The 125920-nt window shown below is 38.6% G+C and overlaps 4 protein-coding genes and 1 long non-coding RNA gene across 15 annotated transcripts in view; all 5 read left to right on the forward strand.

The window, feature by feature from the left end:
* LOC136178901 (uncharacterized) overlaps positions 1-641 on the forward strand; it is a 2549-nt gene extending 1908 nt beyond the window's left edge. The window contains exons 4-5 of the long non-coding RNA XR_010666203.1: positions 467-498; positions 624-641. This is a non-coding gene — a long non-coding RNA (uncharacterized lncRNA). The remainder of the gene's footprint in view (positions 1-466; positions 499-623) is intronic.
* Positions 642-5696: 5055 nt separating this feature from the next.
* Positions 5697-19124, forward strand: LOC110005131 (uncharacterized). 5 transcript variants are annotated; one of them, XM_065954348.1, is made up of 11 exons: positions 5697-5774; positions 6072-6098; positions 6227-6517; positions 7187-7264; positions 7850-7909; positions 7980-8039; positions 8124-8198; positions 14909-15040; positions 15407-15466; positions 18498-18544; positions 18623-19124. In XM_065954348.1, the coding sequence occupies exons 1-11, from the start codon at positions 5741-5743 to the stop codon at positions 18713-18715; spliced, it is 957 nt and encodes a 318-aa protein (XP_065810420.1). In that variant the 5' UTR covers positions 5697-5740; the 3' UTR covers positions 18716-19124. The 5 variants fall into 5 exon arrangements, with proteins under 5 accessions (XP_065810420.1, XP_065810419.1, XP_065810423.1 ...); XM_065954347.1 differs by lacking the exons at positions 5697-5774; positions 6072-6098 and having other exon boundaries at positions 6105-6517; positions 18504-18544; XM_065954346.1 differs by lacking the exons at positions 5697-5774; positions 6072-6098 and having other exon boundaries at positions 6107-6517.
* An 8468-nt stretch (positions 19125-27592) lies between these two features.
* On the forward strand, positions 27593-107717 carry LOC110003326 (uncharacterized). Of its 5 annotated transcripts, none has more exons than XM_065954341.1 (15): positions 27593-27670; positions 27970-27996; positions 28125-28415; positions 29074-29151; positions 29737-29796; positions 29867-29926; positions 30010-30084; positions 37070-37201; positions 99656-99715; positions 99786-99845; positions 99928-100002; positions 103524-103655; positions 104021-104080; positions 107089-107135; positions 107214-107717. In XM_065954341.1, exons 1-15 carry the CDS (start codon positions 27637-27639, stop codon positions 107304-107306), a joined length of 1284 nt encoding a protein of 427 aa, XP_065810413.1. In that variant the 5' UTR covers positions 27593-27636; the 3' UTR covers positions 107307-107717. The 5 variants fall into 5 exon arrangements, with proteins under 5 accessions (XP_065810413.1, XP_065810414.1, XP_065810416.1 ...); XM_065954342.1 differs by having other exon boundaries at positions 107095-107135; XM_065954344.1 differs by lacking the exon at positions 107089-107135.
* On the forward strand, positions 70930-81058 carry LOC109975264 (uncharacterized). 2 transcript variants are annotated; one of them, XM_065954339.1, is made up of 10 exons: positions 70930-71212; positions 72859-73149; positions 73538-73828; positions 73917-77009; positions 77965-78051; positions 78259-78277; positions 79329-79360; positions 79486-79502; positions 80607-80655; positions 80763-81058. In XM_065954339.1, exons 4-10 carry the CDS (start codon positions 76916-76918, stop codon positions 80765-80767), a joined length of 303 nt encoding a protein of 100 aa, XP_065810411.1. In that variant the 5' UTR covers positions 70930-71212; positions 72859-73149; positions 73538-73828; positions 73917-76915; the 3' UTR covers positions 80768-81058. The 2 variants fall into 2 exon arrangements, 1 of the variants encoding a protein (XP_065810411.1); XR_010666375.1 differs by having other exon boundaries at positions 79329-80655.
* On the forward strand, positions 85282-93634 carry LOC109976241 (uncharacterized). Of its 2 annotated transcripts, XM_065954340.1 has the most exons (11): positions 85282-85322; positions 85450-85740; positions 86118-86408; positions 86497-86574; positions 89504-89575; positions 90531-90617; positions 90825-90843; positions 91903-91934; positions 92060-92076; positions 93182-93230; positions 93338-93634. In XM_065954340.1, exons 2-11 carry the CDS (start codon positions 85626-85628, stop codon positions 93340-93342), a joined length of 765 nt encoding a protein of 254 aa, XP_065810412.1. In that variant the 5' UTR covers positions 85282-85322; positions 85450-85625; the 3' UTR covers positions 93343-93634. The 2 variants fall into 2 exon arrangements, 1 of the variants encoding a protein (XP_065810412.1); XR_010666376.1 differs by having other exon boundaries at positions 92060-93230.
* Positions 107718-125920: the final 18203 nt, after the last annotated feature.

The raw sequence follows: 125920 nt of genomic DNA on the forward strand, positions 1-125920 counted from the left end.
CTTATTGATGATGATGCGTATCACAACAATCATCATAAACTATGAGTGCAGGACAGCAGCTGCAGTAAAATATTAAAAGAAGGAATCGGTGCATTTACAGCGGGGATGTACCGGCTGATTTCTCTCTCACTCTCTAGAGTTTCCTCTCTGTGTGAAACACTGTGATGATGAGACTTAATCATTTTAAATGTTTCTCTTTGTAAATCATTTTTGGGGATTTTTGCCGCAGGTTGAGAGCGTCACAGTGTTAGTGTATAGGTCATATCGTTGCTCTGCACACTATAGGATCAAAACTGTTCATTATGTGATTGTTGTTGTCTCAAATATCTGTTATGATGTTGAAAACCTAAGTGTGGATCAGACTTAACACAATACATTGAGAAATGTGTTCTGTGCTGTTGCTTCCTCTTCAGTAAGGATGTTTTTTAACCAAACCCAATCTATTATGTCTTTTTTTTTCATTCAGAACAAAAGCAAACATCGCAGGTAAATCCAAAGGTATGTTGCTCACTCCTGTATTGAAGAGACCAAGCCAAATACAATAGAATATGTTGGTTTAACATTTAATTACATGTCTGTGTATACACTTCTCTGTATTAAAATGCTAATTGTCTTTGTTTTAGATGATCAGAAATATATGGTAAGTCTCACCAATGATTGTAAATGTCAAACCTGCTTCAACTGTAACATTTTCCAGCACACAGTAATTCCCACAACAACAAAAACATCATCAAGGTTCAGTCCCTGTACCCGTTTAATTAACAATTATATTACAGGTCACATATTATACTCCTTTTCAAAAAGTTAAAATAAATCTCAGAGCTCCCCAAACATATCTGTGAAGTTTCTTTGTGATGTCATGAAGAGAAAATCTCCAAACAGCCTGTTTGAGCACACATTGTCTGAAAGGTGGAGCAGGCTAAAGACAGAGAGGATGGACTTTTCTCATTATTTGTTGTCTTGTTTTGAGCTTCTGATACCCTTTCATTCAAACTATTGATCTGTTGTAAACATCATGAATCAATATAAAAACATTTTTTTAACCCCAGAGACATGCTGTTATGAAATCTGAGATAACTTTCATTTGAAGAAAAAGAGACTATTTTCCTTTATTCATAACACAATAGATTTTGAAGCAGTTTATCCCTGTGTGACAGATTATTGGGATGAAATCTATGAAAGTTTAGTCGACTCACCTCTAAATCTTCCAGATGCAGTTTATTGTAAATCGAAAAATAGACTTGAGCTTGTATAGCATCCTTCTCGTCTTCTAACTTCTCAAAGCACTTTTACACCTACACATTCACACACTGATAACAGAGGCAGTAACTTATCCCATTCATACACCGCTGGTGAAGCAGTGGGAGCAATTTGGGCTTAAGTGTCTTGCCAAGGACCCATCGAACATGTAGATGCAGGGGCTGGGGATTGAACCCCCAACCTTCTGGTTGAGAGATGACCAACTCTTGCACTGAGCCACTTCACAATAAGATTTATTGACAGAGATAGTGATGGGACAGTAATTGTTTTCTGATCATAATCTGGCCTGCTTCCTACGTCAAGGTGGGGAGGCTGCTGGTCCCCCTTCATTAATAGGACAGCTAAAGGCAGACTGTGATTGTTGGTAGGAGAGGGTGGGTGATACTGAGAGTCTGAATAAATGATGGTGATTTTGAAACTATGATGATGATCATTAAGATGATTTGGACATATTGTATGTTTATACTTTCTTTTTTATTTTTAGGGTGGTTATGATGAAACGTACAGTATCGTCTTCTATGAATGCAACATTGGTGAGTTGAGAAACATCATAACTTGATAAGAAAAAACACAAAATGCTGGCAGGTATTCAGACCTCAATGAGGGCGACTAAGCAGTGTGTGCTTCTTATTTCTCTCAGAGTGAAAACTGCAGCACCTCAGAGATGAAGGCTACATCAGCTCAGAGAGATACAGAGTGTTCAAAGCTCTCTGACATTAGCTCAGAGGAAAATGTTGTTTCCTGTATCATTATCACATTTACTTCTCATGTACAGCTTCATTACTTAAATGAATAACATCTTTATCAAAGTAGACATTAGCACGGTGAACTGGTCTACTGCATTGATAGAAACAAAGAAATCAGAAACTGAATAAAGTTAGAAGATAACATCTCCTGTATCACAATGTTTGAAATAATAAATATATCCTACATAACAACAAACTATGTTTCTGCTCTTCATGTTAACTTCAGCTTGATATTTGTTTTTAAAGTGTTAAAGACTGGGAAAGGGATGGGAAAAAATACAAACGCACTACAATACAATACAAAGAGGAGAACGAGGAAACCACCATAGAGACAGAAATCTATCACAACTATATGTTCAAAGACCAAGCCAAGAAAAATCTGAATTTAGAATGAGTATTGTAATGAGCATGGCAGAGATAAAAGTAATGAGTGAAGTTGGATTAAGGAATGATTATGAGGGTTGATAGATGAGGGGATGAATGTAAGGGTTGTTTTCAAAGCACTTATGATCCACCAATGTAGCATACTACTAAATAAAAAACTTTAGACATTTTTTATTATTATTTATACATTTGAAGAAGTCACAGAAGTGTCCACTAGAGTGGACATCATGCTAAAATTACTATTATTTATTTTTTTATGAATGGAAAAAACAAATAGTTTTTGTTTCTTTATAAAACACATTTTCTGTTTGTCACATGCAAATGGTAAATGGACTTGGGCTTGTATAGTGCTTTATTAGTCTTCTAACTACTCAAAGAGCTTTTACACTGCAGGTCACACCTACACATCCAAACACTGATGGAAGAGGCTGCTATGTTACGTGTCTATCAGAAGTAATCCCATTCATACACATTCATGTGCCAACAAATGAAGCAGTTGGGAGCAATTTGGGGTTAAGTGTCTTGCCCAGAGACACATCGGGCATGTGACTGCAGGAGCTGGGGATAGAAGCCCCGACCTTCCTGTTGAGAAACAACCAACTCTATTTCTGAGCCATAGCCATCCACTGTGTCCATATGTCCAATGGGCTGGATTTAGTCCTTTTGAGTTTCTTGAATTTGAATTTTGAAGGTTTTCTGTCTTTCATTTTTGAAGTTGTTTCTCCTAAAAAATGGGAGAGCAAACATTGTGGGAGAGCTGGGGTTTGAATTCAGACTTAAGCTCTTGCTGAATTAACACCTTCAATGAAACCTACAGTATGTAATAATTCACAGAAAAAATAATGGATGTAAAAAACATCTCTCAAAAGTCATAGTTTAAAAATATAAATCTATTAATTTCAAAAAAAGTTTGAATCCCCATCAAATATTGTTAAGATCAGCAAAGTCTCTCCAAACCTAAAATCAATATCTAGAATTTCAACAATAATATCGTTCCTTAGTTTTTACTTGATGTTGAAATGACTTGTTGATGCTACATTATGCCTCTGATTGATTGATGATTTGATTGTACTGTATGATCAAGCGGCTGGCCTGCATTGTCCATGAGTAGACAAACTCATTGGCATGTCCTTATTTATGAGGCTATACTTAAAGGGACACTTCACCTGTTGAAACATGAATCTGTATTGACATTGGGTCATATATGTAGAAATGTGAAATACATTTTGAAGTTGGTGCCTTCTTGGCCGTGAAAAGGCAGAAAGTGTCGTTTTGGCTCATGTTGATGAAAGACACCAAATCCCAGAATGCACCGCAGGCCACTCCCACTAAGGTCCTCTAATTCAGAATCAGAAATACTTTATTAATCCCAAAGGGAAATTCGATCGTTACAGTTTCTCCAAAATATACAGTATAGCAGTAAAAATATAGTAATAAAAACATTTACAGACATATTTACTTCAACACATAAGACCATTTCCTTAACTGATTCAGAGATTTCTTCCAGAACTGATCTTTGTAATTAATGGCAGAAAACAGACTCTATGTCTGTGTCCATAGTCAAACAATGAGAGCATCGACACTACCAGTTCACCCCAACTCCTCACCGCCGCCGACAGGCAGGCATCATGTCTCTGCTGCTGAGCTGGCGGTGGCCGGCGGCGGCAATATAACAATATAAAGACGGTTGCTGCCGACAGGCCGGTCTTATGTCGCAGCTGGGCTCCCGGGGGCTCGCGGGGGCAGAGCTCGCAGCGGCCGGGCTCATGGCAGCCAAAACACAAAACCGGCCTGTCGGCAGCAACCGTCTCGCCGCTATATTTATGTTTTTTCGCCATTATCAGCTTTCTCCATAGAGCCTGTTAGCACAGCTTCCAAGCAATATGGCGGACGTTAAGTTTAGATTCTTGGAGCGAGTTCCCACCCACTGATCTGTGATTGGTCTGTAGCTTCAGTGGTCGAAAATATGAGGAACTAGCATTGTAGTTTCACCCCGCTAACCACAACAGCTTCCAGTGACGCAAAAATCGTCATTTTGCGTCACTGGAAGCTCCTTTTCAGACTTAGAAATACAAAGATTTCCCATCTCAGGGGAAAATGAGGGCGGGATGCACGACCATTCAAAAATACTACCAGGTTTCTAATGATACAAAGCTTAATGCAAATGGTGAAGTATCCCTTTAACCTGCTTCCCTCACACTTGTGTAATTGTATTCATGCGAAAAGGACTGGAAGCTAGATCTTTGCTCTACGAGCCAGTCACAAAACGTATTGTTATCTGTTCCCAAACTGTGTCTTGAAACGGGGAAAAGGAGTCTCAGGTACGCTGCTCCTGCTGGCTGGAATCTCCTTCAGGATGATCTTTGTCTTGGGGAGCTGGTCTCTCTTTTTATCATTTTTAAAGTATATTGAAGGTGTTGGAGGAAAATGCGAGATGCTTTAAATAATGACTTTTCTTCTCTGTGACTCAGGACATGTTGATCTGTGTTTGTAATTACTCTGTGTTTTATGTCTGTAACATGCTTGTTGTGCTGCTGCCCCTCTTGGTCAGGACACTCTTGTAAATTAGATTCTTAATATCAATGATGTTTCTCCTGGTTAAAAACATTTTCATAAAAAAAGGGTTGTCTGGAATAACAGGATTGGAAAGACATTCCTGAGCCTCGTGGGAATGACTTTGTGAAGGCAATCTTGATTTTGAAGACACGTTTGTTATATTTACTACATCTGACCAGTGGGTGGCAGTGTATGGCTTGATAATTTCCACTACAGAGTCTGTTGTGAAACCACCATGCATTTAGCAGGAAACAGCTTTTTGAACAGCTGTTCACTGCAACCTCCAGAATTAAATAAATGAAAACAAACTACAATATTAAACACATTATAATACAAGAGACACAAATCTATCACAACTGTATATAAAATATTGTTCATACAATGACTAAAAACTTGAGATCACTCACTTTGAACAACCAGAAGAAACATAAAGCTCGAGGAGGCAAATGTGTGAATAAACTGTTTTAATGATGAAGAAAAAATGAAACAAACTTTGTCTTTAGTGAGAGCAGACTATGAACAAGCTCAGTGTGTTAGTGAAGTGTACTGTAGGCATATGTTTCACCTACATACACTATGTCATCTTTCTACAGATGTTAGTTTCCAATGTGGGATATTCAATTTTTAAAAATGGTTCTTTAAATATTAAGCTGTGGTTTGTCTGTCAGTGGGTTTCATTTCTGATAGCTGTCGTTCTCATGTATCTAATTTAAGAACCTGGTCTCATTAACCACAAAGTCCACACAGTGAGACACACACGTATCCTCTGTACAGTCTCAGTGTTCAGCTTCATCATGGCCGGACGTCTGCTGTTTGTCTTCTTCATGTGTAAGTAAAACCTTTATTGATTTATTCAGTATTATTGTGGACTATTATAAAGCTCTGCAGATTGAAACATGACGTTAATGTGTCATGTCAGATATCATCATATCAGTGATTAAGCTTTGAGTCTGTGATATTGTGTTTTGTGTTCTGCCAGTTGTGACAAATAAAATCTATTTTTGTCTCACTTAATAATTCTACTTTTGATGAAAATAAATGAATAGTTGGAGGAGTTGAAATGTGTGAACTCTTGGAGTTATTATTATGTGTAGTCACCTTACTTTCACTGTGTTTTTTAAACAGATGTCTTTAATGGGATTCAAACAGAAGGTCAGTCTGTGATCTCTCATGGTTCATGTCTAACTGTGCTGTGATCGCTGCACTACTGAAGAATTTAAACATTTATATACAGCTTATGTTTGAGTTTGATAAAACATATTCATGGTTTATATTTTCAGCTCGTCTTCCACCTAAACTTACAGTGAATTCAGCGGTGATCAAAGAGACAGACTCAGTCACACTGAACTGTCAGACTCCATCATATGTGTCTCAGTGTTATTACCAAACTTTAAGTGGAGAAACTGTGAGGACATTTTCCTGTCTGCAGACACTGACAGGAAGTGAACTGCTGAAGATGGATCATCAGAGTTCATCTGCTGAGGTCAAAGTGGAATGTTTTTACACTGTTCAGATTGGAGACAAACATTTTCCATCTCCACACAGTGACACAGTCTCCATCAGCATACAAAGTGAGTAATACAAGTGTTGTCAATATTCATATATTTTGTTACATAATCAGAAAGAAACAAACTGGTTCAAGCAGTCTGATTTAAAGAGTTGGAATATTGTCAAAAGGCATCCTCTACCAGTATACATTTGTCAAGTGATTTATTTGAATGAAAATGCTTTTGCAGATTTGAGATGTATTTGAGCTACATTTGCTTTGTGTGTTTTAATAATTATTTTGAAAGTGATTATATAAGATAATCTGTTGTTGTTTATAGTCCTAAAAACACTCAAACAAACATACTAATGGGAGCACTGGTGGAACATGTATTATACTGTGATCCAGCGGTGATCACAGAGACAGACTCAGTCACACTGAACTGTCAGACTCCATCGTCAGTGTCTCAGTGTCAGTACTTCACTTTAAGTGGAGGAACTGTGAGGACATTTTCCTGTCTGCAGACACTGACAGGAAGTGAGCTGCTGAGGATGGATCATAAGAGTTCACCTGCTGAGGTCAAAGTGAAATGTTTTTACACTGTTCAGAGTGGAGACAGAAATGCTCGATCTCCAGAAAGTGAATATTCCTCCATCTCTGTTCAAAGTAAGTAAATCTGTCTTCAAGCTGGATCAGCAGAAGAAAAACCCTGTGGTGTAAATGTCATGAACAAAACATTTGATTTTATTTTTAGATGAGACAAACCCGAACAAGGAGAGTCTCAGCACTTTGAAAACCTCAGTTTCTATTGTAACTTCACCTGCTGATCAAGGTGAGTATAGCCTACTGCATATTTCAGTGTTGCTTTCACTTTTACCGTCATTTACTAACTAGCACTGTCACATAAAACTAGAGTGCCACATTTTCCTTAAACATCAGACTCCTGTTAAAACATAATTTTTTCAGACATTCAAGTCCAACAGACTCCTGATTTATCCTTTAAACAAGTCCCACACAGCGGGAGTTTGCCTGGACAAACTTAGTGGTATGATGGTCAAAGTCATACGTTGGTCAAAGACGATACCAAGATTTGATGTTTGGTTGAAACGAGCCAATTAACTGATCAACTACAGTGGTGATGGTATCTGTTACAATAAAATTATATTTCAGTTTTGTCAGGATTAGGATTAAGTAAATTAATATAAATCCACTTTTGGATCGCGACAAAGCAGTTATTAACAGTTATGAGAGGACAGTTGATTCCACATTATTGGGTTTTATCATCAAAGTTTTATAGTCCCCTCCATCAGCAAAAACAGAAGAGGTTTTTCCGTGCTGGAAATCAAAAGAAAGCCTGATATGTCTCATGTTGTCAAGTACATTGACGTTGATATCACTCTAACCTCTTCTGCTGCAGGTATTGTAGAGAAAGAGTCCAGATGGACCCAGAGGACACCATCACTCATCACAACCACAGGTAGGACATTGTATGATTCTAGATCACTTTTAAAGTATTGTTAACTCTATTTTTTTACTTTATTCACCAGGTCTGCCTACAAGTAGCTCTAGTGCCTCCACTATTGTGAGACCTTTAAAAAAAACTTCAGGTAATTCAATCATTTACGTAATACATTTATTTTTATTTTTTTTCATTATGTTTAGTTTGAAATTATATTTTTTTAATTAACAAGGTTGGACTGTTGGCACAGCAAGTAACAATGATGGTCCCAACTTTGCCCACTCAACATCAGTGAAACCAGAATCAGGTGACGCGTTTAATTTTGTTTTAACCTCAATGCCAGTTTCAGCACAAGACAACATGGATGGTTGATGGTTATTGATTGCTCAACCTGATATCTGTGATGGATATACAGGTTCATAACTTTTTGTGAAGAAAGCTTTCCTGCTGTGTGGGATTATTTGACTGTTTCATGCAGTGTGTTTACGCTCTATGTTGAATAATTCAGATAACCTTAAAGCCAGAAGTCAACGGACTGACTTAGATCAATTGTGTTACAATCCGGGGAGAGCAGGGGCAGTTGTATCCTGAAACTGTGCAAAAGCTCCATTAGATTAAAAAGCAGATGCATGGAGTGCTGCATGGAAGTTGAAAAAAGTTTTGATAATTAATCCTTCTGGTGCTCTTCAGTGCGTGTATCCAACTTAGAGGCTTTTGAAGAAGTCTTGAGTGCCTCAGATTTCTTCAAAAGCTCCCTTAGATTGTCTTATCTGAACAAAAAAGGAACCACTTTTGAAAGCTACCAACTTCATCGCCTTTGGTTTCTTTTTAGGTAAAAGGTTTGTGTAATTTGCGTGACTTGAATGTAAATGTTTGATAATCAGTTGATTGCACTGTAAACCCGAACAAGTTGAAAGTACTCAAAATGTTTGTCGTAACTGATTACCTCAAAGTTTTTGAGTAGTAGAAATAAATTTTTTTAGTAGAACTGAAATTAATAAATATAATTTCAGTTCACTCAATTGTTTTCTTATTTTCTTTTTTAATTTTTAAGTTTTCCCAACTCAAATGTATTACTTATAAAAAAATATATATTTTTAAGTTATGCATGCTCGCTTTAATTGATTTGATGATACTCATTCAAATTAAATCCAACCAACTCTTCTACTCAATAAATTTGTTTGTGCTCAACCCAAAGCCTGGGGGAAATCTAATCGAAAAAATTAAATTGTGCTAAACTTATACACCGAAGGAAAAAGATAAACAAAATAACTTCTCATCAGCTCAAAATGTACAAGAAAACCCTCATTTACTGAAATGAGGGTTTTCTTGTACATTTGTTAAAAAAATACTAATACAACTCACTTTGTTCAGTTCACCTTTTTTATTCAAGTTTAAAACAGTCTATACAACTTGAAACAACTGGAATGGTTTTGTAGATCCAGTCATGTGTCTGTATTTTAATGGAAACATTGACAGTGTTTATTTTACACAGGATTCAAAGAACCTTAAACTGTGCTACAAGGTGCAAATTAAGGACATTATTAGAAATAATCAATAAATTTAAACAAAATATGAGAAAATAACTTTTGTGGAATCAAAAGCAAATAAAGATCCAATGATTTAACATAATGAATCACACGTATCATGTGCTGAGGTAGATAAGGAACCTTCTAAAATGATCACCTTCAGATAAAAACCAACATTATGAAAATGTACATCATCCAACCTGGGGAGACCCGTCACATCAAGGTCTGTTTCAATCACATCAGAAATGCTGTCAGGGTTGAACTGGATGGTACCAGTGGAGCTCTCAGTGACCACATAGAGGAGAGCTACAGGGGTGTTCAAAGTTTGGCTCATCATCCCACTGCAAAAATAAAAGGAAAAAAAGATGGAGATAATCCCAGTAACAAGATTACAAGTCCTGCACAGTAGGCTCTTGCTCCTCACACAATTAAAAGCATCAGTAAATATGTTTCTGTCTTGACACAACACTCGCATGTAAATATGCATGTTGGCAGTTACTGGCGGTCACACTTTTTTTTCTGTCTATACTGTCTCTATAATACCTGCTGAATGTGAGCCACTGTAAGGGTGAAAGGACAAAATTGAAAGTCCTAATTCTGTTTTAAAATGCGACCTAAAGTTCATTGTTATTATGAGGCCTCTAGAACTCAGACTTAGCCAAATCACATCAAAGATAATCATGCTTCCTCTTCCTGCCACAAAAAAAGAAAATCAACTAATTCTTGTTTTTTTACCTCTGACTGCTGAAGCACCATTTTAGCTTCAGCCTAACTACGGGAAGATTTTCTTATGTTCAACAAGGATTGAAAATGTCTTACAGTTGGACCTGGCCTAATACAGTATGCCTCATGGAGTGGAAGAATAATAACAGTCCTTATACTCTTTCACTGTAATTAACACATGCAAGCCTTATATTTGGATAGAATATAGAAAAATCTAAACCCATCTCTTCTATTAAAGTCTGTAAAATGCAGGAAGTCACATTTTACTTTACAAAAACAGTTTACACTAGTCATTGATATTGACATTTTCATAATTGCACAATTGCACTGAGTACATACCTTGCAGGTCTTGAAGATCCCCTTGCCCGTACAATGGGAGGGTATGAGGAGCCAGAGTGCTTCTTGTGTACATCATGCTGTTCCTAGGCCAAAAAAGAAATTCCTTTTTAAATTCTCATTATGACTATAAGAATAAATGATCATTATTAACCTTAGCTGCAGGTTAAAATGATTATTCTTCTGTATGTAATTTACCTACAGCTTATATATCCTCCTGCAGCGCCTGTCTCTCATGTCTCTGAGGCCTTCTGCCTGTATGCTGTTGCAGTGTGTGTCGGTCCAGCTGGCTGTAGAATGTGTTGTGAAGGTTCATATTTGTGATGCAATGGAACTCAGCAAACACCTGCAGACCTACAGAAACATAAAAGTATATTGATGAACACTTTTTAACTGTAACACTGAAAATAGATTATTTGTAGTTTTACTTAATATTCAGTTTGATCCAAGGGAAATAGATTCAATTAGCAATATGACATAATTTAGATTATTCCAGTTCATCATAATCTAATGCTTATATTTATTTTAATTTAACAACAAATCATTTTATAATGCAGTAGACCATTAAAGATTATCACTGTACTGCTGGGGCAGACAGAAGGCTGTGGGTTCACAGGTAACAATATAAAAAGTTTAGAAATGGCTTACTTCTTACCTGATGTCTTTAAAGCTTGAAGTTCAGTGCTCTTCAACCTGATGGGAAAGATCAGTCACATACGATATAAAAACAAACCAGGATCACTCATTAAACAAACATATTTTAGTGAGTCACACAACTCTCTATTTAATGGTTAATTAAATATTTAAAAATCATTTATGTTGCGTTCCGTTCTTCTTTGTCCTGCAGTCTGACAAATAAATACGACGAAGAACATTATATTTGATCTCAAACACGTCAGCGCAGCAGCTTACCTGCCTCCACAGTAGGGTCAAAGTTCATCTAAATAACGTTGCTGCAGTTTCAACAACAGTTAGCTCAAGGTATTAGCATGCTAACGTTATAGCTTCTGTTAACGTTATACACCAGTAAACAGACACGAGAAGTTTGAGAAACTTTTTTACTCACCACAGCAGATGACTTAGAACAAGGAACAGCCCGAGACTTGAAATAATGCCAGTCAGTTGAATGGTAGTGGCTTCAGTCACTGGCACACCGTCATGTTGACATTACCCTAACTTTCAAACTTGTGGCGCTTCTAGTATGGCCGTTGTGAGTTTTTCAATAGCGTGAGTGAACGTAGCGACGTCGATGACGTCAAACGCTGCGTCCCTCTGTTAACTCAAATGATATGATTTAGACATGGATATTAACTCAAACACATTGATCCATATTAAATTAAAACACATCATTCGTTCAGAGAACTCAATAGTTTATTGTTTTGTTAACTAATTAGCTGCTTTTAAGTTCTGTACCCTTAATGGCTTTGAGTTAGTAATACTGTTCTGGTTTACATTGTGGTTATGGTTGAACCCAGGTGAAGACACAGAACAGGTAAGGCTTGCAGGTAGTGAAGGGGAAGCTGGTGGTGTTAATCTAGAGCTTGACTTGTGACACAGACAACATATGAATGGTGTATTGTTCTTGCACAGACTGACAGAGCAGGGTTCTTTTAAGGCCCTGACACACCAAGCAGATGGCCAAGAACTGGTGGCGACGAAGACCGCCTGTGGTGTCGGCGGGCGACGCCTTTTGTCTTGGCCAAAAAGTTGCACTATAACACACAGCAAAGACTATAGACGATGGCCAACAACCACGTACGTTCTGCGCATGCATGAGAGGCAATAACTCTCCATGTCAGCAGGTTGCGGTAGTCTGTAATCGTCATTCCAAAAAGGGAAAACTGGAAAAGGACAAGGAAGAACACAGATAAATAAAATGTTGTTGTGTTACGAGAAGGCAATTTTCTCAGAAGTAAGTTACTTCTTATCGAGAATGTCTGATGAAAAGTTGAAAATAGCGCTGGCGTTGTCAGCAGTGCAAGCCCCACCACTTTCGGATGCAGTTGTTAGCTTGGCTGTCCATCCTGCTGACCTCTGATGATGGAATCTCGCTGACCTTTAGTGGCCACAACACTTGATGGTACAGTGATGGTAGCTTCCCCATGTGTCTGTCAGAAAAGTCTGCCGAGCTGTGGGATCGGCTAACCACCAGCAACAAAGATGGTCTTGTTCTGTGGCACCCCTTTCCTCAATGAGAGACTTCTTGATAATTCCGCCTTTATCTTCATTCTTGCCCTTGTGATGAGCTCATCAAGGTGATACAGGAGCCTCGCCGTGCATGGAGCCGTCTGAAGGATGCTTGTGACAACGTCAATTTAACTCCTAAGCGGGAGAAGCCTGGTAACTTGATACCTCCCATCACCTGCCTTGCCCCTATGAGGATTATCTCAAAGGCTATCACAAACAAGATTGGGGAGATTGCGCATCCCATGGCAATGCCGCATTCCAGCTGTTGCCATTCTGATGTGTAGCCTTCCAGGGTGAAGCCCATGTGCAGATTGCTTAAGTATTTGGCTATGATGTTCACACAATCTGGGATATGGAAGAATTCCAAAGCAAAGTCTATCAGCTTGTGCGTCACTGAGCTGTACGCGTTGGCAAGGTCTAACTACATCACATGCAGGTCGCTCTTCTCTCTCTTCGCACGCTGGATTTGGTCCCAAATCATAACAGAGTCCTCGATGGATCCAGGGAAGCCTGGGATTCCAGCCTTCTGACAGCTTGTGTCGATGTATTCATTTGCCAAGAGAAAGTTGGCCACTCTCCTTGCCAAAACAGCAAAGACAATCTTCCCCTCCACATTCAACAAGGCAATGCTTCTGATCTGGTTGATGATATGGGAGTTCTGATCTTTGGGGATGAAGACACTGATTGCTTTCTGCCACTATAATGGAATACAAGCTGTTGTCATAAGCTTCCACAGCACTTTCACTACCTGGGGACAGTTCTTATACAGCTTGTAGCGAATCCCGTTCTGTCCAGGGGCTGATGCTGACCTTGCCTTTTTGATAACCTCTTCCACCTCATGCAGTTTAGGTGGGGGGTATCAAATGGCAAGGTTGGTGGAACTGGGCATGGCCATGTCCTGGGGAGCCGAGGTGTAGCTTGTCTGCTATCACTGTACTGGCTCTTCATGTACTGTTCCACCTCCTCCTTGGTGGCGTCTAGCTTACCACTCTCTTCTTCTCTCTCTTCTTCCTCCTCCTTCTGATCCTCTCGGTCCTGTGCAGCTGGGCAAGCTTCTGTTTGACCTCGTCCCACAGCTCCTTTAGGCCGACTTTTTCATCGGGTGCAGCTTTCCTCCAGTTCTGGCTGAGTTGGTTCTGACAAGTTGTTCGATGTCCCTCTCTATCCCTCCTATTCTCGAGGCTGTGGGCTGCTTCCTCCTGACTTCCACAAACTTCTCTCTGCATTCCTCATGGATGATCTTGCTGAAGATGTTAAGCTTGCTTTTGACTTCTCCTCTCAAGTACAGCTCCGGCAGGTGGCTCAAGTCTGCATCGAGTTTCTGCAACTCTGCACAATTATTCGCTTTTGGCCACTTGATCTTGATGTGTCTCCCTGGTTGCTTTGCTATCAGACTAGTGGGCCGTGCCACTGGTAGGCCTGTGTCCTCATCTATGCTGTGTACCTTCTCCATCACAGGACCTCTTTCTGCTACTTCCAACATGATTGCACTGTGATTGCAATCCCGGCTTTGGGTCCCTATTGTCTGAACTGCTTGCACAATGCAAGGTCGTTGGTCTGTCTGCCTTTCATCTACCCCTGATGGATATGTAATCCCCTACATGATGCCACCTTCTCCCAACCGCAAATACACTTCCGGAGGATTTTCTCATTGTTGTTTTCCATTCCTGTCGTTACCTCTTGTTCCGTCCTGGTATGCCCATCTTCTCTTGGAGGGCCTACGGGTTGTTTCATTTTGTTCTGCTTGGTGTATCCTGGGGCTTCCAGGTTGCAAGTGGGTAGGGTGACTAGCCGCCCACTCCTGCGGCAGTCTGTCCTGCTGTCAAGTTGTCCACCAGTCTTTCCTAGCTGTCACCCGACAACATCATGTACAATAGTGATGTTTCAACAGCAGAGTGACTGTAAATCTGGGCATTTATGACTGAGCTTGTACACAGAAGGACATTAACCATCTGGGATTTTTGTCTTTTCCACTTTTTGCCCAAAACACTCTGGGTTAATAAAAAACATTCCTTGTTGAAAGTCAGACACTTACAGAGTCAATGCTTCTTCACTTATGTTCAAAGATAATGGTACATTTTAATGTTTTTGTGTTTGTGTGCATTTAAGATACAGGTATTACTACGGCCTCAAATAAGACAGCACCTGGGAATTAAATGAAAGCTAGACCAATATTAATATCAATGCATGATATACTCAAATTGTTCTCTTTTCTTGTTGTAAAACTGTTTTGGCTGTGCAGGTCCGACTGTAAGTTCTCCGGATACTAAAGAATTGTGGAATTGGACGTTTGTCTGGGTTTTTGCTGGTTGTGGATCTACTGTGGTCATCACAGTGATTGTTATTGTTATTCTTTGGAAGAAAAGAAGAGCTGGTGAGTCAAATGAAGTCAGAATCTTTTGTTATGTAGAAGACTGAAATATCAAACTTTTAAACTTTACTCTTTCAGTTTTTCTTTTGTAGGGAAATATTTGTAAGCTCTAAAAGTTGTGATTGTAAAATGGTAAATATACTTGAGCTTGTAAAGCACTTTCCTCATCTTCTGACTACTCAAAGCACTTTTACACTGCAGGTCATACTTACACATTCACACACTGATGGTAGAGGTTGCAATGTCAAGTGTCCATCAGTGTTAATTAATCCATTCACACAAATTCATATGCCGCTGACGAAGCAGCTGGAGCAATGCTTGTTGTCATGTAGATTGACATTAACATCACTCTAACCTCTTCTGCTGCAGGTATTGTAGAGAAAGAGTCCAGAAGGACCCAGAGAATGCCATCACTCATCAAAACCACAGGTATGACATTGTATTTATTCAAGATCCCTTTTACAAACAAGTATTAACAGCAGGAGCAACTTGGGGTTAAGTGTCTTGCCCAAGGACAGATTGGACGTGTGGCTGCAGGAGCTGGGGATCAAACCCTTGACCTCTTGGTTGAGAGACCGACTCTACCACTGAGACACAGCTGTCCCTTTAATCCCTATTGAAGGGTTAAAAATCTACTTTGAATATGTACTTGTAAGAGCTACTACTTCAGACAGACACATTTAAAACTAAATTGTAATGCATTTCGAGTATAATGAATTAAAAAGTGTTTAATTTACTGAAGGTGCATTTGGAGAAGACATCAGAAAACATTGATGTCAGGAAAAGGGGTCAGGTTTGAATGGCTGCTCTAACACGCACCCAGCTTTAAAGGTTTTGGTGAAGCATGATTGAAGACTCCGCTGAGGAGACCTCGAAAAAAATGGCAACTGTTGAGTTCACATGGTTCACAGCTAGCCTATTAAAATAACTTCTGTGGTAAATGTCAGCTTGCGCATAAATAACCAGAAAGAGTTGCAGCTCAAACTGAGTAAAAGACAAGCCTGGTAGAACACAGCGCTGAGACATGGAGACAGCGTCGTTGAGAACCCTCTCATATCTCATATCTCATAGCACTTCTGAACGTGAGCTGGAGGTGAGGTGAGGTGTATTTCTTAATAACATAGTGTGAAAGTTGTCTTGGTGGTTTCACAACCTTCAATTCTTAGCTGTGGTTGTCAGTGGCAGTTATAGACCACTTTTACTGAGGGGGCCAAACTGGGGCCAGTTGTTTTGTTAGACGGGGGCATTAAACCAAGGTGAAAAATGGACAAAGATAATCGCTTTTATATATATATATATATATATATATTATGCTAAATAATAGTGCACATCATTAAATACCATGATTTACATTTGTTTCCGTTAATATCACAGTAGATTGTGAGTACGGTTGTTGAGTACTGTGTATTTGTTATTAGGGGGGCTCTTCCTTTTGGAGGGGTGGCCACATGGGGGACCAAGCTCAGTGTTACAGGGGCACTGGCCCCTGTTGGCCCCTGCCTAGATCCGCCCATGGTGGTTTTCCAAGCTGTAGTTCCCATAATGTTTCTCGCCGTGTATCACCCTCCTAAACTAAGAACATATTTTATTGATGCATTCAAAAGTTTCCATTACCTATGACCGTGTTGTAATTTCTGGAGACTTTTTATTCACATCAACAATCTGAACACAAAACTGTTATTAAATGTGCTAGAAGCATTTGAGTTCTCACAGCGGTTTAAGGGGCCCACACGTAAATAAGGTCACACCATCGCCCTGATTCTATTTAAAGGACACAGTAAAGTAATAACGGTTACTGCTTTTCTCGATGTTGCAATTTCAGATCACTGCAAACCAAGACATGACAATGTGGTTATCATTTCAAATACGCGTTCTATTAATGACAATACCACTGATATGTATATTAATACATGAACCATAATCATGTCATCATGTGATGAGATGAGGGCCAATTTAACTCTGTTGTTAGTCAAATCATTGGCAGCACTGCTCCCGTCAAAAGCCAATAAAACGACACGGCTGTGGATCAGTGATCGAGTCGTCTCTCAACCGGACAGTCGGGGGTTTGAACCCCAGCTCCTGCAGCCACATGTGGGCAAGGGCAAGACACTTAACCCAAGTTTCTCCCACTGCTTTGTTGCTGCCGTATGCATGTGTATGAATGGGATTAGTTACTTCTGATGATCACTTCACATAACGACCTCTGTCATCAGTGTGTGAATGAATAGATGTGACCTGAGGTGCAAAAAGCACTTTGAGTAGTCAGAAGACTAGAAAAGTCTACTACTAAACAAAAAAACAAAGACTCCTGGGAGGAATGGAGAACAAGTGAGTATGCTCAAAATCTCGCCGAAAGGCTGAACAAAAATGGTGAGATTAAAAGCTTCAGATATATTTTTAAATCTAGAAAAAGTATACTGACCTGTCAGAAAAAATAACTGAAAATGTCAAAACAGCAACACATCTCAAAAATGATAAATTACTATACAAATAATACTCACTATCTCTTCTTCACAGTAAACTATTAAATCCTTATAGGTCAAATTCTGTGGAATTACTCTCTTTGAATAAATGTAATAAGGTCGCCAGTTGCAAACTAAATAAAAAAATAAAATAAAATCTTGAGAATAAGAACTTACACTTTGAAATCATGTAAAAGCAATTCCCCGCTATCAGGCTCCTCTCATCAGCTCACATGTGTCCAAGTTAGTACTGTACAGTACCTACCTCTACCTCTCCTCTTGACCCTATTCCCACAAAACTGTGTAAATGTGTCCCTCACAGCCTGTTACATGACTTACATCATGTTGTAAATGATTCTCTTCGGACTGGTTTTCCCCACTTCTCTAAAACATGCTACAGTTACTCCTTTACTAATAAAAACAACAAACCTGACCTATCAATCATTACCAACTACAGACCAATCTCCAACCTTCAGTCAAATTCTACAAACAATTACGGTTACCATCCATTCACAGTCTGTGTGATCTGTACCAATCAGGTTACAGAGCAAACCGCAGCACTGAAACTGCCACTATGTGATCAATGACCAGGAAATCAACCGTATTGTATTGTGTTTGTTTTTGTTTCTCTTCTGTCAAGCATATTGAGTTTAATTTTGTATGAAATGTGCTACACAAATAACATTTTATTGAGTTAATGCATCTAAAAAACTGCATCTTTCCCAATCCTGTTTCTAAGTTTACTTTATTATATCATCCACCATCTCTGGTAGTTGACTCGTCTCCCCTTAAATCAGTACACCCCTTAAAAAAGGAAAAATAAATACAATTTAAATAATAAATGTCAGTCAAGCTCTCCAGCAATATGAAGTGCATCATTATTCATTTCTGGACGAAAACATCGAGCCATCGGACTGAAAGGTTCTAATTAATGGACAGAGTGTGCTGTAAAATGTAAAGCTATAGGGAACATTTTCTCATCTGTGTGTCTTCCTCAGTCACAGGTTCTGAGGGAATGGAAAGGAGTGAGTCTCGGAAAAGCAACGTAAGTCTGACAGGAAGAACAATAATCACATTTTTCCAGATATACCAGATGCTCAAGTTGGTTTCTGTCTTTTCCCAGCGGTCTTTGTACCATATTTACTCTACCATCTATGAGGGTCAGACTGCAGCAGCCAGCAAAGACATGATCTACAGCAAGCTGCAGGCACACTGACATGCTAACAGTTTAAAAGTGTTTTCAAGAAGAGAAGAAGTTGACTGATGTGCTGTAGAACCAGAGGTACCCATCACGAACCAGACAGCAGCTGTCATATTTCTAAGGTAACGGTAACGGCCCGAGGCCCGATGGTTGGGGACCCCTGATGTAGAGTAATCCTGAGCTTCTGTCATGTCTTCTTCTCAAATCAACCAATATGTAAAATGAAACCAAAGTTTTCCAATGTCTTACAGTCAGAATATCAAGTTCAATCCAAAAGTGTTTGATTGAAGGTGAAGACAATATTTTTGGATATACTTCGTCTCAGTCTTGTTGTTTGCTTACTTCTGCACAAACACTGTATGCTACAGACCCAATGCAAAATATTTGAATCTTTGTATATTTTAAATAAAACTGAATTAATGTGTTGAGGTTTCTTTTCTTTGTTTGCCTTTTTAATTTCATTACTTGGTTCATATCAGACCTTACACAACCTGCAGTTATAGCCCCATAACAGCACACACACACACACGCACGCACGCACGCACGCACGCACGCACGCACGCACGCACGCACGCTCGCACGCACGCACACACACACACACACACACCTGATACAACAACATGATCTCTTAATACAGCTCATAAATACAGATATCATTTTTTTTCTGTTTTTATTCTTGAAATTTAACAGGATGTATATAAACCAATCATCTAAGAGTAAAACAGCGCTGTCCCCCTCACAAATCTCCACAGTGTTTGTTGTTTAAGCAGGAAGAAGGACCAAGATGCACTTGACGTGCCGACATTTATACCTTTTTAATTGCTTCCACCTTGTGACCAAAATCAGCATTACAAGTGTGAACCTGACAGCCCATTTCCACTGGACCTCAGAGGCCTGTACGATGAAGGTTTGTCTAACTGTCTTTGTAGTACAGTGATGTCCTAAACAGAATCATGTCTGTTTTTAACACAGCTCCGTCTGAGGACCTAAAGATCACGGCAACCAGACATTGGATTTTGGCCTCTTTAAGATGCACAGAGCTTTTTAAAAGGCCCAATACTTACATCGTATACATTTTCTCCCTGTCACAGATTTCTCTTTAAATAAGAGATGTTTTTAGGTGGCTGTTAAAAGAAGTTTATTTTGTGTCACTGTGCAGCAGCACGTGTAAAGGTCATGGGTCCAACAGCCAGACAGAAGAAGTATTCAAACAATTACAACTTAACAAAAATAAAATGTGTCTATCCTTTCTAAATCTTTGAAGATTGCACAGTGATGAACACCAGATGGTTGTTTTCTTTCAGGCTTTATGTTTCTTGAAGTCTCTTTTTATCCACAAGGGGGCAGCAGATGCTTGTTATCCAGTGCCATCGTTTGTAGAGAATTTGATCTAATCAGACTATTATCACTAAAGCAGCAGTGTTATCTTGCATTTAGGTAACAATACTTTATTTATATAACACTTTGAAGACGAGAGCATTAAAGGGCTTGCCAGAGATAAGTGAAGAAAAACATCACAATTAGAAAATAAAATCACAAAACATCAAAATGTAAATATACAGTTAAAATATTAGTTTAGTTCAGTTAAGAAATGTACGTCAGGGCTCATATAAAATAAGCTGTTGGCTAAAAAGGTGAGTCTATAAAACTGCTCCCTGAGTGGGAGTCTGTTTCAGAGCTGAGGAGCCATCACAGCAAAAGCTTGATTAACCTTTGACCTCGACCTTGACTTTGTTATGATGAGCAGGTCTCATGTGACCGATCTAAGAGGACTTTTTGGGGCAGCAAGGCGTTAAAAAAGCCTGCTGGTGTATTCTAGTGCCAGGCCATGTAAAGCCTTTTAGGGAATGAGTCAAATTTAAAAATGAATAAAGAAACAGGTAATCAGTGAAGTGAAGCTTAAACAGAGGTGATGTGTCAGGAAGTTTGTCTGTGGCTCATGTACTGAAGCAGATAAAAAGTGCATTACAATAATCTAGATATAATGAAATAAAAGCAAAATGACAGATATGACATGATATGATTTCTGTATTGTTAATAAATTGCGTTGCTCTGGCCTTTGAGATGTTCCTTAATTGATAAAAACAAGACTGAATCATTTTCTTGGTGTGTTTCATTGAAAGTATCATCACTGTCAAATCAGGCCAATCAGAAGCACTTCTGTTTTGTCAGAATTGAAAGCTTTGTAGCTTTGTTTATAACATTTGGATGATTTTATAATTGGATATACATAATTTGATGTCATCAGAATCATTATGAAATTAAATGTTGTGATGCCAGGTGATATGGCATAATGGAAGCATGTATGTGCACATGGTAGTTAGTAGTAATGAAAAACTTGACTGGTGACTTTGTGCAGCGTAGATTCATCTTCATTTAGTGATTCTGTTAAAAAAAAAGAAAAACAGAGGAATGACGTTGATGATTTTATTCTTTTTCTGTTCCATCACCTGCAGCGGATCCCTCTGTCCCGTCTCCATACAAGGTGAAGCTGCTCTTGCTGCTCTACACAGTGCTGACAGTGAAGAGTCTGGTGTACTGCTGTGGACTCTTCCTGCTGACCGTCCTCAGGAACAAGAGTCTGTCCACAAACTGCACACATGCTGGATGACTATGTTTAACTCTATTTTCTATCCCACCATCATCTCATAAATATATCTCCTATATCGCTTAGATGAATTTAAAAATGTCAATCATGACTATATATATGCAATTATGATCAAGCAACATTTTGCAGCAGTGTAAAACAAATCCTATATTATATACAGTAAATGTTATTGTTTTGTATAATGCTTTCGCAAATGATGTGCAATGTTTAGAGCTATTAGCGGCTAAGATGCTTTCTTAATTAATCAGGCCCTCAGTCTCTCGTAACAAGCTCTCTTTATAATTTCACACACCGCTGAGAATAAAATGTACAAGAAGATATGAATACAAGCACACACATTGACCAGGAACAAAAAGCTCACAAAGAAAAGTAAACTTGTAAAAATTCAGTGTGTTGATTTGTCTGCAGGTTCACTGTTGACCCTTTTAAACAGTGGTGTCAGTGTTTTATGTAGAGCTCTACGCTGATGATACTCTTGTTTACATGTAGAAACAAAACATGACATAGCAGCTTCATCGGTGGAGAGCTGAAGCTGAATGATACACAAAACATGCTGTGTGCTTTTCTTATTTTATTTTCTAGTTTATGGAGGATTTAAAATATTTTTGTTTTGGTAGGGACTTTACATCGACTGCTTTTTTCTGCTAAATTACAATAAAATGTTTTAACAAATCAATACAGAATCACAAATTTAGGCAGAAGTTACTAAAGATCTCATGTATTTAAAATATAGTGATTTTACATTTTAGCTAGTTCACAGTGCGCCTGTAAAAACATTTTTTTTAAAGTAAATGCAATAAGAAATAGAAATGTATGTTGAACTGACGAGCTGAAAGAATAAAGTAGTCTGTATATAATAAACATTGTTGTGTCGTTTCTATAATTAACAACAGAATGTTTTGATTTAAAATGAATCCTGAACAAAGACTTCTCTTTACCTTCTGAGCCTGACTTTATACTTTATTAGTTTTCAGTGCATGCTGCTGCGTAGACCAGTGGTTATGAACCATGTAAAGGGCTATTTCCCTCGAGGCCGGCGGCCTGGGTTTCACTCCAACCTTCTTCATTTCATCGCATTTCAATCCGTTTTATTGGTTGTCAAATTGTGACAGCAATAGCTTCCTTGTTTGCCAAATGCAAAAATATAATTATGACTCTATTTGTGTAGCTTGTTTCAAACAAGGAGAACAAAGAGCTTCACACATGACAGAAGAAAAGTACTACGGCGTATCAGAGCCATTCTAAAACAAACAAAAAACAGAAAAGGGAACATTTCCAAAGACAAACTCAGAGTTCTTGAGATTATAAAGTAAATTCACTATAAAACTCAGAATATGTCTTTAGATTTTAAATGTGAATATACAGGTCAGTGACTGCAGGCATGATCCAAACAGCAGCATCGTTTGCTTTTCTTATGTATGACATTAGTGCCTTTATAATCTCACACAATATACCAGTTGTGTTTCTAGTTAATGTACTTTTTAAACATAAAACATTTTGAGTTTTTTCTTTTAAATTAACGGCTCATTTTACTTTTTAATTTTTTTTTTTAAAGAAGGCCCTCACACACAGTCGTAGAAGAAAAATTCAAATTCAGATAATCCCAAAATGTTCACACTTTTTTTTATACTCTAGTATTTCACTACCTGTTTGGTGTAATCTTACAGTCATTTAAGTTTAAGTTTTAAAATATGCAAATTATGACTTTCAATTGTGGGATATTTTTATTATTAAATATTATTAGGAAAACTACAACATTTTGATCTGCTGCCGAGGTTCACTGTGAGCTTCAGTTCAGTTGAAAAAACTTCATGAATTAAAATGTTTAACTAAGCGTAATCTCATTCAGTCGTTGTTTGTATTTGTGGTCTCTCTTCTGGAAACATACATTTATACCATTTTGAATTGTATGGCTTATTTAAAGATTATATCAAATTCAGCTCATTTGGAAATTAGATAAAACGTTTTAAAGTTTCTACTTATGTTGAAACAACATCAAAAAAGTCTGTTTTTATAGCAGAGATTAACATGTTTACAGTTTGGTACAAAACAAACAAATAGGTCTGATTAGCTCATGTCTCAATGGACACACACTGTACGGGGGGGGTGAATGTTTCGATGACTCATCAGTTTTAATTTGATTTATTAAGAGTTATTCACGATAAGGCGTGTAGCTGATCAGCTTGACAGGCGGGCGCGGTTTAATGGTTTTACAAGAGGCTTAAAACACGCCTCAGCCTCAGCTCTCAGCCTGTGGGTGACATCACTCAGGCCATCCGGGGGAGACCTCCCTCACAGCGAGCTGTTGAAGAGAAGCAACCGAAGTCCACCCCAGAAGAACCAACAAATGCAGATGTTGTTGAGGCTCAGGTTTCTTCCTCTGTCTCTGCAGCTCTCTGGGCACCTCGACGGACCAGTCGCCAATAATCCACACTGTGTCTATAGGAGAAATACAAAGGTGTTCAATTAATGCCTCAGACAAGACAAAATGTACAGTTAACTACATGTGACAGCTCAGGGTGTTTTTTTGTTATTAGCCACATCTGCAGGAATAATATTGAACAAGGTAGCTGCAATACCTAATAATAGATGCCAGTCTTAAACACTATTTTTTCTAATTTCTAATACTAAAGTTCTTGGTGTGAAGCTGACACTGTCCACAGACTCCATGACTTCTATAGAAAACAAATGTCTTATAATAAATACTAAATATTTATTTTTCAATTGTCATGTTCACCCACCTCGCTGTTGACATCAGTAAATATAAGACACAGACATTCCTCTTTTTGTCAGAACAGTAACATGAACTGTATGCTTTGTAATATTGATTTCTTCTGGATGTCTCATATTTATTTACAGATTATGAATAAAGCTTTGTTAATGTATTGCTCTGCTAACACTGACAAAGTGTAGTTAAAAAAGTGTAGTTTTAATTAAATGTTTGGGTTGAATATAATTTGTTTTAACTGTGTTGTAGAAAAGTTAAATGTTAACTTACTTTTTTATAGAGTTTTCTCAGGATGAGCAGCAGTAGGGGATGCTAGCAGCCTAGCTGTTAGCTATGCTGTGAAGTGGACTGCTAACGTCGAGCTGAATGGGCGGAGTTAAGTCCCGCCGGTCCCGCCTTACTGCTGTAGCTAGGTTGATCCGAAGTTAGGTTGAGACTGCAAATCCAATATGGATGCGGCCGTCGATTGGACTCATTTTCTGCCTATGTAACAGATGGGTCAGGGTTCGTCCAGTAATATTTACAGTCTATGATCCTGACTGACAAATCAGCCATGCTAAATTGTTTTAATGAACATTTTATTTCAGCTGGCTTTTATTTGACTCATTGCACCCTGATTTGGTAAAATCCGACAAAAATCAGGATAATGCGTCACTGGCACCTGAGGTTGATAGTCAACTTACTGTTCATCCTTTTCAATTTATGCCAGTGTCTGCCACTGAGGTGCAGAGAGCATTACAGAAACTGGACTACAGGAAATCAGCAGGTCCTGATAAACTTGAGCCGTTCTTCCTTAAGTTGGCTGCTGATTTTATTGCTGAGCCTCTTTCATATATTTCTCAGTCTGATCAGCAATGAAATCCCAAAGGTCTGGAAATCAGCATTTGTTCTTCCCCTGTTAAAAGGGGGTGAACCCTCACAAGTAAACAATTACAGACCAATTTCTAAACTTTGCATTTTGACTAAAGTATTTGAAAAAATCATTAGTGAACAACTGAAGGATTTTTTGGATGCCAATAATGTGTTATCTAAGTATCAGTCAGACTGACATTATTGAAAAAATTGATTGTAAGCAATTTTGTGTAGCTCTCTTTATTGATTTATCAAAGGCCTTTGATACAGTTGATCATGGATTATTGATCAAAATCCTCCATCAAGTTGGTTTATCAAAGCAAGCAGCCTCTTGGTTTGGCAACTATCTGTCAAACAGAACGCAATGCGTGCAAATGGCAGGATCCACCTCTTCCTTTTTAGAAATCTCAAAAGGGGTGCCCCAAGGTTCGATAATAGGACCTATTTTATTTTCCATTTATATCAATAACGTGTGAAAATTTGTCAAATGCCATGTATCACTTTTATGCTGATGACACTATCATCTATTGTTGCTCAGCATCTGTTGTACAAGCTTTTGAATTTCTTTTTTGAAAAGCTTTTCAATGTTGTCAAGTCTCGTTTGAGGGAACTAAGGTTGGTCATAAACACTGATAAAACAAAGCTCATATTTGAGTGGAGAAACAACAAATGTCCCACTGATTTTAACTTCTCAAGGAAATGTAATCGAGCTTGTCAAAAGCTACAAGTACTTGGGATTTATTCTTGAGTGTGATCTGTCTTTTAAATCACATATTGCCAATTTGGTCTCTAAACTTAAAGTGAAGTTGGGATTTTATTACAAAAATAAATCTTGCTTTTCCCTCAGAGCAAGGAAACTTCTTGTTTCATCAACCTTTCTTCTTTTGTTGGATTATGGAAATGTACTGTATATGGGCGCCTCGACCAAATGTTGACAGTCATTGGACACTGTGTATCACTGTGCGCTGAGATTTGTTACTGGTTGTAAACTCAACACACTCATAACTGTGACCTGTACACTAACTCAGATTGGCCATCTTTGAAGGTGCGCAGCAATATACACTGGCTGAAGCTTATTTATAAAGCTCTTCTTGGTTTGGTGCCTTCATACTTATGTTCTATTACCTTCAAAGAACCAGAATCCACTATGACTTGCGTTCCTGTGATGTCTTTAAACTGTCTGTGCCTCGTGTCCGCACTGAGCTCGGGAAAAGAGCGTTTCGTTTTGCTGCTCCCACCGCATGGAACTTTCTCCAAAATTATCTCGCTTGAAGCCTTTGGCTCAATCTTAAAAGATAAAATACGCGAGTCAATTGGAGAGTGCCTGTGTTTCTGAATTGTAATCCGCGATCAAGATTCTGCACTTTATTTGTAAATCAATTTGCACATTGTAAATCGTTGTTCTCTCTTAACTTGTTGTTTGTAAACTGTCTCTTTATCATGTAATGCTTTTTATGACGTGTGCTGCTGCCTTATTGGCCAAGTCACCCTTGTGAAAGAGATCCTGATCTCAATGGGTTATTCATCTAGTTAAATAAAGGTTAAATAAAATAAAATAAAAATTTACCATTTACCATTTACCATTCTAAAGGTCAATAGATGAAGGGGATGTAGAGATGAGCATGAAGGATGAGGTATAGGTCGAGGGATGAGGGTAAGGGTCGAGGGATGAGGGTTGAGGTATGAATGGATGGGGGTAAGGGTCGAGGGATGAGGGTTGAGGTATGAATGGATGAGTGTAAGGGTCGAGGGATGAGGGTTGAGGTATGAATGGATGGGGGTAAGTGTTGGAAGATGTGGGTTGAGAGTAAGGGTCAAGGGATGTGGGATGAAGGGAGGGGGGTGAAGGTTGAGAGTTTGCAGGATGCTGACATGTGATGAAAACGTTGTGCTGATGTTGTAGTCAGAGACCAAGACATTCCCCAGAACAGAATGCTCAGAGACCGAATCAAGACCGAGGCAGAGCGAGGCCGAGATAAGAACAAGACCATAAATATCTCTGAAAAATCATCATCTTGTGTTCAGCAGGCGTGTCACTCACTTAGACCATTTGCGGACATAACCTAGGGATTAAAATCAAGTTATGAATCAATTGAAGTTATTTATTATTTCTTCTAATTACAGTAATGACAGAGAAAAATAGCTTTACAGTGGTGTTCGTGACTGATCTTGATTTGTAATCCGGAGTCCGCCTGGTCTGAGACTGAGACAAAACCAAGCAAAAATGCTTTCGATTCCAAGCAAGACTGAGACCTCCAAAAACTGGTCTTAAGGCCGGTCTTGAGACAAAGACCAATTTCGAGTACTAGAACACTTTGTTGTGCAGTCCTGCACAAAGAGGGACACCTGGTCACCCAAAGAAAACTAGTATCCATTATTACAAAGACCAAATACTTTTTGATATAAGACACTTTGAAATGTATCAACCAGATGGAACAAACTTTGTCTTTAGTGACAGCAGAACACAAACAAGCTCAGCGTGTTAGTGAAGTGTCAGTTTTACACCTGCAGATACACCATGTCATCTTTCTACAGAAGCTAGTTTCCATTGTGCGGGATTTGACACTAACACATATGCATACAAGTTACTTTAAAAATAACAATAGGCTTGGGCGGTTGGCCTGGGTCTCATTTCTGATAGCTGTCGTTCTCATGTATCTAATTTAAGAACTTGGTCTCATTAACCACAAAGTCCATACAGTGAGACACACACGTATCCTCTGTACAGTCTCAGTGTTCAGCTTCATCATGGCCGGACGTCTGCTGTTTGTCTTCTTCATGTGTAAGTAAAACCTTTATTGATTTATTCAGTATTATTGTGGACTATTATAAAGCTCTGCAGATTGAAACATGACGTTAATGTGTCATGTCAGATATCATCATATCAGTGATTAAGCTTTGAGTCTGTGATATTGTGTTTTGTGTGTTCTGCCAGTTGTGACAAATAAAATCTATTTTTGTCTCAGTTAATAATTCTCCATTTGATTAAAATAAATGAATAGTTGGAGGAGTTTAAATGTGTGAACTCTTGGAGTTATTATTATGTGTAGTCACCTTACTTTCACTGTGTTTTTTAAACAGATGTCTTTAATGGGATTCAAACAGAAGGTCAGTCTGTGATCTCTCATGGTTCATGTCTAACTGTGCTGTGATCGCTGCACTACTGAAGAATTTAAACATTTATATGCATCTTATGTTTGAGTTTGATAAAACATTTTCATGGTTTATATTTTCAGCTGGTCTTCCACCTAAACTTACAGTGAATTCAGCGGTGATCAAAGAGACAGACTCAGTCACACTGAACTGTCAGACTCCATCATCTGTGTCTCAGTGTTATTACCAAACTTTAAGTGGAGAAACTGTGAAGATATTATCCTGTCTGCAGACACTGACAGGAAGTGAACTGCTGAGGATGGATCATCAGAGTTCATCTGCTGAGGTCAAAGTGAAATGTTTTTACACTGTTCAGAGTGGAGGCAGAAATGTTCCATCTCCACACAGTGACACAGTCTCCATCAGCATACAAAGTGAGTAATACAAGTGTTGTCAATACTCATATATTTTGTTACATAATCATCTGGTTCAAGCAGTCTGATTTAAAGAGTTGGAATATTGTCAAAAGGCATCCTCTATCAGTATACATTTGTCAAGTTTTTTATTTGAATGAAAATGCTTTTGCAGATTTGAGATGTATTTGAGCTACATTTGCTTTGTGTGTTTTAATAATTATTTTGAAAGTGATTATATAAGATAATCTGTTGTTGTTTATAGTCCTAAAAACACCAAAACAAACATACTAATGGGAGCACTGGTGGAACATGTATTATACTGTGATCCAGCGGTGATCACAGAGACAGACTCAGTCACACTGAAGTGTCAGACTCCATCATCTGTGTCTCAGTGTCAGTACTTCACTTTAAGTGGAGGAACTGTGAGGACATTTTCCTGTCTGCAGACACTAACAGGAAGTGAGCTGCTGAAGATGGATCATCAGAGTTCACCTGCTGAGGTCAAAGTGAAATGTTTTTACACTGTTCAGAGTGGAGACAGAAATGTTCGATCTCCAGAAAGTGAATATTCCTCCATCTCTGTTCAAAGTAAGTAAATCTGTCTTCAAGCTGGATCAGCAGAATAAAAACCCTGTGGTGTAAATGTCATGAACAAAACATTTTATTTTATTTTTAGGTGAGACAAACCCGAACAAGGAGAGTCTCAGCACTTTGAAAACCTCAGTTTCTATTGTAACTTCACCTGCTGATCAAGGTGAGTATAGCCTACTGCATATTTCAGTGTTGCTTTCACTTTTACCATCATTTACTAACTAGCACTGTCACATAAAACTACAGTCCCACATTTTCCTTAAACATCAGACTGCTGTTAAAACATATTTTTTTCAGACATTCAAGTCCAACAGACTCCCGATTTATCCTTTAAACAAGTCCCACACAGCAGGAATTTGCCTGGACAAACTTAGTGGTATGATGGTCAAAGTCATACGTTGGTCAAAGACGATACCAAGATTTGATATTTGGTTGAAACGAGCCAATTAACTGATCAACTACAGTGGTGATGGTATCTGTTACAATAAAATTATATTTCAGTTTTGTCAGGATTAGGATTAAGAAAATTAAGATAAATCCACTTTTGGATAGCGACAAAGCAGTTATTAACAGTTATGAGAGGACAGTTGATTCCTCATTATTGGGTTTTATCATCAAAGTCTTATAGTCCCCTCCATCAGCAAAAACAGAGGAGGTTTTTCCGTGCTGGAAATCAAAAGAAAGCCTGATATGTCCCATGTTGTCAAGCACATTGACGTTGATATCACTCTAACCTCTTCTGCTGCAGGTATTGTAGAGAAAGAGTCCAGACGGACCCAGAGGACGCCATCACTCATCACAACCACAGGTAGGACATTGTATGATTCTAGATCACTTTTAAAGTATTGTTAACTCTATTTTTTTACTTTATTCACCAGGTCTGCCTACAAGTAGCTCGAGTGCCTCCACTATTGTGAGACCTTTAAAAAAAACTTCAGGTAATTCAATCATTTACGTAATACATTTAATATTTTTTTTTTCATTATGTTTAGTTTGAAATTATATTTTTTTAATTAACAAGGTTGGACTGTTGGCACAGCAAGTAACAATGATGGTCCCAACTTTGCCCACTCAACATCAGTGAAACCAGAATCAGGTGACATGTTTAATTTTGCTTTAACCTCAATGCCAGTTTCAGCACAAGACAACATGGATGGTTGATGGTTATTGATTGCTCAACCTGATATCTGTGATGGATATACAGGTTCATAACTTTTTGTGAAGAAAGCTTTCCTGCTGTGTGGGATTATTTGACTGTTTCATGCAGTGTGTTTACACTCTATGTTGAATAATTCAGATAACCTTAAAGCCAGAAGTCAACGGACTGACTTAGATCAATTGTGTTACAATCCGGGGGAGAGCAGGGGCAGTTGTATCCTGAAACTGTGCAAAAGCTCCATTAGATTAAAAAGCAGATGCATGGAGTGCTGCATGGAAGTTGAAAAAAGTTTTGATAATTAATCCTTCTGGTGCTCTTCAGTGCGTGTATCCAACTTAAAGGCTTTTGAAGAAGTCTGAGTGCCTCAGATTTCTTCAAAAGCTCCCTTAGATTGTCTTATCTGAACAAAAAAGGAACCACTTTTGAAAGCTACCAACTTCATCGCCTTTGGTTTCTTTTTAGGTAAAAGGTTTGTGTAATTTGCGTGACTTGAATGTAAATGTTTGATAATCAGTTGATTGCACTGTAAACCCAAACAAGTTGAAAGTACTCAAAATGTTTGTCGTAACTGATTACCTCAAAGTTTTTGAGTAGTAGAAATAAAAAATTTTAGTAGAACTGAAATTAATAAATATAATTTCAGTTCAATCAATTGTTTTCTTATTTTCTTTTTTCTTTTTTAAGTTTTCCCAACTCAAATGTATTACTTATAAAAAAATATATATTTTTAAGTTATGCATGCTCGCTTTAATTGATTTGATGATACTCATTCAAATTAAATCCAACCAACTCTTCTACTCAATAAATGTATTTGTGCTCAACCCAAAGCCTGGGGGAAATCTAATCGAAAAAATCAAATTGTGCTAAACTTATACACCGAAGGAAAAAGATAAACAAAACAACTTCTCATCAGCTCAAAATGTACAAGAAAACCCTCATTTCAGTGACAATTGTTAAAAAATACTAATACAACTCACTTTGTTCAGTTCACCTTTTTTATTCAAGTTTAAAACAGTCTATACAACCTGAAACAACTGGAATGGTTTTGTAGATCCAGTCATGTGTCTGTATTTTAATGGAAACATTGACAGTGTTTATTTTACACAGGATTCAAAGAACCTTAAACTGTGCTACAAGGTGCAAATTAAGGACATTATTAGAAATAATCAATAAATTTAAACAAAATATGAGAAAATAACTTTTGTGGAATCAAAAGCAAATAAAGATCCAATGATTTAACATAATGAATCACACGTATCATGTGCTGAGGTAGATAAGGAACCTTCTAAAATGATCACCTTCAGATAAAAACCAACATTATGAAAATGTACATCATCCAACCTGGGGAGACCCGTCACATCAAGGTCTGTTTCAATCACATCAGAAATACTGTCAGGGTTGAACTGGATGGTACCAGTGGAGCTCTCAGTGACCACATAGAGGAGAGCTACAGGGGTGTCTTCAAAGTTTGGCTCATCGTCCCATTGCAAAAATAAAAGGAAAAAAAGATGGAGATAATCCCAGTAACAAGATTACAAGTCCTGCACAGTAGGCTGTTGTTCCTCACACAGTTAAAAGCATCAGTAAATATGTTTCTGTCTTGACACAACACTCGCATGTAAATATGCATGTTGGCAGTTACTGGCGGTCACACTTTTTTTTCTGTCTATACTGTCTCTATAATATCTGCTGAATGTGAGCCACTGTAAGGGTGAAAGGACAAAATTGAAAGTCCTAATTCTGTTTTAAAATGCGACCTAAAGTTCATTGTTATTATGAGGCCTCTAGAACTCAGATATAGCCAAATCACATCAAAGATAATCATGCTTCCTCTTCCTGCCACAAAAAAAGAAAATCAACTAATTCTTGTTTTTTTACCTCTGACTGCTGAAGCACCATTTTAGCTTCAGCCTAACTACGGGAAGATTTTCTTATGTTCAACAAGGATTGAAAATGTCTTACAGTTGGACCTGGCCTAATACAGTATGCCTCATGGAGTGGAAGAATAATAACAGTCCTTATACTCTTTCACTGTAATTAACACATGCAAGCCTTATATTTAGATAGAATATAGAAAAATCTAAACCCATCTCTTCTATTAAAGTCTGTAAAATGCAGGAAGTCACATTTTACTTTACAAAAACAGTTTACACTAGTCATTGATATTGACATTTTCATAATTGCACAATTGCACTGAGTACATACCTTGCAGGTCTTGAAGATCCCCTTGCCCGTACAATGGGAGGGTATGAGGAGCCAGAGTGCTTCTTGTGTACATCATGCTGTTCCTAGGCCAAAAAAGAAATTCCTTTTTAAATTCTCATTATGACTATAAGAATAAATGATCATTATTAACCTTAGCTGCAGGTTAAAATGATTATTCTTCTGTATGTAATTTACCTACAGCTTATATATCCTCCTGCAGCGCCTGTCTCTCATGTCGCTGAGGCCTTCTGCCTGTATGCTGTTGCAGTGTGTGTCGGTCCAGCTGGCTGTAGAATGTGTTGTGAAGGTTCATATTTGTGATGCAATGGAACTCAGCAAACACCTGCAGACCTACAGAAACATAAAAGTATATTGATGAACACTTTTTAACTGTAACACTGAAAATAGATTATTTGTAGTTTTACTTAATATTCAGTTTGATCCAAGGGAAATAGATTCAATTAGCAATATGACATCATTTAGATTATTCCAGTTCATCATAATCAAATGCTTATGTTTAGTTTAATTTAACAACAAATCATACCCACCAATACAAAGGTTGATATCTGGTAAGTCAGGTGACTGGGGGGATGATGAAATGCCTTCAGCAGCTCTCCCTTAATGGGCACAAATGATATGAAAACAAGCTAAGATTAGTTAAAATAATGGCCCTGTGAAAAACTGCTTGCACTATATCCTTGAAACTATTTTCTAATGTTCTGTTGAACAAAGACATGTATGTTTGTAAGGCAGTACAGTTCATCACACCACGAACTACAGTTTCAACAAACAGCCCTCACCAATATGAAACTTTTTGTCACCACAGTGGAAAATGTCCCTCATGTTATAATGCAGTAGACCATTAAAGATTATCACTGTACTGCTGGGGCAGACAGAAGGCTGTGGGTTCACAGGTAACAATATAAAAAGTTTAGAAATGGCTTACTTCTTACCTGATGTCTTTAAAGCTTGAAGTTCAGTGCTCTTCCTCCACTTCAACCTGATGGGAAAGATCAGTCACATACGATATAAATACAAACCAGGATCACTCATTAAACAAACATATTTTAGTGAGTCACACAAATCTCTATTTAACGGTTAATTCAATATTTAAAAATCATTTATGTTGCGTTCCGTTCTTCTTTGTCCTGCAGTCTGACAAATGATTACGACGAAGAACATTATATTTGATCTCAAACACGTCAGCGCAGCAGCTTACCTGCCTCCACAGTAGGGTCAAAGTTCATCTAAATAACGTTGCTGCAGTTTTCAGCAACAGTTAGCTCAAGGTATTAGCATACGTTATAGCTTCTGTTAACGTTATACAACAGTAAACAGACACGAGAAGTTTGAGAAACTTTTTTACTCACCACAGCAGATGACTTAGAACAAGGAACAGCCCGAGACTTGAAATAATGCCAGTCAGTTGAATGGTAGTGGCTTCAGTCACTGGCACACCGTCATGTTGACGTTACCCTAACTTTCAAACTTGTGCCGCTTCTAGTATGGCGGTTGTGAGTTTTTCAATAGCGTGAGTAAACGTAGCGACGTCGATGACGTCAAACGCTGCGTCCCTCTGTTAACTCAAATGATATGATTTAGACATGGATATTAACTCAAACACATTGATCCATATTAAATTAAAACACATCACTCGTTCAGAGAACTCAATAGTTTATTGTTTTGTTAACTAATTAGCTGCTTTTAAGTTCTGTACCCTTAATGGCTTTGAGTTAGTAATACTGTTCTGGTTTACATTGTGGTTATGGTTGAACCCAGGTGAAGACACAGAACAGGTAAGGCTTGCAGGTAGTGAAGGGGAAGCTGGTGGTGTTAATCTAGAGCTTGACTTGTGACACAGACAACGTATGAATGGTGTATTGTTCTTGCACAGACTGACAGAGCAGGGTTCTTTTAAGGCCTTGACACACCAAGCAGATGGCCCAGAACTGGTGGCGACGAAGACCGCCTGTGGTGTCGGGGGGCAACGCCTTTTGTCTTGGCCAAAAAGTTGCACTATAACACATAGCAAAGACTATAGACGACGGCCAACAACCACGTACGTTCTGCGCATGCATAAGAGGCAATAACTCTCCATGTCAGCAGGTTGCGGTAGTCTGTAATCGTCATTCCAAAAAGCGAAAACTGGAAAAGGACGAGGAAGAACACGGATAAATAAAATGTTGTTGTGTTACGAGAAGGCAATTTTCTCAGAAGTAAGTTACTTCTTATCGAGAATGTCTGATGAAAAGTTGAAAATAGCGCTGGCGTTGTCAGCGGTGCAAGCCCAACCACTTTCGGATGTAGTTGTTAGCTTGGCTGTCCATCCTGCTGACCTCTGATGATGGAATCTCGCTGACCTTTAGTGGCCACAACACTTGATGGTACAGTGATGGTAGCTTCCCCATGTGTCTGTCAGAAAAGTCTGCCCAGCCGTGGGATCGGCTATCCACCAGCAACAAAGATGGTCTTGTTCTGTGGCACCCCTTTCCTCTATGAGAGACTTCTTGATAATTCCGCCTTTATCTTCATACTTGCCCTTGTGATGAGCTCATCAAGGCGATAGAGGAGCCTCGCCGTGCATGGAGCCGTCTGAAGGATGCTTGTGACAACGTCAATTTAACTCATCACCTGCCTTGCCCCTATGAGGATTATCTCAAAGGCTATCACAAACAAGATTGGGGAGATTGCGCATCCCATGGCAATGCCGCATTCCAGCTGTTGCCATCCTGATGTGTAGCCTTCCAGGGTGAAGCCCATGTGCAGGTTGCTTAAGTATTTGGCTATGATGTTCACACAATCTGAGATATGGAAGAATTCCAAAGCAAAGTCTATCAGCTTGTGCGTCACTGAGCTGTACGCGTTGGCAAGGTCTAACTACATCACATGCAGGTCGCTCTTCTCTCTCTTCGCACGCTGGATTTGGTCCCAAATCATAACAGAGTCCTCGATGAATCCAGGGAAGCCTGGGATTCCAGCCTTCTGACAGCTTGTGTCAATGTATTCATTTGCCAAGAGAAAGTTGGCCACTCTCCCTGCCAAAACAGCAAAGACAATCTTCCCCTCCACATTCAACAAGGCAATGCTTCTGAACTGGTTGATGATATGGGAGTTCTGATCTTTGGGGATGAAGACACTGATTGCTTTCTGCCACTATAATGGAATACAAGCTGTTGTCATATGCTTCCACAGCACTTTCACTACCTGGGGACAGTTCTTATACAGCTTGTAGCGAATCCCGTTCTGTCCAGGGGCTGATGCTGACCTTGCCTTTTTGATAACCTCTTCCACCTCATGCAGTTTAGCTGGGGGGGTATCAAATGGCAAGGTTGGTGGAACTGGGCATGGCCATGTCCTGGGGAGCCGAGGTGTAGCTTGTCTGCTATCACTGTACTGGCTCTTCATGTACTGCTCCACCTCCTCCTTGGTGGCGTCTAGCTTACCACTCTCTTCTTCTCTCTCTTCTTCCTCCTCCTTCTGATCCTCTCGGTCCTGTGCAGCTGGGCAAGCTTCTGTTTGACCTCGTCCCACAGCTCCTTTAGGCCGACTTTTTCATCGGGTGCAGCTTTCCTCCAGTTCTGGCTGAGTTGGTTCTGACAAGTTGTTCGATGTCCCTCTCTATCCTTCCCATTCTCGAGGCTGTGGACTGCTTCCTCCTGACTTCCACAAACTTCTCTCTGCATTACTCATGGATGATCTTGCTGAAGATGTTAAGCTTGCTTTTGACTTCTCCTCTCAAGTACAGCTCCGGCAGGTGGCTCAAGTCTGCATCGAGTTTCTGCAACTCTGCACAATTGTTCGCTTTTGGCCACTTGATCTTGATGTGTCTCCCTGGTTGCTTTGCTATCAGACTAGTGGGGCGTGCCACTGGTAGGCCTGTGTCCTCATCTATGCTGTGTACCTTCTCCATCACAGGACCTCTTTCTGCTACTTCCAACATTCCAGCTCCATTGGGTCCTGTTGCACTGTGATTGCAATCCCGGCTTTGGGTCCCTATCGTCTGAACTGCTTGCACAATGCGAGGTCGTTGGTCTGTCTGCCTTTCATCTACCCCTGATGGATGTGTAATCCCCTACATGATGCCACCTTCTCCCATCCGCAAATACACTTCCGGAGGATTTTCTCATTGTGGTTTTCCATTCCTGTCGTTACCTCTTGTTCCGTCCTGGTAGGCCAATCTTCTCTCGGAGGGCCTTCGGGTTGTTTCATTTTGTTCTGCTTGGTGTATCCTGGGGCTTCCAGGTTGCAAGTGGGTAGGGTGACTAGCCGCCCACTCCTGCGGCAGTCTGTCCTGCTGTCAAGTTGTCCACCAGTCTTTCCTAGCTGTCACCCGACAACATCATGTACAATAGTGATGTTTCAACAGCAGAGTGACTGTAAATCTGGGCATTTATGACTGAGCTTGTACACAGAAGGACATTAACCATCTGGGATTTTTGTCTTTTCCACTTTTTGCCCAAAACACTCTGGGTTAATAAAAAACATTCCTTGTTAAAAGTCAGACACTTACAGAGTCAATGCTTCTTCACTTATGTTCAAAGATAATGGTACATTTTAATGTTTTTGTGTTTGTGTGCTTTTAAGATACAGGTATTACTGCGGCCTCAAATAAGACAGCACCTGGGAATTAAATGAAAGTTAAACCAATATTGATATCAATGCATGATATACTCAAATTGTTCTCTTTTCTTGTTGTAAAACTGTTTTGGCTGTGCAGGTCCGACTGTAAGTCCTCCGGATACTAAAGAATTGTGGAATTGGACGTTTGTCTGGGTTTTCGCTGGTTGTGGATCTACTGTGGTCATCACAGTGATTGTTAATGTTATTCTTTGGAAGAAAAGAAGAGCTGGTGAGTCAAATGAAGTCAGAATCTTTTGTTATGTAGAAGACTGAAATATCAAACTTTTAAACTTTACTCTTTCAGTTTTTCTTTTGTAGGGAAATATTTGTTGCTCTAAAAGTTGTGATTGTAAAATGGTAAACGGACTTGAGCTTGTATAGCACTTTCCTCGTCTTCTGACTACTCAAAGCACTTTTACACTGCAGGTCACACTTACACATTCACACACTGATGGTAGAGGTTGCAATGTCAAGTGTCCATCAGTGTGAATTAATCCATTCATACAAATTCATATGCCGCTGACGAAGCAGCTGGAGCAATGCTTGTTGTCATGTAGATTGACATTAACATCACTCTAACCTCTTCTGCTGCAGGTATTGTAGAGAGAGTCCAGAAGGACCCAGAGAATGCCATCACTCATCACAACCCCAGGTATGACATTGTATTTATTCAAGATCCCTTTTACAAACAAGTATTAACAGCAGGAGCAACTTGGGGTTAAGTGTCTTGCCCAAGGACAGATTGGACGTGTGGCTGCAGGAGCTGGGTATCAAACCCTTGACCTCCTGGTTGAGAGACCGACTCTACCACTGAGACACAGCTGTCCCTTTAATCCCTATTGAAGGGTTAAAAATCTACTTTGAATATGTACTTGTAAGAGTTACTACTTCAGACAGACACATTTAAAACTAAATTGTTATTCATTTCGAGTATAATGAATTAAATAGTGTTTAATTTACTGAAGGTGCATTTGGAGAAGACATCAGAAAACATTGATGTCAGTAAAAGGGGTCAGGTTTGAATGGCTGCTCTAACATGCACCCAGCTGTAAAGGTTTTGGTGAAGCATGATTGAAGACTCCGCTGAGGAGACCTCGGAAAAATGGCAACTGTTGAGTTCACATGGTTCACAGCTAGCCTATTAAAATAACTTCTGTGGTAAATGTCAGCTTGCGCATAAATAACCACAAAGAGCTGCAGCTCAAACTGAGTAAAAGACAAGCGTGGTAGACCACAGCGCTGAGACATGGAGACAGCGTCGTTGAGAACACTCTCATATCTCATATCTCATATCTCATAGCACTTCTGAACATGAGCTGGAGGTGAGGTGAGGTGCATTTCTTAATAACATAAAGTGTTTCACAACCTTCAATTCTTAGCTGTGGTTGTCAGTGACAGTTATAGACCACTTTTACTGAGGGGGCCAAACTGGGGCCAGTTGTTTTGTTAGAGGGGAACATTAAACCAAGGTGAAAAATGGACAAAGATAATCGCTTTTTTATATGTATGTATATATATATATATGTATTATGCTAAATAATAGTGCACATCATTAAATACCATGATTTACATTTGTTTCCGTTAATATCACAGTAGATTGTGAGTACGGTTGTTGAGTCAAATACTGTGTATGTGTTATTAGGGGGGCTCTTCCTTTTGGAGGGGTGGCCACATGGGGGACCAAGCTCAGTGTTACAGGGGCACTGCCCCCTGTTGGCCCCTGCCCAGAACCGCCCATGGTGGTTGTCTAAGCTGTAGTTCCCATAATGTTTCTCGCCGTGTATCACCCTCCTAAACTAAGAACATATTTTATTGATGCATTCAAAAGTTTCCATTAACTATGACTGTGTTGTAATTTCTGGTGACTTTTTATTCACATCAACAATCTGAACACAAAACTGTTATTAAATGTGCTAGAAGCATTTCAGTTCTCACAGCGGTTTAAGGGGCCCACATGTAAATAAGGTCACAGCATCGTCCTGATTCTATTTAAAGGCCACAGTAAAGTAATAACGGTTACTGCTTTTCTCGATGTTGCAATTCAGATCACTTCTGCATCTTTTTTAATATGACCTGCAAACCAAGACATGACAATGTGGTTATCATTTCAAATACGCGTTCTATTAATGACAATACCACTGATATGTATATTAATACATGAACCATAATCATGTCATCATGTGATGAGATGAGGGCCAATTTAACTCTGTTGTTAGTCAAATCATTGGCAACACTGCTCCCATCAAAAGCCAATAAAACAACACGGCTGTGGATCAGTGATCGAGTCGTCTCTCAACCGGACAGTCGGGGGTTTGATCCCCAGCTCCTGCAGCCACATGTGGGCAAGGGCAAGACACTTAACCCAAGTTTCTCCCACTGCTTCGTTGCTGCCGTATGCATGTGTATGAATGGGATTAGTTACTTCTGATGATCACTTCACATAACGACCTCTGTCATCAGTGTGTGAATGAATAGATGTGACATGAGGTGTAAAAAGCACTTTGAGTAGTCAGAAGACTAGAAAAGTCTACTATTAAAGAAAAAAAACAAAGACTCCTTGGAGGAATGGGGAACAAGTGAGTATGCTCAAAATCTCACCAAAAAGGCTGAACAAAAATGGTGAGATTAAAAGCTTTAGATATATTTTTAAATCTTGAAAAAGTATACTGACCTGTCAGAAAAAAATAACTGAAAATGTCAAAACAGCAACACATCTCAAAAATGATAAATTACAATACAAATAATACTCACTATCTCTTCTCCACAGTTAGTAAACTATTAAATCCTTATAGGTCAAATTCTGAGGAATTACTCTCTAAGAATAAATGTAATGAGGTCGCTAGTTGCAAAATAAAGAAAAATTAAAAAAAAAAAAAAAATCTTGAGCATAAGAACTTACACTTTGAAATCATGTAACAGCAATTCCACCCTATCAGGCTCCTCTCATCAGCCCACATGTGTCCAAGTTAGTACTGTACAGTACCTACCTCTACCTCTCCTCTTGACCCTATTCCCACAAAACTGTGTAAATGTGTCCCTCACAGCCTGTTACATGACTTACATCATGTTGTAAATGATTCTCTTCGGACTGGTTTTCCCCACTTCTCTAAAACCTGCTACAGTTACTCCTTTACTAATAAAAACAACAAACCTGACCCATCAATCATTACCAACTACAGACCAATCTCCAACCTTCAGTCAAATTCTACAAACAATTACGGTTACCATCCATTCACAGTCTGTGTGATCTGTACCAATCAGGTTACAGAGCAAACCGCAGCACTGAAACTGCCACTATGTGATCAATGACCTGGAAATCAACCGTATTGTATTGTGTTTGTTTTTGTTTCTCTTCTGTCAAGCATATTGAGTTTAATTTTGTATGAAATGTGCTACACAAATAACATTTTATTGAGTTAATGCATCTAAAAAACTGCATCTTTCCCAATCCTGTTTCTAAGTTTACTTTATTACATCATCCTCCATCTCTGGTAGTTGACTCGTCTCCCCTTAAATCAGTACACCCCTTAAAAAAGGAAAAGTAAAGACAATTTAAATAATAAATGTCAGTCAAGCTCTCCAGCAATATGAAGGGCATCATTATTAATTTCTCTTTTCTGGACGTAAACATCGAGCCATCGGACTGAAAGGTTCTAATTAATGGACAGAGTGTGCTGTAAAATGTAAAGCTATAGGGAACATTTTCTCATCTGTGTGTCTTCCTCAGTCACAGGTTCTGAGGGAATGGAAAGGAGTGAGTCTCGGAAAAGCAACGTAAGTCTGACAGGAAGAACAATAATCACATTTTTCCAGATATACCAGATGCTCAAGTTGGTTTCTGTCTTTTCCCAGCGGTCTTTGTACCATATTTATTCTACCATCTATGAGGGTCAGACTGCAGCAGCCAGCAAAGACATGATCTACAGCAAGCTGCAGGCACACTGACATGCTAACAGTTTAAAAGTGTGTTCAAGAAGAGAAGAAGTTGACTGATGTGATGTAGAACCAGAGGTACCCATCACGGACCAGACAGCAGCTGTCATATTTCTGAGGTAACGGCCCAAGGCCCGATGGTTGGGGACCCCTGATGTAGAGTAATCCTGAGCTTCTGTCATGTCTTCTTCTCAAATCAACCAAGATGTAAAACGAACCCAAAGTTTTCCAATGTCTTTCAGTCAGAATATCAAGTTCAATCCAAAAGTGTTTGATTGAAGGTGAAGACAATATTTTTGGATTAACTGCGTCTCAGTCTTGTTGTTTGCTTACTTCTGTACAAACACTGTATGCTACAGACCCAATGCAAAATATTTGAATCTTTGTATATTTCAAATAAAACTGAATTAATGTGTTGAGGTTTCTTTTCTTTGTTTGCCTTTTTAATTTCATTACTTGGTTCATATCAGACCTTACACAACCTGCAGTTATAGCCCCATAACAGCACACACACACACACACACACATGCAGACACACAAAACACACACACACACACACACACACACACACACACACACACACACACACACACACACCTGATACAACAACATGATCTCTTAATACAGCTCATAAATACAGATATCATTTTTTTTCTGTTTTTATTCTTGAAATTTAACAGGATGTATATAAACCAATCATCTAAGAGTAAAACAGCGCTGTCCCCCTCACAAATCTCCACAGTGTTTGTTGTTTAAGCAGGAAGAAGGACCAAGATGCACTTGACGCGCCAACATTTATAAATATTTAATTGCTTCCACCTTGTGACCAAAATCAGCATTACAAGTGTGAACCTGACAGCCCATTTCCACTGGACCTCAGAGGCCTGTACGATGAAGGTTTGTCTAACTGTCTTTGTAGTACAGTGATGTCCTAAACAGAATCATGTCTGTTTTTAACACAGCTCCGTCTGAGGACCTAAAGATCACGGCAACCAGACATTGGATTTTGGCCTCTTTAAGATGCACAGAGCTTTTTAAAAGGCCCAATACTTACATCGTATACATTTTCTCCCTGTCACAGATTTCTCTTTAAATAAGAGATGTTTTTAGGTGGCTGTTAAAAGAAGTTTATTTTGTGTCACTGTGCAGCAGCACGTGTAAAGGTCATGGGTCCAACAGCCAGACAGAAGAAGTATTCAAACAATTACAACTTAACAAAAATAAAATGTGTCTATCCTTTCTAAATCTTTGAAGATTGCACAGTGATGAACACCAGATGGTTGTTTTCTTTCAGGCTTTAAGTTTCTTGAAGTCTCTTTTTATCCACAAGGGGGCAGCAGATGCTTGTTATAGAGATCCAGTGCCATCGTTTGTAAAGAATTTGATCTAATCAGACTATTATCACTAAAGCAGCAGTGTTATCTTGCATTTAGGTAACAATACTTTATTTATATAACACTTTGAAGACGAGAGCATTAAAGGGCTTTCCAGAGATAAGTGAAGAAAAACATCACAATTAGAAAATAAAATCACAAAACATCAAAATGTAAATATACAGTTAAAAGATTATTTTAGTTCAGTTAAAAAATGTACTCCAGGGCTCTTATAAAATAAGCTGTTGGCTAAAAAGGTGAGTCTATAAAACTGTGTCTTAAAACAGGATTTAAAAGCAGAAACAGAGTCTGCTCCCTGAGTCTGTTTCAGAGCTGAGGAGCCATCACAGCAAAAGCTTGATTAACCTTTGACCTCGACCTTGACTTTGATATGATGAGCAGGTCTCATGTGGCCGATCTAAGAGGACTTTTTGGGGCAGCAAGGCGTTAAAAAGCCTGCTGGTGTATTCTGGTGCCAGGCCATGTAAAGCCTTTTGGGGAATGAGTCAAATTTAAAAATGAATAAAGAAACAGGTAATCAGTGAAGTGAAGCTCAAACAGGGGTGATGTGTCAGGTTTGCTTTGTCTTTATGAGAAGTCTGGTTGCAGAGATCTGAAGTTTGTTTGTGGCTCGTGTACTGAAGCAGGTAAACAAGTGCATTACAATAATCTAGACATAACGTAATAAAAGCAAAACGACAGATATCACTTTTGTCAGAATTGAATTGGTGGAAGTTTTGTGACATACAGCGTCTCACATTGATTCATCAGCTTTGTAGCTTTGTTTATAACATTTGGATGGTTTTATAATTGGATATACATAATTTGATGTCATCAGAATCTTTATGAAATGAAATGTTGTGATGTCATGTGATATGACATAATGGAAGCATGTATGTGCACACATACATGCGAAGAACTTGTCAGATATCAAATTTTAGGGATAGCCCATACAGCACACAGCTGTGAGACGGCTAACACATTAGCATCGATTCAGAGGAAAATGGCTGCCATGTGAATATAGTGGCTGACTATGTCTTGTTAAAATCAACACTTTTTATAAATATAATTGTTTCCAGCCAACGTAACACTTATTATTAATTATAATAAAAAAAACTGTGTCTAACTGGAATAACTTTCTGCAGATAAGGCTGTTCTGAAAATGTATCACTAAAGAACTCATTACTAATACCAAATCAACAAATGAAAAACATAGTATATCAAATATGATCAAGATTGAAACTTTAAAACAGTCTGTGGGCCGAACCAGTGAGGCTTTTATACCCAGAATATTAATCTTTAATAAAATGTTTTAGAAACATTTATTTTTTTGTATTTTTGTGTAAAACAACTGGAACAAAAATAAGAATTTGCAGACCTGAAGGTGGCGACCCCCCTAATGTCTATACGGCCTGAACCTCCCCTTTAAAACAGAAAAAGTTTCTACAAAGGTAGAAGTTGAGGATCCTCTGAGCAGGAACCCATTTCACCTCTACTGCACGTTGAGCCTGATTAGGGATAGCAGCTTCCCCAATCACCTGATCCAACTTACCATAGGTGGTCATCAGTTGACAGCTCTGCATTTCTCTTTACTCAAGTGTCCAAGACAGACTTCAGATCTGGAGTTATGACTGCAGAGTTCATCATCCATCTTTGGCCTGCCACTTTTCTGCCACGTACACTTGCGAAGTATCCCATGGTTAATACTTGTGTTGTCAATTTAATAACGGAAAAAATTCCTGTCATTCCATGACTCAGCATTTTTGCCAACATTAGCAGTGATGTCTCCCCATGAAGTCTTAGGTTGGAGCCATCCAGGTATCTCATCTAAGGCATGCAGGGAGGCTGCTTTATTGTAAGTTCTGTCCACTATATGAAGAGATAGGAGTCGGAGCTTATCTCTTGTTAACAGGCAACACTGGAGATGATCCTCACATATGCAAGGGAAAAAATGAGTACACCATGAAGTTAATCTTCATTTGATCTCCGTCAATGGGAAGCTCCCATTTTGTAAAAGTATAAAGACTTGTAGAAAGTATGTCGGATAAAAATGTAAAAATGAGTGTGTTGGTTGAAACATGTTCAATTATTCCTTTCATGTCATTTTTCCAGCGTGAATGGAAAATGTTTTATGTTATGTTGTTATTTCTTTGGCTTTTTGAGGTCATCACCGAAGCCTCCAAAAATATATATCCTGCATGAAACATTTCATCTCTGTATTAACCTTTACATCACTATGATTCCAGCCTCTGTGTCATGTATCTTATTCTCATCAGGATGTCTTATCTTAAAACAGCCTGTGCAGACTGTTTGCAGGGATTTTATCTGCTTTGTTTGATATATGTCCTCCTAGTTTGACCTTGAGTTTGTACCTCAATGACTTATTTCAAGAAACAGACTTCTATGTGCTGAAGAGCAGTCTGAACATGCTGTTAGAGCGAGCACACAGGCCACAAAGTTTCACAAATATTCTAGTGTATGTAAAGGCAGATGAATCGGTGCTTTGTGGTCGAGTCACAGGGGAATAGTGCCCACTCTGCTGGCTCCTCGCACCGCTTGCTGCTATGTTCTCACACATGGTAAGTGAGCCAGATGTGATACAAGTAGAGTTCATGCCACAAGAAGAGTCATATGCCAGTGACAGATACTGATGAACTGGGATGTTTGATGCATTTGTGTAAAGAAGAGACAAAGGAGCTGCAAAATCACAACTGAGGCTTCAAAATTCATTTTCTCATTAGTCAGCCTTATATGGCCTCACAGTACCCTAGAAATAAAAACGGAAGCCTATTTTCTGCTGTGTCTTCCTGTTAAACAGCAAACCTGCAAAAATTAAGCAAAATGTGTCATATTTGAGTGGGCTGCTCTCATAACATCCACAAGTTTACCCTCACGTCACTTCTAGTGCTCCCTGCTGTGTGTGGCCTCAGCCATGTTTCCTCCTGTGGTCAGAATCTCCTGGAGACGACAGAGTGCGGATGTTTAGAGGAGCTGCCCTCTGCTGACGGACAGCAGCTGGAGCTCAGAGAGTCTGGATGTACTGCCTCTGTCTTACAGATCTATCAGACAAAGTTCAACAGAGGACTGACACTGTTGATGATTTTATTCTTTTTCTGTTCCATCACCTGCAGCGGATCCCTCTGTCCCGTCTCCATACAAGGTGAAGCTGCTCTTGCTGCTCTCCACAGTGCTGACAGTGAAGAGTCTGGTGTACTGCTGTGGACTCTTCCTGTTGACCGTCCTCAGGAACAAGAGTCCGTCCACAAACTGCACACATGCTGGATGACTATGTTTTACTCTATTTTCTATCCCACCATCATCTCATAAATGTATCTCCTATATCGCTTAGATGAATTTAAAAATGTCAATCACGACTAAATATATGCAATTATGATCAAACAACATTTTGCATCAGTGTAAAACAAATCCTATATTATATACAGTAAATGTTATTGTTTTGTATAATACTTTAGCAAATGATGCGCAATGTTTAGAGCTATTAGCGGCTAAGATGCTTTCTTAATTAATCAGGCCCTCAGTCTCTCGTAACAAGCTCTCTTTATAATTTCACACACCACAGAGAATAAAATGTACAGGAAGATATGAATACAAGCACACACATTGACCAGGAACAAAAAGCTCACAAAGAAAAGTAAACTTGTAAAAATTCAGTGTGTTGTTTTGTCTGCAGGTTCACTGTTGACCCTTTTAAACAGTGGTGTCAGTGTTTTATGTAGAGCTCTATGCTGATGATACTCTTGTTTACATGTAGAAACAAAACATGACATAGCAGCTTCATCGGTGGAGAGCTGAAGCTGAATGATACACAAAACATGCTGTGTGCTTTTCTTATTTTATTTTCTCGTTTATGGAGGATTTAAAATGTTTTTGTTTTGGTAGTGACTTTACATAGATTGCTTTTTTTCTGCTAAATTACAATAAAATGTTTTTAACAACTCAATACAGAATCACAAATTTAGGCAGAAGTTACTAAAGATCTCATGTATTTAAAATATAGTGATTTTATATTTCAGCTAGTTCACAGTCCGCCTGTACATTTTTTTGTTTTTTAAAGTAAATGCAATAAAAAAAAATAGAAATGTATGTTGAACTGACGAGCTGAAAGAATAAAGTCGCATATAATAAACATTGTTGTGTCGTTTCTATAATTAACAACACAATGTTTTGATTTAAAATGAATCCTGAACAAAGACTTCTCTTTACATTCTGAGCCCGACTTTATACTTTATTAGTTTTCAGTACATGCTGCTGCGTAGACCAGTGGTTAAGAACCATGTAAAGGGCTATTTCCCTCGAGACCGGCGGCCTGGGTTTGACTCCGACCTTCTTCATTTCATCGCATTTCAATCCGTTTTATTGGTTGTCAAAAAGTGACAGCAATAGCTTCCTTATATGCCAAATGCAAAAATATGATTATGACTCTATTCGTGTAGCTCTTTTCTAAACAAGGAGAACAAAGAGCTTCACACATGACAGCAGAAAAGTACGACGGCGTATCAGAGCCATTCTAAAACAAACAAAAAACAGAAAAGGGAACATTTCCAAAGACAAACTCAGAGTTCTTGAGATTATAAAGTAAATTCACTATAAAACTCAGAATATGTCTTTAGATTTTAAATGTGATTATAGAGGTCAGTGACTGCAGGCCTGATCCAAACAGCAGCATCGTTTGCTTTTCTTATGGATGACATTAGTGCCTTCATAATCTCACACAATATACCAGTTGTGTTTCTAGTTAATGTACTTTTTAAACATAAACATTTTGAGTTTTTTCTTTGAAATTAACGGCTCATTTTACTTTTTTTTTTTTCTTTTTTTTTTTAAAGAAGGCCCTCACACACAGTCGTAAAAGAAAAATTCAAATTCAGATAATCCCAAAATGTTCACACTTTTTTTATACTCTTAGTATTTCACTACCTGTTTGGTGTAATCTTACAGTCATTTAAGTTTAAGTTTTAAAATATGCAAATTATGACTTTCAATTGTGGGATATTTGTATTATTAAATGTTATTAGGAAAACTACAACATTTGATCTGCTGCTGAGGTTCACTGTGAGCTTCAGTTCAGTTGAAAATACTTCATGAATTAAAATGTTTAACTAAGAGTAATCTCATTCAGTCGTTATTTGTATTTGTGGTCTCTCTTCTAGAAATATACATTTATACCATTTTGAATTGTATGGCTTATTTAAAGATTATATCAAATTCAACTCATTTGGAAATGAGATAAAACGTTTTAAAGTTTCTACTTAAGATGTTGAAACAAACTTATAAACATGAGTCATCAGTTTGACTTTTTTTTCATATTTAATGTATTAATTTTTCCTTTAAAAAGGTTGATATAAAATACAAAATATTTTTAGACACAATCACATGACCCTAATGTGCAAAGACAAAATGTACTTGTGTGTATTTTCTTATACATGACAATATCTCAGAACACTTCTCTGATATCACCTCTCTCTTTTAAATTACCTCTACCCCTCCCCCCCCCCGCAGTTATCACCTTATATGAGAGCGTTTATTACAGTCCTATATTCTGTTCAGTAATAGTCATAAAAATTTACTGACTCCCCCTAGTGTCTGCTAAACACACTGCTCCATAAATGCCAGTATTATGTGTTTTGATATTCTGCCTTTTCATTAATACATTTTTTTATTTTTTTATTTAACTTTTACTAAACCATGAAAACCTTGTTAAGATCAAACATGACTTTTTCAAGGCAGGAAGCAACACCACGTTTCTAACAAACTATGAGCAGCCAAGCATATAAACATTGTATGAGATACATAATTTCATTATTATATAATACATAATAAACCACATTACATTAATACATTTATCTCAGCAACCTGGAACGACCACAGCTTTCCGTATCTCTTGTATCTCTTAAAAGCTTCTTGGGTGAGGTTGTCAGATTTTTCAGTTTGGGCCTTCAATTCTTTGTCAGCTGTCTCCAGATCACAGTTGAGATTAAAGATGAAAACAGTTGGTTGTTTTTCATTAGGCCTGACCAACTCATCAACAGTGCCATTTTTTAGACGGATGAAGTGAATGTTCAAATTGCTTTCAAACCATTTTTCCCAAAACCGAGATTATTAATCTGATGTCTTCGTTTATCAGTAACGTAAATTTTCCGATGATTTGTCATCATCTCTTAACCGCTTGATGTACCTTGGTGAGAAATCAGACAATGCAATCAGAAAAGCTGACACAGAAAAGACATACTTTGCAAAGAAAACTGATTCTAAAAGGGCATGGCTACAGAAATATACAAAATATTATGTTCCTACCTCTCAGTCTCCTCTCTCATCTCATGTGTTGAACTAGCCTCAGGTACTCGCTGACCGTGTAGACATGTGGTGGGTTAAACCCTCTCAGGTCTTAGTAGAATAACCCTGGTACAGGCCCTGAGTCTGACACCCACCATCCTCTCGCCTGTTTAGCAAGTGTGTCAAACAGCACAGCCAGGGACAGGGCCACCACCCCTACCCCGCCAAGAGTGACCCTGCCCTCCCTGCCAAAAGTGCTCCTCAGGCTCTGAGTGAAGTCCCCAGCTGTTTGGTATTCAGGGAGGACTGCACTGCCGTGTAGTGGTTCCTCAGGTGTAGTGAAGAGTTGATGGACATCATGTTGGTAAAAAGAGGACTGGGGGTGTAGTTTGGGAAAGGGCAGACATTTCGAGCGACAGACGCAAGTGGGTATATGTCGTTAACAGGGCAAAGTAAGTTTCCCATCTTTGCACTAATTTGCTGGTTAAAGATTTTCTCTTTCAGAGTTGTTCTGAAAAAGTTGTAACCACACACAACACTGCTTGCTCTTCGTGTGTTTTTGAAAGTCTGCTCATGGACACCACTATTAAAGTACTGTAAAATTGTAATGTAAAAAACTGTTAGCATTATGCTAACAAATAACATGGGAAATCCCATAGAGAAACTTCTTAAGAAAATAAGTACAAAATATGAAAACAAACAGTCTTCATGAACTCACAGTTACTTTACGAGATATGCAGGAGCTTTACAAAACTAACAAAACAACATGGGAGCTAGGGGCAAGCCATGACCGGCATACAGTGGCGCCCATTTATGAACGTGGCAACGAGCTAAGCTAGCGCTCATTAGCATCATAGCTAAAGAACCTTAAAACCTTCAAAACACACTTAAAAAAAATCCTGACACACACTTAAGGATGGCGTTAGCTTCTACATGCTATAGAAGAATATATAGACCACATGTATGTGATTTATGACATTTACTCACCTGTTAATAACAGGGAAATAATGGGAAATAATGAGACAAAGCCATTAATCCTAAAAACACACTTATTTACTTATTTTGTAGCATTACTTATTTATAGCATTTATTTATATTTATTGCATCCCATTAATCCAGCCATCCAGATACACCTAATAATTCACTTTTTTTGTCTACATCTGTAAATTTTGCAATTACTGTACATAGCACAGAATTACTGTACATAGCACAGACTCTTGCACTCAATTACTGTACATAGCACAGACTCTTGCACTTTCTGCTTATTTGCACTTCTGGTGAGATGCCAAACCTCATTTCGTTACTCTATACTTGTATATGTGTAATGACAATAAAGTTGAATCTCATCTCATCTCATCTCATTATTTGTTTCCTTTCCTCGCTTCTTCTAGTCTGAAGACAAGGGCTGCCGAGCACAAGGTTACGCCTCCTTGTGGCACAAATTGGAACCACACTCTAAATTACATTTTACACAAAATAACAGAACTAATGCTCCCAATTAGACATTTACATATTGAAATATACACAAAAATAAATCACATAATGTGAACACACATTTCTGTGTGTCACATATGCATAACCTTGTTGTCAGTAATACTTACACAACAGTGATAGAGGCTTTTGATCCAGTACATTTCAGTGAGATTAACAAGAAATTACTAAAAGGTACATTAAAAATTCCCATCAGACTGATAAGACATGGCTGGTTATAAACTCTATGGAAGCCCTAAGCAGACATGCATCTCCACATGTTATTACTGTTACTTCTCCTCCGTGATAACGAGAACATTTTGGTTGTTTATTCAAGATCTCAATGTTTCTTGTTATCTCAGGACAACAACCTTGTTTTTTTTCTTTCTCCTTCTCTGGCGATCTCTGGGTGACAAATACTGTTCAGGAAGTAACTGCCATAAGTAAAGAAATAAAATTATGTTTCTGTTTCTAAAACCACTTGTCATTCAGTGGACTGACCGACAGAATTTTATTTTTTATTATTCATCGCAAACTTGGAAATTGTGGTTGTTACAGCAGGTTTCCGTAGCAAATAAAGCTCAGCAGAAAGAAATACACGGCCAACAAAAAGGAAAATATATATCCAGAAATGTGAATCAACTGTAGTAATATGTAAACTTTAAAACGTTTACGTGAAATATGAACATAAAATGCTTGTTCTTTGTCCATGTTTTTATGAACACCACAGTAAAGAACTGTAAGATCATGACGTAAAATCTTTCATTAATTAACGGTCTCTCCCACCATTTGTGACTATGTGTGATTGGTTTCACAGATGTTTTATAAGGAAGTGATTGTTAGGCCCTCTGTCCACATAGCATTTTTTCTGGGTTGAAAAGCGCTGGCTGTGCGCTCAGGAGAAATTGAATGAGCGTTTTCGGCACTGAGAGTTAAAGAGCTGCACGTCCGTCTTGTCTCTATGACAACAGTCTGTTGAAAATGGCCGCTGTTTGACCGACACTGCCTCGTTGCTTATTGCTGAATGTTACATATTTGAGATTGTTTTTTTCTCAATCAGACACAGAGCAAAGAGGATGTGGGTACAAGATATGATCCATAGGAGGGGAATATCTTACATTTTGATAGAAAGAGAGCCGGTGACATCACCAGCCCCTATCTGAAAAAGTTGAAAGATATTCATCTCGAAGTGCTCAGAGCGGTATAGTCAGTTCAGGATGAATACAGGTAATAACATGATTTGGCCAGGTTCTAGGCATCATGCCATGTCCAGACTGTGATGGATTCTGAGTTACTTGTACCTGCCTTTGTTTGATTCTTACTCATCATCTGCTGAAACAAGTAATACAAATACATAAAAACACAGTTAGCTCCCTAGATACAATCAGACTGCCATTGCCTAATCTCTTCCTTCACTTTGCCAGCTCAGTAAGGTCCTGAATGGACAAGAAGGTGTTCTTTAATTTGAGGAGGCCAAACTATGCGTGGTTGTTGCCAGACAACAAAATGTTCTTGGACAAGACAAAATCTCCACCTTGTATCCAAAAATTCATTATAGGCTGGGAATTCCACTTCCACACCCTGTGTGTATCGACATATTGAGATAAGTTGGATGATGGGAATATTATCAGCTGTGGCTCAGTTGGTAGAGTCATCGTCTCTCAACCGGAAGGTCAAGGGTTCGATCGCTGAGCAACATGTCCGATGTGTTCTTGGGCAAGATGCTTAACCCCGAATTCCTCCTGCTGCTAAGGCAGCAGTGTATGAATGGGTTTAGTTACTTCTGATGGATGACACTACATAGCAACGACTACCATCAGTGTGTGAATGTGTAGGTGTGACATACAGTGTATAAGTGCTTTGAGTAGTCGGAAGACTAGAAAAGCGCTATAAGTTCAAGTCCATTGACTGGATGCAAACTACCTTTGTTTTATGTGCATCTCTGTCTTGAAAAAATATTTCACATTGTCAGAGATCTCACTTATTGATCTTGTCAAGCATCATAATGATGGTCCTGTACCAACACTAAATGCAAAAAAAAAAAGGTTTTATTCTACTTCTACTTTTACTCTCAGGCAATGTTAAACCAAATCCAGGCCCTGCACTGAATAATATTGCTACACCTGATGAATTCAGAGCCAGAACTGGCCTTGGTATCATTCATATCAATGTTCGGAGCCTTGTCCCAAAATTGGACGTAATTAAAATTTGGACACAGTCAACTGATACTGATATTCTTGTATTGTCTGAAACATGGCTTGGTAAGTCAGTCTCAGACAAAGATATTTTTATTAAAGGTTACAATGTCTTTCGTAGTGATCGGCCCAGAAAAGGTGGTGGCGTTGCTATTTATGTCAAAAAATAAGTTCCATGCTACCATCCTAACATCTGTGACCATCAGCAAGCAATTTGAACTTTTTGCCCTGAAACTTGAATTCTCTCAGGGCCAGTCTATCTCAGTTTTGGGTTGTTATAGACCTCCTTCAGCCTGTTTGGAAGCCTTGTCATCCTTATCCAGCTATGTTGCTGGACTAAATTCCAGTGAGCTACTTTTGGTTGGGGATCTAAATTGTGATTGGCTGTCCACAGCCACGGACAGCCTCATATCTGTTTGTGCCTCTCTAAACTTGTCTCAACTGATTGATAGTCCAACTTGTCCTAATATTAAACAACCCACAAGATCAACCCTACTGGACTTAATTTTGACAAATTCCCCTCATAAGTATACAGATATAGGGGTTTTTGCAAATGATCATTATGCCTTTGCAACAGTTCGAAATGCCAAACTTCCCAAAACCAAGCCTCGGCTTCTTCTTAAAAGAGATTTTAAACACTTTTACAAACAAGCTTTTATACATGATCTGGCTTGTTTTGATTGGACCACAGTTTTTCTCTTTGATAATGTAGAGCTAGCCTGGAAGTATTTTTATGACGGATTTCTGTTTTTAATAGACAAACATGCCCTGTATCGCATATTCAGGGTTAAAGGGTGAAACAATCCCTGGTTTTCAACAGAGATTGGAAATCTACTTAAAGATAGGGATGTTGCCTGGGCCAGGGCAAGGAAATCCAAAACCCCAGTGGATTGGCTCCTCTTTCGCCAGCTTCGTAATAAATGTACAACCCTAATTAAGAGGGAGAAATCAGAGTATTTAATCTCTGAAACCACAAAAAACCTTAATGACCCAAAGAAACTTTGGAAAGTCATAAAATTTTCTTCTGGCCATGTGTCACCCAGTGATGTGCCAGCCCACTTAGTCAAAGAGTCTTGCATCCTGACTGACAAATCAGCCATGCTAAATTGTTTTAATGAACATTTTATTTCAGCTGGCTTTTATTTGACTCATTGCACCCTGATTTGGTAAAATCCAACAAAAATCAGGATAATGCATCACTGGCATCTGAGGTATATAATGTGTTATCTAAGTATCAGTCACTGACATTATTGAAAAAATTGATTGTAAGAAATTTTGTGAAGCTCTCTTTATTGATTTATCAAAGGCCTTTGATACAGTTGATCATGGATTATTGATCAAAATCCTCCATCAAGTTGGTTTATCAAAGCAAGCAGCCTCTTGGTTTGGCAACTATCTGTCAAACAGAACGCAATGCGTGCCAATGGCAGGATCCACCTCTTCCTTTTTAGAAATCTCCAAAGGGGTGCCCCAAGGTTCGATGCTAGGACCTATTTTATTTTCAATTTATATCAATAACGTGTGAAAATTTGTCAAATGTCATGTATCACTTTTATGCTGATGACACTATCATCTATTGTTGCTCAGCATCTGTTACACAAGCTTTTGAGTTTCTGCAGTCAGCTTTCAATGTTGTCCAGTCTCGTTTGAGGGAACTAAGGTTGGTCATAAACACTGATAAAACAAAGCTCATGTTGTTTTCTCATTTAAGTGGAGAAACAACAAGTGTCCCACTGATTTTAACTTTTCAAGGAAATGTAATCGAGCTTGTCAAAAGCTACAAGTACTTGGGATTTGTTCTTGAGTGTGATCTGTCTTTTCAATTCAATTCAATTCAATTTATTTTGTATAGCGTCAACTGATAACAAGTGTTGTCTCAGGACACTTTACAGAAAGCAGGTAAAATACCTTACTCTTTGTTAACATTACAAAAGAGCAGGTAAAAAGACCTTACTCATTTTTATGTTACAAAAAGCAGGTAAAAGCTTTTAAATCACATATTGCCAATTTGGCCTCTAAACTTGAAGTGAAGTTGGGATTTTATTACAGAAATAAATCCTGCTTTTCCCTCAGAGCAAGGAAACTTCTTGTTTCATCAACCTTTGTTCCTTTGTTGGATTATGGAGATGTACTGTATATGGGCGCCTCGGCCAAATGTTTACAGTCATTGGACACTGTGTATCACTGTGCGTTAAAGCTCTTCTTGGTTTGGTGCCTTCTTATTTATGTTCTATTACCTTCAAAGAACCAGAAGCCACTATGCCTTGCGTTCCTGTGATGTCTTTAAACTGTGCCTCGTGTCCGCACTGAGCTCGGGAAAAGAGCGTTTCGTTTTGCTGCTCCCACCGCATGGAACTTTCTCCAAAATGAATTGAAAATGGCGGATCTTATTTCGCTTGAAGCCTTTGGCTCAATCTTAAAAGATAAAATACGCGAGTCAATTGGAGAGTGCCTGTGTTTCTGAATTGTAATCCGTGATCAAGATTCTGCACTTTATTTGTAAATCAATTTGCACATTGTAAATCGTTGTTCTCTCTTAACTTGTTGTTTGTAAACTGTCTCTTTGTCATGTAATGCTTTTTATGACGTGTGCTGCTGCCTTATTGGCCAAGTCACCCTTGTGAAAGAGATCCTGATCTCAATGGGTTATTTATCTGGTTAAATAAAGGTTAAATAAAATAAAATAAAAATGTACCATTTACCATTATAAAGGTCAATAGATGAAGGGGATGTAGAGATGAGCATGAGGATGAGGTATGAATGGATGAGGGTAAGGGTCGAGGAATGAAGGTTGAGGTATGAATGGATAGGGGTAAGTGTTGGAAGATGTGGGTTGAGAGTAAGGGTCGAGGGATGTGGGATGAAGGGAGGGGGGTAAAGGTTGAGAGTTTGCAGGATGCTGACATGTGATGAAAACATTGTGCTGATGTTGTAGTCAGAGACCAAGATGTTCTCCAGAAAGGAATGCTCAGAGACCGAATCAAGACCGAGGCAGAGCGAGGCCGAGATAAGAACAAGACCATAAATATCTCTGAAAAATCATCATCTTGTGTGCAGCAGGCGTGTCACTCACTTAGACCATTTGCGGACATAACCTAGGGATTAAAATCAAGTTATGAATCAATTGAAGTTATTTATTATTTCTTCTAATTACAGTAATGACAGAGAAAAATAGCTTTACAGTGGTGTTCGTGACTGATCTTGATTTGTAATCCGGAGTCCTCCTGGTCTGAGACTGAGACAAAACCAAGCAAAAATGCTTTCGATTCCGAGCAAGACTGAGACCTCCAAAAACTTAAGGCCGGTCTTGAGACAAAGGCCAATTTCGAGTACTAGAACACTTTGTTGTGCAGTCCTGCACAAAGAGGGACACCTGGTCACCCAAAGAAAACTAGTATCCATAATTACAAAGACCAAATACTTTTTGATATAAGACACTTTGAAATGTATCAACCAGATGGAACAAACTTTGTCTTTAGTGAGAGCAAAACACAAACAAGCTCAGCGTGTTAGTGAAGTGTCAGTTTTACACCTGCAGATACACCATGTCATCTTTCTACAGAAGCTAGTTTCCATTGTGCGGGATTTGACACTAACACATATGCATACAAGTTACTTTAAAAATAACAATAGGCTTGGGCGGTTGGCCTGGGTCTCATTTCTGATAGCTGTCGTTCTCATGTATTTAATTTAAGAACTTGGTCTCATTAAGCACAAAGTCCACACAGTGAGACACACACGTATCCTCTGTACAGTCTCAGTGTTCAGCTTCATCATGGCCGGACGTCTGCTGTTTGTCTTCTTCATGTGTAAGTAAAACCTTTATTGATTTATTCAGTATTATTGTGGACTATTATAAAGCTCTGCAGATTGAAACATGACGTTAATGTGTCATGTCAGATATCATCATATCAGTGATTAAGCTTTGAGTCTGTGATATTGTGTTTTGTGTTCTGCCAGTTGTGACAAATAAAATCTATTTTTGTCTCACTTAATAATTCTCCATTTGATGAAAATAAATGAATAGTTGGAGGAGTTGAAATGTGTGAACTCTTGGAGTTATTATTATGTGTAGTCACCTTACTTTCACTGTGTTTTTTAAACAGATGTCTTTAATGGGATTCAAACAGAAGGTCAGTCTGTGATCTCTCATGGTTCATGTCTAACTGTGCTGTGATCGCTGCACTACTGAAGAATTTAAACATTTATATACAGCTTATGTTTGAGTTTGATAAAACATATTCATGGTTTATATTTTCAGCTCGTCTTCCACCTAAACTTACAGTGAATTCAGCAATGATCACAGAGACAGACTCAGTCACACTGAAGTGTCAGACTCCATCATATGTGTCTGTGTCTCAGTGTTATTACCAAACTTTAAGTGGAGAAACTGTGAAGATATTATCCTGTCTGCAGACACTGACAGGAAGTGAGCTGCTGAAGATGGATCATCAGAGTTCATCTGCTGAGGTCAAAGTGAAATGTTTTTACACTGTTCAGAGTGGAGACAGAAATGCTCGATCTTCAGAAAGTGACACAGTCTCCATCAGCATACAAAGTGAGTAATACAAGTGTTGTCAATATTATTTATTATTTTGTGATAATCAGAAAGAACCCATCTGGTTCAAGCAGTCTGATTTAAAGAGTTGGAATATTGTCAAAAGGCATCCTCTACCAGTATACATTTGTCAACTAATTTATTTGAATGAAAATGCTTCTGCAGATTTAATATGTATTTGAGCTACATTTGTTTTGTGTGTTTTAATATCTATTTTGAGTGTGATTATGTAAGACAATCTGTTGTTTCTATTGTTTTTAATCATAAAAACACCAAAACAAACATACTAATGGTAGCACCGGTTGAAGAGTTGCAGTTGTAATTATATTTGGTTGTATTTTATTCAAGTTTATTTGCTCATATTTCCAGCTCTTCCTCAACCTGACCTGATGGTGAATCCAGTGATGATCACAGAGACAGACTCAGTCACACTGAAGTGTCAGACTCCATCATCTGTGTCTCAGTGTCAGTACTTCACTTTAAGTGGAGGAACTGTGAAGATATTATCCTGTCTGCAGACACTGACAGGAAGTGAGCTGCTGAAGATGGATCATCAGAGTTCACCTGCTGAGGTCAAAGTGAAATGTTTTTACACTGTTCAGAGTGGAGACAGAAATGCTCGATCTCCAGAAAGTGAATATTCCTCTGTCTCTGTTCAAAGTAAATAAATCTGTCTTCAAGCTGGATCAGCAGAATAAAAACCCTGTGGTGTAAATGTCATGAACAAAACATTTGATTTTATTTTTAGGTGAGACAAACTCAAACAAGGAGAGTCTCAGCACTTTGACAACCTCAGTTTCTATTGTAACTTCACCTGCTGATCAAGGTGAGTATAGCCTACTACATAGTTCAGTGTTGCTTACTCTTTTACCGTCATTTACTAACTAGCACTGTCACATAAAACTACAGTCCCACATTTTCCTTAAATTTCAGACTCCCGTTGAAACGTATTTTTTTTAGACATTCAAGTCCAACAGACTCCTGATTTATCCTTTAAACAAGTCCCACACAGCAGGAGTTTGCCTGGACAAACTTAGTGGTATGATGGTCAAAGATATTTGGTTGAAACGAGCCAATTAACTGATCAACTACAGTGGTGATGGTATCTGTTACAATAAAATTATATTTCAGTTTTGTCAGGATTAGGATTAAGAAAATTAAGATAAATCCACTTTTGGATAGCGACAAAGCAGTTATTAACAGTTATGAGAGGACAGTTGATTCCTTATTATTGGGTTTTATCTTCAAAGTTTTTTAGTCCCCTCCATCAGCAAAAGCAGAAGAGGTTTATTTTCAGGTTTTGCTAAAATATCTTAATATTTATAATATCGTTGGCATAATGGTGAAATCATAATGAAATTATCTTTCCCAGAGGACACGAGTATAGAGATACAGAGTGATCAGCCTAAAGATGGATTTTGAGAAAAATCTGCATGGGTTAAACTTCAATAAGGCAGTCAAGTATTACTTTGAGGAGTTCACAATCCATCCTGGTGACGGGGGGTTGGAGGAGATGACTATGCTATGCTATTAATCCTATAGAGGATAAAGCAAAGCTGCCCAGGACGCAGAGCTTCTGCAAAAAAGCAGTGGAGGGAAGCCATCTGTATGCAGCTAGCTATAGTCAAGGTTCAAGGTTCAAGTTTCAAGGTTCAAGGTTTCTTTATTTGTACCTTCATAGATTAATTTGTTGTGCAAGACAGGAGATTCAGCGCTCCATTAGATACACACAACACATAACAAATTCAAGGTTAAAAAGACCAGACAGAATACATTAGAACAAACATTTTCAAAGAGCAGAGTCCTTACACAGACAACAAATCAAAAGTGTAAGATCGGACATGTAACTGCAGGAGCTATCGAACCTCCAACCTTCCGGTTGAGAGACGATGGACTCTATCAACTGAACACCAACCTGACAGATAGAGTGAAGAAGCCACTTGTCTTGGATAATAGAGCTTGCCTTAAACTGCAGCTGTTAAGAATACAATTCTGACAGGTTTGATTGAGACTCATCTTTAAATTTGCTTGCCCGTTTCAGGATTTAATTAAGAGTGTTTTTGTTTTTAAAAGTCAGAATTGATTGAGTGACCCTTTATACTAATTAATCAGAAAAAACATCTGAGAATAAAAATCTATTTTTTTAAGAGTGTCCTGGCCAAGACAGGCAGCAGCACAATTTTCAGAGTTTCTGACAAACAACGTGCTGCCTTAAATACTAATATAATACATAACTATTAAAAACCAAAATATACAAAATAACAAATTTAATCCTCAAATAGTTGTCAATATCGCCCACAAACATGCATATATCAGAAGGGAACATCTACAGCCAGATGTGTCCTCTTCCAAGTCATTTAACATCCTCTTAAAACATGAAAGCAGCTAGTTAGGTTTCAGGTATTTTTGTAGTTTGAAGTTTTTTTATTTCATTATTTTGTCACATACATTTATATGCCTAGCCCGCATGGGCTTACGTGACACCATAAATTAAAACGTTCCAGGATCAGAGTGCATTAGGTAAACTATGTTCATTGGCAAGAAACAAAAAGAGAAAGCAAAAGCAAGTCAAACTAATTAAACAGAATATCCTGTCTTCTTTTCCAGGCTTTTGAAACAAAATGATTCAAACTTAAACAGCCATTCCAGTTTTTGCACATCTGTCCATTCCAGATGTAATTCCTTCCAAGTAACAGGGGCAGCAAACTTAAACAACTTTTTCCCCAGTTCAGTTCCCACTTTTGGAACAGACAGCGAGGAAAGTTTGTGAGAAGATTATGAGTTCCTCTTCTCATCTGACTGATGGAGGTCAGGAGGTATGACAGAAAATGAAGTGATGAAAGGAGTGATGAACCGCAGAACTCTGTGATACAGAGTCCAGAGTTACCTTTGAGAAACAGTGTGCATATGTTTCACATCACAATTGTTCAGCACAGGCAGAAAAGTGGCAGCAACCAGTCCCCTACAAGATTGATGCCTGACTTTCTCATCCCCACCGTGCCTCCGCCATTATCCTCTGTGTCACAGTCAAAATTGAACTGAGAAGCTGGGCTGAAACACTCTTAATGTTTCAGTTATGTCCCGTGAACTGAGACATTAAGAGCAAGTCATGCAGTGTTACTAGATCAGAGCATTGAGACCAGACTAGCATGAGTCAGCAATTTTAAGTTTGTCTGCACAGAGTTTAGTTTTATACAAGCCTGTAAGTCAAGTGACTACGGTGTTGTTTGTTCAGTATGTAAAATAAAATAGATCGTTCCCTAAGTTTAAATGATTGCAGTGCTAATTAAGTTAGCCAGTTAATGACATTTTCCAGTATGTGTTAGCATCAAACTAAAAACTAAGTTATGCATCCCGGCCCATCTTTAAGATTCATACTAACATATGTACAAATACTAATTAACTAATATCAAGGCTGCTAAGAAAAGTCACCTACCAATCTAAAAAGTGAGAATTGGTGAGCCCTAATCTGTCTCCTGCTACTGTAGGTATTGTGGAGAGAGAGTCAAGCAGGATCCAGAAAACGCCATCATTTGTCACAACTACAGGTAGAACATTTTATCATTCAAGAAAACTTCTATTAACAACTTTGATGACCTGTAAAAAAGAGAGATCTTTTTATTGGCCAGGTCTGACTGTTCCCAGCTCTGTTGCTTCTACTCTGGTGACTCCTTTAAAACAAACTTATTTTGAAATGTACTTTCCTTATGGAACAGGTTGGACTATGGGCACAAGTATAAATGGTGGTTCCACTGTTACCTCCCAAACACCAGGGACACCAGAATCAGGTAACGTATTTTACAAAGTGGACAACTTAAATGTCTGTCAGATTGTACTTACATACTGGTTGCTTATTGGTTGGTCTAATGTGAGTGATTTATATACATGAACACCCATGTGGTGCTCTCTGGCATTTGTTAAGTCTTTAAAGCACAACTTCAACATATTTACCCACACACTCATATACTGATGACGTTGACATGCAAGTCTCGTCAAAATCAGACAAATTCACTCCTCTGAGGCTCTAAGACATTTGTTGTTCCATGTTTTGTTCAAGAAAAGTATAGACAGTTCAGTCTTAATGTTATTTACGAGGCCTTAAAGAAACAGTTACAATATGAGCTCCATGCAGCATCTGGTGGAGAAAGAAGAGTAGACCATGTTTAGTAAATCAAAATGTTAAGATGTTAAGATGAGATTTAATATAAATTCTCCTGACTGATGTTTTGAGCTTGGACCAAGTCAAAATGGTTTCAACTTTGGGTGAATCTAATAATCCTGCAAGAGTCTCTAGAGAGCCATTTCCCCCCAGATGGCTTTAAAAAACATCTGTGCATACAGAACATTAGAGAGGAGAAGAAATTCACGCTTTTTGACCATAGTTCTTCTTCAGGTGTTCACTTTGGTATAAAGAATGTTAACATGTCTCTAATCCAGTAGTAGTACGGCTGGTTGTAGGTCTTGTTGTGGCTGTTTGTGCTAAACACCAGTGTTGTTGTTGTGGAGACGGCTGTGTTAGGGCGCACTCACACTCGGCAATCCGGTTAGTCCTGGAGCAGCGTGAGTGCAGGCCAGTGGAGGAATGGGGAGGGGTGGCTATCCTGCTTAAAGAGCCCATATTATGCCCTTTTTGGGGTTCATATATTTAATCTATGTACCTACTAAAGTATGTTCACAATAGCTAAAGTTCTAAAAAAGTGTCTGTTTTCATGTACTGCCGCTCCATGCACCGGCTCACTTCTGACTCTCTCTCTCTAAGGCTCTGAAGTACCCACAATCAGAGTCCCCACGTGTGCCAAGTCTGATCTGATTGGTCGGCTCTGCCGTTATTGGTCAGTCGCTCAGCACTGTTCTCGGAAATGTCACGCCCCTTTTACCGTATTGGGAATGCAACCACTTTGGCTCCGTCCGAGGGGAGCATAAACATTAGCACCTTAGCACTACTGTGCTACTGCAGGCTACGGCATATTGTGGGCGTGCTACAGAAGTTAACGGGCGTGCAACATGAGCTGCTGGGCTTGCCACAACGAGCCAATGGGCTTAGATCAGTCATATCACACTGACAATGATGTCACACTGGCAATTTTTTTTCGAGGGGGGCTAGAACCGAGCGTTACATGCAGCTAATGCTGCAGGACACTTGGAAAATACACTAAAGAGCATATAAAACCAGAAAAAGCATAATATGGGACCTTTAAGCACGGTAAGGGACAACTTTGCCTAGTGTGAGCACGCCCTTAGTCTTCAGTCGTTTAATGTAACCTGTGTAAGGTGACACTTTTTAACTGCCTCTTCTCTTAATGCAGAGAAGATCATGTGGGTGATCGCAGCAGCTGTGACGGGGGGTGTCCTCCTGCTGGGATTGGCCCTTCTCTTTGCTCAGAGCAGAATTGGTAAAATGACAAATCATTAATATCTCAAATAAAAAAAATACTGGGAACTATTTACACCCATTTGTAGTTGAAGAAAATATTTCATATGAAACAACTTTTGATTCTCTTAAAGGAAGCTGGCGGTAGTTAACATGTGGTATTCCTGTTAAGAGGGTTTTGTGGAAGCTTGCTGATATCAATAACTACTTTTTTTTTTTTTTTTTAGATAAATGTGATTCCAAAAGGTAAGACAACTTATTTCACATATATATTTGGTCAACATGTAGAAGAAGAACTTCAGATACAAACATGTGAAAACAATAAGTTGGTCAACAAGTTGTAAAAAGATAAATCAAAGGCATTAGGAAAAGATTGGGTCGGTGGAGAAAGCTGAATCAGCAAATATTTAGGAAATAAAAGTGAGTCAGCAGAGTAATAGTGACAACTTTTTTAGTTTAGAACGCCATCCAATAATTAACCATGCTGAATCTGATAAAAAGTCATCGTACCTTGTTTATATTAGCTTTGGTTATATATAGACCTAATGTTTGTAAAAACATATTTATATTAATTGTGTTTTTTTTCTTACTTATTATAATTTGTGTCATAAACTACTTTAATCTGTTCATCTTACTTCCCTTCCATTCACTCGATATTCTGTAATCACATCAGGTGATCTTCGTATGTGGAGGCTTATTGATGATGATGCGTATCACAACATTCATCATAAACTATGAGTGCAGGACAGCAGCTGCAGTAAAATATTAAAAGAAGGAATCGGTGCATTTACAGCGGGGATGTACCGGCTGATTTCTCTCTCACTCTCTAGAGTTTCCTCTCTGTGTGAAACACTGTGATGATGAGACTTAATCATTTTAAATGTTTCTCTTTGTAAATCATTTTTGGGGATTTTTGCCGCAGGTTGAGAGCGTCACAGTGTTAGTGTTTGGGTCATATCGTTGCTCTGCACACTATAGGATCAAAACTGTTCATTATGTGATTGTTGTTGTCTCAAATATCTGTTATGATGTTGAAAACCTAAGTGTGGATCAGACTTAACACAATACATTGAGAAATGTGTTTGGTGCTGTTGCTTCCTCTTCAGTAAGGATATTTTTTAACCAAACCCAATCTATTATGTCTTTTTTTTCATTCAGAACAAAAGCAAACATCGCAGGTAAATCCAAAGGTATGTAGCTCACTCCTGTATTGAAGAGACCAAGCCAAATACAATAGAATATGTTGGTTTAACATTTAATTACATGTCTGTGTATACACTTCTCTGTATTAAAATGCTAATTGTCTTTGTTTTAGATGATCAGAAATATATGGTAAGTCTCACCAATGATTGTAAATGTCAAACCTGCTTCAACTGTAACATTTTCCAGCACACAGTAATTCCCACAACAACAAAAACATCATCAAGGTTCAGTCCCTGTACCCGTTTAATTAACAATTATATTACAGGTCACATATTAAACTCCTTTTCAAAAAGTTAAAATAAATCTCAGAGCTCCCCAAACATATCTGTGAAGTTTCTTTGTGATGTCATGAAGAGAAAATCTCCAAACAGCCTGTTTGAGCACACATTGTCTGAAAGGTGGAGCAGGCTAAAGACAGAGAGGATGGACTTTTCTCATTATTTGTTGTCTTGTTTTGAGCTTCTGATACCCTTTCATTCAAACTATTGATCTGTTGTAAACATCATGAATCAATATAAAAACATTTTTTAACCCCAGAGACATGCTGTTATGAAATCTGAGATAACTTTCATTTGAAAAAAAAAGAGATTATTTTCCTTTATTCATAACACAATAGATTTTGAAGCAGTTTATCCCTGTGTGACAGATTATTGGGATGAAATCTATGAAAGTTTAGTCGACTCCACTCTAAATCTTCCAGATGCAGTTTATTGTAAATCGAAAAATAGACCTGAGCTTGTATAGCATCCTTCTCTTCTTCTAACTTCTCAAAGCACTTTTACACCTACACATTCACACACTGATAACAGAGGCAGTAATTTATCCCATTCATACACCGCTGGTGAAGCAGTGGGAGCAATTTGGGCTTAAGTGTCTTGCCAAGGACCCATTGAACATGTAGATGCAGGGGCTGGGGATTGAACCCCCAACCTTCTGGTTGAGAGATGACCAACTCTTGCACTGAGCCACTTCACAATAAGATTTATTGACGGAGATAGTGATGGGACAGTAATTGTTTACTGATCATAATCTGGCCTGCTTCCTACGTCAAGGTGGGGAGGCTGCTGGTCCCCCTTCATTAATAGGACAGCTAAAGGCAGACTGTGATTGTTGGTAGGAGAGGGTGGGTGATACTGAGAGTCTGAATAAATGATGGTGATTTTGAAACTATGATGATGATCATTAAGATGATTTGGACATATTGTATGTTTATACTTTATTTTTTATTTTTAGGGTGGTTATGATGAAACGTACAGTATCGTCTTCTATGAATGCAACATTGGTGAGTTGAGAAACATCATAACTTGATAAGAAAAAACACAAAATGGTGGCAGGTATTCAGACCTCAGTGAGGGCGACTAAGCAGTGTGTGCTTCTTATTTCTCTCAGAGTGAAAACTGCAGCACCTCAGAGATGAAGGCTACATCAGCTCAGAGAGATACAGAGTGTTCAAAGCTCTCTGACATTAGCTCAGAGGAAAATGTTGTTTCCTGTATCATTATCACATTTATTTCTCATGTACAGCTTCATTGCTTAAATGAATAACATCTTTATCAAAGTAGACATTAGCACGGTGAACTGGTCTACTGCATTGATAGAAACAAAGAAATCAGAAACTGAATAAAGTTAGAAGATAACATCTCCTGTATCACAATGTTTGAAATAATAAATATATCCTACATAACAACAAACTATGTTTCTGCTCTTCATGTTAACTTCAGCTTGATATTTGTTTTTAAAGTGTTAAAGACTAAACACAAAGGGATGGGAAAAAATACAAACACACTACAATACAATACAAAGAGGAGAACGAGGAAACCACCATAGAGACAGAAATCTATCACAACTATATGTTCAAAGACCAAGCCAAGAAAAATCTGAATTTAGAATGAGTATTGTAATGAGCATGGCAGAGATAAAAGTAATGAGTGAAGTTGGATGAAGGGATGATTATGAGGGTTGATAGATGAGAGGATGAATGTAAGGGTTGTTTTCAAAGCACTTATGATCCACCAATGTAGCATACTACTAAATAAAAAACTTTAGACGTTTTTTATTATTATTTACACATTTGAAGAAGTCACAGAAGTGTCCACTAGAGTGGGCATCATGCTAAAATTACTATTATTTATTTTTTTATGAATGGAAAAAAAACAAATAGTTTTTGTTTCTTTATAAAACACATTTTCTGTTTGTCACATGCAAATGGTAAATGGACTTGGGCTTGTATAGTGCTTTTTTAGTCTTCTAACTACTCAAAGAGCTTTTACACTGCAGGTCACACCTACACATCCAAACACTGATGGAAGAGGCTGCTATGTTACGTGTCTATCAGAAGTAACTAAACCCATTCATACACATTTATGTGCCAACAAATGAAGCAGTTGGGAGCAATTTGGGGTTAAGTGTCTTGCCCAGAGACACATCGGGCATGTGACTGCAGGAGCTGGGGATAGAAGCCCCGACCTTCCTGTTGAGAAACAACCAACTCTATTTCTGAGCAACAGCCATCCACTGTGTCCATATGTCCAATGGGCTGGATTTAGTCCTTTTGAGTTTCTTGAATTTGAATTTTGAAGGTTTTCTGTCTTTCATTTTTGAAGTTGTTTCTCCTAAAAAGTGGGACAGCAAACATTGTGGGAGAGCTGGGGTTTGAATTCAGACTTAAGTTCTTGCTGAATTAACACCTTCAATGAAACCTACAGTATGTAATAATTCACAGAAAAAATAATGGATGTAAAAAACAAATCTCTCAAAAGTCATAGTTTAAAAATATAAATCTATTAATTTCAAAAAAAAGTTTGAATCCCCATCAAAAATTGTTAAGATCAGCAAAGTCTCTCCAAACCTAAAATCAATATCTAGAATTTCAACAATAATATCGTTCCTTAGTTTTTACTTGATGTTGAAATGACTTGTTGATGCTACATTATGCGTCTGATTGATTGATGATTTGATTGTACTGTATGATCAAGCGGCTGGCCTGCATTGTCCATGAGTAGACAAACTCATTGGCATGTCCTTATTTATAAGGCTATACTTAAAGGGATACTTCACCCATTGAAACATGAATCTGTATTGACATTGGGTCATATGTAGAAATGTGAAATACATTTTGAAGTTGGCCGTGAAAAGGCAGAAAGTGTCTTTTTGGCTCATGTTGATGAAAGACACCAAATCCCAGAATGCACCGCAGGCCACTCCCACTAAGGTCCTCTAATTCAGAATCAGAAATACTTTATTAATCCCAGAGGGAAATTTGATCGTTACAGTTTCTCCAAAATATACAGTATAGCAGTAAAAATATAGTAATAAAAACATTTACAGAGATATTTACTTCAACACATAAGACCATTTCCTTAACTGATTCAGAGATTTCTTCCAGAACTGATCTTTGAAATTAATGGCAGAAAACAGACTCTATGTCTGTGTCCATCGTCAAACAGTGAGAGCACTGACACTACCAGTTCACCCCAACTCGAGCCGGCCCCGGCTCCTCATCCTCACCACCGCTGACAGGCAGGCATCATGTCTCTGCTGCTGAGCTGGCGGTGGCCGGCAGCGGCAATATAACAATATAAAGATGGTTGCTGCCGACAGGCCGGTCTTATGTCGCAGCCGGGCTCCCGGGGTCAGGGCTCGCAGCGGCCGGGCTCGTGGCAGCCAAAACACAAGACCGGCCTGTCGGCCGCTATATTTATGTTTTTTTGCCATTATCAGCTTTCACCATAGAGCCTGTTAGCACAGCTTCCAAGCAATATGGCGGACGTTAAGTTTAGATTCTGGGAGCGAGTTCCCACTGTTGGGCCACGCAGGCTTAGAACAGTCAAGCAATGGACTTGGGCCTGCACCTCTGTAAAAGCCTCATTTGAGTTATTCACTGAGATCACAAAGAGGCCTAAAAGGACTCTTAATCCCAGAATCCCCTGCGGTACTTCACACCTACGTGTGAAGTAAAGGGGGGACCGGAACCTCTCTCTCCTCATTGGAGGGGACCTGAGGTAGACCCCCATGGAGCAGGCCAGGCTACAAAACTCCAAGACTTCCATTGCTCGCTCTCTTTCACGCGCTGACCTTCGGTGCTCGGAGACCCAAGAAGATCTCCTGTTTCCTGCAACAATCTTCCTTTGTTTTAAGTTTTGGCGCGCAGGTAATCCGCGGCCGGCAGTGTTCTAAATTCCGAGCTCGGATTGTCCAGTGAACGCATCTCAGTTTCTCGGAGAGCGTCAGACTATAACAGGTTATCAGAAAGATAACGGTCTTATTCCGTCCTGCAACGAAAGGACATCAACGGACATCTTTCCACTCGACGGAGAACCAACGAAGCCGCTCTCGCCGTAAGGGACCCTCGCCGCCATCAGACGCCTCTGCACCAGGACAGACAGAAGATCTGCTCCATCGCCGGACTCTTTTCCTTTCACCAATCGCGGACAAAGCGATTCACAAGTGAGGCTTAATTAGGTCTGGGCAGAATTAGCTTTAGAGAGTGTTTTTAACAATTGTTGATCAAAGCAGAAACTGTAATTTTTATCTTTGTTGGACCTGCGTCCTGAGTTTGAACTGTTTAAAACTCTTGTTGTTTCGGACCGCTGCGTCCTATATGTGTTTAGCGTAACAGCGTTATAACCGGGTATTACTCTTCTGATCAGAAAGGCCAGTGTAAGCCGTATTAACCTGAATTCGGCTATTGGTTTGTTTCTGTGAATGAAGGGAATTACTCCGAGTTGTGGCGCGGGAGTCGGACTGTGATCCGGCCTCTTCAGGCACGCATTTCTCTTTTATTCTCTTTTATTTCCCCTTCTACGCACACACATACACACATATTCCTGTGTAAACGTACATCTGGAGACCAACTCCACCACCGCGCCATTACGCACAGAGATCTATACACTCGCGGCTATCCAGACGCCTCAGAGACACAGACTGTGTAGGGCCGAACTCAGTCTCTTTTAGACCTTAAGGCCACATTTAGGCCTTTGTTAGGTGTGTGCCATCGGAAGGGCGACCACGTGGGACGAAGTAATCTTCCCCCCCCTTCTCTCTCCCTTTCATCCACACGCGCACGCACCCAGGTCTTTGTTAGGTTTGCGCCATCGTGAACGACCACGAGGGTACGAAGCCATCTCCCCCCCTTTCTTCTTCCCTCTCTCTCTCTCTCTCTCTCTCACACACACACACACACACACACACACACACACCTACATTCACACCCCTTCCACAAGCCTTTGCTTGATAATGTTTGTTGCTTAGATTAGTTTATAATAGTTATTTGTTTAATTAAGTTCATTGATTTTGGATTGATGTTGCTTTGTTTAAATAAATTCTGTTATAATTTAAGAGAGCAGTTGTTTGTGGTTACTGGTGTATTTACATTGTGATATAAGCTGGGTGCGAAGGCTTTGTGTACGGATTTCACGCCTTCAATTTATGAAATATAGTTATTCATTATTAATAATATTAGTAATTAAATAACTAATTTGAGACTGATTTGAGTGATATTTTGGTTATATTTACCTGATTACAGGTTGGTGCCCCAAAACGAGATTAAACATAGTTTAATGATATTTTATTTATATTATTAATAATTAAGTATAATTATTAAAGAATATAACCAAAGTTGACTTGATACAACCCCAACACCACCCACTGATCTGTGATTGGTCTGTAGCTTCAGTGGTAGAAAATATGAGGAACTAGCGTTGTAGTTTCACCCCGCTAACCACAACAGCTTCCAGTGACGCAAAAATCGTCATTTTGCGTCACTGGAAGCTCCTTTTCAGACTTAGAAATATAAAGATTTCCCATCTCAGGGGAAAATGAGGGCGTGATGCACGACCATTCAAAAATACTACCAGGTTTCTAATGATACAAAGCTTAATGCAAATGGGTGAAGTATCCCTTTAACCTGCTTCCCTCACACTTGTGTAATTGTATTCATGCGACTGGAAGCTAGGTCTTTGCTCTACGAGCCAGTCACAAAACGTATTGTTATCTGTTCCCAAACTGTGTCTTGAAACGGGGAAAAGGAGTCTCAGGTACGCTGCTCCTGCTGGCTGGAATCTCCTTCAGGATGATCTTTGTTTTGGGGAGCTGGTCTCTCTTTTTATCATTTTTAAAGTGGATTGAAGGTGTTGGAGGAAAATGCGAGATGCTTTAAATAATGACTTTTCTTCTCTGTGACTCAGGACATGTTGATCTGTGTTTGTAATTACTCTGTGTTTTATGTCTGTAACATGCTTGTTGTGCTGCTGCCCCTCTTGGTCAGGACACTCTTGTAAATTAGATTCTTAATATCAATGATGTTTCTCCTGGTTAAAAACATTTTCATAAAAAAAGGGTTGTCTGGAATAACAGGATTGGAAAGACATTCCTGAGCCTCGTGGGAATGACTTTGTGAAGGCAATCTTGATTTTGAAGACACGTTTGTTATATTTACTACATCTGACCAGTGGGTGGCAGTGTATGGCTTGATAATTTCCACTACAGAGTCTGATGTGAAACCACGATGCATTTAGCAGGAAACCGCTTTTTGAAGAGCTGTTCACTGCAATGACCAGAATTAAATAAATGAAAACAAACTGCAATATTAAACACATTATAATACAAGAGACACAAATCTATCACAACTGTATATAAAATATTGTTCATACAATGACTAAAAACTTGAGATCACTCGCTTTGAACAACCAGAAGAAACATAAAGCTCGAGGAGGCAAATGTGTGAATAAACTGTTTTAACAATGAAGAAAAAATGAAACAAACTTTGTCTTTAGTGAGAGCAGACTATGAACAAGCTCAGTGTGTTAGTGAAGTGTACTGTAGGCATATGTTTCACCTACATACACTATGTCATCTTTCTACAGATGTTAGTTTCCAATGTGGGATATTCGATTTTTAAAAATGGTTCTTTAAATATTAAGCTGTGGTTTGTCTGTCAGTGGGTTTCATTTCTGATAGCTGTCGTTCTCATGTATCTAATTTAAGAACTTGGTCTCATTAACCACAAAGTCCATACAGTGAGACACACACGTATCCTCTGTACAGTCTCAGTGTTCAGCTTCATCATGGCCGGACGTCTGCTGTTTGTCTTCTTCATGTGTAAGTAAAACCTTTATTGATTTATTCAGTATTATTGTGGACTATTATAAAGCACTGCAGATTGAAACATGACGTTAATGTGTCATGTCAGATATCATCATATCAGTGATTAAGCTTTGAGTCTGTGATATTGTGTTTTGTGTGTTCTGCCAGTTGTGACAAATAAAATCTATTTTTGTTTCAGTTAATAATTCTACTTTTGATGAAAATAAATGAATAGTTGGAGGAGTTGAAATGTGTGAACTCTTGGAGTTATTATTATGTGTAGTCACCTTACTTTCACTGTGTTTTTTAAACAGATGTCTTTAATTGGATTCAAACAGAAGGTCAGTCTGTGATCTCTCATGGTTCATGTCTAACTGTGCTGTGATCGCTGCACTACTGAAGAATTTAAACATTTATATGCATCTTATGTTTGAGTTTGATAAAACATTTTCATGGTTTATATTTTCAGCTGGTCTTCCACCTAAACTTACAGTGAATTCAGCGGTGATCAAAGAGACAGACTCAGTCACACTGAAGTGTCAGACTCCATCATCAGTGTCTCAGTGTTATTACCAAACTTTAAGTGGAGAAACTGTGAAGATATTATCCTGTCTGCAGACACTGACAGGAAGTGAGCTGCTGAAGATGGATCATCAGAGTTCATCTGCTGAGGTCAAAGTGAAATGTTTTTACACTGTTCAGAGTGGAGACAGAAATGCTCGATCTTCAGAAAGTGACACAGTCTCCATCAGCATACAAAGTGAGTAATACAAGTGTTGTCAATATTCATATATTTTGTTACATAATCATCTGGTTCAAGCAGTCTGATTTAAAGAGTTGTAATATTGTGAAAAGGCATCCTCCTTTCCTTATTTTTATTTTTCTTGACATGATTTATTTATTTTTGTAATGTTCTTTATTTTCTTTATTTTCTTTAATTTCTTTTTTCTTTTTTTCTTCCAAGTATTTTGATGGGTGGGGGGGGTTAGTTTGGGGTGTGTTACTGCATCCTATATACCAACATAGTTCTTAAATGCAACTCGGCTTCCTTTAGAGTTCGCAGGAAGGACTGCCCTTATCTGTACAGATGTGTTTCTTGTTGAGCTTGACCTTTTATTATTCAGAATGTGACTTCTAGGTGCAGCTGTGGTTGTTTGTCGTCTGGATTAGGCTTGTCTCATGTTTGGATGTTTTGCGGCCTGTAGAAGTGTTTTTGTTAAGGTTGGGGGGAAGAAAAGAAAAATATTTCCCTGTACAGTAAAAGCTATTTTCTGTTATTATATTTCAATAAAAAGACCTTTGAAAGAAAGAAAAGGCATCCTCTACCAGTGTTGGTCTCGGGGTGCCAGGTAAACCCCCGGCTGCGGCCTGGCCCTGCGTTGTTCCGGCATGAAGGTGTAGCTCTGGGAAGGAGTCGAGCAGTTTGACGTTAAAATGTCCTTTGTGACTCATCTCACCTAGCTGTATCAGTGTCGCCCGATCATACTTGACACTAGCCCTAACATACCGCACATTAAACGAAAGAAAAGAAAACAATAACACCAAAACTACGAAAAACTTGACTTGGAGAGCTACGCTATGTCGCCCACAGGGGAGCGCCATCTTGGTAGCTTATAAGAACAGCAGACATTTAAGGGTTAATGGGAGAGCAAACATTGTGGGAGAGCTGGGGTTTGAATTCAGACTTAAGCTCTTGCTGAATTAACACCTTCAATGAAACCTACAGTATGTAATAACTCACAGAAAGAATAATGTATGTAAAAAATAAATCTTTAAAGTCATAGTTTAAACATATAAATCTATTAATTTTTAAAAAAAGTTTGAATCCCCATCAAATATTGTTAAGATCAGCAAAGTCTCTCCAAACCTAAAATCAATATCTAGAATTTCAACAATAATACTGTTCCTTAGTTTTTACTTGATGTTACAAAAAACAATCACCTGCACACTATTGGACTCTCCAAACAATCTGTATGTTGGTTTGTAAATTATTTATCAAGCAGATTACAATGTCTGCAGGTTGAAGGCATTACTTGTTGAAGTAAAAAAAGAAAGGTGTGCCACAAGGTTCAGTCTTGAGGCCACTGTTATTCACACTCAATATTAACAGTATCGATCACAAAGTTACCAATGCAAATTTTCATTTATATGTGGATACTGTTATTAATTGCTCCGCTCATTCACAGCATCAGGCTCTCTGTCACTTACAAAGAGGCCTTTGTCAATACATTTGTCAAGTGATGTATTTAAAAGAAAAAGCTTTTGCAGATTTGAGATGTATTTGAGCTACATTTGTTTTGTGTGTTTTAATAATTATTTTGAGAGTGATTATGTAAGATAATCTGTTGTCGTTTATAGTCCTAAAAACACATTACATTACATTTATATTTTTGCTCATATTTTCAGCTCTTCCTCAACCTGACCTGATGGTGGATCCAACAGTCATCACAGAGACAGACTCAGTCACACTGAAGTGTCAGACTCCATCATATGTGTCTCAGTGTAAGTACTTCACTTTAAGTGGAGGAACTGTGAGGACATTTTCCTGTCTGCAGGCACTGACAGGAAGTGAACTGCTGAAGATGGACCATCATAGTTCATCTGCTGAGGTCAAAGTGAAATGTTTTTACACTGTTCAGAGTGGAGGCAAACATTTTCCATCTCCAGAAAGTGACACAGTCTCCATCCGCATACAAAGTGAGTAATACAAGTGTTGTCAATATTCATATATTTTGTTACATAATCAGAAAGAAACAAACTAGTTAAAGCAGTCTGATTTAAAGAGTTGGAATATTGTCAAAGGGCATCCTCTACCAGTATACATTTGTCAAGTGATTTATTTGAATAAAAAATATTTTGCAGATTTAATATGTATTTGAGCTACATTTGTTTTGTGTGTTTTAATAATTATTTTGAGTGTGATTATGTAAGACAATCTGCTGTTTCTATTGTTTTTAATCCTAAAAACACAAAAACAAACATACTAATGGGAGCACTGGTGGACAATATATGATACGGTTGAAGAGTTAGAGTTGTAATTATATTTGGTTTTATTTTATTCAAGTTTATTTGCTCATATTTTCAGCTCTTCCTCAACCTGACCTGATGGTGAATCCAGCGATGATCACAGAGACAGACTCAGTCACACTGAAGTGTCAGACTCCATCATATGTGTCTCAGTGTCAGTACTTCACTTTAAGTGGAAGAACTGTGAGGACATTTTCCTGTCAGCAGACACTGACAGGAAGTGAGCTGCTGAAGATGGATCATCAGAGTTCACCTGCTGAGGTCAAAGTGAAATGTTTTTACACTGTTCAGAATGGAGACAGAAATGCTCGATCTCCAGAAAGTGAATATTCCTCTGTCTCTGTTCAAAGTAAGTAAATCTGTCTTCAAGCTGGATCAGCAGAAGAAAAACCCTGTGGTGTAAATGTCATGAACAAAACATTTGATTTTATTTTTAGGTGAGACAAACTCAAACAAGGAGAGTCTCAGCACTTTGACAACCTTAGTTTCTATTGTAACTCCACCTGCTGATCAAGGTGAGTATAGCCTACTACATATTTCAGTGTTGCTTTCACTTTTACCATCATTTACTAACTAGCACTGTCACATAAAACTACAGTCCCACATTTTCCTTAAACTTCAGACTCCTGTTAAAACGTATTTTTTTTCAGACATTCAAGTCCAACAGACTCCTGATTTATCCTTTAAACAAGTCCCACACAGCAGGAGTTTGCCTGGACAAACTTAGTGGTATGATGGTCAAAGTCATACGTTGGTCAAAGTCATACGTTGGTCAAAGACAATACCAAGATTTGATATTTGGTTGAAACGAGCCAATTAACTGATCAACTACAGTGGTGAAGGTATCTGTGACAATAAAATGATATTTCAGTTTTGTCAGGATTAGGATTAAGAAAATTAAGATAAATCCACTTTTGGATAGCGACAAAGCAGTTATTAACAGTTATGAGAGGACAGTCGATTCCTTATTATTGGGTTTTATCTTCAAAGTTTTTTAGTCCCCTCCATCAGCAAAAAGCAGAGAGGTTTTTTTTTCGGGTTTTGCTAAAATATCTTAATATTTATAGCATCGTTGGCATAATGGTGAAATCATAATGAAATCCTCTTTCCCAGAGGACACGAGTATAGAGATACAGAGTGATCGGCCTAAAGATGGATTTTGTGAAAAATCTGCATGGGTTAAACTTCAATAAGGCAGTCAAGTATTACTTTGAGGAGTTCACAATCCATCCTGGTGACGGGGGTTGGAGGAGATGACTATGCTATTAATCCTATAGAGGATAAAGCAAAGCTGCCCAGGACGCAGAGCTTCTGCAAAAAAGCAGTGGAGGGAAGCCATCTGTATGCAGCTAGCTATAGTCAATGTTCAAGGTTCAAGTTTCAAGGTTCAAGGTTTCTTTATTTGTACCTTCATAGATTAATTTGTTGTGCAAGACAGGAGATTCAGCACTCCATTAGATACACACAACACATAACAAATTCAAGGTTAAAAAGACCAGACAGAATACATTAGAACAAACATTGTCAAAGAGCAAAGTCCTTACACAGACAACAAATCAAAAGTGTAAGATCGGACATGTAACTGCAGGAGCTGGGGATCGAACCTCCAACCTTCCGGTTGAGAGACGATGGACTCTATCAACTGAACACAAACCTGACAGATAGAGTGAAGAAGCCACTTGTCTTGGATAATAGAGCTTGCCTTAAACTGCAGCTGTTAAGAATACAATTCTGACAGGTTTGATTGAGACTCATCTTTAAATTTGCTTGCCCGTTTCAGGATTTAATTAAGAGTGTTTTTGTTTTTAAAAGTCAGAATTGATTGAGTGACCCTTTATACTAATTAATCAGAAAAAACATCTGAGAATAAAAATCTCTTTTTTTAAGAGTGTCCTGGCCAAGACAGGCAGCAGCACAATTTTCAGAGTTTCTGACAAACAACGTGCTGCCTTAAATACTAATATAATACATAACTATTAAAAACCAAAATATACAAAATAACAAATTTAATCCTCAAATAGTTGTCAATATCGCCCACAAACATGCATATATCAGAAGGGAACATCTACAGCCAGATGTGTCCTCTTCCAAGTCATTTAACATCCTCTTAAAACATGACAGCAGCTAGTTAGGTTTCAGGTATTTTTGTAGTTTGAAGTTTTTTTATTTCATTATTTTGTCACATACATTCATATGCCTAGCCTGCATGGGCTTACGTGACACCATAAATTAAAACATTCCAGGATCAGAGTGCATTAGGTAAACTATGTTCATTGGTAAGAAACAAAAAGAGAAAGCAAAAGCAAGTCAAACTAATTAAACAGAATATCCTGTCTTCTTTTCCAGGCTTTTGAAACAAAATGATTCAAACTTAAACAGCCATTCCAGTTTTTGCACATCTGTCCATCCCAGATGTAATTCCTTCCAAGTAACAGGGGCAGCAAACTTAAACAACTTTTTCCCCAGTTCAGTTCCCACTTTTGGAACAGACAGCGAGGAAAGTTTGTGAGAAGATTATGAGTTCCTCTTCTCATCTGACTGATGGAGGTCAGGAGGTATGACAGAAAATGAAGTGATGAAAGGAGTAATGAACCGCAGAACTCTGTGATACAGAGTCCAGAGTTACCTTTGAGAAACAGTGTGCATATGTTTAACATCACAATTGTTCAGCACAGGCAGAAAAGTGGCAGCAACCAGTCCCCTACAAGATTGATGCCTGACTTTCTCATCCCCACCGTGCCTCCGCCATTATCCTCTGTGTCACAGTCAAAATTGAACTGAGAAGCTGGGCTGAAACACTCTTAATGTTTCTGTTATGTCCCATGAACTGAGACATTAAGAGCAAGTCATGCAGTGTTACTAGATCAGAGCATTGAGACCAGACTAGCATGAGTCAGCAGTTTTAAGTTTGTCTGCACAGAGTTTAGTTTTATACAAGCCTGTAAGTCAAGTGACTACGGTGTTGTTTGTTTAGTATGTAAAATAAAATAGATCGTTTCCTAAGTTTAAATGATTGCAGTGCTAATTAAGTTAGCCAGTTAATGGCATTTTCCAGTATGTGTTAGCATCAACCTAAAAAACTAAGTTATGCATCCCGGCCCATCTTTAAGATTCATACTAACATATGTACAAATACTAATTAACTAATATCAAGGCTGCTAAGAAAAGTCACCTAACAATCTAGAAAGTAGGAATTGGTGAGCCCTAATCTGTCTCCTGCTACTGTAGGTATTGTGGAGAGAGAGTCAAGCAGGATCCAGAAAACACCATCATTTGTCACAACTACTGTAGAACATTTTATTATTCAAGAAAACTTAAATTAACAACTTTGATTACCTGTAAAAAATTAAAGAGGTATTTTTATTGGCCAGGTCTGACTGTTCCCAGCTCTGTTGCTTCTACTCTGGTGACTCCTTTAAAACAAACTTATTTTGAAATGTACTTTCCTTATGGAACAGGTTGGACTATGGGCACAAGTATAAATGGTGGTTCCACTGTTACCTCCCAAACACCAGGGACACCAGAATCAGGTAACGTATTTTACAAAGTGGACAACTTAAATGTCTGTCAGATTGTACTTACATACTGGTTGCTTATTGGTTGGTCTAATGTGAGTGATTTATATACATGAACACCCATGTGGTGCTCTCTGACATTTGTTAAGTCTTTAAAGCACAACTTCAACATATTTACCCACACACTCATATACTGATGACGTTGACATGCAAGTCTCGTCAAAATCAGACAAATTCACTCCTCTGAGGCTCTAAGACATTTGTTGTTCCATGTTTTGTTCAAGAAAAGTATAGACAGTACAGTCTTAATGTTATTTACGAGGCCTTAAAGAAACAGTTACAATATGAGCTCCATGCAGCATCTGGTGGAGAAAGAAGAGTAGACCATGTTTAGTAAATCAAAAGATGTTAAGATGAGATTTAATATAAATTCTCCTGACTGATGTTTCGAGCTTGGACCAAGTCAAAATGGTTTCAACTTTGGGTGAATCTAACATTTTCCCCCCAGATGGCTTTAAAAAACATCTGTGTATACAGAACATTAGAGAAGAGAAGAAATTCCCGCTCGCTCAAATGCCTCCAAAAGATTTAATTGAAACACAAGGTTTTTGACCATAGTTCTTCTTCAGGTGTTCACTTTGGTGTAAAGAATGTTAACATGTCTCTAATCCAGTCGTAGTACGGCTGGTTGTAGGTCTTGTTGTGGCTGTTTGTGCTAAACACCAGTGTTGTTGTTGTGGAGACGGCTGTGTTAGGGCGCACTCACACTCGGCAATCCGTACCGTGCTCAGGCCCGGTTAGTCCTGGAGCAGCGTGAGTGCAGGCCAGTGGAGGAATGGGGAGGGGGTGCTATCGTGCTTAAGCACGGTAAGGGACAACTTTGCCTAGTGTGAGCCTGCCCTTAGTCTCCAGTCGTTTAATGTAACCTGTGTAAGGTGACACTTTTTAACTGCCTCTTCTCTTAATGCAGAGAAGATCATGTGGGTGATCGCAGCAGCTGTGACGGGGGGTGTCCTCCTGCTGGGATTGGCCCTTCTCTTTGCTCAGAGCAGAATTGGTAAAATGACAAATCATTAATATCTCAAATTTTAAAAAAAATGGGAACTATTTACACCCATTTGTAGTTGAAGAAAATATTTCATATGAAACAACTTTTGATTCTCTTAAAGGAAGCTGGCGGTAGTTAACATGCGGTATTCCTGTTAAGAGGGTTTTGTGGAAGCTTGCTGATATCAATAACTACTTTTTTCTTTTTTTTTTTTAGATAAATGTGATTCCAAAAGGTAAGAAAACTTATTTCACATATATATTTGGTCAACATGTAGAAGAAGAACTTCAGATACAAACATGTGAAAACAATAAGTTGGTCAACAAGTTGTAAAAAGATAAATCAAAGGCATTAGGAAAAGATTGAGTCGGTGGAGAAAGCTGAATCAGCAAATATTTAGGAAATAAAAGTGAGTCAGCAGAGTAATAGTGACAACTTTTTTAGTTTAGAACGCCATCCAATAATTAACCATGCTGAATCTGATAAAAAGTCATCGTACCTTGTTTATATTAGGTTTGGTTATATATAAACCTAATGTTTGTAAAAACATATTTATATTGATTGTGTTTTTTTTTCTTACTTATTATAATTTGTGTCATAAACTACTTTAATCTGTTCATCTTACTTCCCTTCCGTTCTCTTATCTACGCACACACACACACACAAACACATACACACACACACACACACACACACACACACACACACACACACACATTAAAAGTACGCTAAAGATGCTCAAATAAGATGACCTGCATTTCAAATGTTTCACTCGATATTCTGTAATCACATCAGGTGATCTTCGTGTGTGGAGGCTTATTGATGATGATGTGTATCACAACAATCATCATAAACTATGAGTGCAGGACAGCAGCTGCAGTAAAATATTAAAAGAAGGAATCGGTGCATTTACAGCGGGGATGTACCGGCTGATTTCTCTCTCACTCTCTAGAGTTTCCTCTATGTGGGAAACACTGTGATGATGAGACTTAATCATTTCTGCTGACAATGTTTCCCTTTGTAAATCATTTTTGGGGATTTTTGCCGCAGGTTGAGAGCGTCACAGTGTTAGTGTTTGGGTCATATTGTTGCTCTGCACACTATAGGATCAAAACTGTTCATTATGTGATTGTTGTTGTCTCAAACATCTGTTATGATGTTGAAAACCTAAGTGTGGATCAGACTTAACACAATACATTGAGAAATGTGTTCTGTGCTGTTGCTTCCTCTTCAGTAAGGATGTTTTTTAACCAAACCCAATCTATTATGTCTTTTTTTTCATTCAGAACAAAAGCAAACATTGCAGGTAAATCCAAAGGTATGTAGCTCACTCCTGTATTGAAGAGACCAAGCCAAATACAATAGAATATGTTGGTTTAACATTTAATTACATGTCTGTGTATACACTTCTCTGTATTAAAATGCTAATTGTCTTTGTTTTAGATGATCAGAAATATATGGTAAGTCTCACCAATGATTGTAAATGTCAAACCTGCTTCAACTGTAACATTTTCCAGCACACAGTAATTCCCACAACAACAAAAACATCATCAAGGTTCAGTCCCTGTACCCGTTTAATTAACAATTATATTACAGGTCACATATTATACTCCTTTTCAAAAAGTTAAAATAAATCTCAGAGCTCCCCAAACATATCTGTGAAGTTTCTTTGTGATGTCATGAAGAGAAAATCTCCAAACAGCCTGTTTGAGCACACATTGTCTGAAAGGTGGAGCAGGCTAAAGACAGAGAGGATGGACTTTTCTCATTATTTGTTGTCTTGTTTTGAGCTTCTGATACCCTTTCATTCAAACTATTGATCTGTTGTAAACATCATGAATCAATATAAAAACATTTTTTTAACCCCAGAGACATGCTGTTATGAAATCTGAGATAACTTTCATTTGAAAAAAAAGAGATTATTTTCCTTTATTCATAACACAATAGATTTTGAAGCAGTTTATCCCTGTGTGACAGATTATTGGGATGAAATCTATGAAAGTTTAGTCAACTCACCTCTAAATCTTCCAGATGCAGTTTATTGTAAATTGAAAAACAGACTTGCGCTTGTATAGCATCCTTCTCGTCTTCTAACTTCTCAAAGCACTTTTACACCTACACATTCACACACTGATAACAGAGGCAGTAACTTATCCCATTCATACACCGCTGGTGAAGCAGTGGGAGCAATTTGGGCTTAAGTGTCTTGCCAAGGACCCATCGAACATGTAGATGCAGGGGCTGGGGATTGAACCCCCAACCTTCTGGTTGAGAGATGACCAACTCTTGCACTGAGCCACTTCACAATAAGATTTATTGACAGAGATAGTGATGGGACAGTAATTGTTTTCTGATCATAATCTGGCCTGCTTCCTACGTCAAGGTGGGGAGGCTGCTGGTCCCCCTTCATTAATAGGACAGCTAAAGGCAGACTGTGATTGTTGGTAGGAGAGGGTGGGTGATACTGAGAGTCTGAATAAATGATGGTGATTTTGAAACTATGATGATGATCATTAAGATGATTTGGACATATTGTATGTTTATACTTTATTTTTTATTTTTAGGGTGGTTATGATGAAACGTACAGTATCGTCTTCTATGAATGCAACATTGGTGAGTTGAGAAACATCATATCTTGATAAGAAAAAACACAAAATGCTGGCAGGTATTCAGACCTCAATGAGGGCGACTAAGCAGTGTGTGCTTCTTATTTCTCTCAGAGTGAAAACTGCAGCACCTCAGAGATGAAGGCTACATCAGCTCAGAGAGATACAGAGTGTTCAAAGCTCTCTGACATTAGCTCAGAGGAAAATGTTGTTTCCTGTATCATTATCACATTTATTTCTCATGTACAGCTTCATTGCTTAAATGAATAACATCTTTATCAAAGTAGACATTAGCACGGTGAACTGGTCTACTGCATTGATAGAAACAAAGAAATCAGAAACTGAATAAAGTTAGAAGATAACATCTCCTGTATCACAATGTTTGAAATAATAAATATATCCTACATAACAACAAACTATGTTTCTGCTCTTCATGTTAACTTCAGCTTGATATTTGTTTTTAAAGTGTTAAAGACTAAACACAAATGGATGGGAAAAAATGCAAACGCACTACAATACAATACAAAGAGGAGAACGAGGAAACCACCATAGAGACAGAAATCTATCACATATATATGTTCAAAGACCAAGCCAAGAAAAATCTGAATTTAGAATGAGTATTGTAATGAGCATGGCAGAGATAAATTAATGAGTGAAGTTGGATGAAGGGATGATTATGAGGGTCGATAGATGAGGGGATGAATGTAAGGGTTGTTTTCAAAGCACTTATGATCCACCAATGTAGCATACTACTAAATAAAAAACTTTAGACGTTTTTTATTATTATTTATACATTTGAAGAAGTCACAGAAGTGTCCACTAGAGTGGGCATCATGCTAAAATTACTATTATTTATTTTTTTATGAATGGAAAAAACAAATAGTTTTTGTTTCTTTATAAAACACATTTTCTGTTTGTCACATGCAAATGGTAAATGGACTTGGGCTTGTATAGTGCTTTATTAGTCTTCTAACTATTCAAAGAGCTTTTACACTGCAGGTCACACCTACACATCTAAACACTGATGGAAGAGGCTGCTATGTTACGTGTCTATCAGAAGTAACTAAACCCATTCATACACATTCATGTGCCAACAATTGTGTTGGCACATTGCAGTTGGGAGCAATTTGGGGTTAAGTGTCTTGCCCAGAGACACATCGGGCATGTGACTGCAGGAGCTGAGGATAGAAGCCCCGACCTTCCTGTTGAGAAACAACCAACTCTATTTCTGAGCAACAGCCATCCACTGTGTCCATATGTCCAATGGGCTGGATTTAGTCCTTTTGAGTTTCTTGAATTTGAATTTTGAAGGTTTTCTGTCTTTCATTTTTGAAGTTGTTTCTCCTATGAAAGGAAAAAACATGCTTGATTGGGTCAAAATGCCTCCACAGGTTTTTCCTGGTTGCTGCCAGAACAGCACAACAAGCAGACATTTAAGGGTTAATGGGAATGCAAACATTGTGGGAGAACTGGGGTTTGAATTCAGACTTAAGCTCTTGCTGAATTAACACCTTCAATGAAACATACAGTATGTAATAACTCACAGAAAAAATAATGGATGTAAAAAATAAATCTTTAAAGTCATAGTTTAAAAATATAAATCTATTAATTTACAAAAAAAGTTTGAATCCCCATCAAATATTGTGAAGATCAGCAAAGTCTCTCCAAACCTAAAATCAATATCTAGAATTTCAACAATAATATCGTTCCTTAGTTTTTACTTGATGTTGAAATGACTTGTTGATGCTACATTATGCCTCTGATTGATTGATGATTTGATTGTACTGTATGATCAAGCGGCTGGCCTGCATTGTCCATGAGTAGACAAACTCATTGGCATGTCCTTATTTATAAGGCTATACTTAAAGGGACACTTCACCTGTTGAAACATGAATCTGTATTGACATTGGGTCATATATGTAGTAGAAATGTGAAATACATTTTGAAGTTGGTGCCTTCTTGGCCGTGAAAAGGCAGAAAGTGTCTTTTTGGCTCATGTTGATGAAAGACACCAAATCCCAGAATGCACAGCACCGCAGGCCACTCCCACTAAGGTCCTCTAATTCAGAATCAGAAATACTTTATTAATCCCAGAGGGAAATTTGATCGTTACAGTTTCTCCTAAATATACAGTATAGCAGTAAAAATATAGTAATAAAAACATTTACAGAGATATTTACTTCAACACATAAGACCATTTCCTTAACTGATTCCGAGATTTCTTCCAGAATTTATCTTGGAAATTCCTGGCAGAAAACGGACTCTATGTCTGTGTCCATCGTCAAACAGTGAGAGCACCGACACTACCAGTTCACCCCAACTCGAGCCGGCCCCGGCTCATTTTTTCGCCATTATCAGCTTTCTCCATAGAGCCTGTTAGCACAGCTTCCAAGCAATATGGTGGACGTTAAGTTTAGATTCTGGGCGTGAGTTCCCACCCACTGATCTGTGATTGGTCTGTAGCTTCAGTGGTCGAAAATATGAGGAACTAGCGTTGTAGTTTCACCCCGCTAACCACAACAGCTTCCAGTGCGTCACTGGAAGCTCCTTTTCAGACTTATAAATACAAAGATTTCCCATCTCAGGGGAAAATGAGGGTGGGATGCACGACCATTCAAAAATACTACCAGGTTTCTAATGATACAAAGATTAATACAAATGGGTGAAGTATCCCTTTAACCTGCTTCCCTCATACTTGTGTAATTGTATTCATGCGAAAAGGACTGGAAGCTAGGGGCGCGGTCTCACTGGCCATCCGTACCGTGCCCAAGCACGCTTCAACGCTAAAGTCCAGTTCGTTTGACCAGTGTGGCCGTTCCATATCGTGCTCAGACACGGTTCACTTCCTTGTCTTTGGCACACTTCGGAGAGGTGTGCTTCGGCACGGTACACTTCATGCACGAGCTCAAGCACGTGGGTATGCTGACAGCCTTCATTATGGAGAGATCCAGAGTTTCATGTCTGTATCTGACTAAAATGACTCAATATAAGACACAAAGTAGCTGTCATGCTCTCTGTGTTGCTCTCCGATGTGCGGCCGCGGACTCGCCTGTGGACTCGGCCGCGTGTCTATTTTTATTTATTTATTGCTGTGTCTGATTAAAATGGCTTAAAATAAGCTGCAAAGTCACTAAAGTATCTGTTATGCGCTGTGTTTTTCTCTGATGTGCAGACGCGGACTCAACTGTGTATCTCTTTTTCTCTCTCTTTCTCTCTCCCTCTCCCTCTCTCTCTCTCTCTCGTCCGCCTGTTTGTAAACTGAGCACGCTTCATAATAACATAAAGCGCGCATGTGTTGTATTCCGACGTTATGTACAAGAGGTAATAGTGCTTAAGCCCGTATGGCCGCGGGCCGTGCCGGCCAGCGTGGGAATGGCGCAGCAGGTGGGCAATCATGCTTGGGTACAGCACGGTACAGATGACCAGTGTGACCTAGCCCGAGGTCTTTGCTCTACGAGCCAGTCACAAAACGTATTGTTATCTGTCCCCAAACTGTGTCTTGAAACGGGGAAAAGGAGTCTCAGGTACGCTGCTCCTGCTGGCTGGAATCTCCTTCAGGATGATCTTTGTCTTGGGGAGCTGGTCTCTCTTTTTATCATTTTTAAAGTGGATTGAAGGTGTTGGAGGAAAATGCGAGATGCTTTAAATAATGACTTTTCTTCTCTGTGACTCAGGACATGTTGATCTGTGTTTGTAAGTACTCTGTGTTTTATGTCTGTAACATGCTTGTTGTGCTGCTGCCCCTCTTGGTCAGGACACTCTTGTAAATTAGAGTCTTTAGCAGGAAACCGCTTTTTGAACAGCTGTTCACTGCAATGACCAGAATAAAATAAATTAAAACAAACTACAATATACTGAGACACAAATCTATCACAACTGTATATAAAATATTGTTCATACAATGACTAAAAACTTGAGATCACTCACTTTGAACAACCAGAAGAAACATAAAGCTCGAGGAGGCAAATGTGTGAATAAACTGTTTTAATGATGAAGAAAAAATGAAACAAACTTTGTCTTTAGTGAGAGCAGACTATGAACAAGCTCAGTGTGTTAGTGAAGTGTACTGTAGGCATATGTTTCACCTACATACACTATGTCGTCTTTCTACAGATGTTAGTTTCCAATGTGGGATATTCGATTTTTAAAAATGATTCTTTAAATATTAAGCTGTGGTTTGTCTGTCAGTGGGTTTCATTTCTGATAACTGTCGTTCTCATGTATCTAATTTAAGAACTTGGTCTCATTAACCACAAAGTCCACACAGTGAGACACACACGTATCCTCTGTACAGTCTCAGTGTTCAGCTTCATCATGGCCGGACGTCTGCTGTTTGTCTTCTTCATGTGTAAGTAAAACCTTTATTGATTTATTCAGTATTATTGTGGACTATTATAAAGCTCTGCAGATTGAAACATGACATTAATGTGTCATGTCAGATATCATCATATCAGTGATTAAGCTTTGAGTCGGTGATATTGTGTTTTGTGTGTTCTGCCAGTTGTGACAAATAAAATCTATTTTTGTCTCAGTTATTAATTCTCCATTTGATTAAAATAAATGAATAGTTGGAGGAGTTTGAATGTGTGAACTCTTGGAGTTATTATTATGTGTAGTCAACTTACTTTCACTGTGTTTTTTAAACAGATGTCTTTAATGGGATTCAAACAGAAGGTCAGTCTGTGATCTCTCTTGGTTCATGTCTAACTGTGCTGTGATCGCTGCACTACTGAAGAATTTAAACATTTATATACAGCTTATGTTTGAGTTTGATGAAACATATTATTGTTTATATTTTCAGCTCGTCTTCCACCTAAACTTACAGTGAATTCAGCGGTGATCAAAGAGACAGACTCAGTCACACTGAAGTGTCAGACTCCATCATCTGTGTCTCAGTGTCAGTACTTCACTTTAAGTGGAGAAACTGTGAGGACATTATCCTGTCTGCAGACACTGACAGGAAGTGAACTGCTGAGGATGGATCATAAGAGTTCACCTGCTGAGGTCAAAGTGAAATGTTTTTACACTGTTCAGAGTGGAGACATAAATGCTCCATCTCCACACAGTGACACAGTCTCCATCAGCATACACAGTGAGTAATACAAGTGTTGTCAATATTCATATATTTTGTTACATCATCAGAAAGAACCCATCTGGTTCAAGCAGTCTGATTTAAAGAGTTGGAATATTGTCAAAAGGCATCCTCTATCAGTATACATTTGTCAAGTGATTTATTTGAATGAAAATGCTTTTGCAGATTTGAGATGTATTTGAGCTACATTTGCTTTGTGTGTTTTAATAATTATTTTGAGAGTGATTATATAAGATAATCTGTTGTCGTTTATAGTCCTAAAAACACTCAAACAAACATACTAATGGGAGCATTGGTGAGGAATGTATTATACTGTTTCAATAATGGTGAATATGTTTACATTTCTATTTTTCAAATATATTTGCTCATATTTTCAGCTCTTCCTCAACCTGACCTGATGGTGAATCCAGCGATGATCACAGAGACAGACTCAGTCACACTGAAGTGTCAGACTCCATCATCTGTGTCTCAGTGTCAGTACTTCACTTTAAGTGGAGGAACTGTGAGGACATTATCCTGTCTGCAGACACTGACAGGAAGTGAGCTGCTGAAGATGGATCATAAGAGTTCACCTGCTGAGGTCAAAGTGAAATGTTTTTACACTGTTCAGAGTGGAGACAGAAATGCTCGATCTCCAGAAAGTGAATATTCCTCCGTCTCTGTTCAAAGTAAGTAAATCTGTCTTCAAGCTGGATCAGCAGAAGAAAAACCCTGTGGTGTAAATGTCATGAACAAAACATTTGATTTTATTTTTAGGTGAGACAAACTCAAACAAGGAGAGTCTCAGCACTTTGAAAACCTCAGTTTCTATTGTAACTCCACCTGCTGATCAAGGTGAGTATAGCCTACTGCATATTTCAGTGTTGCTTACTCTTTTACCATCATTTACTAACTAGCACTGTCACATAAAACTACAGTCCCACATTTTCCTTAAACTTCAGACTCCTGTTAAAACGTAATTTTTTCAGACATTCAAGTCCAACAGACTCCTGATTTATCCTTTAAACAAGTCCCACACAGCGGGAGTTTGCCTGGACAAACTTAGTGGTATGATGGTCAAAGTCATACGTTGGTCAAAGACGATACCAAGATTTGATATTTGGTTGAAACGAGCCAATTAACTGATCAACTTCAGTGGTGAAGGTATCTGTGACAATAAAATCATATTTCAGTTTTGTCAGGATTAGGATTAAGAAAATTAAGATAAATCCACTTTTGGATAGTGACAAAGCAGTTATTAACAGTTATGAGAGGACAGTCGATTCCTTATTATTGGGTTTTATCTTCAAAGTTTTTTAGTCCCCTCCATCAGCAAAAACAGAAGAGGTTTTTTTTCGGGTTTTGCTAAAATATCTTAATATTTATAGCATCGTTGGCATAATGGTGAAATCATAATGAAATTGTCTTTCCCAGAGGACACGAGTATAGAGATACAGAGTGATCGGCCTAAAGATGGATTTTGTGAAAAATCTGCATGGGTTAAACTTCAATAAGGCAGTCAAGTATTACTTTGAGGAGTTCACAATCCATCCTGGTGACGGGGGATTGGAGGAGATGACTATGCTATGCTATTAATCCTATAGAGGATAAAGCAAAGCTGCCCAGGATGCAGAGCTTCTGCAAAAAAGCAGTGGAGGGAAGCCATCTGTATGCAGCTAGCTATAGTCAAGGTTCAAGGTTCAAGTTTCAAGGTTCAAGGTTTCTTTATTTGTACCTTCATAGATTAATTTGTTGTGCAAGACAGGAGATTCAGCACTCCATTAGATACACACAACACATAACAAATTCAAGGTTAAAAAGACCAGACAGAATACATTAGAACAAACATTGTCAAAGAGCAGAGTCCTTACACAGACAACAAATCAAAAGTGTAAGATCGGACATGTAACTGCAGGAGCTGGGGATCGAACCTCCATCCTTCCGGTTGAGAGACGATGGACTCTATCAACTGAACACAAACCTGACAGATAGAGTGAAGAAGCCACTTGTCTTGGATAATAGAGCTTGCCTTAAACTGCAGCTGTTAAGAATACAATTCTGACAGGTTTGATTGAGACTCATCTTTAAATTTGCTCGCCCGTTTCAGGATTTAATTAAGAGTGTTTTTGTTTTTAAAAGTCAGAATTGATTGAGTGACCCTTTATACTAATTAATCAGAAAAAACATCTGAGAATAAAAATCTCTTTTTTTAAGAGTGTCCTGGCCAAGACAGGCAGCAGCACAATTTTCAGAGTTTCTGACAAACAACGTGCTGCCTTAAATACTAATATAATACATAACTATTAAAAACCAAAATATACAAAATAACAAATTTAATCCTCAAATAGTTGTCAATATCGCCCACAAACATGCATATATCAGAAGGGAACATCTACAGCCAGATGTGTCCTCTTCCAAGTCATTTAACATCCTCTTAAAACATGACAGCAGCTAGTTAGGTTTCAGGTATTTTTGTAGTTTGAAGTTTTTTTATTTCATTATTTTGTCACATACATTCATATGCCTAGCCTGCATGGGCTTACGTGACACCATAAATTAAAACGTTCCAGGATCAGAGTGCATTAGGTAAACTATGTTCATTGGTAAGAAACAAAAAGAGAAAGCAAAAGCAAGTCAAACTAATTAAACAGAATATCCTGTCTTCTTTTCCAGGCTTTTGAAACAAAATGATTCAAACTTAAACAGCCATTCCAGTTTTTGCACATCTGTCCATCCCAGATGTAATTCCTTCCAAGTAACAGGGGCAGCAAACTTAAACAACTTTTTCCCCAGTTCAGTTCCCACTTTTGGAACAGACAGCGAGGAAAGTTTGTGAGAAGATTATGAGTTCCTCTTCTCATCTGACTGATGGAGGTCAGGAGGTATGACAGAAAATGAAGTGATGAAAGGAGTAATGAACCGCAGAACTCTGTGATACAGAGTCCAGAGTTACCTTTGAGAAACAGTGTGCATATGTTTAACATCACAATTGTTCAGCACAGGCAGAAAAGTGGCAGCAACCAGTCCCCTACAAGATTGATGCCTGACTTTCTCATCCCCACCGTGCCTCCGCCATTATCCTCTGTGTCACAGTCAAAATTGAACTGAGAAGCTGGGCTGAAACACTCTTAATGTTTCTGTTATGTCCCATGAACTGAGACATTAAGAGCAAGTCATGCAGTGTTACTAGATCAGAGCATTGAGACCAGACTAGCATGAGTCAGCAATTTTAAGTTTGTCTGCACAGAGTTTAGTTTTATACAAGCCTGTAAGTCAAGTGACTACGGTGTTGTTTGTTTAGTATGTAAAATAAAAAGATAATTTCCTAAGTTTAAATGATTGCAGTGCTAATTAAGTTAGCCAGTTAATGACATTTTCCAGTATGTGTTAGCATCAACCTAAAAAACTAAGTTATGCATCCCGGCCCATCTTTAAGATTCATACTAACATATGTACAAATACTAATTAACTAATATCAAGGCTGCTAAGAAAAGTCACCTAACAATCTAGAAAGTAGGAATTGGTGAGCCCTAATCTGTCTCCTGCTACTGTAGGTATTGTAGAGAGAGAGTCAAGCAGGATCCAGAAAACACCATCATTTGTCACAACTACTGTAGAACATTTTATTATTCAAGAAAACTTCAATTAACAACTTTGATTACCTGTAAAAAATTAAAGAGGTATTTTTATTGGCCAGGTCTGACTGTTCCCAGCTCTGTTGCTTCTACTCTGGTGACTCCTTTAAAACAAACTTATTTTGAAATGTACTTTCCTTATGGAACAGGTTGGACTATGGGCACAAGTATAAATGGTGGTTCCACTGTTACCTCCCAAACACCAGGGACACCAGAATCAGGTAACGTATTTTACAAAGTGGACAACTTAAATGTCTGTCAGATTGTACTTACATACTGGTTGCTTATTGGTTGGTCTAATGTGAGTGATTTATATACATGAACACCCATGTGGTGCTCTCTGGCATTTGTTAAGTCTTTAAAGCACAACTTCAACATATTTACCCACACACTCATATACTGATGACGTTGACATGCAAGTCTCGTCAAAATCAGACAAATTCACTCCTCTGAGGCTCTAAGACATTTGTTGTTCCATGTTTTGTTCAAGAAAAGTATAGACAGTACAGTCTTAATGTTATTTACGAGGCCTTAAAGAAACAGTTACAATATGAGCTCCATGCAGCATCTGGTGGAGAAAGAAGAGTAGACCATGTTTAGTAAATCAAAAGATGTTAAGATGAGATTTAATATAAATTCTCCTGACTGATGTTTCGATCTTGGACCAAGTCAAAATGGTTTCAACTTTGGGTGAATCTAACATTTTCCCCCCAGATGGCTTTAAAAAACATCTGTGTATACAGAACATTAGAGAAGAGAAGAAATTCCCGCTCGCTCAAATGCCTCCAAAAGATTTAATTGAAACACAAGGTTTTTGACCATAGTTCTTCTTCAGGTGTTCACTTTGGTGTAAAGAATGTTAACATGTCTCTAATCCAGTCGTAGTACGGCTGGTTGTAGGTCTTGTTGTGGCTGTTTGTGCTAAACACCAGTGTTGTTGTTGTGGAGACGGCTGTGTTAGGGCGCACTCACACTCGGCAATCCGTACCGTGCTCAGGCCCGGTTAGTCCTGGAGCAGCGTGAGTGCAGGCCAGTGGAGGAATGGGGAGGGGGTGCTATCGTGCTTAAGCACGGTAAGGGACAACTTTGCCTAGTGTGAGCCTGCCCTTAGTCTCCAGTCGTTTAATGTAACCTGTGTAAGGTGACACTTTTTAACTGCCTCTTCTCTTAATGCAGAGAAGATCATGTGGGTGATCGCAGCAGCTGTGACGGGGGGTGTCCTCCTGCTGGGATTGGCCCTTCTCTTTGCTCAGAGCAGAATTGGTAAAATGACAAATCATTAATATCTCAAATTTAAAAAAAAATGGGAACTATTTACACCCATTTGTAGTTGAAGAAAATATTTCATATGAAACAACTTTTGATTCTCTTAAAGGAAGCTGACGGTAGTTAACATGCGGTATTCCTGTTAAGAGGGTTTTGTGGAAGCTTGCTGATATCAATAACTACTTCTTTCTTTTTTTTTTTTAGATAAATGTGATTCCAAAAGGTAAGACAACTTATTTCACATATATATTTGGTCAACATGTAGAAGAAGAACTTCAGATACAAACATGTGAAAACAATAAGTTGGTCAACAAGTTGTAAAAAGATAAATCAAAGGCATTAGGAAAAGATTGAGTCGGTGGAGAAAGCTGAATCAGCAAATATTTAGGAAATAAAAGTGAGTCAGCAGAGTAATAGTGACAACTTTTTTAGTTTAGAACGCCATCCAATAATTAACCATGCTGAATCCGATAAAAAGTCATCGTACCTTGTTTATATTAGCTTTGGTTATATATAAACCTAATGTTTGTAAAAACATATTTATATTAATTGTGTTTTTTTTTCTTACTGATTATAATTTGTGTCATAAACTACTTTAATCTGTTCATCTTACTTCCCTTCCGTTCTCTTATCTACGCACACACACACACACACAAACACATACACACACACACACACACACACACACACACACACACACACACACACACACATTAAAAGTACGCTAAAGATGCTCAAATAAGATGACCTGCATTTCAAATGTTTCACTCGATATTCTGTAATCACATCAGGTGATCTTCGTATGTGGAGGCTTATTGATGATGATACGTATCACAACAATCATCATAAACTATGAGTGCAGGACAGCAGCTGCAGTAAAATATTAAAAGAAGGAATCGGTGCATTTACAGCGGGGATGTACCAGCTGATTTCTCTCTCACTCTCTAGAGTTTCCTCTCTGTGTGAAACACTGTGATGACGAGACTTAATCATTTCTGCTGACAATGTTTCCCTTTGTAAATCATTTTTGGGGATTTTTGCCGCAGGTTGAGAGCGTCACAGTGTTAGTGTTTGGGTCATATTGTTGCTCTGCACACTATAGGATCAAAACTGTTCATTATGTGATTGTTGTTGTCTCAAATATCTGTTATGATGTTGAAAACCTAAGTGTGGATCAGACTTAACACAATACATTGAGAAATGTGTTCTGTGCTGTTGCTTCCTCTTCAGTAAGGATATTTTTTAACCAAACCCAATCTATTATGTCTTTTTTTTCATTCAGAACAAAAGCAAACATTGCAGGTAAATCCAAAGGTATGTTGCTCACTCCTGTATTGAAGAGACCAAGCCAAATACAATAGAATATGTTGGTTTAACATTTAATTACATGTCTGTGTATACACTTCTCTGTATTAAAATGCTAATTGTCTTTGTTTTAGATGATCAGAAATATATGGTAAGTCTCACCAATGATTGTAAATGTCAAACCTGCTTCAACTGTAACATTTTCCAGCACACAGTAATTCCCACAACAACAAAAACATCATCAAGGTTCAGTCCCTGTACCCGTTTAATTAACAATTATATTACAGGTCACATATTATACTCCTTTTCAAAAAGTTAAAATAAATCTCAGAGCTCCCCAAACATATCTGTGAAGTTTCTTTGTGATGTCATGAAGAGAAAATCTCCAAACAGCCTGTTTGAGCACACATTGTCTGAAAGGTGGAGCAGGCTAAAGACAGAGAGGATGGACTTTTCTCATTATTTGTTGTCTTGTTTTGAGCTTCTGATACCCTTTCATTCAAACTATTGATCTGTTGTAAACATCATGAATCAATATAAAAACATTTTTTTAACCCCAGAGACATGCTGTTATGAAATCTGAGATAACTTTCATTTGAAAAAAAAAGAGATTATTTTCCTTTATTCATAACACAATAGATTTTGAAGCAGTTTATCCCTGTGTGACAGATTATTGGGATGAAATCTATGAAAGTTTAGTCGACTCCACTCTAAATCTTCCAGATGCAGTTTATTGTAAATCGAAAAATAGACTTGAGCTTGTATAGCATCCTTCTCTTCTTCTAACTTCTCAAAGCACTTTTACACCTACACATTCACACACTGATAACAGAGGCAGTAACTTATCCCATTCATACACCGCTGGTGAAGCAGTGGGAGCAATTTGGGCTTAAGTGTCTTGCCAAGGACCCATCGAACATGTAGATGCAGGGGCTGGGGATTGAACCCCCAACCTTCTGGTTGAGAGATGACCAACTCTTGCACTGAGCCACTTCACAATAAGATTTATTGACAGAGATAGTGATGGGACAGTAATTGTTTACTGATCATAATCTGGCCTGCTTCCTACGTCAAGGTGGGGAGGCTGCTGGTCCCCCTTCATTAATAGGACAGCTAAAGGCAGACTGTGATTGTTGGTAGGAGAGGGTGGGTGATACTGAGAGTCTGAATAAATGATGGTGATTTTGAAACTATGATGATGATCATTAAGATGATTTGGACATATTGTATGTTTATACTTTATTTTTTATTTTTAGGGTGGTTATGATGAAACGTACAGTATCGTCTTCTATGAATGCAACATTGGTGAGTTGAGAAACATCATAACTTGATAAGAAAAAACACAAAATGCTGGCAGGTATTCAGACCTCAATGAGGGCGACTAAGCAGTGTCTGCTTCTTATTTCTCTCAGAGTGAAAACTGCAGCACCTCAGAGATGAAGGCTACATCAGCTCAGAGAGATACAGAGTGTTCAAAGCTCTCTGACATTAGCTCAGAGGAAAATGTTGTTTCCTGTATCATTATCACATTTATTTCTCATGTACAGCTTCATTGCTTAAATGAATAACATCTTTATCAAAGTAGACATTAGCACGGTGAACTGGTCTACTGCATTGATAGAAACAAAGAAAATCAGAAACTGAATAAAGTTAGAAGATAACATCTCCTGTATCACAATGTTTGAAATAATAAATATATCCTACATAACAACAAACTATGTTTCTGCTCTTCATGTTAACTTCAGCTTGTGTTAAAGACTAAACACAAAGGGATGGGAAAAAATGCAAACGCACTACAATACAATACAAAGAGGAGAACGAGGAAACCACCATAGAGACAGAAATCTATCACATATATATGTTCAAAGACCAAGCCAAGAAAAATCTGAATTTAGAATGAGTATTGTAATGAGCATGGCAGAGATAAAAGTAATGAGTGAAGTTGGATGAAGGGATGATTATGAGGGTTGATAGATGAGGGGATGAATGTAAGGGTTGTTTTCAAAGCACTTATGATCCACCAATGTAGCATACTACTAAATAAAAAACTTTAGACGTTTTTTATTATTATTTATACATTTGAAGAAGTCACAGAAGTGTCCACTAGAGTGGGCATCATGCTAAAATTACTATTATTTATTTTTTTATGAATGGAAAAAAAACTAATAGTTTTTGTTTCTTTATAAAACACATTTTCTGTTTGTCACATGCAAATGGTAAATGGACTTGGGCTTGTATAGTGCTTTATTAGTCTTCTAACTACTCAAAGAGCTTTTACACTGCAGGTCACACCTACACATCTAAACACTGATGGAAGAGGCTGCTATGTTACGTGTCTATCAGAAGTAACTAAACCCATTCATACACATTCATGTGCCAACAAATGAAGCAGTTGGGAGCAATTTGGGGTTAAGTGTCTTGCCCAGAGACACATCGGGCATGTGACTGCAGGAGCTGAGGATAGAAGCCCCGACCTTCCTGTTGAGAAACAACCAACTCTATTTCTGAGCAACAGCCATCCACTGTGTCCATATGTCCAATGGGCTGGATTTAGTCCTTTTGAGTTTCTTGAATTTGAATTTTGAAGGTTTTCTGTCTTTCATTTTTGAAGTTGTTTCTCCTATGAAAGGAAAAAACATGCTTGATTGGGTCAAAATGCCTCCACAGGTTTTTCCTGGTTGCTGCCAGAACAGCACAACAGCAGACATTTAAGGGTTAATGGGAGAGCAAACATTGTGGGAGAACTGGGGTTTGAATTCAGACTTAAGCTCTTGCTGAATTAACACCTTCAATGAAACATACAGTATGTAATAACTCACAGAAAAAATAATGGATGTAAAAAATAAATCTTTAAAGTCATAGTTTAAAAATATAAATCTATTAATTTACAAAAAAAGTTTGAATCCCCATCAAATATTGTGAAGATCAGCAAAGTCTCTCCAAACCTAAAATCAATATCTAGAATTTCAACAATAATATCGTTCTTTAGTTTTTACTTGATGTTGAAATGACTTGTTGATGCTACATTATGCCTCTGATTGATTGATGATTTGATTGTACTGTATGATCAAGCGGCTGGCCTGCATTGTCCATGAGTAGACAAACTCATTGGCATGTCCTTATTTATAAGGCTATACTTAAAGGGACACTTCACCTGTTGAAACATGAATCTGTATTGACATTGGGTCATATATGTAGAAATGTGAAATACATTTTGAAGTTGGTGCCTTCTTGGCCGTGAAAAGGCAGAAAGTGTCTTTTTGGCTCATGTTGATGAAAGACACCAAATCCCAGAATGCACAGCACCGCAGGCCACTCCCACTAAGGTCCTCTAGTTCAGAATCAGAAATACTTTATTAATCCCAGAGGGAAATTTGATCGTTACAGTTTCTCCTAAATATACAGTATAGCAGTAAAAATATAGTAATAAAAACATTTACAGAGATATTTACTTCAACACATAAGACCATTTCCTTAACTGATTCCGAGATTTCTTCCAGAATTTATCTTGGAAATTCCTGGCAGAAAACGGACTCTATGTCTGTGTCCATCGTCAAACAGTGAGAGCACCGACACTACCAGTTCACCCCAACTCGAGCCGGCCCCGGCTCATTTTTTCGCCATTATCAGCTTTCTCCATAGAGCCTGTTAGCACAGCTTCCAAGCAATATGGTGGACGTTAAGTTTAGATTCTGGGCGTGAGTTCCCACCCACTGATCTGTGATTGGTCTGTAGCTTCAGTGGTCGAAAATATGAGGAACTAGCATTGTAGTTTCACCCCGCTAACCACAACAGCTTCCAGTGCGTCACTGGAAGCTCCTTTTCAGACTTATAAATACAAAGATTTCCCATCTCAGGGGAAAATGAGGGTGGGATGCACGACCATTCAAAAATACTACCAGGTTTCTAATGATACAAAGATTAATACAAATGGGTGAAGTATCCCTTTAACCTGCTTCCCTCATACTTGTGTAATTGTATTCATGCGAAAAGGACTGGAAGCTAGGGGCGCGGTCTCACTGGCCATCCGTACCGTGCCCAAGCACGCTTCAACGCTAAAGTCCAGTTCGTTTGACCAGTGTGGCCGTTCCATATCGTGCTCAGACACGGTTCACTTCCTTGTCTTTGGCACACTTCGGAGAGGTGTGCTTCGGCACGGTACACTTCATGCACGAGCTCAAGCACGTGGGTATGCTGACAGCCTTCATTATGGAGAGATCCAGAGTTTCATGTCTGTATCTGACTAAAATGACTCAATATAAGACACAAAGTAGCTGTCATGCTCTCTGTGTTGCTCTCCGATGTGCGGCCGCGGACTCGCCTGTGGACTCGGCCGCGTGTCTATTTTTATTTATTTATTGCTGTGTCTGATTAAAATGGCTTAAAATAAGCTGCAAAGTCACTAAAGTATCTGTTATGCGCTGTGTTTTTCTCTGATGTGCAGACGCGGACTCAACTGTGTATCTCTTTTTCTCTCTCTTTCTCTCTCCCTCTCCCTCTCTCTCTCGTCCGCCTGTTTGTAAACTGAGCACGCTTCATAATAACATAAAGCGCGCATGTGTTGTATTCCGACGTTATGTACAAGAGGTAATAGTGCTTAAGCCCGTATGGCCGCGGGCCGTGCCGGCCAGCGTGGGAATGGCGCAGCAGGTGGGCAATCATGCTTGGGTACAGCACGGTACAGATGACCAGTGTGACCTAGCCCGAGGTCTTTGCTCTACGAGCCAGTCACAAAACGTATTGTTATCTGTCCCCAAACTGTGTCTTGAAACGGGGAAAAGGAGTCTCAGGTACGCTGCTCCTGCTGGCTGGAATCTCCTTCAGGATGATCTTTGTCTTGGGGAGCTGGTCTCTCTTTTTATCATTTTTAAAGTGGATTGAAGGTGTTGGAGGAAAATGCGAGATGCTTTAAATAATGGCTTTTCTTCTCTGTGACTCAGGACATGTTGATCTGTGTTTGTAAGTACTCTGTGTTTTATGTCTGTAACATGCTTGTTGTGCTGCTGCCCCTCTTGGTCAGGACACTCTTGTAAATTAGATTCTTTAGCAGGAAACCGCTTTTTGAACAGCTGTTCACTGCAATGACCAGAATAAAATAAATTAAAACAAACTACAATATACTGAGACACAAATCTATCACAACTGTATATAAAATATTGTTCATACAATGACTAAAAACTTGAGATCACTCACTTTGAACAACCAGAAGAAACATAAAGCTCGAGGAGGCAAATGTGTGAATAAACTGTTTTAACAATGAAGAAAAAATGAAACAAACTTTGTCTTTAGTGAAAGCAGACTATGAACAAGCTCAGTGTGTTAGTGAAGTGTACTGTAGGCATATGTTTCACCTACATACACTATGTCATCTTTCTACAGATGTTAGTTTCCAATGTGGGATATTCAATTTTTAAAAATGGTTCTTTAAATGTTAAGCTGTGGTTTGTCTGTCAGTGGGTCTCATTTCTGATAGCTGTCGTTCTCATGTATCTAATTTAAGAACTTGGTCTCATTAAGCACAAAGTCCACACAGTGAGACACACACGTATCCTCTGTACAGTCTCAGTGTTCAGCTTCATCATGGCCGGACGTCTGCTGTTTGTCTTCTTCATGTGTAAGTAAAACCTTTATTGATTTATTCAGTATTATTGTGGACTATTATAAAGCTCTGCAGATTGAAACATGACGTTAATGTGTCATGTCAGATATCATCATATCAGTGATTAAGCTTTGAGTCGGTGATATTGTGTTTTGTGTGTTCTGCCAGTTGTGACAAATAAAATCTATTTTTGTCTCAGTTATTAATTCTCCATTTGATTAAAATAAATGAATAGTTGGAGGAGTTGAAATGTGTGAACTCTTGGAGTTATTATTATGTAGTCAACTTACTTTCACTGTGTTTTTTAAACAGATGTCTTTAATGGGATTCAAACAGAAGGTCAGTCTGTGATCTCTCATGGTTCATGTCTAACTGTGCTGTGATCGCTGCACTACTGAAGAATTTAAACATTTATATACAGCTTATGTTTGAGTTTGATGAAACATATTATTGTTTATATTTTCAGCTCGTCTTCCACCTAAACTTACAGTGAATTCAGCGGTGATCACAGAGACAGACTCAGTCACACTGAAGTGTCAGACTCCATCATCAGTGTCTCAGTGTTATTACCAAACTTTAAGTGGAGGAACTGTGAGGACATTATCCTGTCTGCAGACACTGACAGGAAGTGAACTGCTGAGGATGGATCATAAGAGTTCACCTGCTGAGGTCAAAGTGAAATGTTTTTACACTGTTCAGAGTGGAGACAGAAATACTCCATCTCCACACAGTGACACAGTCTCCATCAGCATACAAAGTGAGTAATACAAGTGTTGTCAATATTCATATATTTTGTTACATCATCAGAAAGAACCCATCTGGTTCAAGCAGTCTGATTTAAAGAGTTGGAATATTGTCAAAAGGCATCCTCTATCAGTATACATTTGTCAAGTGATTTATTTGAATGAAAATGCTTTTGCAGATTTGAGATGTATTTGAGCTACATTTGCTTTGTGTGTTTTAATAATTATTTTGAGAGTGATTATATAAGATAATCTGTTGTCGTTTATAGTCCTAAAAACACTCAAACAAACATACTAATGGGAGCATTGGTGAGGAATGTATTATACTGTTTCAATAATGGTGAATATGTTTACATTTCTATTTTTCAAATATATTTGCTCATATTTTCAGCTCTTCCTCAACCTGACCTGATGGTGAATCCAGCGATGATCACAGAGACAGACTCAGTCACACTGAAGTGTCAGACTCCATCATCTGCGTCTGTGTCTCAGTGTCAGTACTTCACTTTAAGTGGAGGAACTGTGAGGACATTTTCCTGTCTGCAGACATTGACAGGAAGTGAGCTGCTGAAGATGGATCATCAGAGTTCACCTGCTGAGGTCAAAGTGAAATGTTTTTACACTGTTCAGAGTGGAGACAGAAATGCTCGATCTCCAGAAAGTGAATATTCCTCTGTCTCTGTTCAAAGTAAGTAAAACTGTCTTCAAGCTGAATCAGCAGAAGAAAAACCCTGTGGTGTAAATATCATGAACAAAACATTTTATTTTATTTTTAGGTGAGACAAACTCAAACAAGGAGAGTCTCAGCACTTTGACAACCTCAGTTTCTATTGTAACTTCACCTGCTGATCAAGGTGAGTATAGCCTACTGCATATTTCAGTGTTGCTTACTCTTTTACCATCATTTACTAACTAGCACTGTCACAAAACCACAGTCCCACATTTTCCTTAAACTTCAGACTCCTGTTAAAACGTAATTTTTTCAGACATTCAAGTCCAACAGACTCCTGATTTATCCTTTAAATAAATCCCACACAGCGGGAGTTTGCCTGGACAAACTTAGTGGTATGATGATCAAAGTCATACATTGGTCAGAGATTATAACAATTAACTGATCAACTTCACTGGTGAAGGTATCTGGTCCAATCAAAATTATATATCAGTTTTGTCAGGATTAGAATCAAGTAAATTAAGATAAATCCACTTTTGGATAGCCATATACCAGTTTTTGACAGTTATTATTGGGTTTTATCATCAATGTTTTATAGTCCCCTCCATCAGCAAAAACGGAGGAGGTTTTTCCGTGCTGGAAATCAAAAGAAAGCCTGATATGTCTCATGTTGTCAAGCACATTGATGTTGATATCACTCTAACCTCTTCTGCTGCAGGTATTGTAGAGAAAGAGTCCAGACGGACCCAGAGGACGCCATCACTCATCACAACCACAGGTAGGACATTGTATGATTCTAGATCACTTTTAAAGTATTATTAACTCTATTTTTTTACTTTATTCACCAGGTCTGCCTACAAGTAGCTCTAGTGCCTCCACTATTGTGAGACCTTTAAAAAAAACATCAGGTAATATAATCATTTACGTAATACATTTAATTATTTTTTTTCATTATGTTTAATTTGAAATTATATTTTTTTAATTAACAAGGTTGGACTGTTGGCACAGCAAGTAACAATGACGGTCCCAACTTTGCCCACTCAACATCAGTGAAACCAGAATCAGGTGACATGTTTAATTTTGCTTTAACCTCAATGCCAGTTTCAGCACAAGACAACATGGATGGTTGATGGTTATTGATTGCTCAACCTGATATCTGTGATGGATATACAGGTTCATAACTTTTTGTGAAGAAAGCTTTCCTGCTGTGTGGGATTGTTTGACTGTTTTATGCAGTGTGTTTACACTCTATGTTGAATAATTCAGATAACCTTAAAGCCAGAAAGCAACGGACTGACTTAGATCAATTGTGTTACAATCAGGGGGAGAGCAGGGGCAGTTGTATCCTGAAACTGTGCAAAAGCTCCTTTAGATTAAAAAGCAGATGCATGGAGTGCTGCATGGAAGTTGAAAAAAGTTTTGATAATTCATCCTTCTGGTGCTCTTCAGTGCGTGTATTCAACTTAAAGGCTTTTGAAGAAGTCTGAGTGCCTCAGATTTCTTCAAAAGCTCCCTTAGATTGTCTTATCCGAACAAAAAAGGAACGACTTTTGAAAGCTACCAACTTCATCGCCTTTGGTTTCTTTTTAGGTAAAAGGTTTGCGTAATTTGTGTGACTTGAATGTAAATGTTTGATAATCAGCTGATTGGTGATGGTTGAATCCAGGTGAAGACACAGAACAGGTAAGGCTTGCAGGTGGTGAAGGGGGAGCTGGTGGTGTTAATCTAGAGCTTGACTTGTGACACAGACAACGTAAGAATGGTGTATTGTTCTTGCACAGACTGACAGAGCAGGGTTCTTTTAAGGCCCTGACACACCAAGCAGATGGCCAAGAACTGGTGGCGATGAAGACCGCCTGTGGTGTCGGCGGGCGACACCTTTTGTCTTGGCCAAAAAGTTGCACTAGAACACACAGCAAAGACTACAGACGACGGCCAACAACCACGTACGTTCTGCGCATGCATGAGAGGCAATAACTCTCCATGTCAGCAGGTGGTGGTAGTCTGTAATCGTCATTCCATAAAGGGAAAACTGGAAAAGGACGAGGAAGAACACGGATAAATAAAATGTTGTTGTGTTACGAGAAGGCAATTTTCTCAGAAGTAAGTTACTTCTTATCGAGAATGTCTAATGAAAAGTTGAAAATAGCGCTGGCGTTGTCAGCGGTGCAAGCCCAACCACTTTCGGATGTAGCTGTTAGCTTGGCTGTCCATCCTGCTGACCTCTGATGATGGAATCTCGCTGACCTTTTGTGGCCACAACACTTGATGGTACAGTGTGTGTTGGTAGCACCACACTTTGTATTTTCCCTGGCAAATGGCATTGGTCGATTTTTTGCCAGGCCCTCCGCAAGTTGTTGCTTGGCTAGCTTCCCCATGTGTCTGTCAGAAAAGTCTGCAGGTTTTACTGACAGTCGTGGGATCAGCTATCCACCAGCAACAAAGATGGTCTTGTTCTGTGGCACCCCTTTCCTCAAGCAGAGACTTCTTGATTTTTCCACCTTGATCTTCATTCTTGCCCTTGTGATGAGCTCATCAAGGCGATTGAGGAGCCTATCCGTGCATGGAGCCGTCTGAAGGATGCTTCTGACGACGTCAATTCAACTCCTAAGCGGTAGAAGCCTGGTAACTTGATACCTCCCATCACCTGCCTTGCCCCTATGAGGATTATCTCAAAGGCCACAAGATTGGGGAGGTTGCGCATCCCATGACAATTCCAGCTGTTGCCATCCTGATGTGTAGCCTTCCAGGGTGAAGCCCATGTGCATGTTGCTTGAGTATCTGGCTAGGATATTCTTGACACAATCTGGGATATGGAAGAATTCCAAAGCAAAGTCTATCAGCTTGTTCTTCACTGAGCTGTACGCATTGGCAAGGTCTAACCACATCACTTGCAGGTTGCTCTTCTCTCTCTTCGAACGCTGGATTTGGTCCCAAAAACAGCAAAGAAAATCTGACTGAACTGGTCGATGGTATGGGAGTTCTGATCTTTGGGGATGAAGACACTGATTGCTTGTTGCCACTATAATGGAACACAAGCTGTTTTCATATGCTTCCACAGCACTTTCACTACCTGGGGACAGTTCTTATACAGCTTGTAAGGGATCCTGTTCTGTCCAGGGGCTGACGCTGACCTTGACTTTTTGATAACCTCTTCCACCTCATGCAGTTTAGGTGGGGAGGTATCAAATGGCAAGGTTGATGGAGCTGGGCATAGCACATGTCCTGGGGAGCCGAGAGGTGTAGCTTGTCTGCTATCACTGTACTGGCTCTTCATGTACTGCTCCATCTCCTCCTTGGTGGCGTCTAGCTTACCACTGTCTCCTTCTCTCTCTTCTTCCTCCTCCTTCTGATCCTCTTGGTCCTGTGCAGCTGGGCAAGCTTCTGTTTGATCTCGTCCCACAGCTCCTTTAGGCCGACTTTTTCATTGGGTGCAGCTTTCCTCCAGTTCTGGCAGAGTTGGTTCTGACAAGTTGTTTGGTGTCCCTCTCTATCCTTCCCATTCTCTGGGCTGTGGGCTGCTTCCTCCTGATTTCCCCAAACTTCACTCTGCACTCCTCATGGATGATCTTGCTGAAGATGTTAAGCTTGCGTTTGACTCCTCCTCTCAAGGACAGCTCCAGCAGGTGGCTCAAGTCTGCATCGAGTTTCTGCCTTGGTCTTCAAGTGGCCAAAATCCTTCGCTTTTGGCCACTTGATCTTGATGTCTCTCCCTGGTTGCTTTGCTATTACTAGCAAACTATTAATACTGCAGACTAGTGGGGCGTGCCACTGGTAGGCCTGTGTCCTCATCTATGTTGTGTACCTTCTCCATCACAGGACCTCTTTCTGCTACTTCCCACATTCCAGCACCATTGGGTTGCAATCCCGGCTTTGGGTCCCTATCGTCTGAACTGCTTGCACAATGCGAGGTCATTGGTCTGTCTGCCTTTCATCTACCCCTGATGGATGTGTAATCCCCTACATGATGTCACGGAGGATTTTCTCATTGTTGTTTTCTGTTCCTGTCGTTACCTCTTGTTTCGTCCTGGTAGGCCCATCTTCTCTCGGAAGGCCTTCAGGTTGTTTTATTTTGTTCTGCTTGGTGCATCCTGGGGCTTCCATGTTGCAAGTGGGTAGGGTGACTAGCCGCCCACTCCTGCTGCAGTCTGTCCTGCTGTCAACTGGTCTTTCCAAGTTGTCCGCCAGTCTTTCCTAGCTGTCACCTGCCCTACAACATCATGTACAATACAATAGTGATGTTTCAACAGCAGAGTGACTGTAAATCTGGGCATTTATGACTGAGCTTGTACACAGAGGGACATTAACCATCTGGGATTTTTGTCTTTTCTACTTTTTGCCCAAAACACTCTGGGTTAATAAAAACATTCCTTGTTAAAATTCAGATGCTTCTTCACTTATGTTCAAAGATAATGGTACGTTTTATTTTTTTTGTGTTTGTGTACTTTTAAGATACAGGTATTACTGCGGCCTCAAATAAGACAGCACCTGGGAATTAAATGAAAGCTAGACCAATATTATTATCAATGCATGATATACTCAAATGGTTCTCTTTTTCTTGTTGTAAAACTGTTTTGGCTGTGCAGGTCCGACTGTAAGTCCTCCGGATACTAAAGAATTGTGGAATTGGACGTTTGTCTGGGTTTTCGCTGGATGTGGATCTACTGTGGTCATCACAGTGATTGTTAATGTTATTCTCTGGAAGAAAAGAAGAGCTGGTGAGTCAAATGAAGTCAGAATCTTTTGTTATGTAGAAGACTGAAATATCAAACTTTTAAACTTTACTCTTTCAGTTTTTCTTTTGTAGGGAAATATTTGTAAGCTCTAAAAGTTGTAATTGTAAAATGGTAAATGTACTTGAGCTTGTATTGCACTTTCCTCGTCTTCTGACTACTCAAAGCACTTTTACACTGCAGGTCATACTTACACATTCACACAATGATGGTAGAGGTTGCAATGTCAAGTGTCCATCAGTATGAATTAATCCATTCATACAAATTCATATGCCGCTGACGAAGCAGCTGTGTAATGCTTGTTGTCATGTAGATTGACATTAACATCACTCTAACCTCTTCTGCTGCAGGTATTGTAGAGAAAGAGTCCAGAAGGACCCAGAGAATGCCATCACTCATCACAACCACAGGTATGACATTGTATTTATTCAAGATCCCTTTTACAAACAAGTATTAACAGCAGAAGCAACTTGGGGTTAAGTGTCTTGCCCAAGGACAGATTGGACGTGTGGCTGCAGGAGCTGGGGATCAAACCCTTGACCTCCTGGTTGAGAGACCAACTCTACCACTGAGACACAGCTGTCCCTTGAGCTACTACTTCAGACAGACACATTTAAAACTAAATTGTAATGCATTTCGAGTATAATGAATTAAATAGTGTTTAATTTACTGAAGGTGCATTTGGAGAAGACATCAGAAAACATTGATGTCAGTAAAAGGGGTCAGGTTTGAATGGCTGCTCTAACATGCACCCAGCTTTAAAGGTTTTGGTGAAGCATGATTGAAGACTCCGCTGAGGAGACCTTGAAAAAAATGGCAACTGTTGAGTTCACATGGTTCACAGCTAGCCTATTAAAATAACTTCTGTGGTAAATGTCAGCTTGCGCATAAATAACCACAAAGAGCTGCAGCTCAAACTGAGTAAAAGACAAGCGTGGTAGACCACAGCGCTGAGACATGGAGACAGTGTCGGTGAGAACACTCTCCTATCTCATATCTCACAGCACTTCTGAACGTGAGCTGGAGGTGAGGTGAGGTGCATTTCTTAATAACATAAAGTGTGAAAGTTGTCTTGGTGGTTTCACAACCTTCAATTCTTAGCTGTGGTTGTCAGTGGCAGTTATAGACCACTTTTACTGAGGGGGCCAAACTGGGGCCAGTTGTTTTGTCAGAGGGGGACATTAAACCAAGGTGAAAAATGGACAAAGATAATTGCTTTTATATATATATATTATGCTAAATAATAGTGCACATCATTAAATACCATGATTTACATTTGTTTCCGTTAATATCACAGTAGATTGTGAGTACGGTTGTTGAGTCAAATACTGTGTATGTGTTATTAGGGGGGCTCTTCCTTTTGGAGGGGTGGCCACATGGGGGACCAAGCTCAGTGTTACAGGGGCACTGGCCCCTGTTAGCCCCTGCCTAGATCCGCCCATGGTGGTTGTCCAAGCTGTAGTTCCCATCATGTTTCTCGTATCACCCTCCGGAACTAAGAACATATTTTATTGATGCATTCAAAAGTTTCCATTACCTATGACTGTGTTGTAATTTCTGGTGACTTTTTATTCACATCAACAATCTGAACACAAAACTGTTATTAAATGTGCTAGAAGCATTTGAGTTCTCACAGCGGTCTAAGGGGCCCACACGAAAATAAGGTCACACCATCGCCCTGATTCTATTTAAAGGACACAGTAAAGTAATAACGGTTACTGCTATTCTGGATGTAGCAATTCAGATCACTTCTGCATCTTTTTTAATATGACCTGCAAACCAAGACATAACAATGTGGTTATCATTTCAAATACGCGTTCTATTAATGACAATACCACTGATATGTATATTAATACATGAACCATAATCATGTCATCATGTGATGAGATGAGGGCCAATTTAACTCTGTTGTTAGTCAAATCATTGGCAGCACTGCTCCCGTCAAAAGCCAATAAAACAACACGGCTGTGGATCAGTGATCGAGTCGTCTCTCAACCGGACAGTCGGGGGTTTGAACCCCAGCTCCTGCAGCCACATGTGGGCAAGGGCAAGACACTTAACCCAAGTTTCTCCCACTGCTTCGTTTCTGCCGTATGCATGTGTATGAATGGGATTACTTTCTTCTGATGATCACTTCACATAACGACCTCTGTCATCAGTGTGTGAATGAATAGATGTGACCTGAGGTGTAAAAAGCACTTTGAGTAGTCAGAAGACTAGAAAAGTCTACTATTAAAGAAAAAAACAAAGACTCCTTGGAGGACTAGGGAACAAGTGAGTATGCTCAAAATCTCATCGAAAAGGCTGAACAAAAATCATGAGATTAAAAGCTTTAGATATATTTTTAAATCTAGAAAAAGTATACTGACCTGTCAGAAAAAATAACTGAAAATGTCAAAACAGCAACACATCTCAAAAATGATAAATTACAATACAAATAATACTCACTATCTCTTCTTCACAGTTAGTAAACTATTAAATCATTCTAGGTCAAATTCTGAGGAATTACTCTCTTTGAATAAATGTAATAAGGTCGCCAGTTGCAAAATAAAAAAAATAAAAAAATAAAATCTTGAGAATAAGAACTTATACTTTGAAATCATGTAACAGCAATTCCACCCTATCAGGCTCCTCTCATCAGCCCACATGTGTCCAAGTTAGTACTGTACAGTACCTACCTCTACCTCTCCTCTTGACCCTATTCCCACAAAACTGTGTAAATGTGTCCCTCACAGCCTGTTACATGACTTACATCATGTTGTAAATGATTCTCTTCGGACTGGTTTTCCCCACTTCTCTAAAACATGCTACAGTTACTCCTTTACTAATAAAAACAACAAACCTGACCCATCAATCATTACCAACTACAGACCAATCTCCAACCTTCAGTCAAATTCTACAAACAATTACGGTTACCATCCATTCACAGTCTGTGTGATCTGTACCAATCAGGTTACAGAGCAAACCGCAGCACTGAAACTGCCACTATGTGATCAATGACCTGGAAATCAACCGTATTGTATTGTGTTTGTTTTTGTTTCTCTTCTGTCAAGCATACTGAGTTTAATTTTGTATGAAATGTGCTACACAAATAACATTTTATTGAGTTAATGCATCTAAAAAACTCCATCTTTCCCAATCCTGTTTCTAAGTTTACTTTATTATATCATCCACCATCTCTGGTAGTTGACTCGACTCCCCTTAAATCAGTACACCCCTAAAAAAAGGAAAAATAAATACAATTTAAATAATAAATGTCAGTCAAGCGCTCCAGCAATATGAAGGGCATCGTTATTCATTTCTCTTTTCTGGACGTAAACATCGATCCATCGGACTGAAAGGTTCTAATTAATGGACAGAGTGTGCTGTAAAATGTAAAGCTATAGGGAACATTTTCTCGTCTGTGTGTCTTCCTCAGTCACAGGTTCTGAGGGAATGGAAAGGAGTGAGTCTCGGAAAAGCAACGTAAGTCTGACAGGAAGAACAATAATCACATTTTTCCAGATATACCAGATGCTCAAGTTGGTTTCTGTCTTTTCCCAGCGGTCTTTGTACCATATTTACTCTACCATCTATGAGGGTCAGACTGCAGCAGCCAGCAAAGACATGATCTACAGCAAGCTGCAGGCACACTGACATGCTAACAGTTTAAAAGTGTTTTCAAGAAGAGAAGAAGTTGACTGATGTGATGTAGAACCAGAGGTACCCATCACGGACCAGACAGCAGCTGTCATATTTCTGAGGTAACGGTAACGGCCCGAGGCCCGATGGTTGGGGACCCCTGATGTAGAGTAATCCTGAGTTTCTGTCATGTCTTCTTCTCAAATCAACCAAGATGTAAAACGAAACCAAAGTTTTCCAATGTTTTTCAGTCAGAATATCAAGTTCAATCCAAAAGTGTTTGATTGAAGGTGAAGACAATATTTTTGGATTAACTGCGTCTCAGTCTTGTTGTTTGCTTACTTCTGTACAAACACTGTATGCTACAGACCCAATGCAAAATATTTGAATCTTTGTATATTTCAAATAAAACTGAATTAATGTGTTGAGGTTTCTTTTCTTTGTTTGCCTTTTTAATTTCATTACTTGGTTCATATCAGACCTTACACAACCTGCAGTTATAGCCCCATAACAGCACACACACACACACACACACACACACACACACATGCAGACACACACAAACACACACGCACACACACACACACACACACACACACACACACACACACACACACACACACACACACCTGATACAACAACATGAGCTCTTAATACAGCTCATAAATACAGATATCATTTTTTTTCTGTTTTTATTCTTGAAATTTAACAGGATGTATATAAACCAATCATCTAAGAGTAAAACAGTGCTGTCCCCCTCACAAATCTCCACAGTGTTTGTTGTTTAAGCAGGAAGAAGGACCAAGATGCACTTGACGCGCCGACATTTATATATTTTTAATTGCTTCCACCTTGTGACCAAAATCAGCATTACAAGTGTGAACCTGACAGCCCATTTCCACTGGACCTCAGAGGCCTGTACGATGAAGGTTTGTCTAACTGTCTTTGTAGTACAGTGATGTCCTAAACAGAATCATGTCTGTTTTTAACACAGCTCCGTCTGAGGACCTAAAGATCACGGCAACCAGACATTGGATTTTGGCCTCTTTAAGATGCACAGAGCTTTTTACAAGGCCCAATACTTACATCGTATACATTTTCTCCCTGTCACAGATTTCTCTTTAAATAAGAGATGTTTTTAGGTGGCTGTTAAAAGAAGTTTATTTTGTGTCACTGTGCAGCAGCACGTGTAAAGGTCATGGGTCCAACAGCCAGACAGAAGAAGTATTCAAGCAATTACAACTTAGCAAAAATAAAATGTGTCTATCCTTTCTAAATCTTTGAAGATTGCACAGTGATGGACACCAGATGGTTGTTTTCTTTCAGGCTTTAAGTTTCTTGAAGTCTCTTTTTATCCACAAGGGGGCAGCAGATGCTTGTTATCCAGTGCCATCGTTTGTAAAGAATTTGATCTAATCAGACTATTATCACTAAAGCAGCAGTGTTATCTTGCATTTAGGTAACAATACTTTATTTATATAACACTTTGAAGACGAGAGCATTAAAGGGCTTTCCAGAGATAAGTTAAGAAAAATATCACAATTAGAAAATAAAATCACAAAACATCAAAATGTAAATATACAGTTAAAAGATTATTTTAGTTCAGTTAAAAAATGTACTCCAGGGCTCTTATAAAATAAGCTGTTGGCTTAAAAGGTGAGTCCATAAAACTGTGTCTTAAAACAGGATTTTAAAAGCAGAAACAGAGTCTGCTCCCTGAGTGGGAGTCTGTTTCAGAGCTGAGGAGCCATCACAGCAAAAGCTTGATTAACCTTTGACCTCGACCTTGACTTTGATATGATGAGCAGGTCTCATGTGGCCGATCTAAGAGGACTTCTTGGGGCAGCAAGGCGTTAAAAAAATCTGCTGGTGTATTCTAGTGCCAGGCCACGTAAAGCCTTTTAGGGAATGAGTCAAATTTAAAAATGGATAAAGAAACAGGTAATCAGTGAAGTGAAGCTCAAACAGGGGTGATGTGTCAGGTTTGCTTTGTCTTTATGAGAAGTCTGGTTGCAGAGATCTGAAGTTTGTCTGTGGCTCGTGTACTGAAGCAGGTAAACAAGTGCATTACAATAATCTAGACATAACGAAATAAAAGCAAAACGACAGATATCACTTTTGTCAGAATTGAATTGGTGGAAGTTTTGTGACATACAGCGTCTCATATTGATTCAGCAGCTTTGTAGCTTTGTTTATAACATTTGGATGGTTTTATAATTGGATATACATAATTTGATGTCATCAGAATCATTATGAAATGAAATGTTGTGATGTCATGTGATATGACATAATGGAAGCATGTATGTGCACACATACATGCGAAGAACTTGTCAGATATCAAATTTTAGGGATAGCCCATACAGCACACAGCTGTGAGACGGCTAACACATTAGCATCGATTCAGAGGAAAATGGCTGCCATGTGAATATAGTGGCTGACTATGTCTTGTTAAAATCAACACTTTTTATAAATATAATTGTTTACAGCCAACGTAACACTTATTATGAATTATAATAAAAAAACTGTGTCTAACTGGAATAACTTTCTGCAGATAAGGCTGTTCTGAAAATGTATCACTAAAGAACTCATTACTAATACCAAATCAACAAATGAAAAACATAGTATATCAAATATGATCAAGATTGAAACTTTAAAACAGTCTGTGGGCCGAACCAGTGAGGCTTTTATACCCAGAATATTAATCTTTAATAAAATGTTTTAGAAACATTTATTTTTTTGTATTTTTGTGTAAAACAACTGGAACAAAAATAAGAATTTGCAGACCTGAAGGTGGCGACCCCCCTAATGTCTATACGGCCTGAACCTCCCCTTTAAAGCAGAAAAAGTTTCTACAAAGGTAGAAGTTGAGGATCCTCTGAGCAGGAACCCATTTCACCTCTACTGCACGTTGAGCCTGATTAGGGATAGCAGCTTCCCCAATCACCTGATCCAACTTACCATAGGTGGTCATCAGTTGACAGCTCTGCATTTCTCTTTACTCAAGTGTCCAAGACAGACTTCAGATCTGGAGTTATGACTGCAGAGTTCATCATCCATCTTTGGCCTGCCACTTTTCTGCCACGTACACTTGTGAAGTATCCCATGGTTCATACTTGTTTTGTCCATTTAACAACAGAAAAAATTCCTGTCATTCCATGACTCAGCATTTTTGACAACATTAGCAGTGATGTCTCCCCATGAAGTCTTAGGTTGGAGCCATCCAGGTATCTCATCTAAGGCATGCAGGGAGGCTGCTTTCTTTTAAGTTCTGTCCACTATATGAAGAGATAGGAGTCGGAGCTTATCTCTTGTTAACAGGCAACACTGGAGATGATCCTCACATATGCAAGGGAAAAAATGAGTACACCATGAAGTTAATCTTCATTTGATCTCCGTCAATGGGAAGCTCCCATTTTGTAAAAGTATAAAGACTTGTAGAAGTATGTCGGATAAAAATGTAAAAATGAGTGTGTTGGTTGAAACATGTTCAATTATTCCTTTCATGTCATTTTTCCAGCGTGAATGGAAAATGTTTTATGTTATGTTGTTATTTCTTTGGCTTTTTGAGGTCATCACCGAAGCCTCCAAAAATAAGATATGTTGTTTATTTAAAGGGAATTAAATAAAAGCAAGAGAAAGTTTTTATTTTGGTAAAGGCTGGACTCAAGGTATCCTGCCTGAAACGTTTCATCTCTGTATTAACCTTTACATCACTATGATTCCAGCCTCTGTGTCATGTATCTTATTCTCATCAGGATGTCTTATCTTAAAACAGCCTGTGCAGACTGTTTGCAGGGATTTTATCTGCTTTGTTTGATATATGTCCTCCCAGTTTGACCTTGAGTTTGTACCTCAATGACTTATTTCAAGAAACAGACTTCTATGTGCTGAATAGCAGTCTGAACAGAGCATGTTAGAGCGAGCACACATACAAACAGGCCACAAAGTTTCACAAATATTCTAGTGTATGTAAAGGCAGATGAATCGGTGCTTTGTGGTCGAGTCACAGGGGAATAGTGCCCACCCTGCTGGCTCCTCGCACCGCTTGCTGCTATGTTCTCACACATGGTAAGCGAGCCAGATGTGATACAAGTAGAGTTCATGCCACAAGAAGAGTCATATGCCAGTGACAGATACTCATGAACTGGGATGTTTGATGCATTTGTGGAAAGAAGAGACAAAGGAGCTGCAAAATCACAACTGAGGCTTCAAAATTCATTTTCTCATTAGTCAGCCTTATATGGCCTCACAGTACCCTAGAAATAAAAACAGAAGCCTATTTTCTGCTGTGTCTTCCTGTTAAACAGCAAAACCTGCAAAAAGTAAGCAAAATGTGTCATATTTGAGTGGGCTGCTCTCATAACATCCACAAGTTTACCCTCACGTCACTTCTAGTGCTCCCTGCTGTGTGTGGCCTCTGCCATGTTTCCTCCTGTGGCCAGAATCTCCTGGAGACGACAAACGGAGAGCGGATGTTTAGAGGAGCTGCCCTCTGCTGACGGACAGCAGCTGGAGCTCAGAGAGTCTGGATGTACTGCCTCCGTCTTACAGATCTATCAGACAAAGTTCAGCTATGAATACAGCTGCTACGTGCAGCATGAGGGGGGAACAGTGGAGGCTCTGATAGCTACAGGTAATGAAGGTTTGGTGACTTTGTGCAGCGTAGATTCATCTTCATTTAGTGACTCTGTTAAAAGAAAGAAAAACAGAGGACTGACGTTGTTGATGATTTTATTCTTTTTCTGTTCCATCACCTGCAGCGGATCCCTCTGTCCCGTCTCCATACAAGGTGAAGCTGCTCTTGCTGCTCTACACAGTGCTGACAGTGAAGAGTCTGGTGTACTGCTGTGGACTCTTCCTGCTGACCGTCCTTAGGAACAAGAGTCCGTCCACAAACTGCACACATGCTGGATGACTATGTTTTACTCTCCTTTATCACTTAGATGAATTTAACAATGTCAATCATGAATAAATATATGCAATTATGATCAAACAACATTTTGCAGCAGTGTAAAACAAATCCTATATTATATACAGTAAATGTTATTGTTTTGTATAATACTTTAGCAAATGATGTGCAATGTTTAGAGCTATTAGTGGCTAAGATGCTTTCTTAATTAATCAGGCCCTCAGTCTCTCGTAACAAGCTCTCTTTATAGTTTCACACACCGCTGAGAATAAAATGTACAAGAAGATATGAATACAAGCACACACATTGACCAGGAACAAAAAGCTCACAAAGAAAAGTAAACTTGTAAAAATTCAGTGTGTTGATTTGTCTGCAGGTTCACTGTTGACCCTTTTAAATGGTGGTGTCAGTGTTTTATGTAGAGCTCTACGCTGATGATATTCTTGTTTACATGTAGAAACAAAACATGACATAGCAGCTTCATCGGTGGAGAGCTGAAACTGAATGATACACAAAACATGCTGTGTGCTTTTATTATTTTATTTTCTCATTTATGGAGGGTTTAAAATGTTTTTGTTTTGGTAGGGACTTTACATGCTTTTTTTCTGCTAATTTACAATAAAATGTTTTTAACAACTCAATACAGAATCACAAATTTAGGCAGAAGTTACTAAAGATCTCATGTATTTAAAATATAGTGATTTTATATTTTAGCTAGTTCACAGTGCGCCTGTAAATTTTTTTGTTTTTTTTAAAGTAAATGCAATAAAAAAAAATAGAAATGTATGTTGAACTGACGAGCTGAAAGAATAAAGTCGCATATAATAAACATTGTTGTGTCGTTTCTATAATTAACAACACAATGTTTTGATTTAAAATGAATCCTGAACAAAGACTTCTCTTTACCTTCTGCGCCCGACTTTATACTTTATTAGTTTTCAGTGCATGCTGCTGCGTAGACCAGTGGTTAAGAACCATGTAAAGGGCTATTTCCCTCGAGGCCGGTGGACTGGGTTCGACTCCGACCTTCTTCATTTCATCGCATTTCAATCCGTTTTATTGGTTGTCAAAAAGTGACAGCAATAGCTTCCTTATTTACTAAATGCAGAAATATAATTATGACTCTATTCGTGTAGCTCTTTTCTAAACAAGGAGAACAAAGAGCTTCACACATGAAAGTACTACGGTGTATCAGAGCCATTCTAAAACAAACAAAAAACAGAAAAGGGAACATTTCCAAAGACAAACTCAGAGTTCTTGAGATTATAAAGTAAATTCACTATACAACTCAGAATATGTCTTTAGATTTTAAATGTGATTATAGAGTTCAGTGACTGCAGGCCTGATCCAAACAGCAGCATCATTTGCTTTTCTTATGGATGACATTAGTGCCTTCATAATCTCACACAATATACCAGTTGTGTTTCTAGTTAATGTACTTTTTAAACATAAACATTTTGAGTTTTTTCTTTTAAATTAACGGCTCATTTTACTTTTTTTTTTTTTTTTTTTAAAGAAGGCCCTCACACACAGTCGTAAAAGAAAAATTCAAATTCAGATAATCCCAAAATGTTCACACTTTTTTATACTCTTAGTATTTCACTACCTGTTTGGTGTAATCTTACAGTCATTTAAGTTTAAGTTTTAAAATATGCAAATTATGACTTTCAATTGTGGGATATTTGTATTATTAAATGTCATTAGGAAAACTACAACATTTGATCTGCTGCTGAGGTTCACTGTGAGCTTCAGTTCAGTTGAAAAAACTTCATGAATTAAAATGTTTAACTAAGAGTAATCTCATTCAGTCGTTGTTTGTATTTGTGGTCTCTCTTCTAGAAACATACATTTATACCATTTTGAATTGTATGGCTTAGTTTTAAGATTATATCAAATTCAGCTCAATTGGAAATGAGATAAAACGTTTTAAAGTTTCTACTTAAGATGTTGAAACAAACTTATAAACATGAGTCATTAGTTTGACTTTTTTTTTCATATTTAATGTATTAATTGTTCCTTTAAAAAGGTTGATATAAAATACAAAATATTTTTAGACACAATCACATGACCCTAATGTGCAAAGACAAAATGTACTTGTGTGTATTTTCTTATACATGACAATATCTCAGAACACTTCTCTGATATCACCTCTCTCTTTTAAATTACCTCTACCCCCCCCCCCCCCCACAGCATTTATTACAGTCCTATATTCTGTTCAGTAATAGTCATAAAACCTTCACTCTGACTCCCCCTAGTGTCTGCTAAACACACTGCTCCATAAATGCCAGTATTATGTGTTTTGATATTCTGCCTTTTAATTAATACATTCATTTTTTTTAATTTAACTTTTACTAAACCATGAAAACCTTGTTAAGATCAAACATGACTTTTTCAAGGCAGGAAGCAGCACCACGTTTCTAACAAACTATGAGCAGCCAAGCATATAAACATCGTATGAGATACATAATTACATTATTATATAATACATAATAAACCACATTACATTAATACATTTATCTCAGCAACCTGGCACGACCACAGCTTTCCGTATCTCTTGTATCTTTTAAAAGCTTCTTGGGTGAGGTTGTCAGATTTTTCAATTTGGGCCTTCAATTCTTTGTCAGCTGTCTCCAGATCACAGTTGAGATTAAAGATGAAAACAGTTGGTTGTTTTTCATTAGGCCTGACCAACTCATCACCAGTGCCATTTTTTAGACGGATGAAGTTAATGTTCAAATTGCTTTCAAACCATTTTTCCCAAAACCGAGATTATTAATCTGATGTCTTCGTCTATCAGTAACGTATGGTTTCCTGACAATTTTTTAGATGATTTGTCGCCATCTCTTAACCGCTTGATGTACCTTGGTGAGAAATCAGACAATGCAATCAGAAAAGCTGACACAGAAAACACATACTTTGCAAAAGAAAACTGATTCTAAAAGGGCATGGCTACAGCAATATACAATATATTATGTTCCTACCTCTCAGTCTCCTCTCTAATCTCATGTGTTGAACCAGCCTCAGGTACTCGCTGACCGTGTAGACATGTGGTGGGTTAAACCCTCTCAGGTCTTTGTAGAATAATCCTGGTACAGGCCCTGAGTCTGACACCCACCATCCTCTCGCCTGTTTAGCAAGTGTGTCAAACAGCACAGCCAGGGACAGGGCCACCACCCCTACCCCGCCAAGAGTGACCCTGCCCTCCCTGCCAAAAGTGCTCCTCAGGCTCTGAGTGAAGTCCCCAGCTGTTTGGTATTCAGGGAGGACTGCACTGCCGTGTAGTGGTTCCTCAGGTGTAGTGAAGAGTTGATGGACATCATGTTGGTAAAAAGAGGACTGGGGGTGTAGTTTGGGAAAGGGCAAACGTTTCAAGCGACAGACGCAAGTGGGTATATGTCGTTAACAGGGCAAAGTAAGTTTCCCATCTTTGCACTAATTTGCTGGTTAAAGATTTTCTCTTTCAGAGTTGTTCTGAAAAAGTTGTAACCACACACAACACTGCTTGCTCTTCGTGTGTTTTTGAAAGTCTGCTCATGGACACCACTAATAAAGTACTGTAAAATTGTAATGTAAAAAACTGTTAGCATTATGCTAACAAATAATGTGGGAAATCCCATAGAGAAACTTCTTAAGAAAATAAGTACAAAATCTGAAAACAAACAGTCTTCATGAACTCACAGTCACTTTACGAGATATGCAGGAGCTTTACAAAACTAACAAAACAACATGGGAGCTAGGGGCAAGCCATGACCGACATACAGTGGCGCCCATATATGAACGTGGCAACGAGCTAAGCTAGCGCTCATTAGCATCATAGCTAAAGAACCTTAAAACCTTCAAAACACATTTAAAACACATCCTGACACACACTTAAGGATGGCGTTAGCTTCTACATGTTATAGAAGAATATATAGACCACATGTATGTGATTTATGACATTTACTCACCTGTTAATAACAGGGAAATAATGGGAAATAATGAGACAAAGCCATTGCTTGTTTCCTTTCCTCGCTTCTTCTAGTCTGAAGACGAGGGCTGCCGAGCACACTAAGCTGTCTCACCTGGAGGTTACGCCTCCTTGTGGCACAAATTGGAACCACACTCTAAATTACATTTTACACAAAATAACAGAACTAATGCTCCCAATTACACATTTACATATTGAAATATACACAAAAATAAATCACATAATGTGAACAAACATTTCTGTGTGTCACATATGCATAACCTTGTTGTCAGTAATACTTACACAACAGTGATAGAGGCTTTTGATCCAGTACATTTCAGTGAGATTAACAAGAAATTACTAAAAGGTACATTAAAATTCCCATCAGACAGATAAGACATGGCTGGTTATAAACTCGATGGAAGCCCTAAGCAGACATGCATCTCCACATGTTATTACTGTTACTTCTCTATGATAACAAGAACATTTTGGTTGTTTATTCAAGATCTCAATGTTTCTTGTTATCTCAGGACAACAACCTTGTTTTTTTTTCTTCCTCCTTCTCTGGCGATCTCTGGGTGACAAATACTGTTCAGGAAGTAACTGCCATAAGTAAAGACATAAAATAATGTTTCTGTTTCTAAAACCACTTGTCATTCAGTGGACTGACCGACAGAATTTTATTTTTTATTATTCATCCCAAACTTGGAAATTGTGGTTGTTACAGCAGGTTTTCGTAGCAAATAAAGCTCCGCAGAAAGAAATACACAGTCAACAAAAAGGAAAATATATATCCAGAAATGTGAATCAACTGTAGTAATATGTAAACTTTAAAACGTTTATGTGAAATATGAACATAACATGCTTGTTCTTTGTCCATGTTTTTATGAACACCACAGTAAAGAACTGTAAGATCATGACGTAAAATCTTTCATTAATTAACGGTCTCTCCCACCATTTGTGACTATGTGTGATTGGTTTCACAGATGTTTTATAAGGAAGTGATTGTTAGGCCCTCTGTCCACATAGCGTTTTTTCTGGGTTGAAAAGCGCTGGCTGTGCGCTCAGGAGCAATTGAATGAGCGTTTTCGGCACTGAGAGTTAAAGAGCTGCACGTCCGTCTTGTCTCTATGACAACAGTCTGTTGAAAATGGCCGCTGTTTGACCGACACTGCCTTGTTGCTTATTGCTGCATGTTTCATATTTGAGATTGTTTTTTTCTCAATCATTGAAAAATTATTTCACATTGTCAGAGATCTCACTTATTGATCTTGTCAAGCATCATAATGATGGTCCTGTACCAACACTAAATGCAAAGAAAAAAGGTTTTATTCTACTTCTACTTTTACTCTCAGGCAATGTTAAACCAAATCCAGGCCCTGCACTGAATAATATTGCTACACCTGATGAATTCAGAGCCAGAACTGGCCTTGGTATCATTCATATCAATGTTCGGAGCCTTGTCCCAAAATTGGACGTAATTAAAATTTGGACACAGTCAACTGATACTGATATTCTTGTATTGTCTGAAACATGGCTTGGTAAGTCAGTCTCAGACAAAGATATTTTTATTAAAGGTTACAATGTCTTTCGTAGTGATCGGCCCAGAAAAGGTGGTGGCGTTGCTATTTATGTCAAAAATAAGTTCCATGCTACCATCCTAACATCTGTGACCATCAGCAAGCAATTTGAACTTTTTGCCCTGAAACTTGAATTCTCTCAGGGCCAGTCTATCTCAGTTTTGGGTTGTTATAGACCTCCTTCAGCCTGTTTGGAAGCCTTGTCCTCCTTCCAGTGAGCTACTTTTGGTTGGGGATCTAAATTGTGATTGGCTGTCCACAGCCACGGACAGCCTCATATCTGTTTGTGCCTCTCTAAACTTGTCTCAACTGATTGATAGTCCAACTTGTCCTAATATTAAACAACCCACAAGATCAACCCTACTGGACTTAATTTTGACAAATGCCCCGCATAAGTATACCGATATAGGGGTTTTTGCAAATGATCATTGTGCCATTGCAACAGTTCGAAATGCCAAGCTTCCCAAAACCAAGCCTCGGCTTCTTCTTAAAAGAGATTTTAAACACTTTTACGAACAAGCTTTTATACATGATCTGGCTTGTTTTGATTGGACCACAGTTTTTCTCTTTGATAATGTAGAGCTAGCCTGGAAGTATTTTTATGATGGATTTCTGGTTTTAATAGACAAACATGCCCTGTTTCGCATATTCAGGGTTAAAGGGCGAAACAACCCCTGGTTTTCAACAGAGATTGGAAATCTACTTAAAGATAGGGATGTTGCCTGGGCCAGGGCAAGGAAATCCAAACCCCAGTGGATTGGCTCCTCTTTCGCCAGCTTTGTAATAAAGGTACAACCCCAATTAAGAGGGATAAATCAGAGTATTTAATCTCTGAAACCACAAAAAACCTTAATGACCCAAAGAAATTTTGGAAAGTCATAAAATCTTCTTCTGGCCATGTGTCACCCAGTGATGTGCCGGCCCACTTAGTCAAAGAGTCTTGCATCCTGACTGACAAATCAGCCATGCTAAATTGTTTTAATGAACATTTTATTTCAGCTGGCTTTTATTTGACTCATTGCACCCTGATTTGGTAAAATCCGACAAAAATCAGGATAATGCGTCACTGGCATCTGAGGTTGATAGTCAACTTACTGTTCATCCTTTTCAATTCATGCCAGTGTCTGCCACTGAGGTGCAGAGAGCATTACAGAAACTGGACTACAGGAAATCAGCAGGTCCTGATAAACTTGAGCCGTTCTTCCTTAAGTTGGCCGCTGATTTTATTGCTGAGCCTCTTTCATATATTTTTAACCTCAGTCTGATCAGCAATAAAATCCCAAAGGTCTGGAAATTAGCATTTGTTCTTCCCCTGTTAAAAGGGGGTGAACCCTCACAAGTGAACAATTACAGACCAATTTCTAAACTTTGCATTTTGACTGAAGTATTTGAAAAAATCATTAGTGAACAACTGAAGGATTTTTTGGATGCCAATAATGTGTTATCTAAGTATCAGTCAGACTGACATTATTGAAAAAATTGATTGTATGCAATTTTGTGTAGCTCTCTTTATTGATTTATCAAAGGCCTTTGATCCAGTTGATCATGGATTATTGATCAAAATCCTCCATCAAGTTGGTTTATCAAAGCAAGCAGCCTCTTGGTTTGGCAACTATCTGTCAAACAGAACGCAATGCGTGCAAATGGCAGGATCCACCTCTTCCTTTTTAGAAATCTCAAAAGGGGTGCCCCAAGGTTTGATACTAGGACCTATTTTATTTTCCATTTATATCAATAACGTGTGAAAATTTGTCAAATGTCATGTATCACTTTTATGCTGATGACACTATCATCTATTGTTGCACAAGCTTTTGAGTTTCTGCAGTTAGCTTTCAATGTTGTCCAGTCTCGTTTGAGGGAACTAAGGTTGGTCATAAACACTGATAAAACAAAGCTCATGTTGTTTTCTCATTTAAGTGGAGAAACAACAAATGTCCCACTGATTTTAACTTTTCAAGGAAATGTAATCGATTTTGTCAAAAGCTACAAGTACTTGGGATTTATTCTTGAGTGTGATCTGTCTTTTAAATTCAATTCAATTCAATTTATTTTGTATAGCGTCAACTCATAACAAGTGTTATCTCAAGACACTTTACAGAAAGCAGGTAAAATACCTTACTCTTTGTCTGTTAACATTACAAAAGAGCAGGTAAAAAGACCTTACTCATCGTTATGTTACAAAAAGCAGGTAAAAGCTTTTAAATCACATATTGCCAATTTGGCCTCTAAACTTAAAGTGAAGTTGGGATTTTATTACAGAAATAAATCCTGCTTTTCCCTCAGAGCAAGGAAACTTCTTGTTTCATCAACCTTTGTTCCTTTGTTGGATTATGGAGATGTACTGTATATGGGCGCCTCGGCCAAATGTTTACAGTCATTGGACACTGTGTATCACTGTGCATTAAAGCTCTTCTTGGTTTGGTGCCTTCTTATTTATGTTCTATTACCTTCAAAGAACCAGAAGCCACTATGCCTTGCGTTCCTGTGATGTCTTTAAACTGTGCCTCGTGTCCGCACTGAGCTCGGGAAAAGAGCGTTTCGTTTTGCTGCTCCCACCGCATGGAACTTTCTCCAAAATGAATTGAAAATGGCGGATCTTATCTCGCTTGAAGCCTTTGGCTCAATCTTAAAATATAAAATACGCGAGTCAATTGGAGAGTGCCTGTGTTTCTGAATTGTAATCCGTGATCAAGATTCTGCACTTTATTTGTAAATCAATTTGCACATTGTAAATTGTTGTTCTCTCTTAACTTGTTGTTTGTAAACTGTCTCTTTATCATGTAATGCTTTTTATGACGTGTGCTGCTGCCTTATTGGCCAAGTCACCCTTGTGAAAGAGATCCTGATCTCAATGGGTTATTTATCTGGTTAAATAAAGGTTAAATAAAATAAAATAAAAATGTACCATTTACCATTATAAAGGTCAATAGATGAAGGGGATGTAGAGATGAGCATGAGGATGAGGTATGAATGGATGAGGGTAAGGGTCGAGGATTGAAGGTTGAGGTATGAATGGATAGGGGTAAGTGTTGGAAGATGTGGGTTGAGAGTAAGGGTCGAGGGATGTGGGATGAAGGGAGAGGGGTAAAGGTTGAGAGTTTGCAGGATGCTGACATGTGATGAAAACATTGTGCTGATGTTGTAGTCAGAGACCAAGATGTTCCCCAGAACAGAATGCTCAGAGACCGAATCAAGACCGAGGGAGAGCGAGGCTGAGATAAGAACAAGACCATAAATATCTCTGAAAAATCATCATCTTGTGTTCAGCAGGCGTGTCACTCACTTAGACCATTTGCGGATGTAACCCAGGGATAAAAATCAAGTTATGAATCAATTGAAGTTATTTATTATTTCTTCTAGTTACAGTAATGACAGAGAAAAATAGCTTTACAGTGGTGTTCGTGACTGATCTTGATTTGTAATCCGGAGTCCACCTGGTCTGAGACTGAGACAAAACCAAGCAAAAATGCTTTCGATTCCGAGCAAGACAGAGACCTCCAAAAACTGGTCTTAAGGCCGGTCTTGAGACAAAGGCCAATTTCGATTACTAGAACACTTTGTTGTGCAGTCCTGCACAAAGAGGGACACCTGGTCACCCAAAGAAAACTAGTAGCCATTATTACAAAGACCAAATACTTTTTGATATAAGACACTTTGAAATGTATCAACCAGACGGAACAAACTTTGTCTTTAGTGAGAGCAAAACACAAACAAGCTCAGCGTGTTAGTGAAGTGTCAGTTTTACACCTGCAGATACACCATGTCATCTTTCTACAGAAGCTAGTTTCCATTGTGTGCGGGATTTGACACTAACACATATGCATACAAGTTACTTTAAAAATAACAATAGGCTTGGGCTGTTGGCCTGGGTCTCATTTCTGATAGCTGTCGTTCTCATGTATCTAATTTAAGAACTTGGTCTCATTAACCACAAAGTCCACACAGTGAGACACACACGTATCCTCTGTACAGTCTCAGTGTTCAGCTTCATCATGGCCGGACGTCTGCTGTTTGTCTTCTTCATGTGTAAGTAAAACCTTTATTGATTTATTCAGTATTATTGTGGACTATTATAAAGCTCTGCAGATTGAAACATGACGTTAATGTGTCATGTCAGATATCATCATATCAGTGATTAAGCTTTGAGTCTGTGATATTGTGTTTTGTGTTCTGCCAGTTGTGACAAATAAAATCTATTTTTGTCTCAGTTAATAATTCTCCATTTGATGAAAATAAATGAATAGTTGGAGGAGTTGAAATGTGTGAACTCTTGGAGTTATTATTATGTAGTCACCTTACTTTCACTGTGTTTTTTCAAACAGAAGGTCAGTCTGTGATCTCTCATGGTTCATGTCTAACTGTGCTGTGATCGCTGCACTGCTGAAGAATTTAAACATTTATATACACCTTATGTTTGAGTTTAATAAAACATATTCATGGTTTATATTTTTAGCTCGTCTTCCACCTAAACTTACAGTGAATTCAGCGGTGATCAAAGAGACAGACTCAGTCACACTGAACTGTCAGACTCCATCATATGTGTCTCAGTGTTATTACCAAACTTTAAGTGGAGAAACTGTGAAGATATTTTCCTGTCTGCAGACACTGACAGGAAGTGAGCTGCTGAAGATGGATCATCAGAGTTCACCTGCTGAGGTCAAAGTGAAATGTTTTTACACTGTTCAGAATGGAGACAGAAATGCTCGATCTCCAGAAAGTTAATATTCCTCCATCTCTGTTCAAAGTAAGTAAATCTGTCTTCAAGCTGGATCAGCAGAAGAAAAACCCTGTGGTGTAAATGTCATAAACAAAACATTTGATTTTATTTTTAGGTGAGACAAACTCAAACAAGGAGAGTCTCAGCATTTTGACAACCTCGGTTTCTATTGTAACTTCACCTGCTGATCAAGGTGAGTATAGCCTACTGCATATTTCAGGTCCCACACAGCGGAGTTTGCCTGGACAAACTTAGTGGTATGATGGTCAAAGTCATATGTTGGTCAAAGTCATACGTTGGTCAAAGACGATACCAAGATTTGATATTTGGTTGAAACGAGCCAATTAACTGATCAACTTCAGTGGTGATGGTATCTGTTACAATAAAATGATATTTCAGTTTTGTCAGGATTAGGATCAAGAAAATTAAGATAAATCCACTTTTGGATAGTGACAAAGCAGTTATTAACAGTTATGAGAGGACAGTTGATTCCTTATTATTGGGTTTTATCATCAAAGTTTTTTAGTCCTCTCCATCAGCAAAAGCAGAAGAGGTTTTTTTTCGGGTTTTGCTAAAATATCTTAATATTTATAGCATCGTTGGCATAATGGTGAAATCATAATGAAATCGTCTTTCCCAGAGGACACGAGTATAGAGATACAGAGTCATCGGCCTAAAGATGGATTTTGTGAAAAATCTGCATGGGTTAAACTTCAATAAGGCAGTCAAGTATTACTTTGAGGAGTTCACAATCCATCCTGGTGACGGGGATTGGAGGAGATGACTATGCTATGCTATTAATCCTATAGAGGATAAAGCAAAGCTGCCCAGGACGCAGAGCTTCTGCAAAAAAGCAGTGGAGGGAAGCCATCTGTATGCAGCTAGCTATAGTCAAGGTTCAAGGTTCAAGTTTCAAGGTTCAAGGTTTCTTTATTTGTACCTTCATAGATTAATTTGTTGTGCAAGACAGGAGATTCAGCACTCCATTAGATACACACAACACATAACAAATTCAAGGTTAAAAAGACCAGACATGTAACTGCAGGAGCTGGGGATCGAACCTCCAACCTTCCGGTTGAGAGACGATGGACTCTATCAACTGAACACCAACCTGACAGATAGAGTGAAGAAGCCACTTGTCTTGGATAATAGAGCTTGCCTTAAACTGCAGCTGTTAAGAATACAATTCTGACAGGTTTGATTGAGACTCATCTTTAAATTTGCTCGCCCGTTTCAGGATTTAATTAAGAGTATTTTTGTTTTTAAAAGTCAGAATTGATTGAGTGAACCTTTATACTAATTAATCAGAAAAAAATCTGAGAATAAAAATCTCTTTTTTTAAGAGTGTCCTGGCCAAGACAGGCAGCAGCACAATTTTCAGAGTTTCTGACAAACAACGTGCTGCCTTAAATACTAATATAATACATAACTATTAAAAACCAAAATATACAAAATAACAAATTTAATCCTCAAATAGTTGTCAATATCGCCCACAAACATGCATATATCAGAAGGGAACATCTACAGCCAGATGTGTCCTCTTCCAAGTCATTTAACATCCTCTTAAAACATGAGAGCAGCTAGTTAGGTTTCAGGTATTTTTGTAGTTTGAAATTTTTTTATTTCATTATTTTGTCACATACATTCATATGCCTAGCCCGCATGGGCTTACGTGACACCATAAATTAAAATGTTCCAGGATCAGAGTGCATTAGGTAAACTATGTTCATTGGCAAGAAACAAAAAGAGAAGGCAAAAGCAAGTCAAACTAATTAAACAGAATATCCTGTCTTCTTTTCCAGGCTTTTGAAACAAAATGATTCAAACTTAAACAGCCATTCCAGTTTTTGCACATCTGTCCATCCCAGATGTAATTCCTTCCAAGTAACAGGGGCAGCAAACTTAAACAACTTTTTCCCCAGTTCAGTTCCCACTTTTGGAACAGACAGCGAGGAAAGTTTGTGAGAAGATTATGAGTTCCTCTTCTCATCTGACTGATGGAGGTCAGGAGGTATGACAGAAAATGAAGTGATGAAAGGAGTGATGAACCGCAGAACTCTGTGATACAGAGTCCAGAGTTACCTTTGAGAAACAGTGTGCATATGTTTCACATCACAATTGTTCAGCACAGGCAGAAAAGTGGCAGCAACCAGTCCCCTACAAGATTGATGCCTGACTTTCTCATCCCCACCGTGCCTCCGCCATTATCCTCTGTGTCACAGTCAAAATTGAACTGAGAAGCTGGGCTGAAACACTCTTAATGTCTCAGTTATGTCCCGTGAACTGAGACATTAAGAGCAAGTCATGCAGTGTTACTAGATCAGAGCATTGAGACCAGACTAGCATGAGTCAGCAGTTTTAAGTTTGTCTGCACAGAGTTTAGTTTTATACAAGCCTGTAAGTCAAGTGACTACGGTGTTGTTTGTTTAGTATGTAAAATAAAATATATTGTTTCCTAAGTTTAAATTATTGCAGTGCTAATTAAGTTAGCCAGTTAATGACATTTTCCAGTATGTGTTAGCATCAACCTAAAAAACTAAGTTATGCATCCCGGCCCATCTTTAAGATTCATACTAACATATGTACAAATACTAATTAACAAATATCAAGGCTGCTAAGAAAAGTCACCTACCAATCTAGAAAGTAGGAATTGGTGAGCCCTAATCCGTCTCCTGCTACTGTAGGTATTGTAGAGAGAGAGTCAAGCAGGATCCAGAAAACACCATCATTTGTCACAACTACTGTAGAACATTTTATCATTCAAGAAAACTTCAATTAACAACTTTGATTACCTGTAAAAAATTAAAGAGGTATTTTTATTGGCCAGGTCTGACTGTTCCCAGCTCTGTTGCTTCTACTCTGGTGACTCCTTTAAAACAAACTTATTTTGAAATGTACTTTCCTTATGGAACAGGTTGGACTATGGGCACAAGTATAAATGGTGGTTCCACTGTTACCTCCCAAACACCAGGGACACCAGAATCAGGTAACGTATTTTACAAAGTGGACAACTTAAATGTCTGTCAGATTGTACTTACATACTGGTTGCTTATTGGTTGGTCTAATGTGAGTGATTTATATACATGAACCCCCATGTGGTGCTCTCTGACATTTGTTAAGTCTTTAAAGCACAACTTCAACATATTTACCCACACACTCATATACTGATGACGTTGACATGCAAGTCTCGTCAAAATCAGACAAATTCACTCCTCTGAGGCTCTAAGACATTTGTTGTTCCATGTTTTGTTCAAGAAAAGTATAGACAGTACAGTCTTAATGTTATTTACTAGGCCTTAAGGAAACAGATACAATACGAGCTCTATGCAGCATCTGGTGGAGAAAGAAGAGTAGACCATGTTTAGTAAATCAAAATGTTAAGATGTTAAGATGAGATTTATTATAAATTCTCCTGACTGATGTTTCGAGCTTGGACCAAGTCAAAATGGTTTCAACTTTGGGTGAATCTAATAATCC

This window comes from Labrus bergylta, chromosome 4, assembly GCF_963930695.1.
Source record: "Labrus bergylta chromosome 4, fLabBer1.1, whole genome shotgun sequence".
In the NCBI taxonomy this organism is placed as follows: Eukaryota; Metazoa; Chordata; class Actinopteri; order Labriformes; family Labridae; genus Labrus; species Labrus bergylta.

Coding starts and splice junctions, on each gene's coding strand:
- LOC110005131 (XM_065954346.1), top strand. CDS start 6,124: ATGTCTAACTGTGCTGTGATCGCTGCACTACTGAAGAATTTAAACATT. Junction 7,265..7,849: donor AACTTCACCTGCTGATCAAG/GTGAGTATAGCC, acceptor CTTCTGCTGCAG/GTATTGTAGAGAAAGAGTCC. Junction 8,199..14,908: donor ATCAGTGAAACCAGAATCAG/GTGACGCGTTTA, acceptor TTGGCTGTGCAG/GTCCGACTGTAAGTTCTCCG.
- LOC110003326 (XM_065954341.1), top strand. CDS start 27,637: ATGGCCGGACGTCTGCTGTTTGTCTTCTTCATGT. Junction 30,085..37,069: donor ATCAGTGAAACCAGAATCAG/GTGACATGTTTA, acceptor TTGGCTGTGCAG/GTCCGACTGTAAGTCCTCCG. Junction 100,003..103,523: donor ATCAGTGAAACCAGAATCAG/GTGACATGTTTA, acceptor TTGGCTGTGCAG/GTCCGACTGTAAGTCCTCCG.
- LOC109975264 (XM_065954339.1), top strand. CDS start 76,916: ATGTACTTTCCTTATGGAACAGGTTGGACTATGGGCACAAGTATAAAT. Junction 77,010..77,964: donor ACCAGGGACACCAGAATCAG/GTAACGTATTTT, acceptor CTCTTAATGCAG/AGAAGATCATGTGGGTGATC.
- LOC109976241 (XM_065954340.1), top strand. CDS start 85,626: ATGGATCATAAGAGTTCACCTGCTGAGGTCAAAGTGAAATGTTTTTAC. Junction 86,409..86,496: donor TTCCTCCGTCTCTGTTCAAA/GTAAGTAAATCT, acceptor TTTTATTTTTAG/GTGAGACAAACTCAAACAAG. Junction 86,575..89,503: donor AACTCCACCTGCTGATCAAG/GTGAGTATAGCC, acceptor CTTATGGAACAG/GTTGGACTATGGGCACAAGT.